Raw genomic sequence first — 144,179 nt, forward strand, 5'->3', positions numbered from 1 at the left:
TCAAAATCCCGGAACTCCCTCCCTAACAGCACTGTGGGAGTACCTTCACCACACGGACTGCAGCGGTTCAAGAAGACGGCTCACCACCACCTTCTCAAGGGCAATTAGGAATGGGCAATAAATGCTGGCCTTGCCAGCGACACCCACATCCCATAAAAACGAATTAAAAAAAAATGTTGGAGCCGGACTCTTCCATGTTCCTTGACACTGACAAGAGGTTCTCTGGCAGGCTTGTCATTGCACCAAGCATTTCTGTGTGAATGCCCATCACCATTCTTCGGGAGGCCGCCCCATCAAAGTCATCACCTGAGTCCTGTGCAGCAGAACTCGTGTGTGAACTCGCCCTCTGGGGAGCTGGCACCAGAGCTACCCTTTCCCCCTGGCCTGACTGCAGCCCAATCATGCCCGGTGACTCACCACATGCAGATACTGCCTCTATATACCCTCTAAAGTATGCAGAGTGCCATTTTCTGAGCTGGTGCCTGGGAGTGTCAGATCAAGTGATGGTGCCTCTTCTCCTTCACTCTCCTCCTCCATAACTTTGGGGACAAGCTAGGCTGGTGGCAGTTCTTGGGTATCTGAAAGGAGAAAGGCACAAGGGTAGGGTTGTGGTGAGGGGAGTGGAGGAAAGCAAGCTGTGCATGCTTACACCATCAGCAACTTGTAAGTGAGAAGAGATTGTTGGGTGAGGAGGAAGTGAATAAGAGAAGGATTAGGTATAAGCATATCGTCATCAGCAATGCTTTCAACCTTGCCACTTACCATGACCTTAGTGACAGCCCCTCCAATGATCTCCAGCACTGTCTCCTCCAGCTCTGTGAAGATCTGAGCTTCCCCACCACCCGTCTGCTGCTACTCACGTCTGCTGTGAGCCACCTTTGCCTGCAAGAGAAAGGGAAGTGTGTCAGTGAGTGTGGTGCAATGTGTGTGGGTGATGTGCCTGCCTTGGTTGAATATCTAGCAGTGTGTGCAAGGTGTGAGATGTGGGTGTTGTAAAGTCTGTGGGTTATATGGTGAATTAATACACAGACTACAAGAGTAACTTTAACAGGACTTTACTATTCGAAGGTCAGGGCGAATCTGCCCAATAAATCCTTACACAGCACTTATATACCGGTGTGGTCACTCCCGGTATTACAGTATACAGCAGCCAAGATAAAGTAGTGCAACACCTAAAATAGTTCTCTTAAAGGTGGACGGTTACATACAATAGTTCTCTTAAAGGTAGAACGGTTACATACACTACAATCCTTCCTTTTTAGCTTACAACATACTTATTCCCCATTAAACATAACATATATCCAACTTCATGTAAAAACAGTTCACAGATGTAGTCTCTGCGGAAACAGTTCACAGATTCAGTCTCTGCGGGAAAACAGTTCACAGATTCAGTCTCGGTGTAGTCGGTTCACGTTGCTGGAGTGACTCATCCAATAGTCCTTCACTGGACTTAACAGCTTGAACTTCCGTCACTTCTGAACCAGCATTGTTGACTTTTAAAAGCTTGAGTACCTTGGGAAGTTTTTCTACTTCCAAACTGGTTTGGCTCCGTACGGAGAGACCACGTGCATGACCTGGTAGAGGTGATAATGATTCAGATGGTCATCATCTTCTGCTTCATCTTTTCCTTTTCTGCTTCTTGGAGACTCTCTGGGCTCCACTGTCAGCTGCCAGCTGCATGCACCGTTCCTCCTTCTCGTCCTCCTTTTCTCGTAGTAGCGCCACCATCTCCCGATGTTCCTTAGACTTTAGGTGATTCTTCATGGTTTCTGCACTTTGGGAGTTTTCATCACAAGCTGGGCAGAGCAGGTCATCGTAATATTCGGTGTCGTCCAACAGGTCATGGTAATATTCGGTGTCGTCCTGAGCTAGGCCAGCGAGAGGGTCTTCTATTTCCTCCATACCCAGCTGGACGTTAGCCAGCTTTTGTTCCAAATCCAGACATCTTTCCTGAAGAGACTTCTTCATGCGTTCAGTTTCATCCAGCTTTTTCTGGGCTTCCTGCAAGTCTTTTACTAATGACCTCATTCGTGATTTCAATACTTCAACTTCATTGGGAGATTGATTGATTGTATTATTCAATCCCTCTACTGGAGCAGCTGTTTCAGCATTCTGTTGTTCAACATTGACGTGAATCAGCGTACTTTTGGCATCCAAGGTTTGCTCTGCTGCCATCTTCTCAGTCTGTGTTGCAACCTCAGCTATTCCAATAACTTTTGGGAGCTCCAAATCCCTCTCCTTTGAAGATTTAGACTCATGTCCAAATTGTTCCCATTTCAGAGTCTTGTCCCTCAGCATATGAAGGAGTTGGCTGACCGTTGACTCTTCTGACCTCATCCGTTTCCCAGTAGCTGCAGGGCTGTTTATAACCTTGCCCTGGGGCTCCTTTGCTGTTTCTACTTCGCCATCATCCGCAGCCTCCACCATTCGAATTTCCACAAATGAATCGTCCGGTGATGCTGCACCGAACTTCAGTAGGAGCTCGGAATTCATGGCGACCAACTCAGCCTGTTCTGCCTGCAATGTGCTAACAAGCGCCTTCAGTTGCTGAACATCTTGCTCCACCAGATTAGAGCACGCACCTTCAGAAACCGAATCAGCTTTGATTCGTTTGGCCTCCTTGCGCAGACGGTTTGTGTGCTCCCGCTCCCTTTTCTCCCTCAGCTGTTTCTGTTGTCTTTCCAGATTCTCCCACTCTGTGTCAAAGAACGTTTTCATTGCTTTTATCTCTTGCTCGAGACGGCAACTCAATTGTTCTAATTGCTGTTGTAATTTGAAATGGAGTTGAGTTCGAGCCCGGTGTTCCTCAGACTTGTGCATGTCTGTAAACTGGACAGACTCAGAATTCTCTGCCAAACTATGTTGTTGTTGTTCAGTGGAATTCTGTTCTGAAACTTTGTTCTCCTTTGAAGCATCAGTATTTATGCACTCCTTCGTTTTTCCAACCTTAGTCAGCAAGTCCATTTTAGACTTGTCTTTCGCACCTGGGCTGGTCTTGTCGTCATCCGTTTCAGAGTCTGAGCTGATTGTCTTCACCGAGTTCTCACTCGTTATTGCTTTTAGGTAGTGCCATTCCATGTTTATTTCCCTGATCCACTCCCGTCCCAGAAGTGGTGGACCTCCCTCAGGTAGTACATATAAGTCCATTCCTTGGTGTTCTTTGCCCCTGTCTCTCACCTTGACTTGTATCTTTCCCATGGGGTATACTTTATGCCCCGTGTATGTCTGCAATACGATCTTGGTATCTCTCAAGGGCATATGTGAGAATAGCCGGTTGTAATCCCTTCGATTTATGACTGATAGGGCTGATCCTGTGTCCAATTCCATTTTCACTTGGACTCCGGCTACTTTTAGTGTGACCCAGATAGTTTGTAGGTCAGCTTCCTTACTCACATTGTGAATTCTCAGACTACCCAGTTCCTGGCCGTTCGGGTCTGAATCCGAATTCTGTTCATCTGAACTCTTCTCAGCCACCTTGTGTACCTTGCTGTACTTTTCCTGCGGTGACTTTTTTCTGTTGTTGGTCTTCTTTCCTGACCGGCATACTTTAGCTATGTGACCAAGCTTGCCACATTTTCTACATTCCTGGTTTTTAAACCAGCATTGGTTCTGGTCGTGTGTTGTCTTCCCACAACGATAACATTTTGTTGTACCCGAAGTCATTTGATCCACGCTGAGTACCGCTGCCTTCAGCTGCATTTCCGCAGTGCCTCTCGCGGCTGCTTCGTGTGATGCTGCAATAAGGACAGCCTTGTCAAGTGTAAGATCGTTCTCTTCGAGCAGTCGCTTTTGTGTTCCTTCCTTCGACAACCCGCACACGAACTTGTCTCTCAATGCCTCTGTCAGATTTTCCCCAAACTGGCAGTATTTCGCTAGTCTACGCAGTTCGACCAAGTATTCCGCGTTGCTTTCCTCTTTCCGTTGCGTTCTCGCATAAAATTTGAATCGTTCCGCCAACATCAGCGGTGTGGGGTTCAAATGATCCTTCAGGACAGCAACAATATCAGCGAAAGTCTGATCTGCCGGTTTAGCTGGTGCTAGAAGATGCTTCAATAGCCCGTATGTCTTCGCCCCCATTGCGTTTAATAAGGTGAGAGCTTTATCATCATCTGCTATTTTATTGGCCTCACAATATATCTCGATGCGTTCTACGTACGTGGCCCAATCTTCCACCTCGGAATCGAAGTTGTTGATGTTACCATGCTTAGGCATCTTCACTATCTTTTTGAGAAACCACAACGAATTTGTTCGTTACTTTTTTTTTTCCAAAAATGGCGGTTTCCCGCGCTTGTCTTCTTCCCCGCCCACTTTCAAAATGGCGGTTTCCCGCTTCTGTCTTCTTCCCCGCCTACTGGCGGCTTCCCGCGTTTCTTCCCCTGGCGGGAGGGGTAAGCTTTCCTTCGGGCGACGACCGCTGGCTTTCGGAGTTCGCAGCCTGCGCGCCGGCTTCAGTGCATTCCTTGTTCCCTTTTCTCGGCCGGCAACCGGCGCTGGGGACAACCCGTTGGCGGCGAACAGTTCCAGCCGCTGGGCGGAATCTCGCTCGGTCTCCCTCGCTCGGTCCCGTTCCCCCTTCACTCGGGCTCTGTCTCTCCCTCAGCGGCTTCCAATCGCGCCTCCCAGCCCTCTTGCAGTCCGGTCCTTTCCTCCCCCGGCTACGGCTGAGTTCTCCGCGGTTTTATTTATTTTTATATCTTCCCGCACCTTACGATCCCGGTCGCAGCGCCTCGTGGCCTCGGTAGCTGCCCGGCCTTTTTCGCCGGTCGCGGTCTAGCTGTCTCACGACGCTGTTGCGTCTCCCAGCCCGCTTGTAGCCCGGTCTCACACCAGCTGCATTCCCGCTTGTAGCCCGGTCTCTCACACCGGCTGCGTTCCTGCTTGTACCGCGGCTTCCGTGCCCTACGCTGCCCCAGTCTCAGCGCCTCTGGGCCCGACTTCTGTCCGGCTCCTTTCCCCCGACCGTGGTCGAGTTCACCGCCCTTATCCTCCGTTTCTTTTTATTTTCCCCCTACTCACAGTCAACGTGGCCGACTTGCTTCTCTTGGCTGATCGGCTCACTCACCGCCGTGGCAGAAGGGACAATAACAGCCTGTTGCTGATGGAAGGCTTCGTGTCTGAATCCTTCCTTCTTCCTTGCTCTGCAGACTCGAGTCTTCTCTCAGCAGAACGACGAGGGCGGGTGCCTCTTCTCGACGCTCGTTAACTGCTTTGGGTGTGTCGCTGCCGCAGGGTGAGATCGAACCCGTCGCCACTGTAAAGTCTGTGGGTTATATGGTGAATTAATACACAGACTACAAGAGTAACTTTAACAGGACTTTACTATTCGAAGGTCAGGGCGAATCTGCCCAATAAATCCTTACACAGCACTTATATACCGGTGTGGTCACTCCCGGTATTACAGTATACAGCAGCCAAGATAAAGTAGTGCAACACCTAAAATAGTTCTCTTAAAGGTGGACGGTTACATACAATAGTTCTCTTAAAGGTAGAACGGTTACATACACTACAGGTGTGAGTCTTGCAGCAGTGGTAAGTGTGTGAGGGTGGGGTGAAGCTATGATTTTAAGGTATGAGTCGTGATTGCTAGAGATTATCGGTAGGTGAGTGATGGGGGTGTGGTGCATTGAGCAGTGTGTGAGGTTGGTGGTGTAGTTGCTGGGATATGACATTTGAAGATGCATTCACTGACCTTGACCACTCGAGTGAGCTCATTAAACTTCTTGCAGCACTTGATCCAGGTCCTGGGGGAACACGGGCAACACACTTGGCACTGACGGCTTCTGCTATCTCCTCCCACTGCCTTCTGGTGTGCTGCCTGGAAGGCCTCCTGCCTGCCTGTGGGTAGAGAACCTGTCATCCTTTGTGCACCCCCAGGACCAAGGCCTCCAATGCTGCATCTGAGAACCTCCTTGCCCTCACTCTTCTCTGTTGAGCCATGGCTTCAGAGTGAAATTGAGATGCTTCTGCAACCAAGCACCTTTCCTTTAAGTAGTGCAAAGATCCTAGGCAAAATGTTATTGGCCAGTAGTTTGCACCCGATATTGGCCCTCCCCTTTTGAGCACTAAGCCAACCAGCAGCATGTTTAGTGCTGAGCTCAGCGCTCCAATCATATAAATGAGCAGGCAGCACAAATTTTGCTTGCTGCCTGCACCACTTTGAACTGGCGCGGGCAGATCGCGCTTCACTCTCCCCTTACCCCATGACACCTCTTGGATTTTTATAATCTACTGTTTCATGATTTTTAGAAATCAGGCTACCTCTGGATAAAACCAGGAGAAGACAGTATTGCTGGTGTCTGAGTCAAGTGCTGGTAAAGAGTGGGGTCATGAATGAGCCTTCTAAACAGGTCATACAGGCTTGCTCAATATTAGGAAAAGCAGACTGGCTGATTTCCTGAGCACTGATCCTGCCAATCACACTGCTACTTCTCTGCTTTGGTCTACAACTTTGTCAAGGATAATGTAAGCACTTTAGGTGCTCCAGCTCTCAGGAGATCAGTGGAGAGAAGTCGGGGTAATGTCAGAAAGGAGTGTCAGTCACACTAGCACTCTCAGCTCAGGTGGTGAGTGAGGAGCTGGAATTGTAACCAGTTTTACCCTGTTTTCCCATTTGTACCTGCAGCATCCTGTGATTTTTCAGCAACATTTCTTGCAGCAAATCACTAGCCTAACCTATACACATTCAAAGAATTTAATGCTTCATTCATTCAAAAATAATTTCTATTTATACTTTTTCTTCGACAGTTGCTTCTTATGTTTATAATCTTTCTGATACAGCAGCAGTAGAGCAATCAGAAATCACAACATTTGCCTTCTAATCATTCCGAGTTAGGCAATTCAGAGATTCAGGCCAGAATTCTAATCAGGAGGTGGGTAGGGAGCGGGGGGAGCTAGAAAGCGGTTGAGAAACCCGGGAGAATGGGTTTCCCACAGGCCCTGCCGAATTTAACATTTCAAAGCTCTGTTTCCCACCTGCAGCCAGCTAGATGGAGAGGCTGGCTGGCTGTGGGCGGATAGGCCTGCAGCACTAGGTTGCAGCGAGGAAGGAAGGAGGGATTGGGGTGGGCGGGGATGGTTGGGGCCAGTGGATGATTGGGGTGGGTGGTCGGGGGCTAGAGGATGAGTGTGGGGGGGTGATTCGGGGCTGGAGGATGACTGGTGGGGGGGGTGGTGGTGGTGGAAATGGAGCCGGAGGATGATTGGGGAGGTGGGGAGGCGGGGAGGCGGTGGTGGTCAGGGGCCGGAGGAGGATCACGGCTGGATGAGCATCGGGGTGGGTGGGACGGTGGTTGTGGGCAGGAGGAGCACTGGGGCTGGAGTGGAGAGGCTGGGAAGGCAATCGGGGGCTGGAAGGGGGAGTTCAGAGGCCTCGGGTGGGGGAATCGGAGGCCTTCAGGGGAGAAGAGCGGAGGCCTCGGGGGTGGGAGGAGGTCAGGGTGAGATCGGAGGCTTTGTGGGTGAGATTGGAGGCCGTGGGGGGAGGGGGATGCTCGGAGGCCTCGTGGGGGGGGGCTGTCTGATCGCGGTGGGTGGATGGGTTAGGTAGGGTCGCTGGATCCAGCATGTTATAAATCTCATCATTCATCAAGAAACTACTTGTGAAATAACACTGGACGGCCAGCTGGTGGCGCTGTCCAAGGAGTATAAATACTCGGGCGTGGGCCCAGCTTTCCAGGGACATTTTTAAGACAAAGAACTAGTGAAGTACAACTAGACCTCCATGTTCTGAAACAAGTTGATTAAAGCCTTGCTTTATGCTCAAACCAAGTGCGTAGTGAGTTTTATTACATCAATTTAATCAACTTGATATCGACTCCTCGCTTTGGGTGATTCGGGAACAGCCAGCTACGACTCGAACCGTAGAAGGGAACTCAGACAAGTAACTGATCCATCATGGAGAAACTACTCAGACCCGCCAGTCTCGACCTGGACCCGAATTCACTTACAGCCACTAAGGTATGGAACCACTGGTATCATACCTTTAGCAACTTCCTTGAGGAGTGTGGTGAGAATGTTCCTAACAAGTTACGAATGCTTGCTAATTATGTATCCCCTCATGTGTTTGATTATATCGAAGACTGTGTAGACTATGATGCCGCTATCCAAATACTACAGCAGCTATATGTCAAGTCCCCAAATGAAATTTTTGCTCGGCATCTACTGGCCACAACTCGACAACAACCCGGGAAATCACTTGACAAATTCCTTCAGAAACTTCGCAGGCTCAGCAAGGATTGTAATCTTAAAGCTGTTACAGCTGAGCAGTACCAGGAGGAGTTAATTCGTGATTCCTTTCTTAACGGGATTGCGTCTCCCTTCATACGTCAGCGTCTGTTGGAGAATAAAACCCTCAAGTTACAGGCTGCCTATGACCAGGCATGTTCTCTGGACTTAGCAAAGAGGAATGCAGACACCTATCTTTCACCACATGCACGGACTGCTGCTATCACTTTTAGTGACTCTTTCGATAGACCTCGGGCGGAAGCCCTCACGGATGATGACTCCAACCTGGCTGATGACAACTCTACCCTAGAAACCTACACTGATGACGACCCTGCCCTAGTGGCATCATGGCAATCTGGAAGGAAGTGTTTCTTCTGTGGAGGTGCGTTCCATTATAGGAAATTTTGTCCTGCTTGTAACGCGACCTGCAATCATTGCAGCAAGAAAGGTCATTTTTCTAAGGTATGCCAGTCAAGAGCCACTGTTAGTAAGAAAGGCCACTTTTCTAAGGTATACCGGTCGAGAGCTCCTGTTAGATTTGCAGCTACTATCTATAAAACTGCTCCTCCCCCAAGAGCCACTACTAAGGTTACAGCTGCAATCTATAAAACTGCTCCTCCCTCAAGAACCACTACTAAGGTTATAGCTGTCAAGGGTAAAACTGCCCCTCCTCCCATCACAGCTGTTTTTCCCCAAAGTCTGTCCCATGCAGCCATGAAGGTTTCGGTAAATGGACACATTTTGAGTGCACTAATCGACTCATGCAACTCTGACAGCTTAATTAATGAGTGGGCTGTCAGTAAGTTAAAACTGCGTATTTACCCCTCGGACAGGGAAATTGCAATGGCTCTGACGACACTGACCACCAATTTTTCCAGCTTTTGTCTTGTTGACCTTATTCTCAATGGCCGCACTTATTTCTCCACCCGGCTTGGGGTGCTGAAGAACCTATGCAGTGATGTGCTCCTGGGACAGGATTTCCAGAAACAACACAAAAGACTCACTTTCGAGTTTGGAGGGTCAAAGCCGGAGCTTACTATTTCCAAAGTACCATTTTGTGCGCTTTCGGCGGCTTCGCTCGACGAGCCCTCCTTGCTTGCCAATCTTTCCCCCTGATGTAAGCCCATAGCCACTAAATCATGACGTTTCAACCAAGATGATCGATCCTTTATCAAGACAGAAATCTCTCGCCTTTTAGCTGACAGTATCATTGAGCCATGTTCATCTTCCTGGTGGGCTCAAGTCGTCATTGTTAAAAATTCTCTGAAGCAACACAAGAAACGTCTTTGCATCAATTACTCGCAAACTATTAACCAGTATACCAACCTGGATGCCTACCCACTACCACGCATCGATGACATGGTCAATAACCTTGCCAACTACAAGGTATTTTCAACTTTTGATTTAAAGAGCGCATATCATCAAGTACCGTTAAAGGACTGACAAAAAGTATACGACCTTTAAGGCCAATGGTTGGCTTTACCAGTTTTGTCGCCTTCCATTTGGGGTCACCAATGGGGTGGCCGTCTTTCAATGGGCAATGGATAGCCTAGTCAAACAGGAGAACTTAACAGACACTTTTCCATTTCTGGATAATATCACCATTGCTGGTCATGACCAGAAGGAGCATGATGCCAACCTCCAGAAATTTTTTGACATTCTCTGTCATCGCAACTTAACCTTAAATGAGTCCAAATCTGTGAAATCAGTACCATCAGTCAACATCCTTGGCTACTGGGTGGGCAACGGTGTCATCAAACCGGATCCGGAGTGACTTCGTCCGCTTCAGGAGCTCCCTCCCCCTACGAATCTCGGCTCTCTTCGTCGGGCACTCGGCATGTTCGCCTATTATGCGAAATGGATACCCCACTTCTCTGACAAGATCCAGCCCCTGCTTCACGCAAAGTCATTTCCATTGGAGGCAATGGCTATTTCAGCTTTCAACCTCCTCATGCAACAACTGGAAAAAGTCACGCTTCGTTCCATTGATGAAAATCTTCCTTTCGTGGTCAAGTGCGATGCATTGGATGTGGCCATCTCTGCTACCTTGAATCAAGGTGGTCGACCCCTTGCATTTCTGTCCAGAACTTTGCAGGGTAGCGAGCTCCATTATCCTCCTGTCGAGAAGGAGGCTACGGCCATCATCGAAGCGGTACGTAAATGGAGTCATTTTCTCGCTCATCGCCATTTCGCACTTATAACCGATCAGCGCTCCGTGGCCTTTATGCTGGATAACCGAAAATGCACTAAGATCAAGAATAACAAAATACAACTCTGGAGGATGGAATTGACCGCCTTTGGATACACCATACATTATCGAACCGGCAAAGAGAATGTGGCCCCGGATACCCTCACGCAGGCATTCTGCTCTTCTATGTCAACTTCGACTCTGGCGGATCTTCATACTGACTTATGCCATCCTGGCTGTAGTGGCGCTTCTTAGTTTCCAAACAGGCAGGCCACTGAGCTGTGGGGCTTTTAACATCGAGTAGACGCGTGTCGAAATAAAACGTTCCCAAACGTAGCTTTGTCTTTTAAACTGTTTACTATAACACTTAACAAACAGAGTTACAAAGCAAACACGTATAAACGAACACGGTCAAAAACTGTACTGCTCCAAACCTCACAGCTTCTGCCTCTTTCACCATGTGCAGTTTAAAACTGTAAGATGGCTGCACCCATGTGTGGCTTAGGGACTGTTCCATTGTGGCAAGAATGAAGGGGGTGTCGGACTATACTACTGGAGCAAGAAAATAGGGGGTTTCTTAATACAATAAGTCGTTCAGGTAAATTAACTGTATTATGCCATTTAGCCACTATTTTAAAGTATTTTCTTAAGCTTTTATGGCTCTTACATTCCGGCCCCTAATTGACTAGGCACATGAAGCATATCAATTACTCAAACATTAAGAGTCATAAACTAATGAGTTCAACATATTTACAATACAAGTGTCCACTTTTTTCTTTCGTTCAGGAGCTTTTCACGCTGCTTCTTGTAGCAGGCAGAGCTTTGTGATCGGTCTGTCCAGGGTACTGGTCTTGGTTTGCAAACAGACGCGACGAACGACGCCTCTGGAGTCTGGCATGGTCTTAATTATTTTTCCCATCAACCAAGAATTTCTAGGGGCTGAATCATCCACAATTAAGACAATGTCTCCGACGATGAAGTTCCTCTTTATTTTGGACCATTTTGACGCTCCTGTAGCAGAGGTAAGTATTCTCTTGTCCATCTGGTCCAGAAGAGGTCTGACATATACTGAACTTGCCTCCACTTCCGACGGGCATACAGATCTTCCTTTTTGAAGACTCCCGGGGGCATGGCTGGCTGTGTTTTCAACAACAACAGGTGGTTCGGAGTCAGGGCTTCGAGGTCATTGGGATCATCTGATGTCTTGGTTATCGGTCGGTCATTAATGATGGCTTCGACCTTGCACAGAACGGTTTGGAGTCCCTCGTCGTCCAGCGCTTGCTGCTTCAGTACAGAACTGAGTAGTTTTCTTACAGTGCGTATCTGTCTTTCCCAGACACCTCCGTGGTGGGATGCAGCCGGAGGATTGAAGATCCACTTAATTCCTGTTTGCATCATGGCTTCCTGTATTTTAAGCTGATTCCAACCTTCAATCGCTTCCCGTAGTTCTCTCTCCGCTCCGACGAAATTAGTGCCATTATCAGAACGCATAATGGACACCTGTTCTCTTCTACAGACAAAGCGCCGCAAGGCGTTAATACAGGAATCAGTGTCAAGCGTGTGTGCCACCTCAATATGAACTGCTCTGATGGTCAAACAAGTGAAAAGCACACCATATCTCTTGACAAGGCTCCGTCCTCGCTTTACCTCGAAAGGCCCGAAATAGTCCACCCCTACGTTTGTAAATGGGGGCTTGTCTGGTAACAAACGGTCTTCAGGCAGGTCTGCCATTTTCTGCTCCCCAGCTCTAGCGTGTAACCGTCTGCAAACAATACATTCAGAGAGTATTTTTCTTATTACGGAATTAGCTCCTGGAATCCAGTATCTTTGTCTTAGCTTCGCAAGCACGTGATTCCTCCCACTGTGTCCAATACTCTGGTGTATATGCTGAAGAATGAGAGTAGCAACCCGGAGGTCCTTAGAAAGGATAGCAGGATGCTTGGCCTCCTCTGGCATAGCAGATTTGTTTAGTCTCCCTCCCACCCTCAGTACTCCATCTTGCAGTGTAGGGTCCAGCTTGTAGATATGACTACCTTTCTTGATTGGAGTATTTTGCTGTAGAGCTTCGGTTTCTTCTGGGTATCTTTGTCTTTGACTGAAGCAAACTATCTCCTTCTCAGCCTTGGCCAAATCCTCCACGGTCAATGAATTCTTGCTCAATGTGGTCTTGTGCTGATGCATATACTGCTGTAGAAGCATTCTCTGCTTATCAGGGTTACTTTCAGACTGACTGATAGTGGCTCGGTACTCTTTTCTCTTACCGCTCAGGTGTAGCAGCAACTCTTTCAACCTTAGAAACCATGCAACTGCTTTCCTCAACTGGTGCCATCCTGAGAAATGGTTAACAAGCTTGTTCACTGTGTCAAAGTTCTCTTTCGTAGTTATGAAATTTACTGTGACTGATCTCTTGACTTTGACGTCGTCTTCAGTAATCTGACTTGGCATATCTGGTCTTTCTGGCCATGATCTCTCTGTTTCCAGCAGATAACTTGGGCCTTGTATCCAAGTTTCACTCCTCATGAAGTTTTCAGCCTTCAATCCCCGTGTGGCTTGATCTGCTGGGTTTAATGAGGTGTTTACATACCTCCATTGAGATGGTTGTGTAGCTTCTCTAATGGATGAGATTCTGTTTGCTACGAAGGTCTTGAAGCGTATCTTCTCATTCTCTATATACTTCAGCACCGTCGTGCTATCCGTCCAGAAGACAGATTCTTCTAATGGGAGCTGTAACTCTTTACGCATCACCTGGTCAACTTTAACTGCAACAACCGCTGCCGTCAATTCCAGTCTCGGGATGGTGACCTGCTTCAGCGGAGCCACCCTGGATTTTCCCATGAGGAAGGCACAATGTTTCTGGCCCTGTTGATTTGTCAGCAAGAGGTAGGTAGCCGTGCCATAGCCGTCCTCACTGGCGTCCGAGAAATGATGTAGTTGAGCCGTCTTTGTAACTCCAAAACTCGCGGGCTTGATGCATCTACTGACGTTGAAGCTAGAAAGTTGTTGCAAATCTGTCAGCCATCTGTGCCATCTCTGAGCTTGACCTTCTGGGATATCTTCATCCCATCCTCTCTTGTCTCTACACAGCTCTCGTAGCATCAGCTTCACCGGCAGAATGAGTGGTGCCAGGAATCCGAGAGGGTCGTAGATGGAACTGACCACGGAGAGAATCCCTCGTCTTGTGGATGGTCTTTCGTTCGCCATTATCCTGAAGTTGAACGTGTCTGACTCGATGCACCATTGTACACCAAGAGCTCTCTCGATAGGAAGGACATCGTGGCTCAGGTCCAGATCTTTGACTTCAGTGGCTCTTTCCTTTTCTGGGATAGAAGCTAGAACTGCTCTGCTGTTGCTTATCCACTTAGTCAGATGGAATCCTCCATTCGAACACAGAGTTCTAAGGTCTCTTGACAGTGCGATGGCATCGTCTTCTGTTGACACGGACTTCAGACAGTCATCGACATAAAAGTTTCTGAAGATTGTCTCCACAGCCTCGGATGGTGCTTTGCCCTTGCCATCTTTTGCAGTTTTTCTGAGAGCGTAGCTTGCACAGCTGGGAGATGATGTGGTTCCAGACAGGTGTACGGCCATTCTACATTCCACCATCGCTTCACTAACGTCGCCATCTGGCCACCAAAGGAAACGCAGAAGATCAGCATCTTCGTCAGGGATTCTGACTTGGTAGAACATTGATTCTATGTCTGCCATCATGGCAACGAGCTCTTGTCTAAACCTAGTCAAGACGCCAATGAGGGTATTAGTAAGATCAGGACCTTGAAGCAGCTGGTCATTCAATGAAGTTCCTCTGAATGAGGCGGCGCAGTCAAACACTACACGGATCTTTTTCTTCTTTGGGTGATACACCCCGTGATGAGGAATGTACCAGACCCTTCCATCGTCTCTGTTCAACTGTTCTTCGGGCACTTTTACAGCATAGCCTTTCGCTATGATGTTTCTCATGAAGTCTTTGTAGTCTTCGTGAAAGTCGGGGTTCTTGTTCAGCTTTCTCTTTAGATTGATGGCGCGTTGCTCTGCTATGCAGCGATTGTTCGGCATCTTCACGGTCTGTCTTCTCAGTGGCAAACCAATGTGATAGTGGCCATCAATGAACTGTGTAGACCTTGTCATCAAACCCATGAACTGATGGTCTTCTTGTGACATCTCTGTCTTTTCCTCACAGCTGCGTTCTGAGAAGTCTGCGTTGAACTGCTGTATCAACAGCTCTTCAATGCTTGCGATAGAGATGCGATTAACTGTGACGTTTTGTCGTTCCTTCTTGTTCGACTTGTGGCCATCATCTCTCCTTACCGGTCCATTGATTACCCATCCAAGGGCTGTCCTGACGGCGTAGGGTCCGTCATCCTTGCTGTTTATCACCTGCCATGGCTCCATAGTTTTGTAGGCATTGGTTCCAATTAATAGGCCAATTTCTGCTTCAATGTATGGGAGACGCACCTTTTCTAGGTAGGGCCATCTATCCACATCCTTCTGCAGGGCTAGGTTCCCTATTCTAACAGGAATCTCCCTCTGTGTGAAAACATTAGGCAGGTCTATGAAGTCCTTCTCTTCAAGTCCACACACTTCTAGGTCTGACAGGATATAACTTTGCATTGACTTCTCATGACCCATGGTGTGTAATAGGATTTCTGTTCTTCTGCCTCGAACGTTCAGCTGTCGCATGAGTGATTCTGTGCAGAACGTTGCTGAACTACCTGGATCCATGAAGGCGTAAGTCTCCACAACCTTCTCACTCCTCTTAGACTTGATCCTTACTGGTACGATGGCAAGAATACAGTCACTGTCACCGGCCCCAGTGAGTCCACAAGTCTCTGGTTCTAGCGACACCAGAGCACTTGAAACAACCTTCTCGTCGGTATTGTTTTCTTCACTCTTCTTAGAGACTTGTTCTTCTTTATGGATATGCAGCAGACTGGGATGTTTCTGAGTGCACTCTCTGCATGTTGTTCTTTGCTTACAGTTTCTACTCAGGTGCCCCTGAGAGAGACATCCAAAACATAGGCCGTTGTACTTCAGGAATTCGATTCTGTCCTTATGTGGCTGTGCTTTGATGTCGCTGCAGAAATCCAATGTATGATTCTTCTGGCAGAATAAGCATGGCTTCTGAAAGGCATTAGCAGGCGTCACTGTGCTGCTCTTTTTGGGAGATGAGTTCTGGGGCCTTTCTTCCTCGGCCTGAGTGACGATAGTTGCAAAGCTGCTTCCCCTGGAACCACCTTTCCTGAGAGTCTTTGATTCAGCAGGCTTGGCTTTCACTCTTCCATCGGTGGTCGGGCTGACATCCTGGATGTTTCCAAACAATGGGTCTCTAGCAATTTTAGCCTGTTTGTCTATGAAATTCACTAAGTCTGCAAACCTGGCTCTACTTTTCCGTCTCTCCATTATCCCAAAGGCTGTTCTTCTCCATTGTTCTCTCATCCTGTAAGGAAGCTTAGAGATGACGATTCTCATAGTCGTAGGATTGTCCATCTCTTCCATGAATTCAACATCCTCCATGGTGTTGCGACATCCTATGAGGAAGAGAACATATGCGTTCAATGCCTCTCCGTCTTCCGATCTGATCTGTGGCCACTTGGTAGCCTTTTCGATATATGCAGTGGCTATCTTCAGCTCGTTACCATAGTGCTCCTGCAGCAACTTCCTGGCTTCTATGTATCCCCGGTCCGGTCTCATGTGTTCACAGCTTCTGACCAGGTCTTGTGGTTTACCACTGGTGTACTGTCCCAGGTAGTACAACTTATCACTGCTGCTCTCTGTCTTGGAGTCAATGGCTTGTTCAAAGGATCTGATGAAGGGCTTATACTTGAGTGGGTCGCCTTGGAACACTGGTATGTCTCTTTGAGGGAGTCGAAACAAATTCTGTTGTTTTACAAGCATCTCTGTAATTTCGTTCTGACATTGCATCACTCGGTATAGGCTTCTCCCTGTGTCTTCAGGCCTCTGGTGGTCATCAGCAGGGTCTAGTCTAGACCGTCTGACGTCTGGGGTAGCATCACGTGCTCCTGTTAGTGGAGAGGCCACTCTTCCACGCTGTAATGCCGGGGAATTGCTTTCGGGCTCTGTTGTAACTCTTGAAGGTGCCCTGGATCCAACTCTATGTGGCAACGTTGACTGGCAGTGGCTCCCGCCGTCCCGTGAGCCTTCATAATCTTCGTACGCACTCAACCTGGCATCTGAGACCTCGATAGCTGTTTTCATCTCCAGCCGTTCTTTCTTTGCCTGCACCTGGGCCCGCTGGGCCTGCACTTGGGCCTGTTGGGCCTGCACTTGGGCCTGCAGTTGGGCCTGTTGGGCCTGCAGTTGAGCCTGCAGTTGGGCCTGTTGGGCCTGCAGTTGGGCCTGCAGTTGGGCCTCTTGGACCTGCAGTTGGGCCTCTTCCCGTTCAAGAGCTTGCTTCTCATCTAAAGATGCTGCGCGCGCCATCAACGTTCAGCCTCCGCTCTCATGCGTCGCGCCGAGCTTGTGGTAGAAGCGACTGACCTGCGTCCAGAAACAGAGCTACCTTCTTTTCGATTTTTGCTCGGTCTGGCGGAAGTCTCTGAAATGCTATCGTCTGGTCCGACTTCATCGTCAACCTTATCTTTCTCTGCTGTATCAGCATCTTGACGAATTTTTAACATCCACTGCTCCGTGGCCTTGATATAGTCCTTAATGCTGGTTGATTTAAGATCAAACCAGTCGTGCTGATCAGTGTTTCTCTCTTCTTCAGACAGAAGTGCTAATACATCTTCATTGAGTATATTAAATTCTTCATGCAGCTTGGAGAAATCGTAATACATCATGTCTTCAGCTTTCTTAATATTAGCATTATCTTCCATGAGACGATCAATTATCTTCATTTTTCCAGTTATCTGAACTAATTTAGCCTTCCTTGCACCTATGCTTCTATGTAACTTCTCTTCCCTTGCCTTTGGGGTGAGCTTTATTTCCCTCTTTTGGCCAGCAATCCTTCTGGCTGGGGGAAGCTCCTGGCTCCGTAAGGCCTCGGCCATTTTACCCGCAGCTCTTATTTAGCTTCTCAACAGAATGAACAAAGCAAGTAACAGTCACTGTACCTTCGCTTTCTTAAATTGTCGTCTGGCTCCGTGGCCATTCATGTATACGTTCGCCGACGATTCCGTCCCTTCCTTCTTAGGGAGCTAGTTTTTGACTAATGTAGTGGCGCTTCTTAGTTTCCAAACAGGCAGGCCACTGGGCTGTGGGGCTTTTAACATCGAGTAGACGCGTGTCGAAATAAAACGTTCCCAAACGTAGCTTTGTCTTTTAAACTGTTTACTATAACACTTAACAAACAGAGTTACAAAGCAAACACGTATAAACGAACACGGTCAAAAACTGTACTGCTCCAAACCTCACAGCTTCTGCCTCTTTCACCACGTGCAGTTTAAAACTGTAAGATGGCTGCACCCATGTGTGGCTTAGGGACTGTTCCATTGTGGCAAGAATGAAGGGGGTGTCGGACTATACTACTGGAGCAAGAAAATAGGGGGTTTCTTAATACAATAAGTCGTTCAGGTAAATTAACTATATTATGCCATTTAGTCACTATTTTAAAGTATTTTCTTAAGCTTTTATGGCTCTTACACTGGCATTACCTGTATGTTGCACTTTGTGCGATCTAAAATCTCCCATTTTCTTCGGAAGATGTGAAAAGAACGTGCTCCTCCTGTAGAATTTGTGCGGAATTAAAACTGCAATTCTTCCGTCCATCAGATGGCTCGCTCATACACACTATGCAGCCTATGCAGCGACTCAGCATTGAATTTAAAGGGCCATTGCCTTCCTCAATGCGAAACACCTACTTACTTACTATGGTGGACAAATATTCACGCTTTCCCTTTGCTTTCCCCTGTCCCAATATGCTTACTTCCACAGTGATCAAATGCCTTGATCAAGTCTTTTCCCTTTGCGGTACGGCCAATTTCATCCACTCTGATCGGGGTCCCTCCTTCATGTCAAGCGAACTCAAAAGTTATCTTTCCCAATGGGGAATCGCCACAAGTAAAACAACACCGTACCATCCCATCGGTAATGTACAGATTGAGAGATACAACGCTATCATTTGGAACGCTGTTCGTCTTGCGCTGATGTCACGCAACCTACCAGACCAGCAGTGGGAAACTATGCTCCCTGACGTGTTGCATTCCATCAGGTCTCTCCTTTCTACGTCTACCAATGTCACACCTCACGAGCGATTCTTCAGCTTCCAGCGTCGCTCCACCCATGGGACGTCTCTACCGTCATGGTTGGCAGCTTCCGGCCCCGTGCTGCTCCGAAGATACGTCCGATCATCTAAAAACGATCCTCTTGTCGATGAGGTAGAACTCACGACGTCAACCCCACGTATGCGCACGTACGGTACCCTGATGGCCAGGAGACCACCGTTTTGCTCTGGGACCTGGCTCCCTATCCGGCCGGTTCCACGGACCCAACCGATAGAGGGACCCACAGGGATGATGCCGACACTCTGTGCTCCCCCGAAGATGACGCCCTACCTGGGGCATCGAGAGATCTACCAGCTGCCCACCGGATCCACTCAGGGAGCCGAGCACTCCCTGTGGGATGGCCACCCGGGGCCAGGACGCCGGTCAATCCCCAGCTATCCAACAGGATGAAGCCAGTTCTGTGCCTGTGGGGACCCGCACCCGGAGTCACGATCTCCCCAGCCTCCCTCGGGTCGATCAGAGCAACACGGGCCCTGTCGATCCACCGGTACGGATCAAGATCTCCATGTTCTGAAACAAGTTGATTAAAGCCTTGCTTTATGCTCAAACCAAGTGCGTAGTGAGTTTTATTACATCACAGCAGGTAAGTGTAAAGGCACTGACCTTCTGGATCAAGCAGGTAAGTGTAAAGGCATTGACTTCCTGGATCCAGCAGTCCTCGTCTGTCTTTAGCTGGTGGGTTCCCCAAGGTCCAGGAAACTTGACCAGCCAGAGTTAAATTTGAAATGGTGGATCACCACGAGGCACACCAGCCTCATTATAATATTTAAATAGGCAACCCGCCTCCTGGGAGCGTATTGGCCTCCCGCCCCCCAACCCGCCTCCGATAAAACCGGAAGTGGACGGGTTGGAGGCCGGTTGGGGTCGGGATTCAGTTTTTTTACTTTTTAATCTCCCACCCGACCTCAACCCACCCGTTTGTTTAGGGTTAAAATTGTCCCCTCAGTTTTGAATCTCTGGCCGTGATTTCACCGGCCGAGGCGGGTTCAGGGCAGGAGAGGTCATTGTTGGGATATGGTCCCTACTGAAGCCCGCCGAAAAAAAGGATTTTACATTAATGGGCCTTGTTGAGCCCGCCTGTCGAATTCCCCGACCCTATTAGAAAGTGCAAGTCAGGTGACGTCAGCACTGACACTTCACTTACTGGTTTATTTAAAGGGCCCATGGCCCCACTTCATTCCACTTCCTGAATTTGAAACGACCATTGCTGAGATAGCTTGGTCAACTCCAAGAATGAGTTCACAGAGGCAGAGGACCGCACCTCGATTCAGTGATGACTGCCTCCATGTTCTTGTGGAGGGAGTCAGAGCATGCAGGGAGGTTCTCTTCCCTGCCAGTGGTCAGAAGAGACCTCCCCAGGAGAACAAGGCAGCCTGGCTGCAAGTAGCTGAGGAGGTCATGGGCAGGTGTATGGTGATGAGGACCTGGCTTCAGTGCCGCAAGCATTTTCATGATCTTCTACGATCTGGAAAAGTGAGTATAAAGCCACACTTACCTTCATGCTGCTGTGTCTGTTATCACTTCCCCATCACTTAGCATTCCCAACCCTACTCCTGCACAGTGCAACTCAATGCAACATCCCTTGCGCCTTCAGCCATCCCTCTCTAGCTACATTATTGCATCCCCATCTTACTATGCATCCCCTCACACTCACCCTCATCCTAATGCAATGACACCAACTAGCAACACTAAAGGAGGCAACTTATTACATCCACGCCACTCCATTATAGACTCCGTATAAAGATCTAACACATCCATTTGTTACACTCATTTCATCACTCTCACTCAACTTTCTCTTCTTTCCCTCTGTGCAGAAGAGAGCGCAAAACAACAGGGAGAGGGGAAGAACGGGAGGTGGCCCTCAATCACTGGCCATTTTGACTCTTGCAAACGAGGCTGCCCTGGAGATCATTGGAGCGGTGGATCAGCCGGAAGTGGGGGACGGAGAGAGGGGCTCATCAGAACAACCTGGTGACAGAATCATTTCCCATACACCTACGTGTCATTCATCAGTCACTCATATTGGGGCTGATGTCAACAGGAATTGATTGCTCATAATGTTCATATTGGTATCTGTATGCAATGGACATATCATTTATCGAACTGATGTCTTTGCTCTCCCACAGGTTCATCAAGAGCCCCCCACAATGTCCATGAGGATCATCAAGAGGACTCCTCAGAGGAGGCTCCAGCCTCTGAGGGTGCAGCGTCATCTCTGACAAGGCAAGCCAGAACCAGCGCAGATACTCACACCTCGGTGGAGCCGTCGCGAAATAGAGTAGTGTTGTCACCTGGTGTCTCTCAGATCACAAGTGAGCAAGAGGAGATGTTGGAGACAGTGACAGCAGTGGAGACTCCTTGCCGGAGGGTGCAGGAGTCTCCTAGCTCTGCTCAGCTGCATGCAGGCGCTGAGCCTTGGGGGCCATCAACAAAGAGGGCGGTCCTGGAGCTGGAGCAACAAGTGCAGGAGGCTCTGACTGGGTTTGCAACCGTGGTGACTGTGAGTGTGCAGAGAATGGAGGAGTCCATCTCAAGCATGACCAACACCGTGGCGCACGCACTTGCAACTGTTGTTTTCTCCATGGATAAGATGGCCACCTGCATGGAAGACATAATGCACCTGTCGCACTTGCACATGGTCTCACTTCAAAGTAGATGGGCATCTATGGAGGATGGATGGGCATCTATGGAGGAGAGAAACCAAAGGCTCATAGACATCCTTGCTAGGAGGAATGTCAACATCGGCATGGGTCCTCATGGCCCCACTGATGTGCAGCAAGGTGCTCTCCAGCTACTTGCTAGCAGAGAAGTGCGGGTGACCCATGAGAGGAATGATGGTGGGAGGGCACATGCAAGTGGGGGCTCCTCTCCAAGCGCTCACACTTCAAGCCCTTTGCCTACCCCTCAGTCAGAGCCCCAGATGCCTCCATGGACAGCGATGACCGAGTCTGCCCCTGCACAGTCGCAGGAGGAGCACACTTTGGTGGAGCCCACACAGGCTCCAGAACCCAGAGGATGTCCGCCAAAGGCATCTAAGCAGATGCAGCAGGGAAGTGAGCATGCTGCCGCTAGCTCTGCTGAAGTCACAGGGGTTGCACCATGTAGAAGCACTCGGAAAAGAAAGATGACACACAAATAGAGTCACAAGGTTAGTCACTTGGTTGTTTCTTTCAATGGTATTGACAAGTTTCTGTTAAAGTGATTTTGTCCATTAAATCTTTACATGTGTGAACTTTGTGTTTCTTGGCAAATGTATGTTGACACTTGGAAGTGGCAGTGTGGATGGTCTGGGCCATTTTAATCTCCATCAATGGTGGTGACATTGAAAAGATAGGACTGGTCATTATAGGGATGGTTAATGGTGTTGATGTGGGCTGATGCCAATGTGGCAACCACACCTGTTTTGCATGAGCTTAACTAAATTTGGCCATGATAAGGTGATTCCTGGCCTCACGGGCAGCAGTGTGGTTGTGTACTGGTGGCACTGGTACTGGCGGCTGTTCAAGGTCTTCATCATCCTCCTACTTAAACTCATGTTCCTCCTCCTCCTCCGAAGTGGCTGTGCGCTCTGTGCCTTCTTCCTCCTGCATCACTAATCCTTGCTGCTGCACTATGTTATGCAGGGCGCAGCAGACCACAATGATTCTGGAGACCCTCGCTGGTGCATACTGCGGGGCTCCTCCCGATCTGTCCAGGCATCTGAAGCTCATTTTCAGCATGCCTCTTGTTTGCTCTATGACACTTCTGGTGGAGATGAGGCTTTGATTATGATGTTCCTCAGCCTCATTTGTTTTCCTCCTCAAAGGTGTCATGAGCCACGTCTTTAATGGATGGCCCTTGTCGCCAAGCAGCCAGCCGGAAAGACAGTTTGGAGGTACGAAGAGCTGAGGAACGGTGGAGTGGCACAGGATGTAGGAGTCATGACAGCTCCCAGGGAACTTGGCACACACATGGAGAATGATCCTCCTATGGTTGCAGACCAGCTGCATATTGAGGGAGTCGAAGCCCTTGTGGTTGATAAACACTGCTGGGTTCTGATGGGGTGCCCTGATGGCCACATGTGTGCAATCGATTATGCCCTGTACCCGTGGAAAGCCAGCCAGAGCCGCTCAGCAGCACTGGCTTCAACAGTTGCAAAGTTTATATAATTTGCTGACTTGTCAAATAGGGCATCAGTCACCTGGGTGATGCATCTGTGGGCGGCCGACTGCAAGATGCCGCAAATGTCTGCTGCAGATGCCTGGATGGAGCCTGAGGTGAAGAAGTTGAGTGCAAGGGTGATCTTCACAGCTACTGGTAATGGGTGTCCACCCGTTCCTCTGGGCTGCAGCTCTTGCTTCAGCAATCTACAAATGTTCGCCACATCCTGGCGCGATAGCCTAAGCCTCCGTCGGCACTGCTGCTCAGTCATGTTGAGGAAGCTCATCCTCTGCCTGTATACCCTGTGCTGGGGGTATCGCCTCCGGCAGGGTGCAGCCCTGCGCTGATGCCCTCTGCCCTGTGCAGCATCAGGTGGTTGAGGCGAAGGTTGTCACTGTTGCTGTAGTTGGTGCTGCTGGGGTGCCTGGTTCTGCTGGTGTTGGGCTGATCGTGGTCAGATTCTGAGGACCAAGGTGAGAGAGTGTAAACCGTACCCATTCTGATGTAATAGGTGGCAGGCGATGGAGAGATGACAGAAGCAAATCCGTCAATGGTGAGAGAGGGTGTTCCAATGAGGTGCCACTGGATAGAGAGTTGGCTCAAAACACTTGCAAGTTAAAGAAGATTTATGGGGGAAAAATTGGGTTGGTTTGCGCCTCTTGTTAGCGCCCCTGAACCTGCAGCTGTCAGGTAATCAGATAAATCAAAGCAGACTCAACTCACACCAGGGTGAGCTGGCGTGTTCCCCGAACAGCGGGTAACCCATGGGGGAGAACGTAAAATTACAAGGTAGGCTCAAAATAGCATTAAATTAGCTGTTAACAATCCATTTAATGATCTAATTGTCTCCCCCACCGCTTGCTTTTGGGTCTGTTCTGCGCAGACAGACCCAACACCTGGGAGACTCGCATGGAGGCGGGTTGACAGTGGATTTCCTACCCGCCGTTAATCTTGACAATTTTGCCAGCTGACCCGCCTCCGAACCCGCCCTTCTGACCGCCGGTAAAATCCAGCCCTTATACTCTTGAATAGGGCTACTTCTAATTGTATTGTAATATTTCCTAATACTTTTTAAAATTGAGTTTGAATTTCTGTATGTCTTTGTTATATGTCTAGCTATTTTATCAGCTGCTAGTCACTCCCGTAAGCAGTCTGAAACAAGTACTGTCGGGGATAAGTTGCATGGGATTGGAGATCGCGGCAGGAATTCATGGGTGGGCTATGAGTCTGACTTTATATCCTTCATCTTCCTCTTCAGCATCATCCTCCTCATCTTCCTCATCGGCATCATCATAGTTCACAAGGAAGTAGTTGCGTCTCTGTTCTTCCTCCTCCTCATTTTCATCCTCCTGTGCCCCCTGCTTCTGTAGTGAATCTGCAAGATAGAAGGGTAGAATCTAAGAATGGATGAGCATTGCTTCCTTCGGATTAAGGGAACAGAGAACTTGTGTCTGTGTGGTGCTTCGCAGGGATTCCAGAGTGACAGTGACTTCAATGGAAATAAAAATCGGGAGAGATGTAAAATCAGCGGTCAATTCACTATTACCCATTTTACACTATCGCACAAAGTCAAAATGAACTTTTTAACTTTTTACCCTCTGTCCTGTGAGGCTTTGAATTCACATCTCATCATGTTGGTATATTACTGAGATCAAGAACTCAGCATGTGGGTGATCACAGCATGAACTCACATTTTACCACTCCATGGTGCAGCTCTTCATATTCTATGTATATAGGAGACGTGCACTATCAGGGCTATTAGACAAACATTGGCTCAGGCAGTGCCAAACAGCCTACTCTGTCAAATAGACCTCTGCTATTACCAAAGCATGATTTCCATTGCTGTTATAGGTACTGTATACAATTCATCAAGCTTAAACTGTATGCATAAATACAGGAGCTGATTTGTGAAATAAGCTACCCAAGATTTATAATGCTTGCTATTTTTTACCTGCTGTGCTCTATGGCCCAGAAATTCGGGTCGGGGGCTTCCCGCGGGTGCAAGCCCCCGACCTACACTTACCTAGCGCGCCGGCAGTTGACCTCTTGGCCTGCGTGGAATTCCTCTCCGAGGCCTGTCCCAGAGGCCGGCGCGCTATGCTGGCGTGTCCCAGGGGCGTAGTTAGTGCGAAGCATCCCCTGGGATCACGTGAGCAACAGGCAGCCAATCGGAGCAGGGAATGCTCCATTCATAAGTCTTGACAGATAGACCTGTCAAAACGTATAAATGCTGAGGCTGTAAAACTGTACTTTACCTTCAAATACATTTTTAAAAAACATCAGACTTTGTAAATAAACTATAAATGACATTAAATAACTATTTTAAACAAAAATTTAAATTTTTGAAAAAAATAATTTAATAAAAAAAACGGGGCTAAAAATAAACTTACCTTGCTTTAAAGTATTTAAAAGTAAAAAACCTGTGGAAAAAATGTTTCAATTTTAAATAATTGACCACTTACCTTTGAAAATGAAGTCCTTACGGCTGCTTTTTACATTTCTAAAATGTACAGACTTACCCGCACGTTAAAACCTGAAAAAAAAGCAAGTTCAACGCGCATGCGCAGACTCCTGCGCGCACGCATTCGACCTCTGAACCCCTCCGTCCGTACTCACGCGTTGGGACCCGAATTTCTGGGCCTATATGTTTTTTTCATTATTGAGTCCAGATTATTTTAGATGTGCTCTTTTCTTTTACTTTACATGTTATAACAAGGTACGTGCAGCGTTATATATGATAAAAAGCAATGTGAGAAAGACACAAGAACTAAGCTAAGTTAATCTATTAACAATTAATCTATTAAAAGTATCACACTTACAGTACTCTGGAAACAGTTACGTGTAACTTTGGGAGGCAGGAAATGGAGCACCAAGATCCAAATTAGAAATCAAAAACATTAATAAAACACAATTCACATATACAAATTAATTTGTTTAGAAAAAATCCTTATTAATGAGATGATGATTGCACCATTGCCTTACAAGTCCCTCTGTACAAGAAGGGAAAAAGCTGTAAACTGTCAGATAAAATGTATATTTGGTCAGTAAATATCTTCTTGAGTCCCCAGAATGGAAAATGTTGCGCATTTATAGGTTTTATCTGACTTTTAGATTCTCCTGTTGAAACTCGGTCTCCATTCTTGAGGCATTTTTGGCCAATGACTCCAATCATTTGCTCCTATCTTCATTTCTGCATTATATTTTCTCAATCGTATTTTTCAAATTCATGTCTGCCTTTCCCATTCACCAATTCAATCCCCGGCCTTCTACAATTCTCAGATCACATCAGAACTCTTTCTACAGCAAATGATTCTACGGCCGCGATTTCACCAGCAGAGGCGGGATTTACGGTGGGAGAGTTGCTGGCGGGTTCCGGTCGCGCTCCCGGCTGCAGCCACTCTGTAAAATGGATTTTCTGTTAATAGGGTTAGTTAAGCCCGCCCTGCGGGGTTCCCAGCCAATTAAAAGGAAGCGGGTCTGATGACGTCATTTGATGACACGTCATCAGCCAGTTTCCTTAAAGGGACCATGTCCACATTCATTTTGACAGTTGTGCTGTCAGTGTTCTACAGCATTGAGGTGCTGCAAACACTGACAATCACTGCATAAAGGTGCACAGCTGCACCCAGGCTCTCGCATGACTTCCTCCATATGCTTTTGGAGGAAGTCACAGCACGCAAGGAGATCCTCTTCCCTTTCAAGGCTCTACCTGAGATCTTCAGAGGCCCATTGGAGCCAAAGGAAAAAATTACTCTTTGCGAGTCTTTTGACAGGGGAACCTAAACCTTTAGTAGACTAAGGCAATCAGCTCTGGAGGAAATTATCTTGTCTGGAAGACAGATGGCTCCAGACAAGGTAATCAAGCTTTGGGGACTTTTTCAGGCTTCAAAGTCTTTGTCATTTTTCTGGGGGTTCCGAGGTGCTTCTGCCAAAGTTTTGACAGATGATGAGTGGGAGAACCCCCACAGAAATTCATCCCTTTTGATGGAGTGAACTTCTGTTCTCTGCTTCTCCCCTTGCTGGTGGCGCTGAACATCTTTTTGAGGTGCCAGTGGTTTTGCAGCCACAGGATCAGTTCAACTTGACCCAGTTTCGTTATTTTACTGCAAACATCATAATACCGGATGGAAAAGAATCTGCTGATAATTGGAACATTGGCTGAAAATCCAGAAAAAACAGACATTTACTGCCTCGTTAATCTAAAAAAAAAGGACAGCCTGTTCAAAAATTGCACAGATGGCAACCCTATGCCTGAAGGGAATAATAAATAGCATTTACATGCATCTCATGCCGTATCACTTTGAAATGTCTCAAAACATTTCCTGCAATGAATTACTTTTTGGAGGACAGAGACTGTTGTTATGAAGGCAAATGAGTGAGGTGGAACTGGGTATGAAGCTCTAGTGGGAAAATGAAACATCTTGATATTCGGATGGCTGTTTGATTGTACGCACATTTTTCAAATGTATTTGAGCAAAGATTTTCAACAGAGAAACTTTCTTTTTACAAAAGAATAATTCTATTACCCTGTTTCAGTCTTCAGTTGTCAGGGGTGAGCTACAAGGATTCAGTTTCTGGCATCATAGTATATAGAAGGAGGCCATTCGACCCATCGTGCCTGTGCCTGTGTCTTCAGTAGAGCTATCCAACAAGTCCCACACCCTTTGACAGTTTTGTTCCACTTTTACGCAAACAAAAAGTAACTACAACGGTAAGTGACCTTTTATCTTAATTGTGGCTCTAATTAGAGCTCAGCTGCCTTTTAATAGCTAAATAAATTACAACTTTGCATTTAGTTGGCTACAGCATTGTCAGTTCCCAATGCTACCTTGCTTTGCGTTCGTTGACAGGATTTAAAAGGTTACTGAATTGTTTCTTTTGTGTTGAGCAATTATGAAACATAAAGGTTCGCACATTAGTCACACATTTGAAGTAATGTAAAGTTTGAGATTGATTATTTTCCATACATGTGTTCAGTTTCGTGAAGGAAAAGGTAAAGCAAAACACCTCTTCTGTGGGTTGAAACCCCACTGTGCAATATTAGCAGGACCACTGGGAAATTGCGGCCGCATGTTTATTCTGCAATAAAAGCTGCCCTCCCCCACAAAAAGCACTTTATCTCACTTTCTGATTTTCCAGAGAGAGGGAGCATCGCTGTCAAAAGAGGAGGGGGGAAGAGTGCCTCTAAAAAGGTTTATTTCTGCTGAATAAAGGAAGAACCCACTTCCATTCTGACAGGTGTAAGAAGAAGAATGCAATGATCAGTAAACCCATAAACCTTACAAGGCATATTACTTAAAAAAAGGACCAGGCACATCCCCAACTCTTTCACCTTAATCAAAGAACTGCCTGGGGATGTACTTTCCACATTTAGTTAACTGACAAATTAATAAATTAAGGTTACAAAGGCAGTTCAAGTGTATCACAGTAACTCAACATCAGCTGGGCTTTACTTTTTACAAGATGATATTAAGATCAATGTCCAAAATTGACATCAAGCTGGCAAGGTTAGTTTATAATTAGATACCTGATATCGCTGGTAAGTTGAATAATATCTACTGGATATATTAGGAGTCTAGTTAGTTCAGCTTGTCGCACATAAGCTCACAGTTTTAGCAATGATTTTTGGATCTTATACAACCTGATTCTTCTGAGATAGTGTAGTGGAGCTAATTGTTTCACCTCCCTCTGGGATACTCATGTTGGACTCCTGGCATGTCAGAGTGATGAACCTCCATCCGTAGATTTGGTATCCGTTCCCTCTCAGATCATTTATCTTTCCTGGGTAGCTCTACCTTACACGTTGGTAGCTGTATTTGGATTAGAACTAGATCAGATCGACCTTCCCTATTCTCGGGGAAACTTCTTACATACAAGTGACACATTTTAAACATTTGCCTATGTCTGACTGGACATTTGGGGGTAGAAATTGGACCTTGTTGCGCCCAGTTTACGGATGTAAAATGGGCACAATGAATCGACATCCGGCGCCCCAAGAATACCTGAAAGACATCCAAGGATTTTTCAGGAGTCCCTGGAAGCCACCTAAAACAGGTGTTATGCCCCTTACATATGTAAATGAGGGGCCTAATGTCTGTTCCAGGACCACTTATCCCGAGAAGCGGAGCAGACGTTGGGCCTGCTTCACCTGGCGTGGATGTGGCCTGTGAACTGACAGTCATCGAAAAGGCAAGGTTTGTAATTTTATAAAACATTGTGTGGAGCTAGGAGGAGTGGGACTGCTGCTCCTGGCTTCATAGTACTCCTGCCAGCCGCTGCCAGCCACAATCGGCCCTGCTGCTGCTGCCCTCCCCTCTCCCCCGGCACTTACCTAAGCTTGCTGCCGGTGAGGCAGGTGGCCCAAAATTTGTTCCTGCAGAAGAACGAGCTGCCCGTGGAGGTGCGGCATGTGAGGCAGCTCGCCCTGATTATTTAGATGAAGGCTGAAGTCCAATTTTGGGCTAGGCCAGGGCCTCACAGTTCGATTGCGCGTTGTAGCCGCATCACCACCTTCATGCCCAAAATCGGGCGCCAACGAATTTCTACCCCTTGAACTTCTCTTCAGATCTATCTAACTTTTTCTGATCTGAAACTTCTCTTTCTCAGAGATTTTCTGTTCACTTGTGTCGGAAACCATCTCTTTCGACCTTTTTCTTTTTCTTACACTCTTCCTATCTTTGGATGTTGCAAATGACATCTTTCATACAATGACAATTTTCACAAAATAAATTTCTCAGACATTTGGGCTCATCTGGATGATCCTCCTGTCTCACTTTAATTCCAAAACAGACGTGCTAAGTGGCTGCTGACTCCCCATAAATTTTCAGGCTTCAATAACAAGAGAACTGAACAATGCCAGATAAAAGTGTCTGTAATTTTGTGGTCTTGACAGTGTAGGCCTATCAGTTCTGGTGTGAAAAGTATTTTCTTTCACAGTGCTGTCTTGAAGTTCCCATGATTCTTAGCTTGGTGGCACACATGCCCAGCAGTTTGTCTGTCCTGCCTTCAATCCCTTCCAGGAGGGCTTGGAGAACTGAATGAGTGAAGTTGTCAGCTCTTCCTGTCTAACTTGGTGCAATGCTTTGCTGCCATCTGAGCCCAGGCGGTCCTCAACAAAAATATTGCAAAGATATGCAGTGAAGTTATTTGAGAGTGAAATGGAAGAGCCAAGCACTGTTTCTTTCTTGTACGATAGCAAAATACTGCAGATGCTGGAAATCCGAAATAACAACAGAAAATGCTGGAAAAACTCAGCAGGCCAGGCAACATCCGTGGAGAGAAAATGGAGTCAACGTTTCAGGTGAAAACCCTTTGTCAAGACTAGACAAAGGGGAAAATTTATGTCTAGTCTTGACAAAGGGTTTTCACCCGAAACTTTGGGGCCGATTTTCCTGGAGCCGTCAGGCGGGCTTTCAGGCATGTGGGGGGGGGAAATCGCAAAAATAGGGGGTCGCAACCACCCCCCCCGCCTGATTCCCTGCCCCATCCGATTTTCACCCAGGCGTTTCTGTCTGACCTGAATCAGTCCCGCACGCAGCAGGCGGGAGTGGTCTTCAGGCACCTTAATCACAAATAATTGGCATCGATAATGCCATTTTAAGGGGCCCTTGCTATTTTCAGCCTTTTCCCACGTTAAACACGCCTGGTGGGAACCCCGCTGATGAAACCTGGCGTGAACAATATCGGAATGCTGGCTCAGCTGCAGGTCAATCAGGAAAGAAGAGATTTAATCAGACATCATTTGTAGGTTGCAGGACCTTGTTGTTGCAGGCTTGGGGCAACTTGTTCCAGGCTTAGGCACAGCTGTGGAAGGTTGGAGCCTCACACACTTCTCCAGTGTGAGCTCCTGGGAAGCCCCTCTCGCCACCTTCACTCAGCGCTTCCTCAACTGAGGCACCTACCAGAAGCATGGAAGGCTTTTTTTTCCTTCCCCTCTTGGCATTAGAGGACCTCCAGTCCCATTCGCGAAATGACACACGCCACAACTGCGGAAGTTGCCATCAGAAATTTTATTTACAATAACCAACTAATGGCATTTTTCAAATAAACACAACAATTCACCCAAGTGACTACCCTTGTGACTATTAGTGCTTTATTTTCCTCTTACGCGTGCTCCTACATAGTGGTTCCCCTGTGGCTTCAGCAGATGTGGAGGCTCCTTGCTCACTTTCCTGCTGCTCCTGTCTCTACACCTTTGGCGGGCGTCCTCTGGGGTGGCGAGCCTGTGAGGGCTCGTCAGCAGTCTGCTGCTCCTGCGGCTGTGCAGGGGTTGAGACCTCTATCTCCGTTGGGTGTGGACTCCGGCAGGGCTCTGACCGAGGGCTCTGCAGTGGCATGGAAGTGTGAGCGCTTGGAGAGGAGCCCCCACTTCCTTGAGGTCTGCGACCAACCTCCCTCTCATGGGTCAGATCCCCCTCAGTGCCTGCAAGTGGCTTGAGAGCAGCTTGCTGCACATCAGGGGGGCCATGGGGACCCGTTTCTACAATGGCAGTCCTACTCAGAGGGCCCGCCATGAAGGTCTGGTTTCTCTGTTCAATAGCTGACCATCGCTCCTCCAGAGATGTCAGTCTATTCTGAACACTCACCATGTTTTCAACACTCTGGCGACTTAACTCCTCCATGACCGTAGCCATCCTCTCCTCTACTGTAGCCATCCTTTCCACAGAGGTTGCCATCCTTTCCGTGGTGATGTGTTCATGCACCAATGACTCCACAAAGGCTCTGCTCATGTTTGCTATGGACTCCTCCATTCACTCCACACTCGCAGCGACCCTGGAGACAAAACCTGCCAGAGACTCCTGCATCTGTGCATGGAGATCCATCACCTCATCTCTTGTGGATGGACCCAGAGGCAGAGGGTCGACATGCAGCTGAGCTGAGCTGGCAGAGTCCTGCGCCCTCCGACGAGGACTCTCCACTGCTGTCCCTGTCTCCATCATCTGCTGATGCTCACTTGTGAGCTGTGATACACCAGGTGACAACACTACTCTATCTCGCAAAGGTCCCACCGAGGTGTGAGTGTCTGCACTGGTGCTGGGTGCGCTGAATTCTGCTGACGCTGCGACCTCAGAGGTTGGAGCTTCCTCTGAGGAGTCTGGCTGCTCAGCCTCTTCCTCCTCTGCAGTGGGGACGGGGGCTCTGGATAGTCCTGTGGGGGAGTAAAGGAAAAAGTTAGAGATGTGATGCCAAGGTTACATGCACATTGGATTTTGCAGATGTTCATAAGTCCAAATGATGTAGCTTCAGAATCATAACAGAGACTCATGCTATGTCAATGAGAGAGATGGAAAACTATTCTGTCACCAGCTTGCGGGACTGCCCCTGTCTCTCCTTCCCCAGCTTCCGCAGCCACATCAGCCCTAACAATTTCCAGCACTCCTTCCTCCCAGGGGTCAGGTGGGCTATTGAGGGTGGGCCTCCTCCAGTGCTGGCTCGCTCTCTGTTGTTGTGAGCTCTCTTTTCCTGCAATGAGGGAGACAAGTGGGCCTAGAAATTCAGTTGGCTGCGCCAGCCGTTAACGCCTTAGGAGGAGCAGATCTCGAGCGCTAGGCGCTTAGCGCCCGGGCGCAGTGCGATCTGCGCCTCGCCCCAACTTCAGTAGACATTTAGCGCCGGCGCAAAGTCTTTGCGCGCGCTCAGCTGCGCGCGCAGATCATGACGTCATTTCGTCGTGCAACGCCCTTTATGCGCCCGGAACTGGAACTTCACTCGCGCCGCCCCATTGTGCGCCTGGCGGCCCGAACGACTGTGAAGTGGAACGGTACACAGCCGAGGCGGGCCGCGGGGAGCGCAAATTAAAGGGCACTCCTGCAGTAGAAAAGGCAGCCGTTTTGCAACACTTTGTGAGAGACAAAGATGATGATGATGATGAAGGAGGAGGAGGAGGAGGAGGAGGAGGAGATGGAGATGGAGATGGAGATGCCGGTACCACATAACAAACTGATGGAGAGAAGCCCTCCCCAACAACACAAATACAGCAGTCTCGGCCTTTCAAAAAAACAAATCCACCCTCCCCCTTTAAGAGCTCACCGGAGCCAGAGTGTTTGCCGTCAATCAGCAGCTCGCCGCACCTGCCCTGCGCCCAACTTCCGGTGTTAGCGCCCGGGCCGCCGGCTTAGCGCCTAAAGAGAGCCGTGCATCGCCAGTTTTAGCGCTCGAGCAAACTCTTAGGGCGAAGCTAATGAATATCGGCGAAGTGGCCTCGAATTTGCGCCAGGCGCAAACTTTAGCGGCCGCGCGACTTTACCGCCCCAAAAGTGGCTATAATGAATTTCTAGGCCGTGGAGTTTGAGTGAGAATGAAGGAGTGAGTGTAGAGATTACATAGCATAGATACTTAGAGGGAGACAAAGATGGTGTGAGGCTGCAAGACCAAGGGCCCTCCCTGTGTGTTGTCAGTTGTGTTCAAAGCATCAGAGTGAGAGGGAGTGTGAGGGCTGCATGGTGGAATAGTTATATGAATGTGAGCATAGAGAGAGAGGGAATGGGTAAGGGTGCATGGATGTGACTGTGATGTGGGATGTGGAGGAAGAGGAAGTGCTGGTGGGGAAAGGCAATGGGGATCAGTTTGAGGGTGATGGAAACTTCATACTTACTTTTCCTGTACGGTGAAGGTCATGGAATCGTTTCCGACACTGTATCCAAGTTCTTCTGGTGACTCCCAGTGAGTTGACATTTGCTGTCACCTGCATCCATGCAGCCTTGGTCTCAGTGGGAGGCCTCCTCCTCCCTGACCTAGGGAAGAGGACCTCCCTGTGGGCCCTAACCCAATCAATAATGCCTGCAGTGAAGCCTCGTCGAATTTGGAGGCAGCTTGGGGTCTGGCACTGGTCACAGCTGCTGCAGGCTCCTCTGCCATCCTGTATGGTTCGTTTGGAAGCCTGCAGAGGAAGCAATGCTTGCTTTGGACCTTAAAAGCACCATGAATGATGACATCATACTGTGCGACTTTCTGACTGGAAATAGTCAATTAGCAAGGGTTCTCACACGCTGGAAATGAATTGGCCAATTGAGGGAAAATTGCATCAATCTGGCAGACCCATTTACATTCGTGTGGGAACCCCGACATTCGGGGAACCCGACAATTCCCCACACCTACAGGAAAATCGGCCCCGTTGACTCTATTTTCTCTCCATGGATGTTGCCTGGCCTGCTGAGTTTTTCCAGCATTTTCTGTTTTACTGTTTCTTTCTTATCTGGTTGTCCCCCGTTTACTGCTGAAGAATGAAGCTGCATTGTCTTTTTAAAAACTGTACAGAGTTTTCCTGGTGCAGGAAACTCTTTGGTATCCAGCATCGACGGGACCGGCGTGTTGCCGGTTGATCAAAAATTCCGGATGACGGAGAGGGTTATCTACCGAGGCTATTTTTAACAAATAAAAATAAAAAAATTAAAGAAATGTGCAGTATACAGTAATTGGGTACTCACCGACAGAATGTTGTGTTAAATGGATGGTGGAAGGTGCTTGATTAAGTACAGTACTGCCAGTTGAGGGTAATGCAATGCAATGACTACCAGCAGCGCGGGAGACACACAGTACCCCTGTAAAATGGCGGATCAGAAGAGACTACCGGCAGCGCGGGAGAGTCAGACTCCTGTTATTGAGGTGTTCCGACTTCCGACAGCGCCAAGAAGCCGAGTAGTGGCAGTTTGGAGAACTCCCCCCACTGACTAACTCGGCCACCGCGGGAGACTTGGACTCGGACTCGGTAACATTGCTGGTTATTGAGGTGTTGTTTTCGGAGTGAGAATTTTGCCGGTTAATAGAGAATTCCGGATATTTAGGTGCCGTTTAAATGAGAGTTTCCTGTAGTTCAGCTGCTTACACCAATGTCTGCACCAATGGGTATGCAGGTGAGCAGCTTCATAAGAACATAAGAATTAGGAGCAGGTGGAGGCCATATGGTCCCCCAAGCCTGCTCCACCATTCAATAAGATCATGGCTGATCTTCGACCTCAACTCCACTTTCCCACCCGATCCCTATATCCCTTGATTCCCCTAGAGTCCAAAAATCTATCGCTTTCAGCCTTGAATATATTGAACAACTGAGCCTCCACAGCCCTCTGGGGTAGAGAATTCCAAAGATTCACCACCCTCTGAGTGAATAAATTTCTCCTCATCTCAGTCCTAAATGGCCGACCCCTTAACTTGAGACTATGCCCCCTAGTTCTAGACTTTCCAGCCAGGGGAAGCAGTGGGCAGGATTTTCTCTGCGGAGGTGGGATGGCAGCGGGAGTGCTGGTTGGCAGGTTCTGGTCCTGCTCCTGGCTCCAGCTGCTCTCTGAAAATGATTTTCTGTAGGTTGGCCTTGTTAAGCCCGCCCTGCGGGGTTCCTGGCCAATTAATAGGAAGCGGGTCTGATGATGTCATTTGATGACACGTCATCAGCTGATTACGTTAGAGGGACCATGGCCACATTCATTTTGACAGTTGAGCTGTCAGTGTTCTTCAGCATTGAGGTGCTGCAAACACTGACAAGCACTGCACAAAAGTACACGGCTGCACCCAGGCTCTCGCATGACTTCCTCCATATGCTTATGGAGGGAGTCACAGCACGCAGGGAGATTCTCTTCCCTTCCCATGGGCGGAAGAGATCTCCCCAGGAGATCAATACAGTCTGGTTGCACATTGCACAGGAGGGCACAAGCAGCGATGTTGTCAGGAGGACCAGGCTGCAGTGGCGCAAACCTTTCAATGATCTCAGTAGATCACGAAATGTTACTACAAAGCCACACGCAACCTCATCTTCCTGTGCCACTCATCACATACCCATCACTCTGCCTTCCCTACCCTATTCCTGCACATCCTTACTCACACCAACTTACCTTACACCTCCACCCATCCCTCTCTATCTACATTATCACTTCCCCATCTCACCAGCCACCCCTGACACGCTCATCCTACTACAAGCATACCAACTAACAACACGCAAGGGTAGGCACTTGAATGGTTTAGCCAATGTTCATGTGAAGTTTTTGTTAATGTGTTGTCAAACACTGAAATCCATATTTTCAACACTTCACCTTATTGGACAGATCTGTGCGCACCTTGTGAAGTGTCTTAGTGAGTTCCAGTGAATGTTGAGACATAACTCCCCCACCCCCCTACTATTGTGATGAGTGTGAAAGGAATGGCTCGGTCACTAAAGGGATGCCTTATGGTGCTGGTGTGGGATGGTGTCAACCTGGCGCATCATGTGGCAGCCAGGGTTTACAGCGTCAAGTGAAGTAAATCTGGCCATGGTGATGCCATTGCTGGCCTCCCGGGCAGCAATGTTATCAGGTGCTGATGCCCTGTGTCCTGTGCAGCATCAGGTGATGGCGGAGAAGGTTGGTGTTGTTGTTCGTGATGTTGTTGGTGATGTTGGTGTTGGGGCTGATCGTGGAAGGATTCAGAGGATCAACGTGAGATTTTTTCAAGGGCACTGATGTTGCTGCAATAGATGGCAGTTGCAGTTGAGATGACAGAAGCGATCTGCCAATGGTGAGAGAGGTTGTTCCAATGAGGCGCCACTGGATATAGAGTTAGCTCTGAACACTTGCAAGCTACAGAAATCTCTATATGTCTTACAAATGCAGTAACCAACATTTTCTGAGCTCTGAAACTGAACAGCTGCCACATGGTATCCTTTACACCACTTCTGCAGCTGTCAGGTTATCAGATAAATCAAAGCAGACTCAACTCATGACAGGGTGAGCTGGCGTGTTCCCCGAGCAGCTGGTAACCCATAGGGGAGCACGTAAAATTACAAGGTAGGCTCAAAATATCATTAAATTGGCTGTTAACAAGCCATTTAATGATCTAAATTGTCTCTCCTGCCGCTTGGTGTCGGGCCTGTTCTGCGCAGACAAACCCGACACCTGGGAGACTCGCGTGGAAGCGGGTTGATAGCGGGTTTCCTACCCGCTGTCAATCTTTGCTATTTTGACAGCGGACCCACCTCCAAACCTGCACTCTGAGCACTGGCAAAGTTCAGCCCAGTCTCTCAGTATCTACCTTGTCTAGCCCTCTCAGAATCTTATATGTTTCAATGAGATCACCTCTCATTCTTCTAAACTCCAGAGAGTATAGCCTCATTCTCTCATAGGCTCAATCTCTCCTCATAGGACAACCCTCTCATCCCAGGAATCAATCTAGTGAACCATCGTTGCACCACCTCTAAGGCAAGTATATCCTTCCTTAGGTACGGAGACCAAAAGTGTACACAATACTCCAGGTGTGGTCTCAACAAAGCCCTGTACAATTGCAGCAAGACGTCCTTACTCTTGCACTTCAACTCCCTTGCAATAAAGACCAACATACCATTTGCCTTCCTAATTGCTTGCTGTATCTGCATGTTAACTTCCTGTGGTTTGTGTGCAAAGACACCCAAATCCCTCTGAACACCAACATTTAATAGTTTCTCACCATTTAAAACATATTGGCCTAGAAATTGGCTTGAGGCGCCCAAGCGGCACAAAGTTCGCCTGGGCGCTGGAATTTGCGCCGCGATCGCCACATTAGCGATCGCTGCAAATTCAGTTGAAGTGCCCCTAGAGGGAGACGGGGCGCGGCTCGAGGCGCTCCGCGTCCCTCTTAGGGCACTGAAAGTGAATTTCGCAGCTCTACGTGCTGCAGCGCCATACGCTGTGGCACGGCACGCTGCGGTACTGCCGGCCTTCCTCCCACTGTTAAGGGGGAGGGGCCTGCAGCGGCGCGAGCCCCGATCGCGAGTGCCGGCAAAAGAGCCCGGCACCGAGGAGAAGTGCCGGGCTCTCAGGAAACAGCCGGCAATGCCGCGGGGGGGGGGCGGACCAGGAGGTCGGGGACGGAGGTGCTGGCAGGCGGCCGCCAAAAAAGCGACTGCCCCGCACCTCCACCTTAACTTGCACCTCTGCCGGCGCAGCAAGGCCCCGTGAACCGGGCACGGGTAGCGAACGGCACTACAGCGGCGTTCGCTACCAAATATCGCGATCGGGGCGCGAATGGGGTGCTGCGCACGCTGATGACGTCATCAGTGGCGGCGCAGCGCAAAAGGCTAACGCCACCATTAGCGCCCCTGCTGAATATCGCGGGAGGCGCAGCCAGTGGCGCTACAGCCACTGACTGCCTCTTTAGGCACTAACAGGTGGCGCTACTCACCCAATTTCTCCCCCATTCTGTTTTTCTATTCTTCTTACCAAAGTGAATAACCTCGCATTTCCCCACATTATACTCCATCTGCCACCTTCTTGTCCCCTCACTTAATCCATTAATATCCCTTTGTAGACTCTTTGGGAGGAATTTTAACCCCAAAAAACATGTGGGTTGGAGTCGGGTGGGAGGTTAAAGAGTAAAAAAATTGAATCCCGAACCCAACCCGCCCATGTCTAGTTTTAATGGATATAATATATGTGGGTAGAACAAATGAAGGACAGAGAAGCGATGAGTTGCTTTATTAGGGCAGAGCAAACTGAGCATGCTCATACCAAACCATATGATAATAAATTACACTGCTTTCCCCCTTAAAAAAATGAATGTATTCCCCTCTCAAATACAACAAAACTATGGTCCCACCTTTCCCAGCATTACATGTACCACAGAACAAAAACTCCTGGCTTTTTTTCTTTTAAATGAACTACAAATGAACTACAAATCCAGTTTAATAACAGGTTTGCAGAGCCTTTCTGATCTTACAGAAGGTTTTGGTGTTGAACCAATTTTCGGGCTGTTTTGTTTTGGTTCTGAACTCAAAGATGATCCTGTTTCTATCTCAGACTTGCTTGAACCCATATGTTTCACTTCAATCTACTTTGAGTGACTGTCTACAAGTACCAGGAAATAATCATTTGCTTTCTCACAGAAGTCTACATCTACTCTCTGAACAGGTCTAATTGGCCATGACCAGGGTTGTAGTGGAGTTTTGGGTGGTTTGTTTCTGCAATTTTGACAAACGCTGCATTTGCTGACAAGTGATTCAAGATCACTGTCCCATCCAGACCAGTAAACAAAGCTTCTTACAATTGATTTCATACTGACAATCCTTGGATGTTCAGTATGAAGTTCGGCCAGAATTCTATCTCTCAACGAAGTAGGTACCACCACTCTGTTTCCCCACATGATACAACCTTGCTCACAAGACAATTCAGTACGACGGTTATGGAATGGTTTCAATTCTGTGCCCATCCACTGATCAGTCCATCCATTCAAGGTGTTCTCATACACTCTTTTCAGTAATGAGTCCTTTTGCGTCTCCTCTGATATCTCAGTTGCATTCATGGGAAAGTCTATGTTAACTGCACCTAGCGTGAAAATTGCACCTTCACTCCCACACATGAGTCCTCATGTAGCAAACTGGCCAAGGCATCTGCGATTGTGTTTTGCTTTGAAGTGTGATATTCAATTGTATAGTCATATTGTGACAACAACACTGCCCAACATTGCATTCTTGATGCGGCCATTGCAGGTTTGGGCTCCAATATTGCTAGAAGCGGTTTGTGATCGGTTGTCAGGGTAAAATTTCTGCCAATCAGGAACTGTTGGAATTTCTTGATTCCAAACATTATGGCGTGTGTTTCCTTTTCAATTTCTGCGTAGTTTCTTTTGCTCTTTGTGAGGGTTCACGATGCGAAAGTGATTGGTTTCTCTTGGCTATCATCCATTACGTGGCTTATGACAGCTCCCACATCGTAACTGGATGCATCACACGCTAACTTAAGCTCACGCTCAGACATGTTCTGTGGCTTTGGAGCATTGATGACAGCATCAACCTTTTCCTTAGCTGGTTGCAAGCCATTTGCATCAACTTTCAGACCTAGGCACACAACCTCTGCTGCACAAAAGCACATTTGCTTCTTTTCAATTTGACATTGTGGGCATTCAACCTTTGAAGCACTATATTTAACACTTCTAGATTTTCTTCCTTGCTGCTTGTTGTGATCAGCACATCGTCTTGATTGTATAAGCAATTTGGAACTCCTTGCAAAATCTTATCCATCATAGCCTGGAAGATTTTGGGGGAGGACTTTACAATATATGGCAGCTTGGTGTATGAGTACAGTCCCTTGTGTGTGTTGATGGTGAGATACTGTTGACTCTCTTTGTCAACATTCAGCTTTCGACAGGTCAAGCTTAGAGAAAACCTTGTAGGGGGTGGTGTGTGTGGAGTCAGCTTTTGCCTCTGACTGCTTTGAGTGGTTCGAATCACTCCCACACCCCTCTGGTTCTAGACTCCGGACTTAGGTACAGGCTGCGATACAAAATTGGAGTAGACAACTGGTTTGGTGCAAGAAAACTGTGTTTTATTAGAGTCACAATAAAATTATAACATTTACACTTAGATTACTGGAATAGTTACAGGCATTCAAGAGTACACTTAATTAAGAATGGGGAACACATGGCACAACGAGGGAAAATCACATTAATAATCCCCCTACCCTTGTCCCACCCCCAATACCTAACTAAATTGTACTAAAAGGGGCCAGGGATTATGCTCACCAATAGGGGTTTCTTGTCAGTTAAGTTGGTTGTGTTTTTGGGGTTCGCTCTTTGTGTCCTTTGGGGCCTGCCGTCGCCACGTGGTCCCAGTCTTAGAATCTGCGAAGGTTCTTCAGTTGGGTGGAGTCCGCTGATGCGGTAAGGGCGCGGTTGTGGATTTGTCTGGGTAAGTACCCAGAGAGTGCTGCATACAAATCTTGTGATGTAGGTAATGGGTACTGCTCATTGTCAACTGCTTGGTTGATAGCAACTTTGTTGTCACCACACAAGCGTACAGTTTTGTCTGCTTTGGGCACTACCGCAATCGGAGAAGCCCATTCACTTTTGTCAGTTTTTACTAGCACTCTGGCACTGATTCACCCCGATCCTGCTCTGGCACTGATTCACCCCCCGATCCTCCTCTGGTACCGATTCACCCCCGATCCTCCTCTGGCACCGATTCACCCCCCGATCCTCCTCTGGCACCGATTCATCCCCCGATCCTGCTCTGGCCCCGATTCACCCCCCGATCCTCCTCTGGCCCCCATTCACCCTTTGATCCTCCTCTGGGCCCGAGGCCAGTGTCGGGAGGAGCAGAGAGCGGCGGTACCATGAGTACTTAAACTCACTTTCGCGGGCTTTTTTACAGAGGCCAGTGTCGGGAGGAGCAGAGAGTGGCGGTACAGTGAGTACTTAAACTCACTTTCGCAGGCTTCCTTTCAGAGGCCATTGTCAGGAGGAGCAGAGAGCGGCGGTACAGTGAGCACTTAAACTCACTTTCGCGGGCTTTCTTTCAAAGGCTTACCAATCTCACAGACCGGCGGCGGCGTTCCGGAGCCACATCACGATTCCAAAAGTGACGCGGGCAAGAGGAAGCAGCTGATTGGGTGAGTACGGCCAGGTGAGTATTTATACTACTCTATAGTTTGACAGTTAAGATTAATAGTTTATAAAATTTAGAAGGTCATAATTTTTGTGGTTATAGTTTCTAAGGTCTCTGTTGTGTATCGGGGAGTGCTAGTAACCAAGGGCCCTTGAGTATATAATTTAATTGTAGTGTAATTAGTGGTATTGATTTGATTTAATTTAATTAAATTTAATTAAAGGGTAATTCATGGCAGGACAGCTCGGCCCCATGGCATGCTCCTCCTGTGCTATGTGGGAAATCAGGGACACTTCCTGTGTCCCTGACAACCATGTGTACAGGAAGTGTATCCAGCTGCAGCTACTGACAGACCGCATTGTGGTGCTGGAGCTATGAATGGATACATACTGGAGCATTTGCAATGCTGAGGACATCGAGGATAGCACGTTTAGGGAGTTGGTCACACCGCAGGTAAAGGCTGCACAGGCAGGAAGGGAATGGGTGACCACCAGGCAGAGTAGTAGGCACAGGCAGGTAGTGCAGGGGTCCCCTTTGGCCATCCCACTCTCAAACAGATATGCCACTTTGGATATTGTTGAGGGAGATGGCTTATTGGGGGAAGGCAGCAGCAGCCAACTTCCTGGCACCATGGGTGGTTCTGCTGCACAGGATGGGAGGAAAAAGAATGGGAGAGCTATAGTGGTAGGGGATTCTATTGTAAGGGGAATAGATAGGCGTTTCTGCGGCCGCAAACAAGACTCCAGGATGGTATGTTGCCTCCCTGGTGCAAGGGTCAAGGATGTCTCGGGGCGGCTGCAGGGCATTCTGGAGGGTGTAAGATTCGAAATTTTCAGCAATAATCACGCAAGAAAACAGGATAAAATAAGACAGTTTATTGACCAAAGTAAGCTTGCACAGAAAAACCTTTGATAAAAGGGCATACAAAATGGCCGCCGGGCCTCGTGATCAGTTTTCTGGACCATTTGATTTCTGTTACTGCAAGTCAGACAGGCTTGTGGATTGAAGACAGTAAGCCCGCGAAAGCCAGTATCGGGGAACCGAAACTCAGGGAAACAGCATACATATTCAATGGATTCTAAGTACAGGATGGGGCCCATCAAGATATGGGCGGACAATGCACGAACACTTATACCCATTTAATGTACAAAGGAGAAACCGTTTAACAGCCATCAAGGGAAATCTCCAGACCGATCAATATGTGAACCGAGTCACGGTGACAATGTAAAAGACATTAAAAGACATTATCGGCCAGGAAGGCCAGTTAAGTTATCACCGGCTCCCGTTACAAGACAAAGCGCCCCTGCAGAGATTTCTGCCCGTCAAAATTAATACAAAGACAGGACTATGATTTGGCGGGAGATAAGACTGTCCCAAAAGGGTATAAATATGGATTTTGAAAAGTCCATCGGCGCGCCTCTTCTACCTCGGTAGCTTTGGAATCGATCAAGACGCTTCGTCTTTTTAAAGACGCTTCGGACGGACAATTTCGGTGAAAAGACAACGTGGTCGGTGTTCAGCCAGACAAGGCTCGGTGACGACGGGAAGACGACGAGTGTGGCCCGGGTACTGTTGTCGGGAGATCATCGACGACCCAGGCCGAAGGAGAAGACACCCTCTGGAAAGCCACCGAGCCAGGCGGGAGCGAGAAAGGTCCTCGACATACCATTCGGCCAGAGACCTTCAGATTCTCCCATTTGCATCCAGTTCTTCAACAGCTTTTAGCTAATCCAACCATGACGAGCGCTCATCGAGGCTGTATCTACTGCCCCATCGCCTGAGAGAAAAACAAGCTGCGCCAGAAGTTTCCAAATCCACGTGACGACGGAAAGCTGTGCCAAAAGGCTGCGAACCCCTTTTTTGCGATTTTGAGAGTGGTGAGCATGATCCCGAGTTCCTCAGGTCGAAACTTAGTTTAGGTATAGGGGAGGGAGTTAAGGGTAATCGTAATGTGTTATCCCTTTTACGATGTGCCGTGTGTTCCCCATTTCCATAGAGTCAAGTTCATAAATTTGTGCATGATTGTAGTTACTTTAATCTGTGCCTATGACATGTATTTTGTAATGCTTCAAACTGTTTAAAAATAAAAGCATCCATTTCATGCTATTCAACCTGGTCTATTGAGTCCTTTCTCTGCACTACAGTTCTCTGCATCTAAGTCCAAGGTCTAGAACCGTAGGGGAGAGTGGGTCGAACCACTCAAGGGTAATTATTGCACAAAGCCTGGCAGGAGACCAGAACGAGCAAGAGAAACCCCCTACAAGGGGGAGGGTGAACAACCAGTTGTTGTGGTGCATATAGGTACCAACGATATAGGTAAAAAACGGGATGAGGTCCTAAAAGCTGAATATAGGGAGTTAGGAGGTAAATTAAAAGATAGGACCTCAAAGGTAGTAATCTCAGGATTGCTACCAGTGCCACGTGCTAGTCAGGGTAGAAATAGAAGGATGTTTCAGATGAATACGTGGCTAGAGGAATGGTGCAAGGGGGAGGGATTCAAATTCCTGGGACATTGGAACCGGTTCTGGGGGAGGTGGGACCAGTACAAACTGGACGGTTTGCACCTGGGCGGGACCGGGACTGATGTCCTAGGGGGAGTGTTTGCTAGTGCTGTTGGGGACGGTTTAAACTAAAATGGCAGGGGGTTGGGAACCTGTGCAGCGAGACAGAGGAAAGGGAAGCAAGGATAGAAACAAAAGACAGGAAGGAGAAAAGCAAAAGTGGAAGGCAGAGAAATCAAGGGTGTAATCAAACAGGGCTACAGTAAATAATAATTCTAAAAGGACTAACAGTGTTAAAAGAAAAAGCCTGAAGGCTTTGTGTCTTAATGCGAGGAGCATTCGTAATAAGGTGGATGAACTAGCTGCGCAAATAGATGTAAACGGATATGATGTAATTGGAATTACGCAGACATGGCTCCAGGGTGACCAAGGCTGGGAATTCAACATCCAGGGGTATTCAATATTCAGGAAGGACAGGCAAAAAGGAAAAGGAGGTGGGGTAGCATTGCTGGTTAAAGAGGGGATTAACACAATTGTAAGGAAGGATATTAGCTCTGATGATGTGGAGTCTGTATGGGTAGAGCTGAGAAATACCAAGGAGCAGAAAAAGTTAGTGGGAGTTGTATACAGACCCCCAAACAGTAATGCTGAGGTTGGGGATGATATTAAATGGGAAATTAGAGAAGCGTGCAATAAGGGCACAGCAGTTATCATGGGTGACTTTAATCTACATATAGATTGGGCTAACCAAATTAGTAACAATACTGTGGAGGAGGAATTCCTAGATTGTATACGGGATGGTTTCCTGGACCAATATGTCAAGGAACCAACTAGAGATCAGGCCATCTTAGACTGGGTATTATGTAATGAGAAAGAATTGATTAGCAATGTTGTTGCGCGAGGCCCCTTGGGGAAGAGCAATCATAATATGATAGAATTCTTCATTAAGATGGAGAGTGAAGTAGTTGACTCAGAGACTAGAATCCTGAATTTAAATAATGGAAACTACGATGGTATGAGACACGAGTTGGCTAGGATGGATTGGGGAACGTTACTTAAATGGTTGATGGTGGATAGGCAATGGCAAACATTTAAAGATCGCACGGATGAACTACAGAATTTGTTCATCCCTGTTTGGCACAAAAATAAAACAAAAAAGGTGACTCAACCGTGACTAACAAGAGAAATTAGCGATAGCATAAGATCCAAGGAGAGGACATATAAATTGGCCAGAAAAAGCAGCAAACCTGAGGATTGGTAACAGTTTAGGATTCAGCAAAGGAGGACAAAGGGATTAATTAAGAGGGGGGAAATAGAATAGCTTGCAGGGAACATAAAAATTGACTGTAAAAGCTTCTATAGATATGTGAAGAGAAAAAGATTGGTGATGTCAAGCATAGCTCCCTTGCAGTCAGATTCAGGGGAATTTATAATGGGGAACAACGAAATGGCTGACCAATTAAATACATGCTTTGGTTCTGTCTTCACAAAGGAGGACACAAATAACCTTCCAGAGATGTTGGGGAACATAGGGTCTAATGAGAGGGAGGAATTGAATGAAATCAGTATTTGTAGGGAAATGGTGTTAGGGAAATTGATGGCGTTTAAGGCCAATAAATCCCCAGGATAATCTACATCCTAGGGTACTTAAGGAAGTGGCCCAGAAATAGTATATGCATTGCTGGTCATCTTCAAAAATTCTATAGACTCTGGAATAGTTCCCATGGATTGGAGGGTAGTTAATGTAACCCCACTATTTAAAAAAGGTGGTAGAGAGAAAATGGGGAATTATAGACCAGTAAGCCTGACATCGGTAGTGGGGAAAATGCTAGAGTCCATTATAAAAGATGTAATAGCAGAGCACTTGGAAAACAGTGACAGGATCGGACAAAGTCAACATGGATTTACAAAAGTTAAATCATGCTTGACTAATCTACAGGAATTTTTTGAGGATGTAACTGGTAGAATAGATAAGGGAGAACCAGTGGATGTGGTGTATTTGGACTTTCAGAAGGCTTTCGATAAGGTCCCGCATAAGAGATTAGCGTGCAAAGTTAAAGCACATGGGATTGGGGGTAAGCTACTGACTTGGTAGAGAACTGGTTGGCAGACAGGAAGCAAAGAGTTGGAATAAATGGGTCTTTTTCTGAGTGGCAGGGTGTGACTGGTGGGGTACCGCAGGGATCGGTACTAGGACCCCAGCTATTCACAATGGCCCAGAAATTTGGGTCGGGGGCTTCCCGCGGGTGCAAGCCCCCGAACTGCACTTACCTTGTGCGCTGGCCTTTGAGCTGTGGGCTCCCATGGAATTCCGATCCAAGGCCTGGTCCAGCTGCCGGCGTGCAGTGCTTGTGTATCCCAGGGGCGCAGTTAATTCGATGCATCCCCTGGGATCACGTGGGCCATGGGCAGCCAATCGGAGCAGGGAATGCTCCATTCATAAGTCTGACAGGAAGTGCTGTCAAAACTTATAAATACTACGGCCCCAAAATAGCACTAAACCTTCAAATCCTCCCCCGCGCACGTGTTCGACCTCTGAACCCCTTCGTTCAGAGGAACGGAAGTGGTGGTTTCCTGCGCATGCGCAGTGCATGCAGGAAACCGGCACTTCCATCGGGCCTACGGGTGAGTACCCCATGCGTACTCACCCGTGGAGACCCGAAGTTCTGGGCCAAGACGAGGAAACTAGATGTAATATCTCCAAGTTTGCAGACGACACAAAGCTGGGTGAGTGTGTGTGCTGTGAGGAGGATGCCGAGAAACTCCAGTATGATTTGGACAGGTTGGGTGATTGGGCAGGTGCATGGCAGATGCAGTATAATGTGGATAAATGCGAGGTTATCCACTTTGGTGGCAAATCAGGAAGACAGATTATTATCTGAATGGCAATAGATTGGGAAAAGGGGAAGTGCAACGAGTCCTGGGTGTCCTTGTGCACCAGTCGCTGAAGGTAAGCATGCAGGTGCAGCAGGCGGTTAAGAATGCAAATGGTATGTTGGCCTTCATAGCGAGAGGATTCGAGTACAGGAGCAAGGATGTCTTGCTGTAGTTGTACAGGGCCTTGGTGAGACCACACCTTGAGTATTGTGTGCTGTTTTGTTCACCTTATCGAAGGAAGGATGTTCTTGCCATGGAGTGAGTGCAGCGAAGATTCACCAGACTGATTCCTGGGATGGCAGGAATGACGTATGAGGATAGATTGGGTCGATTAGGCTTGTACTCGCTGGAGTTTAGAAGAATGAGAGGGGATCTCATTGAAACTTATAAAATTCTGACAGGACTTGACAGACTAGATGCAGGAAGGATGTTCCCGATGGCGGGGGAGTCCAGAACCAGTGGTTGCAGTCTAAAGATAAGGAGTAAGCCACTTAGGACTGAGATGAGGAGGAATTTCTTCACCCAGAGAATGGCAAACCTGTGGAATTCTCTACCACAGAAGGCAGTTGAGGCCAACTTAATAAATACATTCAAGAAGGAGTTAGATATATTTCTTAAGGCTAAAGGGATCAAGGGATATGGGGAGAAAGCAGGGACAGAGTACTGAATTTGGATGATCAGCCATGATCTCATTACATGGCGGAGCAGGCTCGAGGGGCTGAATGGCTTACTCCTGCTCCTATCTTCTATGTTTCTTTGATTCACCCCCCTGATCCTCCTCTGGCCCCGATTCACCCCCTGATCCTCCTCTGGCCCTGATTCACTCCCCCCCCTATCCTCCTCTGGCCCCGATTCACCCCCTGATCCTCCTCTGGCACTGATTCACTCCCCGACCATCCTCCTCTGGCCCTGAGTCACTCCCCCCACCCCCGATCCTCCTCTGGCCCCGATTCCCTCCCCGACCATCCTCCGGCCCCAAACACATCCCCCGATCATTCTCTAGCCCTGATTCAACCAGGCTGGCTGTGGGTGGGAAACAGAGCTTTGATATGTTAATCAGGCGCTGCCATTTAATTCGGCAGGGCCTGCGGGAAACTCGTTCATTCGGGTTTCCCAACCACATTCTAGCCCCCCTGCTCCCTACCCACCTCCAGATTAAAATTCCAGCCTTTGCGTCCTCCTTCAGCTTACTTTCCCACCTAGCTTTGTATCCTCAGCAAACTTGGATACATCATCTAAGTCATTAATATAGATTGTAAATAGCTGAGGCATTTAATCTTTTGGACTGGATTTTTTATATTTTCTTGAAGTAGTGGCTTGGTGCAATAGATGTTAAAATATGTTTTAAGTGTGCAGTGAGTGCTCCTGGATCCTTGCAAGGCCTTGGATGGTAAAAGAAGTCCTCTGAGAAGATAGAAAATGCTGGAAATACTCAATAGGTCAGGCAGCATCTGTGGAGAGAGAAACAGAGTTCATGTCTCAGGTCGAGATGCTGCCTCATCTGTTGAGTATTTCCAGCATTTTATTTCAGATTTCCAGCACCCGCATGCAGAAGGAAGAGGAAGAGGCAGAAGAGGAAGGAGCAGAAGGAAGGATGCAACCCAGACAGCCCCTTTCTGGCTGGGATATCCGGGATGGAATCATCCGCTTACGGTACCAGTGACCACAACCCCAATTCCCCTTTCAACACTTGTCACACACCTTACCTTCTCTCTGTTACTGACCATCACCGTGTCCTCTTGGCCACAATGCTGAAATAAAAGCCACCACAAAGCAAACTTTCCAATCCAACTTTATACATCTAACCATCCAATATGACATCAAGAAATCAACTAATTACTCTTATGCATTCCCTTAATGACTGTCTTGTGTGTGGCTTTGCCTATGCTACTGATGTCACACAGTGCTACCCCAGTGGCTGCAGGAAGGCTGCTGACTTTCAGTGGCAGAGATTACTCCTCCTCCTCCTCTTCTCCTCCTCCTCCTCTCCTCCTGTCCTCCTCCTCCTCCTCCTCCTCCTCCATCACCTCCATCTCCATCTCCATCATCTCCATCTCCATCTCCATCATCTCCATCTCCATCATCTCCATCTCCATCTCCATCATCTCCATCTCCATCTCCATCTCCATCATCTCCATCTCCATCTCCATCTCCATCATCTCCATCTCCATCTCCATCATCTCCATCTCCATCTCCATCATCTCCATCTCCATCATCTCCATCTCCATCTCCATCTCCATCATCTCCATCTCCATCTCCATCTCCATCATCTCCATCTCCATCTCCATCTCCATCTCCATCATCATCATCATGAAGTTTCTTTGAGCACCAGAGCCAGGTCGTAGGGGCAACACTGCCGGTCATGACAGCCCGCAGATCTGGTCCCACAGCCTTCATTCTGGAGGGGCTTCCTGGCCCCTGTGGTTAGAGGTCCTCTCTGGCAGTGTTGACCCCCTGCACAAAAGCTGGACTGCTGTGTGCGAGACCCTGGGGCCCTTCCCTGGCTTGCTGAGCCATTTGTGTTTGTGCTCAAGCACTTTGCCCATTTTTTTAGGTCTGAAAGGCATTTTAGCTTTAAGAGCTGAAGACTGCCATTTGGGAATTGTTTTTAATGTTTATTTTTTTTCAGAAGGCAGTTAAGCTCTGATGTAAGAAAACTACTAGGCACTTGGTCTGAGTATTAAACAAGGCTTTAATCAACTGTTTCACAACATGGAGGTCTAGTTGTCCTTCATTAGTTCCTGTTTACAAAATGTCCTGAGCAAGCTGGGCCCGTGCCCGAGTATTTATGCTCTCCCTGGACAGCTCCACCAGCAGGCCGCCCAGTATTATTTCACAAGTCATTTCTACATGAATGGCAAGATTCATGTCATTCTTCCCACCTGAAAGATTGGAAGTCCAGCGGCTTCTTTCTACCGAATTAGTCGGACTAAGAATAGATGCAGTCATTTGGATCTCCGTCGGTGGTTGGAAGGCACATCTCCTCGGACCATGTTTTGGGCCCTGGGTCACTTAGTTCATACCAGCGGGCTGGCAGAGTCCGCATCGCCTTGATCGACCTGAGGGGGACTGGGGAGATCGTGGCTCTAGGGGCGGGCCCCCACAGGCGCAGAGCTGGCTTCACCCTGCCCAGTAGTCGGTGACTGACCGGCGTCCTGGCTTCGGGTGGCCATCCCGCGGGGAGCGTTCTGTTCCCCGGGTTGATCCGACGGAATAGCTGGCAGATCCCTTGATGTCTCGGGTAGGGCGTCATCCTCCGAGGAGCGCAGGGTATCGGCGTCATTAATACGGATCCCACCATCGATAGGGTTCGTGGGACCGGTTGGGCAGGGAGCAAGATCCCGAAGTGACACTGCGGATTCCCGGCCATCAGGGTACCGCAAATATGCGTACGTGGGATTGACATCCGTCAGTTCCACTTCGTCGACGAAGGGATTACTCTTAGAGGATCGGACGAATCTTCGGAGCAGCACGGGGCCAGGAGCTGCCAACCATGATGGTAGGGACGTCCCATGAGTAGAGCGACGCTGGAACCCGAAGAATCGTTCATGAGGAGTAGCATTGGTGGATGTAGAAAGAAGAGACCTGATGGAATGCAATGCGTCAAGGAGCATAGTTTCCCACTGTTGGTCTGATAGGTTGTGTGACCTCAGTGCAAGACGAACACCGTTCCAAATGATAGCGTTGTATCTCTCAACCTGTCCATTTCCAATAGGATGATACAGTGTCATTCTACTTGTGGTGATTCCCCGTTGGGAAAGATAACTTTTGAGTTCGCTTGACATGAAGGAGGGACCCCGATCAGAATTAATGAAATTGGCCGTACCGCAAAGGGAAAAGACCTGATCGAGACATTTGATCACTGTGAAAGTAAGCATATTGGGACAGGGGAAAGCAAAGGGAAAGTGTGAATATTCGTCCACCATAGTAAGCAAGTAGGTGTTTCGTGTTGAGGAAGGCAGTGGCCCTTTAAAGTCAATGCTGAGTCATTGCATAGGCTGTGTAGCGTGTATGAGCGAGCCATCCAACGGACAGAAGAATTGCGGTTTTAATTCCGTGCAAATTCTACAAGTGGAGCATGTTCTTTTCATGTCTTTCGTAGAAAATGGGAGATTTTTAGATCGCACAAAGTGTAACATACGGGTAACGCCAGGATGGCATAAGTCAGTATGAAGAGCCGCAAGAGTTGATGTTGACATGGAAGAGCAGAATGTGAGGGTATCCGGGGCCACATTATCTTTGCCGGGTCGATAACGTATGGTGTAGCCAAAGGTGGCCAATTCCATCCTCCAGAGCTGTATTTTGTTATTCTTGATCTTAGTGCGTTTCCGGTTATCCAGCATAAAGGCCATGGAGCACTGATCGGTTATAAGCGTGAAATGGCGACGAGCGAGAAAATGACCATTTACGTACTGCTTCGATCATAGCCGTAGCCTCCTTCTCGACAGGAGGATAATGAAGCTCGCTACCCTGCAAAGTTCTGGACAGAAATGCAATGGGTCGACCACCTTGATTCAAGGTAGCCAAGATCGCCACCTCTGATGCATCGCACTCGACCACGAAAGGGAGATTTTCATCGATGGAACGAAGCATGACTTTTTCCAGTTGTCGCTTGAGGAGGTTGAAATCTGAAATAGCCGTTGCCTCCAACGGAAATGACTTCGCGTGAAGCAGGGGCTGGATCTTGTCGGAAAAGTGGGGTACCCACTTCGCATAATAGGGGAACATGCCGAGGGCCCGACGAAGAGAGCCGAGATTCGTAGGAGGAGGGAGCTCCTGAAGCAGACGAAGTCGCTCCGGATCCGGTTTGATGACACCATTGCCCACCCAGTAGCCAAGGATGTTGACTGATGGTACTGATTTCACAGATTTGGACTCATTTAAGGTTAAGTTGCGATGACAGAGAACGTCAAAACATTTCTGGAGGTTGGCATCATTCTCCTTCTGGTCATGACCAGCAATGGTGATATTATCCAGAAATGGAAAAGTGTCCGTTAAGTTCTCCTGTTTGACTAGGCTATCCATTGTCCATTGAAAGACGGCCACCACATTGGTGACCCCAAATGGGAGGCGACAAAACTGGTAAAGCTGACCATTGGCCTCAAAGGCCGTATACTTTTTGTCAGAGTCCTTTAAAGGTACTTGATGGTATGCGCTCTTTAAGTCAAAAGTTGAAAATACCTTGTAGTTGGCAAGGTTATTGGCCATGTCATCGATGCGTGGTAGTGGGTAGGCATCCAGGTCGGTATACTGGTTAATAGTTTGCGAGTAATCGGTGTTGCTTCAGAGGATTTTTAACAACGACGACTTGAGCCCGCCAGGAAGATGAACATGGCTCAATGATACCGTCAGCTAGAAGGCGAGAGATTTCTGTCTTGATAAAGGATCGATCATCTTGGTTGAAACGTCGTGATTTAGTGGCTATGGGCTTACATCGGGGGGCAAGATTGGCAAACAAGGAGGGCTCGTCGAGCAAAGCTGCCGAAAGCGCACAAAATGGTACTTTGGAAATAGTAAGCTCCGGCTTTGACCCTTCAAACTTGAAAGTGAGTCTTTTGTGTTGTTTCTGGAAATCCTCTCCCCCAGGAGCACATCGCTGCATAGGTTTTTGAGCACCCCGAGCCAGGTGGAGAAATAAGTGCGGCCATTGAGAATAAGGTCGACAAGACAAAAGCTGGAAGAGTTGGTGGTCAGTGTCGTCAGAGCCATTGCAATTTTGCCTGTCCGAGGGGTAAATATGCAGTTTTAACTTACTGACAGCCTGCTCACTGATGAAGCTGTCAGAGCTGCATGAGTGAATTAGTGCACTCAAAATGTGTCCATTTACTGAAACCTTCGTGGCTGCATGGGACAGGCTTTGGGGGAAAACAGCTGTGATGGGAGGAGGCGCAGTTTTACCCTCGACAGCTGTAACCTTAATAGTGGCTCTGGGGGGAGGAGCAGTTTTATAGAAAGCAACTGTAACCTTAGAAGTGGCTCTTGGGGGAGGAGCAGTTTTATGGATAGCAGCTACAAAACTAACAGGGGCTCTTGACCGCTATACCTTAGAAAAGTGACCTTTCTTACTAACAGAGGATCTTGACTGGCATACCTTAGTAAAGTGACCTTACTGCAATGATTGCAGGTTGCGAAGTGAGCAGGTCACAATTTCCTATAGTGGAATGCGCCTCCACAGAAGAAACACTTCCTTCCAGATTGCCAAGATGCCGCTAGGGCAGGGTCGTCATCAGTGAGGGCTTCTAGGGTAGGGTCGTCATCAGCTTGGATAGAGTCATCACCAGTGAGGGCTTCTGCCCGAGGCCCATTGGAGGAGTCACCAAAAGTGATAGCAACAGTCCGTGCATGCAGTAAAAGATATGCATCTGCATTTTTTTTTGCTAAGTCCAGAGAACATGCCTGGTCATAGGTAGCTTCTAACTTGAGGGTTTTATTCTCCAACAGATGCTGGTGTATGAAGGGAGATGCAATACCATTAATAAAGGAATCACGAATTAACTCCTCCTGGTACTGCTCAGCTGAGACAGCTTTGAGATTACAATCCTTGCTGAGCCTGCAAAGCTTTTGAAGGAATTCGTCAAGTGATACCCTGGGTTGTTGTCGAGATGTGGCCAGTAGATGCCGAGGAAAATTTTCGTTTGGGGCCTTAACATATATTTGCTGTGGTATTTATATAGCGGAGTCATAGTCTACACAGTCTTTGATATAGTCAAACACATGAGGGGATACATAATTGGCAAATATCTCTAACTTATCAGGAACATTCTCACCACACACCCTGAGGAAGTTGCTGAAGGTACGATACCAGTGTTTCCATACCTTAGCAGTTGTAGGTGAATTTGGGTCCAGGACAAGACGGGCAGGTCGGAGTAGTTTCTCCATGATGGATTGATTACTACCTTTGGTTCCCTTCTACCATTTGAGTCATAGCCATCTGTTCCCAAAACCACTCAGAGCATGGAGCAGCAAGCAGTTGATTGAATTGACATAAGATAACTACTAGGCACTTGGGCTGAGTATTAAACAAGGCTTTAATCAACTGTTTCACAACATGGAGGTCTAGTTGTCCTTCACTAGTTCCTGTTTACAAAATGTTCTGAGAAAGCTGGGCCTATGCCCGATTATTTATACTCTCCCTGGACCTCGCCACCAGCAGGCCGCCCAGTATTATTTCACAAGTCATTTCTACATGAATGGCAAGATTCATGTCAAGCTCTAAGGGCTAAAAACTACCTATTTTGGAATGATTTTTACTTTTTCATTTTAGAAGGCAGTTCCCCTTTAAGGGACCAACACTGCTTTCTAAAATGACAGCCTTGCTTTAAGAAAAGTCTATTCTTGCTTCAATAATGCTTTGGCCACGCTACATTGGGCCTTCTGCTGAGACTATTGCCTTAAAACCAGGCTTGCTCAGTAAGTTTATCGCAGCACTAATGTTAATTAGCAAGCAGCACCAATATACCGGTGCTGGCAGCGCTATTAATTTTGGCGGCCGTTAACTCCACTGGGACCATTCCAGAAATCTAGGGAATTTTGGAAGATCACAACCAATGCATGCACTATCTCTGCAGCCACCTCTTTTAGAACCAACCCTAGGATGTAGGCTATCAGGTCCAGGGGATTTGTTGGATTTTAGTCCCATTAAATTCTCCAGTGAGTCTCCCCCTGAAAGCCAATAATTATTTTAAACGTGCACAAGTGGTGTAAATAACATCAAGAAGAAGTGTTTAAGGAAGTTTACAATTTATTTTTCACATGTAACTACCAGAGAAAATCTGAAAAAAGAATGGATAGCTAGCTGACTACAAGATAGAAAGCAGAGAGTAGGGGTAAAGGGTAGCTATTCAGAGTGGCAGAAGGCAGGAAGTGGGGTCCCACAAGGATCAGTGCTGGGACCACTGTTGTTCGCAATTTATATTAATGATTTAGACTTTGGAATCCAAAACACTATCTCTAAGTTTGCAGACGACACCAAATTGGCAGTCCTCCTCAATACTGAGGAGGACTGCAACAAATTACAAGAAGACATTAATAAACTCGTAGAATGGGCATATAAATTGGCAAATGAATTTCAACATAGATAAGTGTGAGAAACATAGAAACATAGAAAAATAGGAGCGGGAGTAGGCCATTTGGCCCTTCGAGCCTGCTCCGCCATTCAATATGATTATGGCTGATCCTCTATCTCAATACCATATTCCCGCTCTCTCTCCCCGTACCCCTTGATGCCTTTTGTGTCTAGAAATCTATCTATCTCCTTCTTAAATATATTCAGTGACTTGGCCTCCACAGCCTTCTGTGATAGAGAATTCCACAGATTCACCACCCTCTGAGTGAAGAAATTTCTCCTCATCCCAGTCCTAAATGTCCTACCCCGTATCCTGAGACTGTGACCCCTCATTCTAGAACCCCCAGCCAGGGGATACATCCTCCCTGCATCCAGTCTGTCTAGCCCTGTCAGAATTTTATACGTTTCAATGTGATCCCCTCTCATTCTTCTAAACTCTAGTGAATACAGGCCTAGTCAACCCAATCTCTCCTCATACGACAGTCCTGCCATCCCAGGAATCAGTCTGGTGAACCTTTGCTGCACTCCCTCTATGGCAAGTATATCCTTTCTTAGGTAAGGAGAACAAAACTGCACACAGTACTCCAGATGTGGCCTCACCAAAGCCCTGTAAAACTATAGTAAGGCATCCTTGCTCCTGTAATCAAATCCTCTTGCAATGAAGGCCAACATACCATTTGCCTTCCTAACTGCTTGCTGCACCTGCATGTTTGTTTTCAGTGACTGGTGTACAAGGACACCCAGGTCCCTCTGTACAGCAACATTTCCCAATCTATCACCATTTAAATAATACTCTGCCTTTCTGTTTTTCCTACCGAAGGGGATAACTTCACATTTATCCACATTAAACTGCATCTGCCATGTATTTGCCCACTCCCTAAACTTGTCTAAATCACCTTGAAGCCTCTTTGCATCCTCCTCACAACTCACAATCCTACCTAGTTTCATGTCATCAGCAAACTTGGAAATATTACATTTGGTTCCCTCATCCAAATCATTGATATATATTGGCCCAGAAATTTTGGGTCGGAGGCTTCCCGCGGGTGCAAGCCTCCGACCTGCACTTACCTAGTGCGCCGGCCGTTGTGCATGGGATTCTGTTCCTGGGCCTGCTCCAACTGCTGGCGCGCAGTGCTTGTGTATCCCAGGGGCGCAGTTAGTTCGATGCGTCCCCTGGGATCACGTGGGCCATGGAGAGTCAATGGCAGCATGGAAGGCTTCATTCATAAAATTGACAGGAAGAGCTGTCAAAACTATAAATACTATAAGCCCCAAAACATCACTAAAACTTCAAATAAATTTTTTAAAAAACCACATTTTTAAAATAAACATAAAATAAAATAACTATTTTAAACAATTTAAATTTTTGAAAAAATTAATTCCATTTTCTAACGGGGCTAAAAATAAACTTACCTTTCTTTAACGTATTTAAAAATAATAAACCTGTGGAAAAAATGTTTTAATTTTAATTAATTCACCACTTACCTTGTTAAAAGCAGGCCTTGTGCCTGCTTTTTACATGTGTAACTCCTGAAGACTTACCCTCCCGGAGAAACCTGGAAAAAAACTTAAGTTCCATGTGCACGTGCTGCCTCTCCAGTGCACGCGTTCGACCTCTGAACCCGTTCCTTTAAGGGAATGGAAGTTCCGGTTTCCCGCTCATGCGCAGTGCGTGCACGAAACCGGCACTTCCGTTGGGCCTATGGGTGAGTACCCTATGCGTACTCACCCGTAGAGACCCGAATTTCTGGGCCATTGTGAATAGCTGGGACCCAAGCACTGATCCCTGTGGTACCCCACTAGTCACCGCCTGCCACCCCGAAAAAGATCCATTTATTCCTACTCTCTGTTTCCTGTACGTTAGCCAATTTTCAATCCATGCCAGTATATTACCCCCAATCCCATGTGCTTTAATTTTGCACACTACCCTCTTATGTGGGACTTTATCAAAGGCCTTCTGAAAATCTAAATACCACCACATCCACTGGTTCTCCCTTATCTAGTCTACCAGTTACATCCTCAAAAAACTCCAGTAGGTTTGTCAAACACGATTTCCCTTTCATAAATCCATGTTGACTTTGTCTAATCCCGTTGATATTTTCTAAGTGTCCTGTTATCACATCCTTTATAATAGACTCTAGCATTTTCCCTACTACTGATGTTAGACTAACCGGTCTGTAGTTCCCCGTTTTCTCTCTCCCTCCTTTTTTAAACAGTGGGGTTACATTTGCCACCCTCCAATCTGCAGGAACTGTTTCATAATCTATAGAATTTTGGAAGATGACAACCAAAGCATCCACTATTTCCATGGCTACCTCTTTTAGTACTCTGTGATGCAGAGTTATTACATTTTGGTAAGTAAAATAAGGAGGTCACACATTACTTGGAAAATAAGAATCTAAATGGGGTAGAGGAGCAAAGGGATCTGGGAGTACAAATACACAAATCATTAAAAGTAGCAACGGAGGTTAATAAGGCCATAAAAAAAAGCAAACCAAGCACTCGGGTTATTTCTAGAGGGATAGAATTAAGAAGTAGTTAAGTTATGTTAAACTTGTATCGAACCTTGGTTAGACCACACTCGGAGTACTGTGTACAGTTCTGGCTGCCATATTATAAAAAGGATGTTAAGAGGGTGCAAAATAGATTTACAAGGATGATACCAGAACTGCGAGGTTATACCTATCAGCAAACGGTGAACAGGCTGGGTCGCTTTTCTCTTGAAAAGAGAAGGGTGAGGGGTGACCTAATAGAGATCTTTAAAATTATGAAAGGTTTTGATAGAGTGGATACAGAGAGAATGTTTCCCCTTGTGGGGTAGAGCAAAACTAGAGGCCATCAATATAAGATAGTCACCAAGAAATCAAATAGGGAATTCAGAAGAAACTTCTTTACCCAGAGAGTGGTGAGAATGTGGAACTCGGTACATAAGAACATAAGAACATAAGAAATAGGAGCAGGAGTAGGCCAATCGGCCCCTCGAGCCTGCTCCGCCATTCAATAAGATCATGGCTGATCTGATCCTAACCGCCAATCTACTATCACAGAACCATCTCCTGAATCTAACAGAATTAGACACACGAAATAGGAGCAGGATCAGGCTACATGGCCCCTGGGCCCGCTCCGCTACCCACAGGGCCATGACCGATCCGAACCTAGACTCATGTCCAAATTCCTGCCCGCTCCCCATAACCCTTTATTCCCTTTACTTCTAGGAAACTGTCTATTTCTGTTTTAAATTTATGTAATGATGTAGCTTCTACAGCTTTTTGGGGCAGCATATCCCATGGACCTACCACCCTCTGAGTGAAGTAGTTCCTCCTCATCTCAGTTTTGAAAGAGCAGCCCCTTATTCTAAGACTATGCCCCCTAGTTCTAGTTTCACCCATCATCGGGAACATCCTCCCCGCATCCGCCCGATCCAACCCCTTCACAATCTTATATGTTTCAATAAGAGCGCCTCTCATTCTTCTGAACTCCAATGAGTAGAGTCCCAATCTACTCAACCTCTCCTCATATGTCCATCCCCTCATCCCCGGGATTAACCGAGTGAACCTTCTTTGTACTGACTCGAGAGCAAGTATGTCTTTTCTTAAGTATGGACACCAAAACTGTATGCAGTATTCCAGGTGCGGTCTCACCAATACCTTGTACAACTGAAGCAATACCTCCCTATTTTTATATTCTATCCTCCTAGCAATGAAAGCCAACATTCCATTGGCCTTCTTAATCACTTGCTGCACCTGCATACTAACCTTTTGAGTTTCGTGCACCAGGATCCCCAGATCCCTTTGTACTTCAGTACTTTCCAGTTTCTTGCCATTAAGATAATAACTTGCTCTACGATTTTTCCTGCCAAAGTGCATAACCTCACACTTTCCAGTATTGTATTCCATCTGCCAAATCTCTGCCCACTTACTTAGCCTGTCTATGTCCCCTTGCAGGTTTTTTATGTCCTCCTCACTCACTACTTTCCCTCCCATCTTTGTATCATCTGCAAACTTTGATATGTTACACTCGGTCCCCTCCTCCAAATCGTTAATATAGATTGTAAAGAGTTGGGGACCCAGCACTGACCCCTGTGGAACACCACTAGTTACTGATTGCCAGTCTGAGAATGAACCATTTATCCCAACTCTCTGCCTTCTGTTAGATAGCCAATCCTCTATCCATGCCAGAATATTACCCCCAATCCTGTGATTTTTTATCTTAAGCAATAATCTTTTGTGTGGCACCTTGTCAAATGCCTTTTGGAAGTCTAAATACACTACGTCCACTGGTTCCCCTTTATCCACCCTATATGTTACTTCCTCAAAGAACTCCAGCAAATTTGTCAAACATGACTTCCCCTTCATAAAACCATGCTGACTTTGTCCTATTAAATTATGATTATCCAAATGTCCTGTTACTGTCTCCTTAATAATGGACTCTAAAATTTTACCTACCACAGATGTTAGGCTAATCAGTCTATAGTTTCCAGCCTTCTGTCTACTGCCCTTTTTAAATAAGGGCGTTACATTAGCAGTTTTCCAGTCTGCCGGGACCTTTGCTGAGTCCAGGGAGTATTGGAAAATTATTACCAATGCATCCACAATCCCTACCGCCACTTCCCTCAAGACCCTAGGATGTAAGCCATCAGGTCCAAGTGATTTATCCGCCTTGAGTCCCATTATTTTACCGAGTACCACTTCCTTAGTGATTTTGATCATGTTTAGCTCCCCCCCCCCTATAGCCCCCTGTTTGTCCAGTGTTGGGATATTCTTAGTGTCTTCTACTGTAAAGACTGATACAAAATATTCATTCAGTGTTTTTGCCATCTCCATATTTCCCACCATTAATTTCCCGGTCTCATCCTCTAAGGGACCAACATTTACTTTAGCCACCCTTTTTCTTTTTATATAACTATAAAAACTCTTACTATCTGTTTTTATATTTTTTTGCTAATTTACTTTCATAATCTATCTTCCCTTTCTTAATCAATCTTTTTGTTATTTTTTGCTGTCTTTTAAAGTTTTCCCAATCCTCTATCCTCCCACTAGATTTGGCTATCTTATATGCCCTTGTTTTTAGTCGAATACTATCCTTAATTTCTTTACTTAGCCACAGATGGCTGTCTTTTCTTTTACACCCTTTTCTTCTCAGTGGAATATATTTTTTTTGGAAGTTGTAAAATAACTCCTTAAATGTACACCACTGATCATGTATCGTCTTACCCTTTAATCTATTTTCCCAATCCACTCTACTCAATTCCGCTCTCATACCTTCATAGTCTCCTTTATTCAAGCTTAGCACGCTTGTTTGAGATCCAACCTTCTCACCCTCTAATTGAATATGGAATTCAACCATGTTATAGTCACTCATTCCAAGGGGATCCTTTACTAGGACATTTTTAATTAATCCTGTCTCGTTACACAGGACCAGATCTAAGGTTGCTTGCCCCCTGGTTGGTTCAGTTACATACTGCTCAAGAAACCCATCCCTAATACACTCAATGAACTCATCCTCAAGGCAGCCCTGCCCAATTTGATTTGTCCAATTAATATGATAGTTAAAATCCCCCATAATTATAGATGCTCCCTTATTACAAGCCTCAACTATTTCCTGATTGATACTCCGTCCAACAGAGTTGCAACTGGGAATAGGGAATAGTCCTCAGGCTCTTTCTCCTTGTTGTGCTTCTCCTTGCTGAGGCAGCTGCACAGCCAGCAATGCTGAGAATGAGGGGCTGCAGTATCAATGAACCTCTCTTTAAGTACTGGGAAAAGCCTTTGGCAATGATGAGTTGAGATTAAACTGCACCCGATATTGGTCCACCCTTTGAGTGTAACGTCACTGAGCTAGGCCACAGGGAATAGTTGAGGCGAATAGTATAGGTGCATTTAAGGGGAAGATAGATGAGCATATGAGGGAGAAGGGAATAGAGGGTTATGTTGATAGAGTTAGATGAGGATGGATGGGAGGAGGCTTGAGTGGAGCATAAACACCGGCATGGACTGGTTGGGCAAAATGGCTTGTTTCTGTGCCATATATTCTATGTAATTCTATGTTATTGTATGTAACTACCAGAGAAAATATCTCCTTTCCCCCTTCATCGCTGTAATAAATTTTATGAATATTAATGTAGCTTCTTCAGAAAAATGCACAAACAATTGAAAAACACAGAGGGCTAGAAATTCATTATAGCCCAGGAACGGGTGGTATCTTTCGAAAAGTTTGAGAATTATGCTTTAGAGTGCACGCAAAATTCATTCTCACTGCTCAATGAAATGATTGGGGTACTAAATCAAGTCCTAAAGGCCTAGCTCAGTGACGTTACAGTCAAAGGGTGGACCAATATCGGGTGCAGTTTAGTCTCAACTCATCATTGCCAAAGGCTTTTCCCAGTACTTAGAGAGGTTCATTGATACTGCAGCACCTCATTCTCAGCATTGCTGGCTGTGCAGCTGCCTCAGCAAGGAGAAGCACAACAAGGAGAAAGAGTCTGAGGACTGAAGCAGGTGTGCACATGGCAGACCCACCTCAGTCGGGTGGTCAGGGTGATTGAATGCTTCAACAAATGCTACATACCACCATCTGTACCACAAGCTTCACACGCTGCCCAAAGCACCACACCCACTGCGCTCACCCACCAACAATCTCTACCTACCAACATTCATACCCACATCTCATGCCTTGCACACAATGACAGCTATTCAACAATAGCAGGCACAAGGGTAATTAGTAATTAGAATGATTATAGAAACATAGAAGATAGGAGCAGGAGTAGGCCATTCGGCCCTTCGAACCTGCTCCGCCATTCAATGAGATCATGGCTGATCATCCAAATTCAGTACCCTGTCCCTGCCTTCTCCCCATATCCCTTGATCCCTTTAGCCTTAAGAAATATATCCAACTCCTTTTTGAATATATTTAATGAACTGGCCTCCACCGCCCTCTGTGGCAGAGAATTCCACAGGTTCACCACTCTCTGGGTGAAGAAATTCCTCCTCATTTCAGTCCTAAATGGCTTACCCCTTATCCTTAGACTATGACCCCTGGTTCTGGACTCCCCGGCCATCATAAACATCCTTCCTGCATCTAGTCTGTCCAGGCCTGACAGAATTTTATAGGTTTCGATGAGATCCCCTCTCAATCTTCTAAACTCCAGTGAGTATAAGCCCAATCGACACAATCTCTCCTCATACGTCATTCCTGCCATCCCAGGTATCAGCCTGGTGAATCTTCGCTGTAATCTTTCCATGGCAAGAACGTCCTTCCTCAGGTAAGGCGACCAAAACTGCACACAATACTCAAGGTGCGGTCTCACCAAGGCCCTGTACAGCTGTAGCAAGACATCCTTGTTCCTGTACTCGAATCCTCTTGCTACGTGATATGTGTGATATTCACAGATTCACAGAAACCCCACAATGCAGATAGAGGCCATTTCGGCCCATCGAGCCTGCACCGACACATATCCCACCCGATCCCCTTAACCCCTACACCAACACATATCCCACCCTATCCCCACGTATTTAATCCCCCTAACACTAAGGGTCAATTTATCATAACCAATCAACCTAACCTGCACATCTTTTGGAATGCATAAATATATTCATGGAGTTTGCAATATTTTGTGGTCTCTCTCTTTTCACCTTTGCACCCAAGAGGACGCTGTGATATGGCATGACACAGGGATGGTATTATGAGCATGTGGTGAGCAAAAGGGATTTGGGGTTTAAGTCATCCTGCTGTGATGCTGGAGGTCTGTTTGGAGGAGGTGGCAGAGTTCTGTGACCTTGGTGATGCGGAGCCGTCTAATACAGTGCTCCTCGCTTAATTGAAGGTAGGAGAAGCACCCTCGGAATACCCTCGGAGGGTAAGGCCTCCTGGTGGGAGCCCTGATGTCTCTCCTCATCCCTCTGTGCACATGTTCCTGTATTTCTGGCTGCCTACGCTCCCTCCCTCATAGATCCTGGAGGGCGAGGTGGCATGTCAGTACAGCCCCCATTAATGCTGCCAAGTGTAGCAGTTTGAATCTTTGAACAATAAATGTAGCCACTTTGCACTTGCCAGAAGACTGCTGATAAAAAAGAAGCTTGAAATTACTCATACAAACTGCTCCACTGGTTGAAACTGACAAGAAGCCACATGAAACTAACCTGCCCCGACAGCTGTGAGTGATTAATGCTGATGTCTTTAAATAACGTCGCTGGAACCGGCCTCCATCAGCTGTGTGCCTCCTCTCCCTGTCGCTGTCTGGTCAAGGCGCAAAGGTGAGTAGCGACAATTAATTTTGCAGATCAGATGCCTGGTGAGCATTGCACATTCACTGACGTCATGATCTGCCTGGCGTTGAAGTCCCCGGTGGTACTTCGTACCGGCGGTGCAACGGGGGGGGGGCAGATTTGCCGAGCGGTGCTGGATTCGCCTCGCCCTGGTGCTACTGCATCAGTGCCCCGTTACTGCCCAGTGCAGGTGCTAATGGAAGGCGCTAAGCTACTGAATTATCCCTCCAGAGTATTTGGAGAGACACTATGGCCCTGAAATTGCGATGTCTGTGACAACTTACTCTCAGAGTACACTGTCGTAATCCTTTTGAAATGCCCTGCAAGTTTTGGATTTCTGCAGGCGCTTGTGCACGCGTTAGATCCGGAACTTGCAGCCTGTCAACATATGCGTTGACAGGTCATCCGTGGGGGGTCCGAAAAAGCAATCGCTGGTGCAGAGTTGGGCTATTTGTCCAGAGACTGGCTAGCAATTGTGCATGTAAGTCTTACGTTTGATGCAAGCAAGTATAGGACCCGTTTGCATCAGTGTAAGGGGATATCGAAGCCTTTAAACACTTTTATATCCTAAATAATGCGCATATACTTTATTAAATGAGTTTATGCAAATATTGGCCTGGATTACAGTCTTAATGATGTTTAAAATTATTTTGAAAAATTACATTTTTATTGAGGTTGGTGCAATGAAAGAACTTATGAATAAAATTGTAATTCTGTACATTGTATAATTTTTACATTTCGGGATTGCATTGCATATCATTAGGGGATTCTCTTCATAAATGATTGCAATGGAATTCTCCTTTTGTCATTGGAGAACTGGGCCCACGTGATCCCTGGTATGCTTCCGAACCGCCTGGGATCCGTGGGCCATTACGCTGCCCTCCGCCTCGAGGCCTGAGACTGCAACTCTTCGCAGCCTGGGCGCCAGGAGGTACTTTCGTAATTGTTTCACGGGTCGGAGGCGTACTCCGGAGGTACACCTCTGACCACAATTTCTAGGTCAATAGATTGCAAGCCTAGCTAACTGACTGCGAGCTAGCTCCAAAGGGATTTCCCATAAGAATGGAAATCTCATAAAGAAATCTTGCTCTAAATTGTTTTAACATGGGAGCAAACTACTGAGAGAAAGGCTTGGAACCCACCTGAACAGGAATGAAAATGAATAAAAGATTTTCCTGTCTTTGTGAGTCAACATTGATTATGGTCTGTGTGCGCTTTTATCTGCAGTGATTTTACTTTAAAGGAACACCACAGGCTTTCATTTCAAAGTTAATTGAACTGTGGGCACGATTTTAATGAGCAGGAGCGCGTGGGTTTGGGAGCAGGTGGGTGGTTAAAATTGGTGAAATTGACAGTGCATTGGGAAGCCGGCTGCAACCCACCGACATCTGCATTTCACTGCAATGTGTTAGGCTGCGTGTGAGCAACCCTCTTGGGAGAGGCGGGTTGCTACTTATCATATGTTAATCACTCAATTAGAGCGATATTGACATGGGTTTTCACCTTTAACTTTGGCTCCATGGACTTCCTGGAACTCTCCAGTGGAAGCACGGTGACTACACAGCAGCAATTGGGGGGGCTGAAGCCATGTCAGGGAAATATGCCAGTAATACTCAGTACTCACAGCTGCTCTCCTACCTGCTTGTGGGAAAGGGTTTCTTCACAGTACTAGTGCTGAGAGGTTACTTTACACACTTTGGAGGTTTCTTCAACACTTTGTAGGTTCGGAGGTCTGATCTGTACTTTGAAGCTCTGATCTATCAGGTCAACAAGGGTGCCACTTATGCTGCCTTAGATTGGACTTTAGATGAGGACCAAGATGACCGGCAACAGCACCGGCAACAGCAGCAGCAACAGCCTGCTGATCACAGACTTGTAGCTCCACAGGAGAGAAGGGCGCAGCAGAGAGGTGCAGCTCGCAGGAGGCCACACTCGGCACACAGGGTCTACAGGCAGAGGATAAGCTTCCTCGACATGTCTGAACACCAGTGTCTCAGGAGGCTCAGGATGTCGTGTCAGGTGGTGGCAGACATTTGCTGCCAGCTGGGTCTGGTGGTCACACTTTACCAGTGGCTGTCAAAGTCACCACCACCCTCAACTTTTTTGCCTCTGGATCCTTCAGCTGGAAGCATTTGCAGGATCTTGCAGTCGTTGGTGCACAAACACAGAAGACAGATGTCTGATGGCTTGTTTTCCAGGGCTGCCAGTTATGTTTGCCTGCGATGCCAAAATGAGCGGGCGCTTGGGTTTGCGGCTCTGGCTAGCTTTGCACAGGTGCAGGGCATCATCGACTGCACACATGTGGCAATTAAGGCGCTCATAGATCATCCAGGAGTATTCATCAACCAAAAGAGCTTCCACTCCATCAATGGGCAGCTGGTGTGCAACCACAAAAAGCTCTTTATGTAGGTGTGCACATGGTTCCTTAGCAGCTGCCGTGATGCTTTCATCCTGCGGCAGTTCACCCTCCCAGGCGTCTTCACACCTGGAAACAGAGTTACCGGCTGGCTGTTCAGAGACACCTGATGACACCTCTCAGGAACCCAAGGAATAAGGCCATATCACCGCCAGATGTGTCATCGAACAAGCCATCAGCATGAACAGGAGCTGCTCTTCAGTATGCACCAGCCACGGTCTCCAGAATGGTCGTGGTGTGCTGCCTCTGCACAACATTGTGCAGCAGCGAGGTATGGATCTGCAGGAGGAACAAGATGCAGAGCACAGAGCCTCTTCAGAGGAGGAGGAGGAGGAAGAGGAGGAGGAGGAGGAGGAGATAGGCGAAGAGGTAGAAGGTGGTGTGGGCAATGCATCATCAGCGGCGCTCATTGCTGCCCAGGTTGCCCGGGATGCCCTGATTATTGTGAGGTTCACTTAGATTCCACCAGTGCACCCATGCAAAAGCCACTTTCTCCAACCGCCCCTGCCCCCTGCCACACCCCACACCCCCAATCCACAATGACATTGACACAAAGCAGTCCTGCAAACAACCAAGCCCCCCTTTCATAGCCCACCATTGGTCGCAGTCAATTTATGTCTTCACATTCATCATGAAACAACTGAAAAGGGCACTTGCCAGCTGGCAATCGAGAATGCGTAATACGGGAAAGTGGTGCAAAAGAATAATATTTATGAGCTTCAAATACACAACAGAAACTTAACAATATCACAATGTCTAACACACCCATGTGCATAACCTTGTGCAACTACAAGTATTTACTCTTCCTTTTCCTAGTGCATCTACGTGGTGCAACTCCTAAGGCTTCAGCAGAGGTAGAGGCAGACTGCTCAAACCCCTACTCTGACTGTTGAGTTGCTCTTGGTCAACATCCTTTGTGTTTTAGAGCCCATGAGGGCCCCGCCAAACACTGCTCCACCTGCACCTGTGCAGGGGCAGACTCGGCCATCGGCCATTGCCCTCACCTTTCCTGCCCTGCTTAGGTCATTGAAGCACTTCCTGCAATAGATCCAGGAGCATGCCCGCCCCTGCTGCTGACCTTGGGAACCTCCAACCTTGCCTTCTTTGTGTCAGCAGCAGGCCTCTTTCTCCTGTTACTAGGAAACCGTATCTCCCTCCGGGTCCTTGCAGCCCCCAGCAGCACATCCAGGGAGGCGTCGGTGAAGCGAGGCGCAGCCTTTGCCTGTCTCGACTCTAACCCAAGACTTTGTCTCTCCATGCCAACTCCAACTGCTTCAACTTGTATGTTTGGAGTGTCCCTTTAAATACTGGATTTGAGATTGCGTCATGTGGGTCGTCTTCATGCCCATTGACGCTAATTAGATGGGAAACCCGGAAGTAAAAGGACAACGAGGAAGCTGAGTTATAAAGCCACTGATAGACACTTATATTGCACTTACTTCTGGGTTTCCCATGCGCTGTCGGGTCCCCCACTCCCAGCGTGTCTGCGCATTAAAAACCAGCCCTGTAATTGCCACCAGTACCCAGAAATCGACATCACCTGCAAGTTCAATTCCATTTTTTGTAATTTTTGATATAGTTTCATAGTGTAGACATGTGGAGCGTATCTGTAGGTCAAACCCCATTTATTCTGCATCACTCATATTAGCCCTGATTTTAAGTTGGGGCGAGAGTTGGGCTGGCGGGGACCGAGGTGGGCGGCAAACCGTCCTGAGCTCGGCAGCGTTAAAATCTGAAGGGCCTCATCTGCATACCCTCCGGGCAATTTCCCACTCAAAACCGGCGGGAAGCACAATGTCTAGCAGCAGGAGGCTGAAGGAACGATACCCAGCACTCAGGTAAGTCACAGGAAGGCAGTGTTTGGAGGGCCTCACAATCGTGGGGGTGGGGGGTGGATGGAATCCACCATTCCTGCTCGTCTTGGCCCCACTTTTTAAAGTAAAAAGTGACTTCAGGCCCTGGCTCCTCTTCCTGCTAGGTTGACCTGGCAGGAAAGACACAACTGTTTTCTCGCTCATACCCATGGTTAAAATAGCTGTCGGCCCCCAATAACGTAATCGGAGCCTGATCTGCATATTTAAAGAAGGACCTCGCTGACTTCTAGCAGGCATCTTTTTTGCCTGCTCAGAAAAGTGGGTTAAAATTGCAGCCTGCGGGAAGCGAGTGGAGCTTCAGCGGGTAAGTCTCATGGCGATTTTATTCGAGCAGGCGGGGTTAAAATTGCCCCTACATGATTTCACTTAAAGTACCCAATGTTGTGCCATTCCTATATGTGGCTCCCATACTTCTGATTATCTACAGGTATGCACTGTTCGAAATCATTCTAAATGATGAAACAGTGGAGAATGTTGCAGACAGCTTTGCATCACCAATAAGTGCAGTTTAATTAAGTTTGAAATAACATCCTGCAGTTTTAATGTAATCAAGTAGTGGGCTGACTGACAGTACTGACGAAAAGTGCCATTTAACCAGGAACAATGGGGTAATTAACTAGACAACTTGAATCATGCTTTCAAGGAGCTAGAGACTGGCACAATCTCTTGCCCTTAAACACAAGAGGGGGAGAGGTGGACGTCTGTGTGGGCTGAGCAGTTGCGGTGAAAAGAATATTCAAATCGACATTTCAGCAGGGGTGTCCTGCACCACGTATGTAGGGGGTTTCCCTTATCCCCTAGCAGCCATCCTTTCACATTGGTGGAAGGGTCGAATGTTGGGGGCGCTGGTTGAGTGTCGCAGGATAAATGCATCATGGCACCTTTCTGGGTACCTTGCACAAACTTTCATGATCATCATGTTTCTGTGATTGAAGACTAGCTGGACATTAATGGAACACACAGCTCTTTCTGTTCACGAATGCTGCTGGCTGGTGTTCTGGTGCCTGAGATGGCAACATGTGTGCAGTCAATGATGGGCTGGACGCAAACGAAGCCAGCCACTGCTGCAAATCCCCCAGCTCGCTCCTGTTGACAATGGGGAATGTGATTTACTGGTCAGCCCTGGCAAACAGGGAATTGGTAACTTGTTTAATGCAACTGTGTACTGCAGACTGGGAGATGTAGCAGATTGGAAGGAGCCATATAGGGGGTGGTGGGGTTGATGTGTGCGCCCAGTCAGTTATGCCCCTGACTGTTTGTGAGCGGTTCGAATCGCTCCCACGCCCCTGGGTTCTAGACACCGGACTTAGGTACGGGCGGCGATACAGAAAAGACTCGAGTAGACAGGTGGTTTGGATGTAAGAAAACCAAGATTTTATTGAACAGAAAATGTCCCACCAGGGTGGAATCACAATATCCAATATCTTAGTCCCTATCTCTACTATTTTCTGCTCTAGAGTGTAAAACTGTTTCTGCAAAACTATAACGGCCTTGAGTATTTTGGTAAGGTGTTCAGGGAGAGGGGGAATTTCATAGCCAAAGTGCACTACGTACTTTTGCAAATTTGTAAAATTCTCCTTCACAGTGAGGTGAACAGTGGAGGGTTCAGGAATGGGGACAATTCGCTCCTGGGCCACTTGAACTTCTGCCTCGGGTTTAAAACAGAAACTGCTGTCACTGACCGGACACCAGCTATGCTGTCCATGCTGGTAGTGGGACACGCCGGTGGTGACACAATATGTCCCACCCCCTATATATGCTACCTGCGGGGGAACATGGTCTTGTGCCATTGCCTCCATGATACAATTTATAGGCTTCGCACCAGCAGCTCTGAACCCACACTGCGGTTTTGAATAGGCATTCAAGTTCTGGGGACACAGGATTATGTGTGCTCCCCGGCTCCGGCACCCTGAGAGGTCAGTACCTGTCATAGCGTGCTCCCACTTTATGACGTAAGGCGGGACCGCTGTGAAACGAATGTGTGCACCCCCTTGAATGACTCCAATGTTCTCAACCCTGTATATCGGTGCGGGTCGGGCTGTCCTACCCATGGCCAGCATTCTAACTACTACTCCCATGATTGCGTGGTTGGACCGCCCACAATCCACGGGGACTGGGTAGGCTTCGGAAGCTAGCTGGAGTTGGCATGGTGTTAATGCATTCTCAAATGGGTGGAGGGTTGCGAGGTGCTTGTTGCTAATCCAGGAGGGGACCAAACCCTGTTTCAAATCCTCCAGATTACTGCGGCCCTCGCCCAGTAACCACACCCCATATAGCACGCACACCTCGTTCTGCGCAGCCTGGTCAGAAGCATTTCTGTCCTCCCTTATGAGGGCATTTACTGTCTTTGCGTGCTTTTCCAACTCTGCTATGATTACCTTTAAATGGACCGTCATAGCCTGGTCCTCATGCAACTCCGAGCCCACTACCTTGTTCTCATCCAGTAATATTTTCTTTAACTGTGTTTTAAAGCCATTTATCTGGGTCTGCAGCTCTATGTCATCCAAACTGTTGATGACAGAGGACCCAGTATTAAACGCAGTAAAAACATCATTCCATACTCCCCTTCTTTGCCTCCCTGCATTACCCAAAAATTCTCGGTGTGTGGTGTACAGTTCGGTTTTGTCCACATGGGTGAAATTGAACTCATAAAACTTCTTGAACATGTCCTTTAATAGGGCCTGTTATAGCTGCTCTGTTTCTTTGGGACACCACTCCAGTAAATGTACCTCGGTGAGATTTAAAATCACGGAGGCTACCGCGTAGTGTACCCCCTAGTACAGCATCTGATCGGTAGGCACTAGTACCAACCCATTCCCTGGTCCCTTGGTGGTGGTGAGCAACCTTCCCTGGATAACCTCGCCGCCTGCGCCGCGGGCGGGGCACAAGCTCAGTGGCATTGACTGGGATCGGGGTGCATGGGACCGCACACACCTTCAGGCTGGTATCCCGCTTCATCCCCTCCCCAGTGTCTTGCCACTGCCGGTGGAAAACGATGGATATGCCTGTGGGGCAGACCTCCTCTGACCCCCACATACAGATATAAATCCCTTGGTCCGGTTCCCACCACTTGTCCCAACACATACTTAATCCTCCATGAGTCCCTGTAATCGTCCGGTGGGTGTTGTTCCCCAACCGTTCCCACTCGACTTCGGGGTTCCTCGTGTCTTTGCTCAGCTTTCTGAGCCACCACCACCTATCCAGAGGAATGTGTCCTTTACACGTTAAACATATTCGCTTTCCAACAGTGACGCTGACCCTCGTGGTAACGGCCCGTATCCTGGGGCACAGGAGGGAGGCCTCCCCGTATGTGAATCCAGTTTGGCTGGAGTACTGAGACGAATTGGACCCCAGCCATCCTGGCCACCTTCCCTCGTGGACGTAGACGGCGGTCTCCTCCGCATCCCGTTCACCGCTTCCGTCGGTCGCTATAGGCGCCTTGTCTCCCGAGCACCCGTAGATGTGGGAATCTTGTACGTCGCCTCGTCTTCCGATGCTCATCCCAATCAGGGCGAATAGGATCATGATCCCCTCCATCCTGAAAGTCTCTCTGCAAAAAGATACAAGAACATGCAGCCAGGTCCCCAAGCGATTCTCTGGCTTGGTGAAGCATGGTCGGGTCCCGTGACCTCACCCAAATATACACACTCTCAGCAGATTACTTACTTAAAACTACCCATCACCTTACTTAACTTAAACTAAAATACCCAAACTTAAGCTAAATAATTAAACTAACTTAAACTAAATACTATATACATCCGCCGCCCGTCTCCGGGTGGCCAGGCTAATCCCTGGTCGGACTGCGGCTCACCGCTACCCCCGGCGTGACCGCACCGTCCTGCACTGTTGGTCCATCGCAGCCCGTGGCTGCTGGCTGAGGACCTCTGTCCTTGGACCTCTCCCTGAATCGAGGGGCGGCCCTTGGTAACTGGAGGGCTGGTGACCATGGCTTTCTCGGCTGGGGTGTCCGTGGGGACCTTCTGGGGGCCTTGGCGGGTGTGGCTTTCTTGGCCGATGGGCCTTTAACCTGAACTGCTGCTCCCTCAGGCTTGACCTCTCCCGAACCTGGACTGGGGGCAGGTAACTCTTCGCAGCCTGCTGCTGTGAGCTGAGAGTCTCCGCCCCCAGGTCCCATGGCTGGGTCCGGGGCGGGGTTTTCGACCTCAGGTCCCTCCCTCTCTACACCTGGGTTAGGGGCGGGGTTTTTGCCTCAGGTCCCTCCCCCTCGCCTGGGTCCCAGAAGAGTGGGGGAGTGTCCCAATCAATGGGCGGGATGGCCCCTCCCTTCAAGCAAGCCACAGTGCCTGCCTGTGCAGTCTGTGAACTCGCTCCTGCTGCAGGCTGAGGATTTTTATCCTCAGACCTTACCCCAACTGGCTGCTTTCCCCTTTCAGGTGTAAACAGCTTACACTGGTTGATATGGAACCATTTTGTACGCTGGGGCATCTTCACGGCGCATACCATGGGGCTGGCTTTATCTACAATGCTGTAGGGCCCCATGTACAATGGCACCAAACTTCCTACTCGGGCATAGTTTCTTACCATGACCTGATCTCCTATCTCCCACTCGTGGTGCTTTCTCAGTTCAAGCAGCAATCGGTTACTCCGATGCTGCCTTCCCATGATCCCAGCCGCCTGCTCATTGACTTGCTTCAGGGGCTCAAAGAGGTTTCGGGCGAACCTGTCCCGGTTTACCTCTCTGAGCTGACCCTCCGTGAGCACCGGGGCTAGTACATGGGTGGGGGTCCGCATAACCCTGCTGGTCATTAGCTCGTACGGGGAGTACCCAGTGCTTTTAGACTGGCTGGCCCGGATCCCCATCAAAACCAATGGTAGGACCTCGGCCCATTTACGGGGCGAGTCCACCGTCTCCTTCCTTAACCTTTCCTTTAGGGTACGATTCACGCATTCTACAATCCCCGATGACTGGGGGTTGTGTGCCACATGCCATTTCTCTTCAATGCCTAACAGCATGAAGGTGTTCTGCATCACCTCTCTGATGAAGTGGCTCCCTTGGTCGGACTCCACATACTGTGGTAGTCCCCACCGCGAGAACGCTTCCCAGACCAGGATCCTGGCAGTACCCAGAGCTGTGGCTGTTCTGCAGGGAAAGGCCTCTACCCATTTGGTAAACACGTCCACCAGGACTAGGCAGTAATTATAGCCTCCCTGGGCGGTGGGCAGGGGCCCGATGTAGTCGACTTGTAGCGACTGCCATGGTCCCTCTACCCTCCTGACGTGTCCCATAGGGACCTTCCTTTTGTGGGGGTCGGGGTTATTCGCAGCGCACACAAGACAGCCTGCACAGAACTCGCGGACATCGTCCCTGAGTCCCAGCCACCATCCTGCCTGTTCCACCCGTTGCCAGGTGGTCTCAGGCCCGGGGTGTCCCGCTCCTGGACCCTCATGGGCCAGTTGAAGGAATTCCCTCCAGTGCTGCTGCGGCACAACCCACTGCTCCCCCCAGAACAGCATACCCTCTTTAACAAGAGGGTCGCTGTGCCGTACGGACTCTCTACTCCCTTTCCCTCAGCTACAGTGCTGAGGATTGCTTTGAGGACGGGGTCTTGGGCTTGGACCGTCTTAAGGTCCGGGGCTAACGCTACCCCTACACTCTCTTGGGTCCCGTCCCTACCTCTGACCGTCGCCATAGGTCTGGACCCAAATGGGTCCCAGAAAGTGCCTGTGCGGGCACCCTCCTTGGCGAGCAAGTCAGCCTGCTGGTTGCCTTGGCCGCGGGGTTCTGTGGAGGAATGGGCTTTCACCTTGTGAATGAAAACCTCCCCTTCCTCCCCCACTGCTGCCAGGATCTTTTCCAGCAGGGGTTTTACTGTGAGGGGTCTCCCGTCGGCCGAGGTGTATCCGCGGCAGGACCAGATGGCCAGGTACTCTGTACACGAATTGCACGTGAATATGCTGTCTGAGCAAATCATGCAGGGGGTGGGGAAGATTTCGGGGTGTGTAACAACGTACACTACCTCGGACAGTTCAGCCTGCTGGGCGCTCATGGTGCTGGGGAGCTTAATCGCCAGGGAGATGTTTGCCGCTGGGTCATAAACTCCACACCCCGTGAGACGCTCGCCAGCAGATACCGTGCTGGAACCGTCTACATAGATCTCGTGGCCCGTAGGATGTATCCTGGCCCGTAAACCTATGTTTACTTCCCAAACCCCTTCAATGGAACACCGGTGGGCTGTTCCAGGATATACCAGGTTGGCTGCGAGCTTTGGCTCACAGAGACCCTTCACCTTCAGATCCATCTGTGAGAGGAGCAAGGTCCAGCGGGCAATGCGGGCACTGCTCACTGTCCCATCCTTGATCCTCCCGTCGAGAAGGGTGATGGGTAAGGAGGGTGATGGGAAAGGTGCCTGTGAAGATCATTGTGTGGCCAAAAGGTGCCGCTCACAGTTGGAGTAGCTCCTCTCCGCATCCGTGAGTATCCGGGAGGAGTAAACCACCGGCCGCAGCCGGCCGTGCCGCTCTTGGAGCAGCACAACACTTAGGCTGTCCCCGCTGGCTGCTACCTCCAGGAAAAACTCATTCCCCCCATCTATAGCCCCTAGAGCTGGTGCGGTCTGCAAGTCTTTCTTGAGCCTGACAAATGATGCCTGGCAGCCCTCATCCCAAAGCCACTCCACTCCCTTGGGTAGGAGTCGGAGCAGAGGGGCTGCGGTGGCTGCATAGTCCTCAATAAAGTCTCTACAGTACCCGGTTAGCCCTAGAAACGACCTCACACCCGTTACTGTGTTGGGGACCGGTAGTTCTTGTACCGCTTCTCTCCTAGCCTTATCTATGGCCCTTTCTCTAGCGCGCACGGTCAGGCCGAGGAATTTCACCTCCTGCTGGCCGATCTGCGCTTTCTTGGGGTTCACTTTGAAACCTGTTAGATCCGTGATTCTGAGAGTATGATGTTTTTCAATAACTACACGGATGCTGTAACTTAACAATCAACAGGTATTTACTGGAGTAGGGTAGTCTCAAGACTGGGGGTACAGAGGCATGCTCAAGGCTTATATACAGGTGTGGTCACTGCCGGTACTACAGTATACAGGAGCTGTAAAAGTAGTTCTCTCTTAAAGGTACATACACTACAATTCATCCCCTTTTAGATTAGCAGTACCCATAATATTCAAATAACAATTAACACTTTAACATGTACATTAAACACAATAGTCCATTTATAGATTCAGTCTTTGGGGCGGCTTCCTGATCCTTTCAGGATAGCGCCTTTCCTGAGGTTCTTGTTCTTGGTGCGGAGGCGATTCTGGCCCCTTTTCGTCGGTTAGTTCATCGGTTTCCACTGCTACTGGTTCGGAGGTAGATGCTACCGGTATGTCGGGTTCATCCCCAGGTACGCGAGACATGGGGTTGACTCGTTCCTGTGACGCTAAGATCTGATCGACGTGGCGTCTCACAATGTTCTTCCCGACATCCACTGTGTACATTAATGGCCACTGCCTTGTGCATATCGTTCCGGGTTGCCATTTCTCTGTTCGGTAGTCACGGTCCAAGACTGGTTGTCCTACGTTGAAGCTCCTTGTCGGCTTCTCGTTGATGTGCTGGAATTGTTTATCCTCAACATTTCTTCGCACATTTGGTCTGAGCAAGTCCAGACGAGATCTCAACCTTCGGTTAAAGAACATCATGGCCGGGGTCTGGTTGGTAACTGCATGTGTCGCGTTTCGGTAGGCTAATAAGAAATTGTCCACCTTATGCTGTAGTGGAATTTGATCGTCGCACATGGCCTTTATCGCCTTCTAAAAGGTTTATACGAACCTCTCAGCCAATCCATTTGTCGCTGGATGATACGGGGCGGATGTGTAATGCCTTACCCCATTCCTTCTCATAAATTTTCGAAAGTCTTCGGACACAAACTGTGGTCCATCATCAGAGCAAATCTGCTCTGGCAAGCCATTCCTGGCAAATATGGTCCGTAGGACTGCAATCGTTTTCTCTGTAGTGGTTGAGGACATTTTTATCACCTCAGGCCATTTCGAATGAGCATCCACTGCTATTAAGAACATGGAGTCCATGAATGGACCAGCGAAATCAATATGCACCCGTTGCCATGGAGAGGAGGGCCACTCCCATGGGTGTAGAGGGGCATGTGGTGGTGCATTTTGGACCTTCTGGCCTCTCCGACCCGTCTGGGAATTTGTGCGACAGCACCGCGGGTGATGCATCACATGCCAAACGAATTGGTAGTGCTGGGTTGAAATGGGCCAACACCTCTTTTGATGTAATCAATTCTTTGCACTTCTGGAAAGCTCATCTACGTTCGTCATTCCACTTCCATGGTACCCCTGTTTGCAGTAGGGTGTTCAGTGGGTGTAATACCGTGGACAAATTTGGTAAGAACTTATGGTAGTAGTTTACCAGCCCGAGGAACGACCTCAGTTGTGACACATTTTCCGGTGCTGGAGCCTTGACTACTGCCTCAATCTTTTCAGGAGACTTATGTAACCCCTCTTCATCGATGACGTGGCCACAATACGAGATCTGCTTCTGGAAAAACTCGCACTTGTGGCGATTAGCTCGTAGCCCATATTCCTTTAATCTGGTGAGCACCTTCTCCAAGTTGGCGAGGTGATCACTGTCATTTTTGCCCGTGACCAGGATGTCGCCCAAATAACACTGGGTCCCTGGAATCCCTTGCAGGACTTGATCCATCGCCCTTTGCCAAATAGCCAGAGCCAATGCTACCCCGAACACCAGCCGGTTGTATTGATAGAGACCTTTATGAGTGTTGATCGTGAGGTATTGTTTCGAGGCTTCTTCTACCTCCATTTGCAAGTACGCCTGGGCTAGATCAATTTTGGTGAAGCGTTTACCTCCAGATAGCGAGGCGAAAATATCCTCAATTCGTGGAAGCGGATATTGTACCGTGTGAAGGACTGGGTTCACTGTCACCTTAAAATCCCCACAGATGCGGACCTTCTTTGGTTCCCCAGGCGTATTACTCAACGACCTCTTCATTACAGGAACGATGGGTGTAGCCCACTCGCTCCAGTCTACTTTGGCCAGTACTCCTGAACGTTCCAACCCTTCCAGCTCTGCTTCGACGGCTGGTCTGATCGCATAAGGCACTGGTCTGGCCTTAAGAAACTTTGGGCTTGCATTTTCCTCTATTTTAATCGTTGCTTTTATGCCCTTTAGTGTTCCGAGTCCCTCCTGGAACACTTCTTTTGCATCAGTTAGCATTTTTGACAGTCGTCCAGGTGTGACGTCATCATCCTTTTTGGCCTCAACCTTCAGTGCCTGTATGGAATGCCAATCTAATTGTATCTTCCGGATCCATTCACGTCCTAGCAGTGGTGGTCCTCCATCTGGCAATAAATAAAGGTCCATTTTAGGTATTTCCTGGCCTTTGTATATCACTTTCACCCTTACTTTTCCTTTGGGGGTCGACTTTTTGCCCCATGTACGTCTTCAAGACAATCTCTGTAGCTTTCAAGGGTATATGTGAAAATAGCCGCTTGTAGTCCCTTTGGTTTATGACTGTTAGGGCTGATCCTGTGTCCAATTCCATTTTCACTTGGACTCCGCCTATCTTGAGTGTAACCCAGATAGTCTGGTGATCCTCCATTTTGGTTACCTTATGTAGTTTCAGACAACCCAGCTCCTTGCTTCCAGAGTCTGTGTCACTTTTCTGTTCGTCTGAACTACTGTCCATCACCTTGTGTACCTTTTTGTACTTCTCCTGTGGAGATTTCTTGCTGTTGGTTTTCTTCCCAGACCTGCAGACTCTTGCTATGTGTCCTGCTTTTCCACACTGTCTGCACACTTGGTCCTTGAACCAACAATCCTTCTGGTCATGTGTTGTTCTGCCGCAGCGATAACACTTCCCTGTTCCATAGGACATTTCATTGGTGCCATATTCTTGCGGTCTCCGTTGTCTCTCTGCAGCGCCCCTTGCGGCTGCTTCATGTGATACCACCATACTGAAAGCCTTGTCCAGCGTAAGATCCTTTTCTGATAGAAGCCGTTTCTGGGTTCCTTCACTTTGAAGCCCACACACAAACTTGTCCCTTAACGTGTCTGCTAGTCCCACTCCAAACTGGCAGTGTTTCGATAACTTGCGCAGTTTCGTTACGTACTCAGCATTGCTTTTGTCTTTGTGTTGGTTCCTTTTATGGAACTTAAATCATTCTGCTATCAGCAGCGGTGTGGGGTTTAAGTGGTCCTGTAGGATTTCTACTATGCTTTCGAAATTCTTATTCACGGGCTTCTCTCGGGTTATTAGGTTTCGCAGTAACCCATAAGTTTTTGCACCCATGGAATTTAAGGAAGTGGTACTTGGTAAAATAATGGGACTTAAGCCGGATAAATCCCCTGGACCTGATGGCTTACATCCTAGGGTCTTGAGGGAAGTGGCGTTAGGGATTGTGGATGCATTGGTAATAATTTTCCAAAACTCCCTGGACTCAGCAAAGGTCCCGGCAGATTGGAAAACTGCTAATGTAACACCCTTATTTAAAAAGGGTAGTAGGCAGAAGGCTGGAAACTATAGACCTGTTAGCCTAACATCTGTGGTTGGTAAAATGTTAGAGTCCATTATTAAGGAGACAGTAACAGGACATTTGGATAAACATAATTTAATAGGACAAACTCAGCATGGTTTCATGAAGGGGAAGTCATGTTTGACAAATTTGCTTGAGTTCTTTGAGGAAGTAACATACAGGGTGGATAAAGGAGAACCAGTGGACGTAGTGTATTTAGACTTCCAAAAGGCATTTGACAAGGTGCCACACAAAAGATTACTGCTCAAGATAAAAAATCACGGGATTGGGGGTAATATTCTGGCGTGGGTGGAGCATTGGCTCTCTAACAGAAAGCAGAGATTTGGGATAAATGGTTCATTCTCAGACTGGCAATCAGTAACTAGTGGTGTTCCGCAGGGGTCAGTGCTGGGTCCCCAACTCTTTACAATCTATATTAATGATTTGGAGGAAGGGACCGAGTGTAACATATCAAAGTTTGCAGATGATACAAAGATGGGAGGGAAAGTAGTGAGTGAGGAGGACATAAAAAACCTGCAAAGTGACATAGACAGGCTAAGTAACTGGGCAGAGATTTGGCAGATGGAATACAATACTGGAAAGTGTGAGGTTATGCACTTTGGCAGGAAAAATCATAGAGCAAGTTATTATCTTAATGGCAAGAAACTGGAAAGTACTGTAGTACAAAGGGATCTGGGGGTCCTGGTGCACGAAACTCAAAAAGTTAGTATGCAGGTGCAGCAAGTGATCAAGAAGGCCAATGGAATGTTGGCTTTTATTGCTAGGGGGATAGAATATAAAAACAGGGAGGTATTGCTGCAGTTATACAAGGTATTGGTGAGACCGCACCTGGAATACTGCATACAGTTTTGGTGTCCATACTTAAGAAAAGACATACTTGCTCTCGAGTCAGTACAAAGAAGGTTCACTCAGTTAATCCCGGGGATGAGGGGGGTGGTCATATGAGGAGAGGTTGAGTAGATTGGGACTCTACTCATTGGAGTTCAGAAGAATGAGAGGCGATCTTATTGAAACATATAAGATTGTGAAGGGGCTTGATCGGGTGGATGCGGTGAGGATGTTCTCAATGATGGGTGAAACTAGAACTAGGGGGCATAATCTTAAAATAAGGGGCTGCTCTTTCAAAACTGAGATGAGGAGAAACCTCTTCACTCAGAGGGTGGTAGGTTTGTGGAATTTGCTGCCCCAGAAAGCTGTGGAAGCTACATCATTAAATAAATTTAAAACAGAAATAGATAGTTTCCTAGAAGTAAAGGGAATTAAAGGTTACGGGGAGCGGGCAGGAAATTGGACATGAGTCTAAGTTCAGAATGGTCATGGCCCTGTGGGTAGTGGAGCGGGCCCAGGGGCCGTGTAGCCTGGGTCTGCTCCTACTTCTTGTGTTCTAATTCTGTGTTAGATTTCAGGAGATGGTTTTATTACTGTTCCTCGCTGGGGTGGAGATCGCCTTTACAGAAGGTAAGTACTGTAGAAAATATAGAGACAGAGTGATCTCCTGGAAGATTTTCGATCGCCTAGATGGGCCGAAGAGGAATTTCCCAGGTTTTTTCTCCCAAATTGGCCATTGGGTTTTTTATCTGGTTTTTCCCCTCTCCCGGGAGATCACATGGGTTCGGGTGGGATGGAGAGTGATAGAAGATTTGAGGTTAGGATTGTAATGATATCAGCAAATAGTGATGGTATTTGCCTGTTTGATTATCACGCCTTACCAGCATATTTGCCTGTTTGATTATTTATGCCTGACCAGCAGAGGGCATGTGAGAGAGGCAGTTGAGTTTAGTTTTAGTTTCGCTTTAGATGGATCTCTAAGATGGTGTCTCCTGTAATGCTGTTAACTAAGTTGAACAAACTTTAGATTAAAAGACATTCTCTTTCATAAATGTCTCATCATTGAACCCACAAAGAAATCAATACATGGTGTCAGAAGTGATTGAAAGAGATGAAGAGGAAAAATCTGAAGTTAAATCAGCTCTCCACATATTAGCAAGCCAAAAGAGAACATCGTTACTTACCATTGGAGAATAGCTAACGAAGTGAAAAAATGGAAGGTTTACACCCACCGGCGAAGCTTCAGTTGACAGGTAATGTGGCTGAAAATTGGAGGAGGTTCAAACAACGTTTGGAGTTGTATTTAGCGGCAATCAGAGCTGACGAGAAAAGTGATAAAATGAAAGCGTCAGTGTTCTTACATGTCGTGGGTGATGAAGCGCTGGAGGTGTATAATAACTTCACATTTGCTGCTGATGGAGACAAAATGAAGCTGGATAAAATAATGGAACAGTTTGAGGCCTACTGCATACCTAAATGTAATGTGACGTTTGAGAGACACGGATTTTTCACATGTGTACAGAAAACGGGAGAGACTCTCGTCATTGAACCCACAAAGAAATCAATGCAAGGATCAGATCAGCCATGATCTTATTGAATGGTGGAGCAGGCTCGAGGGGCCGATTGGCCTACTCCTGCTCCTATTTCTTATGTTCTTATGTTCTTATGTTAACAAAACCAGTGCTTTCCTAGCATCTGGCACTTCATTCGCCCTGCAGTACACCTCAATACATTCCACATATGTCGCCCAATCTTCGACTTCATTGTCGAACGTAGAGATACTGCCACTCTTCGGCATTCCTGGGTGTGATTTAACTGTCCAAAATGGCGTCTCCCGCGCTTTCCCTTCTTCTCCGCTGGCACAAAATGGCGTCTCCTGCGCTTTCCTTTCTTCCCGCGCTCGCCCTTCTTCTCCGCTGTGGCTTCTAAAAAGGCGTCTCCCGCACTCTTCCTTCTTCTCCGCGGCTCAATGGCGTCCCCCGCGCTCTCCCTTCTTTTCCCCGCGGACACTGTTCAGCCCTTGAGCCCTGGCTGTGCTCTGCGCGTTTTTTTTTCTGTGCGCCTTTCCCGTTTCCGCCGCTCGGTCCTGAACCCAGCTGCTGCTTTACCCTCTCTCTCTCCGTTTTGTTTTTCCTCGACGCCGCTCGGTTTTCAACCCCCGGCTGCGCCCTGTGCGCTTCACCCGCTATCTTACCCCGTCGACGCTGCTCGGCTTTTTCTCTGCCGTCGGTCGGCTCCAGCCGCTGCTGTCCGGGAAGGGTCTGCGCTGTACCTGTCGTCAGTCTGTTGCTGATCGTCGTGGCTGGGGAACCAAGCCCGGCTCTCTACAGCCTCCCCTGCGATGTTCACTCTCTGCCGCACGACTGGGCGGTTGCTCGTGGTCGACGCCTGTGCTTCTGGCCTCGACTTTCTTCCACCGCCCTCCCGGAGCGAATCCTCGAAGGGAAATGCAGAGTTGCAGGTAGATTCGAATCAACACTCGTCGCCACTGTTAGATCCGTGATTCTGAGAGTATGATGCTTTTCAATAACTACACGGATGCTGTAACTTAACAATCAACAGGTATTTACTGGAGTAGGGTAGTCTCAAGACTGGGGGTACAGAGGCATGCTCAAGGCTTATATACAGGTGTGGTCACTGCCGGTACTACAGTATACAGGAGCTGTAAAAGTAGTTCTCTCATAAAGGTACATACACTACAAAACCCTTCTGCCCTAGCAGCTCCAGCAGTTTGGCCAATAGCGGGCCATGCTCCTCCTTCGAATCAGTGAACAGGAGCAGGTCATCCACAAATTGGACCAACTGTCTGGGCTGGCTAAAATCCTTCAAACTGTTTGCCATGCACTGATGGAAAATGCTGGGGCTGTTGTGGAAGCCCTGAGGCAAGCAGTTCCACGTGTACTGTTGCCCTTAAAACGTGAAGGCAAACTTGTACTGCTCCTCCCTCCTTACAGGGATGGACCAAAACCCATTGGAAATATCCAGCACCGTGAAAGTGGTCGCGGATGCTGGAATACTCCCTATGAGGTCAGCAACTGCTGCTACTGTGGGTGCACAGGCCAGGATGTTGCTATTGAGCACCCGATAGTCCACCTTGGCTCTCCAGGAATTGTCCGGCTTTCTGACCGGCCATAACGGAGAATTCACATGGGTAGCTATCGGTCTCAGAACTCCCTGCTGCACTAACGAGGACATGGCTGCTTCCATGTCTGGCTCTGCTTCCCTAAGGAAGTTATACTGTTTCTGTGGTTGGGCCATGGGGTCCCTGTCTACGCTGACCTCAAACCCTGTGACCCTCCCGCAGTCGTGTTTGTGAGTGGCAAATATGGCCAGGTGGGCCTGCACAAATGCCTGGAACTCCTGTGGGGTGTTGCTGACCATGAGCCCGAGGTTATAATCCTCTTTGGGCTTCATGGTGCAGAGGGTCCCCTTCCCTTTCTTTCCCGGGATTACTACTACCTCACCATTCTTTACTTTACCTGCCCCCCAAAGGCAATGATTCCTCAAATCCACTAGGATCCCATGGCCTACAATAAAGTCAGCCCCCAGGACCCCTCTTCCACCCTCCACTTCCCATTTCATCAGGACACAGGTCCACTTGGAGCGGAGCGGTCCTAACCGAATGGCGAGCGGGATAGAAAACGAGCCAGCCTGTTCCCTACCCGTGAACCCTGATAGACTGTATAGGATCCCGTTAGAGAGAGGTGAGGCAGTGGGGTTAGCTGAGTAGACCACAGTGCATGATGCACCCGTGTCTAACAGATAAGTCCTTGTCACCTTCACCACCTCCAACTCCAAAAGGGGTCTTTTCCACTCATCATACCGGAGAGAACACAGATAAACAGGCTGCGCTGGCTCTAGTCACAGCTGTGGGTTGGATGGGGCTAACGGGGTGAGAGCACCGGTGGCGGCTGCTACTCTCCCCTGGCCAGTCAATAAGGACCTCATGGTGTCCAAAAGTGACTCGACCTCTGCGGAAGGGATCCCTGCCCCCGCCTTTTGGGCTGGGGCTGCGGAATGCTTTCCCTTGTTATCTTTCCAAGGGTTTTTACACTCCTTCCGCCAGTGACCATCCTTCCCACACCCGTAACAATTGTTCTTTGTGTTGGGGGGGGTTACTCCCTTCCTGGTGCCACTCTTTCCTACCCGGTCCGGGTTTTACCTCATGCACCTTTCCCTTGGGTAGGTGTGCCTTGGCTCCCCTACCGTTTTTATAGGCCAGAGTGAGCTGCCTAATTACCGTGAGTTCAGTGGTCTGGGGATTTTTGGGGTCGAACCAGGCTTCTGCCTTGGCCCGGACCTGTGACAAGCTGTTCGCCACCAGGCACCGGAGCCAATGGGCCAGGAGATCCCCGTTCAAGAACACTCGGTCCAGTGTCCCCGGACAGGCCCTCCGGTACACCGGCCACAGCCGGTCCGCAAAAGCCTGCGGGGTTTCCCCTGGGAGCTGGATGGTCTTCTCCACACGGGAGAAAGGACTTCCCTCATTCATCCCCATGGCCTCCAGAACTGCATCTCTAAGCTCCTCGTACCTGCTCTGCCCCCTTTTACACTCGTCAGAGAGGGATTGGAGGAGACTACTCTCCAGGGAGAATAGCAGCATCTTGGCCTTCTCAGCGTCATCGCTGTCGTTGACGCTGGCTGCCTGCTCTACTTCCCTGAAGTGGATCGAGGGGTCTCTCTTTTCGGAGAGCCTCGGGATATGGTTGACCATGGCCCTAAGCTGTTGGGTGTTAAAGGGTAATACGAACTGGTTTTGGAGGGGTCCATCATTGCCGCCATTGGCGGGTGGGCCGAACCTCTGATGCCGCGCTGGGCACATCGGTCCCAGTTCCGACCTCTCGGGCGGGGGTTGCTCTACCTCCGCTTCCACCTCTGGCTCCACCCCCCCTTGTTGCCAAACCTCGCTGAAACTTGGCGCTACGGGTGGTGGTCGTGCGATCTCCTCTCTCTCAACCGGGTCGTCCCTAGGCACTACCGGTGACATTGGAACTGTCCTCCCCTCGTTCCCCATAATATCTGCCTGACCTGCCTTTCGGCTTATGAGGCATACCATGCCTTTTGCCTTCCGGAGGGCCCGGCTCAGATTTTCTATCCTCTCTTTACAGGGGCCATGGTCTGCCTCCTCAAACCCCTGCTCGTTCGCTAGCTTGTAAGCGGCCTTTACCTCCTGCGCTTTCTCTTCCTGTTCCCTAATCTGCCTTGCCAAGTGGGCATTCTTCTCCCGCAACCTTAACTCATCTCCCTTGGCCTCGGTGACTTGGCACCGTAGGTATTCCAACTGGGCTTTGTGTTCTCCCATTAAATGCACTCTCTCCTGATTCAAATCACTGCCACGTCCCTGGGTTCTAGCCACCGGACTTAGGTACAGGCGGCGATACAGAAAAGACTTGAGTAGACAGGTGGTTTGGATGTAAGAAAACCAAGATTTTATTAAACAGAAAATAACACAGTCTTTCGAGAAGTTACCAGTATAAAATTACAGGCAAATACAAAATATCTATATACTTATACAGGGAATGGGGAACACACGGCACATCGAGGGAAAAAAAACTATATTAGCAATCCCCTTATCCTTATCCCACCCCCTATACCTAACTAGATTAAGCTATGAGGGGCCAGAATTCATGCTCACCAATCAAAAATCTGCTGAATTTAACCAACGGTGGGGCTTGGGGTTCGCTCTTTGTGCTCTCTGGAGCCTGCCGTCGTCACGTGGTCTCGGGGCGCTGCAAGGCTGTCGTCCAGGTACCAGTACCCCAAGGTTAAAGTCTTTGCTTGGGTACTTTACCTCGCAGGGATGATGGTTCCTCTTCCTTGGGCGGCAGTTGGAGTTTGCATTAAAATAGTCGCAGGTCAGCTGAACTGAAGGCCCGATTATTCGAAGCGTTCTTCAATCGTCTTCCCAATTCATCTCGTTTCGTCTCACCACCTCACCTCATCTCATCCCGCCTCGCCTGGCCTGGTTTGTCCGTGTCTGCCTGGTGCAATGCCGGGCGTTCCTGATGGGATGGGAAAGGCACGGGCAGTGGCCGGGCGGCAAGCGCGGGATGGGGAAAGAGCAGCAGCCATGAGGGTGGGGAGCAAGAGAAGAGAGAGATTGCTACTCGGGGCCTTCAGTTATACTCCTTCAGATGGCCCTTATCTGCGCGCCAAATCAGGTTAGTTCATTGTTCCAATCTTGGCGGGCTAGTTTAAATAATTGTAGCAATCTAAACTAACTGTTTTTAGATGGCCGGTGATCGCACCTACTGGCCTGATGTCTGAGCTGTATTGTTATTAATGCATCTTAATCGGCCTGTCCAGCCTCGATGGCTTCCTTAAGCTGTTTCCGATTATTTATGCAAACTGCTTGATGGCCTCAAGTATAGGCCTAACTGGTTTTGATCTGTCTCCGATTTGGCTTAATGCATATTCAAAGTCCTACTGTCTGCTTTTCAAAATACAAAAGTCCTTCTTCACAGAAACTGCATTTTAGGTTTCGATTTCCCCAAAAGCTGCTTGTGCCACAGAGTCCAAGTTTTTAAATCTTGCAGGCTTTCGGCCACGAGGTGCGGACGCCATCTTTGGGTACCCTTTTTAAAATGTCCATGCAGGGTCCCTTTTATTAATAATAACCTTTGGGGAAGTGTGGAAATTTTGCGAATCTTACAGCCAGTAGTAAAGAAGTTAAGGGCTGTGGTGACTTTGACAGCCACTGGCCCCCTGGTCCAACAGGCAGCAGGTCCTGTTGCAGGAGGCTGTAGACGTCTGCAATAACCTTCCTGGAGAAGCACAGCTTTCTGATTCACTGCTCTTCAGATAGATCCAAGAAACAATCTCTTGGCCTGTAAAATCTGTGTGCTGGGAATGGTCTCCGACAAGCAGCCCCCCATATCTGCTATCTTCTAATAGGCATAACTACTGCTCCTGTGACTCCTCTTCCTCCACCTGTTCCTTCATCTAATTGGAACGGGCAATAAAAGCACCCATGATAACAAGATAGAGTTTACTTGGGGTAAGTGAGGCCAAAAACATCACAAAGAAGTGATCAGGATCAGGAAGCTGGAAACTCTCCTGACAATCCAAACATCACAGTGGTCCATATCCTATGAACCAATTACCTGCTGCTTTAAATACTGCTTCAGTGCCTCTGAGAGACCAGTTCCACTGGTTTTTATTGGCGGGTTGTGCGCTAGGCAGGACTTGCCCGATTTTGAGTTAAAATCGCGTTGGGGTGCTAATTGCGTCATAGGACCACAATATGCATGAGCTCCACCCTCTGGTGGGCGCCGTGGCTGACTAAGAAACTGTGTGGTTAAAATGGTAGCCAGCAGGAATGCCGTGGGAATGGAATGGTAAGTCCTCGAAAATGATTTTAATCGCCCGTCCCGTTCCTGCCTGAAGAGAAAATCATCCCAAAAGCTTTAGGATGAAGAGAAGAGTGAGGAGGATAAAGAGTTCCTTAGGTTTGAGCTTCTGGGAAAGAATGAGTTAGAGTAGGAAATGGTCCAATGGGCCTTTATTTCAATACAGTGAGAATGTAGAGGAGATAAAGATTGTTTGTTGTAGGGAATGTAATATTTTTACATTTCAGACACCCATTATAGCATCAACCCTTCCCAGGGCAGGAGATGGTGGTTTTATTGTTCAAATACCTGAACTGAAGTCCTAGGCAGGTTGTTAGTCCTCAATTACACAATGATAAATATGAAACAGTGCATTAATTGGAAGGCATAGATGAGGAAAAGGTGATTCCTAACTATTGGGTGGAATTAAGTAAAGTTGCACAGGATAAGGAAATAAATGTAAATCTAATAAAATCTGGAAAAGCTTAAACACTGTTACGTGTATATTAATGGAAGGAACAATTGAAGTAATAATGCTAGAATTAAAGGGATTCACAGCTCATGAAAATACAAACATTATTGATGCCACTGAACCACAGTTGTAAGTGGAAGAAGGAGAAGCAACTGTGCTAGATGGTTAGAGTATGATTTTTAGAAAATAGACTTGAGTTTGATAGAACAGTGGTATCATTCATATGGGATGTTGTGATAGTGATATAAATGTCGCAAATAAAATGAGATGACAGAAGCAATCTGAGTTGAAATGACTAATGATAAGGGCAGCAGTGCTAATTGGCAACTACTATTGATTGCCAGCTCAAAGTGAGCAGATAAATAATTTGATTAGGCAAGAAAGAGAGGCTAGAGGGAATTATAATGTGAATATCATGGGGATTTCAATAATCCAGCATCAATTGGATAGAGCAGAAATAACCGAAAAAAGGGGTGACAATACAAGCAATTCCGTAGAAATACGGCCACGATATTAATCTGAAGGTGGCTTCCGAACAGGGGTGGTGGGGGGTGAAATTGCGTCGGCAAAACCCGAAGTCAACTCAGTGGGATGGAATTTTCGATCACAACTGAATTGAAGCAATTCATTCTGACTTTTGGGTTTCGTGTCTCCAAACTGCGCAGCGGGCGTGATGTGCACCCGCATGACACGATCTTAGCTCTATATATATGACAATGCACAGATTGAAATTGGAGGTGTTGAGGATGGATGGTGCACATCGAGCAAGGGCAGCACCCAGATTTAATGACGCCATGCTGGAATTACTGCTGGGTGCAGTCAGGAGCAGGAGGGACATACCTTTACCCAGCAATGGGAGGAAGAAACCTGCAGCTCCCACCAAGAAGGTGTGGTTGGAGGTAACTGAGGAGGTCAGCAGAAGGAGCGCTGTGCCCAGATCTTGGATGCAATGTGGGCAGCGGTTTAGTGACCTAACCAGGTCAGGAAAAGTGAGTACATTTGCTGATTCAACTACATCAGTGGTTTAATCCCCCACTCCCTTTCACTCTGCCTTGCCAAGCATTCTCCATCACATCACTCCTCACACCCACTCAACTTTGAGCAGCATCCAGCCTTCACTTTCTATGCATTTCATCACCTCCCCATTTATCCATCCACTGTTGCCACTCACTCCAATTCTTATGCAATGCGTTGCATGTGTCTCAGAGTCACCTTCACCAAATGCACTGTATCCATTGGGTGAATGCTTCACTTTCACTCACTCACAGGTCTGTTTTGCACCTGTTGTAGGAGAAGAGAGAGCAAAATACAAGGGAGAGGGAGAGGACTGGAGGTAGGCTGCCACAAATAGTCTAGCTAACAGATGCAGGGGAGTAGGCCCTGGAGATGTGACACATCTGAAGCCCTCTCAGTCTGAGATGGAGAGACAGGGGGCTTGCAGAGAGCTGGTGGCAGAATTACAAATATCTCTGGCACACATATGCTGACATTATTTCATCAATGACAGAACTATGAGAAGACTGTGTATGGTGCTTGTCAAGATTGTGACTTTGCCACAACTAAATCATATCCCTTTCTTTTGTCTTCCAGGGCCTTCACACGTATAGCAAGTGTTGCAGGACATGTATGAGGACAATTCCTCAGAGGACCTCATTCCTCTGAGGGTGCACCGTCACAGGACGTAGAGCCATGTTCCAGCACAAATACTCGCACTTCAGTGGGTCCACTTAGACAGTTAGCTGGGTTTTCACCTGATGATTCACAACTCATGAGTGGGCATGAGCAGACACGGGTGGCAGGGACAGCTGTGGAGAGTCCGTATCAGGAGGAGCAATCCTCTCCCAGCTCTGCTCAGCTGGATACAGATGCTGAACCCCAGGGGCTATCGTTGAGAAGGAGAATGCTAGAGGTGCATCAACAACTTAGCCAGGTACTGAAAAATGTGCCAGGTGCACTCTCCACAACAGTGGAGAGGATGGAGTCCAACTCGATCGCTAGTGCAATGGTGGCGCAGGGAATTGCGAGAATGTCTGCCATGGGGAGGGTGGCAGCCTCCATGGAGCTTCAAGCACAGCTCTCATGCAGGCCATGATATGCAGGAGATGTCTGCCGCATTGAAAAGGATGACATACTGTTGTGTATGTACCTTTAAGAGAAGAACTGATTCTATACTGCAGTACCGGCAGTGACCACCCCTGTATATAAAGCCATAGCAGGCTTCTGTACTTCAGTCTTGAATTACTCTCTGTTCAGTAAATACCTGTTTTATTGTTCTCCTGCAGTCTGAGTATTATTGATCCTCGGACACTACACATACCATATCCGTGGCCTTACAACGCGACCACCAAGCTGGTCTGCAGCAGAGTGGTAGGAGTGATATGGTGCTGGCCCAGGAGAGGGGTAATGACAAAAAGGGACATGGAGGTGGGAACTCCACTCAAAGCACTCCCACTTCTCACCTGTGGCCCCCCTACTCAGCTAGTACCTGACATGCTACCTTGTCTCCCGAGGTCTGAGTCTGTCCCTGCACAGGTGCAGGTGGAGCTGTCTTTGGTAGAGCCCACAGGGGCTCCAAAACTCAGAGAGCATAGGCCAAAAGCATCTCAGCAATCAGGGCAGGGATCTGAGCAGCCTGTCTCTACCTCTGTTGAAGCCACACAGGATGCACCATGTAGAAGCGGTAGGATGCATAAGTTCAAGAAATTGTAATTCACCAAGGGTATACACAAGGCTGTTTGACAAAATGTTATGTTGTTAATTTTCCTTTCTTTATAATGCCACATAAAATTTATTGATTTGCACCACTTCCACATCTTGCCCTTTATTGTGTCCCGAGTGCCAACTTGCCCTTTCACTTGTTTCATGATGAATGTCAATACAAGACAGGACTCATTGGGTGAATGTGTAATGGGTGGATGAATGGTTGAAGCACTGTTTAGTGCAAAGGGAGGGTGTGGTGGGTGGTCCTGGTGGTGGGGTGGACTGCAGGATTTCATTTCAAGCCTGGAGTTTCCACTTTGGGTGCAATTGGTGATCTGTGCATAAATTGCACCCACAATTGCGTTACTTTTGAGAAGTGTTTTAGTGCAAATGATCGCGAAACTCAATCTGTGTCGAACGTAATTTGCGCTTAAAGTTCCGCAATTTTTTATGCTGGTTTGGCTGATTTCAGGTGAAGTGCGCTGAAAAAACCAGAGCAACCTAACGGAAACTTCTGCCGTTATGTTTTATACTAGGTGAACGTTCGCAATATTAGAGCGTCCCTGGCATCTCGGGAAGCAATGTAAGCAGCTGGTCTGGCGATGGGAGTCCAATCTTCATCCTCCCCCTCCTCCTCTATGAGCTCCTTATCCGAAGATGAGTGATGAGCCCTTTCGTCCTCCTCTACCTGCAAGCTTGAATAAAGGAGAATAAATGAGAGCGGAATTGAGTAGAGTGGATTGGGAAAATAGATTAAAGGGTAAGACGATACATGATCAGTGGTGTACATTTCAGGAGTTATTTTACAACTTCCAAAAAATATATATTCCACTGAGAAGAAAAGGGTGTAAAAGAAAAGACAGCCATCCGTGGCTAAGTAAAGAAATTAAGGATAGTATTCGACTAAAAACAAGGGCATATAAGGTAGCCAAATCTAGTGGGAGGATAGAGGATTGGGAAAACTTTAAAAGACAGCAAAAAATAACAAAAAGATTGATTAAGAAAGGGAAGATAGATTATGAAAGTAAATTAGCAAAAAATATAAAAACAGATAGTAAGAGTTTTTATAGTTATATAAAAAGAAAAAGGGTGGCTAAAGTAAATGTTGGTCCCTTAGAGGATGAGACTGGGAAATTAATGGTGGGAAATATGGAGATGGCAAAAACACTGAATGAATATTTTACATCAGTCTTTACAGTAGAAGACACTAAGAATATCCCAACACTGGACAAACAGGGGGCTAAAGGGGGGGAGGAGCTAAACACGATCAAAATCACGAAGGAAGTGGTACTCGGTACAATAATGGAACTCAAGGCGAATAAATCTCCTGGACCTGATGTCTTACATCCTAGGGTCTTGAGGGAAGTGGCGGTAGGAATTGTGGATGCATTGGTAATAATTTTCCAAAACTCCCTGGACTCGGCAATGGTCCCGGCAGACTGGAAAACTGCTAATGTAACACCCTTATTTAAAAAGGGCAGTAGACAGAAGGCTGGAAACTATAGACCGGTTAGCCTAACATCTGTGGTAGGTAAAATTTTGGAGTCCATTATTAAGGAGACAGTAACAGGACATTTGGATAATCATAATTTAATAGGACAAAGTCAGCATGGTTTTATGAAGGGGAAGTCATGTTTGACAAATTTGCTGGAGTTCTTTGAGGAAGTAACATATAGGGTGGATAAAGGGAAACCAGTGGACGTAGTGTATATAGACTTCCAAAAGGCATTTGACATGGTGCCACACAAAAGATTATTGCTTAAGATAAAAAATCACGGGATTGGGGGTAATATTCTGGCATGGATAGAGGATTGGCTATCTAACAGAAGGCAGAGAGTTGGGATAAATGGTTCATTCTCAGACTGGCAATCAGTAACTAGTGGTGTTCCGCAGGGGTCAGTGCTGGGTCCCCAACTCTTTACAATCTATATTAACGATTTGGAGGAGGGGACCGAGTGTAACATATCAAAGTTTGCAGATGATACTAAGATGGGGGGGACAGTAGTGAGTGAGGAGGACATAAAAAACCTTCAAGGGGACATAGACAGGCTAAGTAAGTGGGCAGAGATTTGGCAGATGGAATACAATACTGGAAAGTGTGAGGTTATGCACTTTGGCAGGAAAAATCGTAGAGCAAGTTATTATCTTAATGGCAAGAAACTGGAAATTACTGAAGTACAAAGGGATCTGGGGGTCCTGGTGCACGAAACTCAAAAGGTTAGTATGCAGGTGCAGCAAGTGATTAAGAAGGCCAATGGAATGTTGGCTTTCATTGCTAGGGGGATAGAATATAAAAATAGGGAGGTATTGCTTCAGTTGTACAAGGTATTGGTGAGACCGCACCTGGAATACTGCGTACAGTTTTGGTGTCCATACTTAAGAAAGGACATACTTGCTCTCGAGTCAGTACAAAGAAGGTTCACTCGGTTAATCCCGGGGATGAGGGGATGGACATATGAGGAGAGGTTGAGTAGATTGGGACTCTACTCATTGGAGTTCAGAAGAATGAGAGGCGATCTTATTGAAACATATAAGATTGTGAAGGGGTTGGATCGGGTGGATGCGGGGAAGATGTTCCCGATGATGGGTGAAACTAGAACTAGGGGGCATAGTCTTAGAATAAGGGGCTGCTCTTTCAAAACTGAGATGAGGAGGAACTACTTCACTCAGAGGGTGGTAGGTCAATGGAATATGCTGCCCCAAAAAACTGTAGAAGCTACATCATTACATAAATTTAAAACAGAAATAGACAGTTTCCTAGAAGTAAAGGGAATTAAGGGTTACGGGGAGCGGGCAGGAATTTGGACATGAGTCTAGGTTTGGATCGGTCATGGCCCTGTGCAGCCTGATCCTGCTCCTATTTCGTGTGTCTAATTCTGTTAGATTCAGGAGATGGTTCTGTGATAGTGGATTGGCGGTTAGGATCAGATCAGCCATGATCTTATTGAATGGCGGAGCAGGCTCGAGGGGCCGATTGGCCTACTCCTGCTCCTATTTTTTATGTTCTTATGTTCTTATGTTCTTAATTCTCTCTGCTGTGCAATGTTGTGCAGGACACAGCACACCACTATTATTCTGGACACTCTCGCTGGCGTGTACTGAAGGGTGCCTCCAGACCTATCTAGGCACCCAGGAGCATTTCCTACATTCCAGTGGCTTGCTCGATGACACACCTGGTGGCCATATGGTCCTTGTTGTAGCACTCCTGCGGCTCATTAGTGAGATTTCTCAAGCCAGGTTTGAAGGTGGTATCCCTTGTTTCTTATGATCCAGCCCTTGGCCTCGATTTTAACTGAACCATGGAGTCGGGATTGGAGGCGTGCGGGGGATTAAAGTCCCGAATTCAGGGGTCCCGACACCATCCCGCCCCCAACCTGCCGCCATGTAAGTTTCAAAGGAGGCGGGTACCCGCCCCGCACTGGGACCTGCCGACCCGAGGCGGGAAGGGATTAGTGACAATTAACTGCCTGTTAACAGGTAGTTAACAGGCAGTTTTTAGCCTAATCTCTATTTTAAAGCTTGAAGTGTGGGATTCCCGATGGTTCAAACCACGCCAAGTTAGAGGAATCGGGCCGTCGGGTTGAAGGACTTGGACGGGTCGAGATGTCGGTGTTCAGGTGAGTGATGGGTGCATGAGTGCAAAGGTTAGTGTGTTTGGTGTGTCTAAAGTGTGTAAAGAAGTTTAAATTACCTTTTCTTACCTTTTTAGCCTTCCTTCCTCTAGGTTTCGGGAGTCCATCATCTAACTGGTACAGAAAGCAGAACTGCTGTGAACTGTCAAAAGTGACAGCCTTCAACTTTCTGTGCCGGAGAGATTTCTAACTGAGTCTGTGTAGAAGGACTCAGGTTAGAAGTAAGACTGTCAGTGTTTCACAGCTTCAAACATCTGTGAAACGCTGATATTTCATCTGTCAAAACGTCTTGACAGATGAAATTTCAGTCTGTGACGTCCCCTGCTGCCGGGTGGCCCTTAATTGGCCTGCTGAGCCCACTGGGCGGGCTCAACAAGGTCAATCAAGTTAAAATCGCGTGGATTGGCCACATCTTGATGGAGGCGGGACTAGAACCCCGAAAGTTGTAGTCCCGCCTCCTTCCCGACTTCTGAGTGAAAATCACCCCCCTTAAATCTGATTCCTGGTACAAAAAGGTCTGGGATATTGGACTGCCACGGTATGAATATCATGACAGTTCCAAGGGAATCTGGCGCATAGCTGCATGAACCTCTTGTGGGTGCACACAAGCTGCGCATTGACAGACGAATATCCCTTGCGGTTTATAAAAACTCCTGGTTATTGTGGCGATGCTCAGATTGCCACATGCGTGCAGTCGATCACGCCCTGTACCTGTGGGAATCCAGACATAGTGGCGAATCAGAGTGTCCGCTCATTCTGGCTATTGTCATCACAGGGGAAGTTTACTTAATTGCCGGCCCTGGCAAACAATCCATCCATCACCTGCCTTATGCATTTATGTGCAGCAGCCTGCGAGATGCTATAGATATCTCAGATAGTGCCCTGGCAGGAAACAGTAGCAAAAATATTTGAGAACGGTGGCGACCTTCACAGCCACTGGTCCAGCAGGGAGCATGTCTTCTTCTAGGAAGCTGCAGATGTCCGCCACCATCTGACGTGACAACCTCAGCCTGCAGAAGCACTGTTCTTCTGAGAGGTCAAGGAAGCTGAGTCTCTCTCTGTAAACCCTATAATGTGGGTAGTGCCTCCTGCAACCTCGACCACCCCCCTCCTGTGCACCTCTCTCCTGTGCACCTCTCTCCTGTGCACATGCTGATCTCACCACAGCTGTAATAAGTGAGCTTTTATTCAAATGGGGCAATCACAAATTTAAATACCCACCTGAACTGCTGCCTAATCTTGCCTCCGTTTTACTGGTCCATTTCCCAAGCCCCGGGAAACCCATGCTGAAGGCGTTAACTCTAAACCTAAGTAAAATTCAATTAAAAAGCACTTAATTAATGTCTCCTAATGATGTTAATTGCACCAATAGACTAATTAAAACCTGCCTGCACTAATTAAAGCCCTGACTTCGGCGAATAGGTTACTTGCAGGCTTCCAAACGAGCCTCTGATAAGCCTCTGATAAAGTGGATGCGTTCGAGTCTGGTTGACGTCACAATCCAAAGAACAATTATTTTAACTACCCGTTGTCCCCAAACCCATCCGTTCTTGGGGGTTAAAATTCCCCCCTATAAGTGGTCCCCTCTTCACACAGCATGTGAAGCAGGACATGAGGATGGATATTACGTTAGATTTAGCAATCTAATCAGAAATGAACAATAATCTGGAAGTAGATAAATACTCTGATTCCAGTGATCCAATTGGGTTTTTACAACAACCTGACAATCATGGTAATTTTTTCTGGTAATAGCTTTTTATTTCCAGATAGAAACATAGATGATAGGAGCAGGAGTAGGCCATTCGGCCCCTCGAGCCTGCTCCACCATTCAATGAGATCATGGCTGATCATCCAAATTCAGTACCCTGTCCCTGCAGTGGAAGCTCATTATTACAAAGTGCTGTAAACAAACATTTCTTCTGGCTACAAAAGCAAAATACTGCGGATGCTGGAAATCTGAAATAAAAATAGAAAATGCTGCAAATTCTCAGCAGGTCAGGCAGCATCTGTGGAGAGAGAAAAACAGAGTTAATGTTTCAGGTCGATGACCTTTCGTCTGGCTCCAGCACCGGAAGTACAGAGGCTCACACCTTTCCAAGGAGAATGAATTTGTTGGTTTTAGTGGAGTTTTAGGTGTCGAGAATCACGATGCACGATCAACCCATGCCCGTTCAAAGTAATGCAGGCAGCACGTTAACTTCATGCTGCCTGCTGATTAACAGGATTGTGGCATTCACTCCAGCCCTGAAGGCGTGGCTGAGTGGCTGAATACTCAGCCCAAGTTTGTGTGAGTCCAGCACCAAATAAAGTTAGCCTGCACTTCTTAAAGGCAGACTGCACCTCCTAAAGGGGAGGTACATTCTGCCCACAGCAGGGCATTCAACTGGCAAGGGAAGAGAGTCAGAGCAGCAAAAAAAAACAGTGATGTCACAACAGGGGTGAGAGCATGCTCTCAGGTTCTCTGACTGGAGGCCTTGGTGCAGGAGGTTAATATGAGGATAGAAGTCCTGTTTCCACAGGGGGCCAGGAGACCCTCCAGGCAAATGTGTAAAAGGCAATGGGAGCAGATGGCCATTGTGGTGAATGCCAGCAGTATAGCCCCGAGGACGTGGATGCAGTGCAGGAAGAATTTTAATGACCTCACCCGAGTGGTCAAGCTCAGTGAATTCATCGTTAAATGCCATATTCCACCATCTGCCCAACTAGCCTCAGACACTGTTCAATGCACCACACTCCCATCACTCACCTACTAACAATCTCTACCAAACATGACTCATACCTCACATTCATTGCTTCACCTCATCCTCACACATTTACCACTGCTGTAAGCCTCACATCCACATCTCACAGCTTGCACACATTGTCAGCTATTCAACCAAGACAAGCATATGCACGGACACAATAGGCCGAATGGCATCCTTTTGTGCCGTACGTTTCTATGATTCTATGATTCTATATAACCCAAACCCATTGCACCACGCTCACTAGGACAAGGTGGCTCACAACCGGAGGCAGCAGGACCTAACTGGCGGGGGACAGGCGCACCTGCATCACCTTACCCCAATGGAGGAGACGGTGCTGGCCATTATTGGGAGTGCCATCGCTGAGCCCGTGGCCAGCAGCGGGGCTGAAAGAATACAAGATGATGGTATCCTCATATGTAATCCTCCTTCTCACATCCCAATTCCCCATCATCCCACAATGTCTTCTGATTTACAAGCTGCAACCTCCCCTCACCACAACCCTACCCTTGTGCCTTTCTCCTTTCAGATAGCCAAGAACTGCCACCTGGCCAGGCACTGGTGGAGGAGCATGAAATAGAAGAGCACCAATGCACTGATGATGAAGACTCAGCACCGTCACTCGATTTCACACTCGCAACCACCAGTTCAGATACTGACACTCCGCATAGTTTAGAAGATAGGTTAGAGAAGGTATCTGTATGTGGTGAGACACTAGTCACGAGTGGCTTGCAGGGGGGAAGGGTAGCGCAGGTGCCAGCTCCCCGGAGGGCGAGGTCGCACACGAGTTCTGCTGCAGAGGACTCAGATGAGGACTTTGATGGGGTGGCCAACAGAAGAAGGGTGATGGGCATGCACATAGAAATGCTTGGTGCAGTGGCAGGCCTGCCAGAGAGCTGAGTGCAATGTTCTGCCAGAAAGCCTGTTGTCAGTGTCCAGGAGCATGGAGGAGTCCGGCATCAAACTTGCACAGGACTTTGTGCAGAGCTTGGAGCCCATGATTTCCAGCATGGCAGTGATGGGCAACTCCATTAGCGCACTTGTGGACCCAACCATGATGCAGCGTCTGATGGCCGATGTCTCAGCTTCCATTGCAGCACAAGCAGAAGCGACCCAATGTCTGAGTGCTGCAGTGGAAGCTCAGACTCTGCCACACAAACTCAGACTGCTCTCATGCAGGCTCAGCTTGCTGCCTCGCAAGCTCAGACTGCTGCCATCGTGGCTGGGCTTATCAGTGTGGAAAGGGGTTTGCAGGGTGTCACAGAATTCCAGCAATCTGTCCTCCAACAGATTACTAGGATTGATGAGGCTCTGCCCCAGGGGAGTGGCAGTGGCTCCGTGGAGCACGAACCTACTGTCCTCTCTCAGGATGACAGCATTTGTCCTCCCACCACTGCCACTGTGCCAGTGCCCTTGCTGTTACCTGTCAGCCAGCTAGCCCAGACTGCTGCCACCCAGGTTGAGGTTCTGCAGTCTGAAGCCAGGCCTTCTAGGTTCAGAGCTGCTCGAGGTCTTCCTGCAAGGCCATCTGCAGTCTCCCCCACTGAAAGTCAGCAGCAATGTTCTCTGTAACTTTTTTGGGCCACGCAGCCCATTCAAAAGTCCACGCATTCGCGTTTTTTTTTAATTTAAAAGTCGGCTTACCGGCTGTGCGAGACCCATGGACCACTGCATGGCCATGCTGTCACACAGCTTAAAGGGAACACTGGTCAGCAGCCTTCCACCAGCCATGCTGCAGCTACTGGGGTAGCACTTTGTAGGAGCAGTAGGACAGGCAAAGGCACATAGAAGACAGGCACTAAGGAAATGCACAAGGGTGATTAGTTGACTTTGTTATATAATATTGGATGGATTAATCTATAACTTTGGATTGAAATGTTTCTTTTGTGGTGGCTTTTAATTCAGGATTTTGGCCAAGGGGACGCTGTGATGGTCAGTAACAGAGGGAAGGTAAGGTGTGGGACTATTGTTGAATGGGGAATTAGGGTTGCGTTCACTGATACCACAGTCAGATGAGTCGATCATGGACATACTGGGCAGAAAGGGGCTGTCTGGGTTACCTACTCCCTTCCACTTCCATCTCTTCCCCTTCCTCCTCCTCCCTTTCCTCCTCCTCCTCAGCTGGTCACCATATGCCTGGTGGCAAGGACTGTGCCCTCATGATGGCAAGGTTGTGGAGCATACAACAGACTACGACATATCTTGAGACACTCTTGGGTGAGTACTGCAGGGCTCCTCCAGTGTGACCCAGGCAGAAGAAGTGTTGTTTAAGGGCGCCAATTGTCCGCTCTATCAAATTTCATGTGGCAGCATAGCTTTCGTTATATGCATGCTGCCCACGTGTGCATGGGTGCGCTACAGAGTCATGAGCCAGGTGGTCAGTGGATAGCCCTTGTCACCCAGTAGCCACACTCTGGTTTGCCCTGGTGGCTCAAAGACTGAGGGAACAGCGGACTGGGGCAGAATAACAGCATCATGACTGCTGCCAGGATATCAGTCATTCACCATCATGATCATACGCCAACTGCACATTCAATGAGTGGTAGCCTTTGCGATTGTGGTACATCCCAACATTTAGATGTGGTGGCCACAAAGCCATGTGTGTGCAGTTGATGGTTCCCTGCTCCATGTGGAAGCCCGATATTCTGGCAAAGCCATGTCCATTCTCTGCCTGCCTCTCTCTGGTCAGTGAGAAGATAATGAAGTCCCCTCTCCTGACATGAAGAGTGTCTGTCACCTCTCTTCTGCAGCAGTGGACAGCAAACTGGGAGATGTTACAGATGTTGCCTGTTCCAGCCTGGAAGGATCCCAATGCGAAGAAATTCAGGGCCACGATCCCCTTCACAGCCACTGACAGCGCTGTCCTTACCCTGGTATGAGGCTGCAGGTCTGGTTGCAAGAGGTGGCAGAGTTCTGTGAGCACCTCCTTCGTAAAGTGCAGACACCTCACACATTGCTCCTGGCTCAGGCTGAGGGTAAGAGAATTGCTCTTGGAAGACCCTAAGTGGGTAAGACCTCCTGCTGAGAGCCCTTCTCCCCTCCTCCTCCTCCCTCTGCAAGCATCTTGTCCTCTTCTTTGCAACCTCTTCTCCATCTCCTTGTCATGCTGCAGGCCAAGGGGGCTGACAACTAGAGCACCCATGACTGGGAGCAAGTAGTCTGACCAGAACCCGTGAAGTCAGAACCAAGGCCTTCTCCACTTGCAGCACCACCCCCTGTCACCTGAATAACTCTGGAAATCACCAAACACGCCGCAAACTTACACAGAACCAGTAGAAATTGATCAACAACAACAACAACAACGTGTATTTATATAGCACCTTTAACTTAAAACATCTCAAGGCGTTTCACAGGAGTGTTAGCAAAAAAAAATTGACAACTAACCTGAGAGTGGTTGCTGATCCCGTTAAACATCACTTGTGGGGGGTCCTTGCAGCTGCGAAATGCATGTCAGCTGTGTGAGGTTAAAACAGGGCGTTAGCTCCAGTGTTGAGGACAAAAATAGCAGCACTGGCGTCAAATTAGCGTTGCACGAAAAATCGGGCACGATGGAGCAAAATTTCTAGCCCTTAAATTTTTTTAGTGAGTTTAACTCTACACGTATATCATAAAGGTGCACATACTATGTTATAAATCTCATCATCATGAAGAAACTACTCATGAAATAACACTGGACGGCCAGCTGGTGGCGACATCCAAGGAGTATAAATACTCGGGCGTGGGCCCAGCTTGCCCAGGGACATTTTGTAAGACAGGAACTAGTGAAGTACAACTAGACCTCTGTGGCAGAGCCACCAAGGGACTCTTATATCAATGTACATAATTATCTGTAACAGAATGAATCTGTACCTGTATTCGTTTTACTACATGTAAATAGCGCGGTCCCTAGAGGGTTAAGACCAAACGCGATGACATCACCACGTGGGTCACATGATGTTCCCAACGGTGGGAAATGTGATGACGTGATGACGTCAGAGGGAGTAGCTCTCTCTCACAGTCCTCGTGGAGCCAGCATTGAGCATAGACCTGTTAGTTTTCCTGCGTTTGATTGTTACTTCTGCAAAACAGTATTAAACTTCGTTTGGTTAACAGACTAACTCGATCTCAGTCTTTTGATTAGGAATCTGACAATTCCTACAGTGGTGACCCCGAACTTTCGCGAACGATCTTCGCAGAGGAAGCGACGCGCAACGAGATGATGGAAGCGAACGCGGTGGCTTTGAAGCTCCCTCAGTTCTGGGAACAACAGGCGGCCTCCTGGTTCGTACAAGCGGAAGCTCAGTTTGAACTGCGAAACATCGTGGCGGATCAGACCCGTTACCTCTACGTGGTCTCCGCACTCGACGGCTCCACGGCTTCAAGGATCATCAACCTGCTTGAAAACCCCCCGGTCAACGGCAAGTACGAAATACTAAAAGCGCAGTTAATTCAGGTTTTCGGCCTCACGAAGGCGGAACACGCACGCCGTTTACTTACACTGCCCGAGTTAGGCGACTCCAAGCCATCGGAGTTAATGTGCCAGATGCTCACACTCCTTGGCTCCGAACCGCAATGCTTCCTCTTTCGAGAGTTGTTTTTGAGCCAATTGCCCAAGCAGGTACAGGCAGCCCTCGCAAGATCGGATGCTACAGATTGCGTCGCACTTGCCGCTGAGGCAGACACCATTTATGCAGTCACGCAGCAGTACTGCGCCGCCACGAGGCGACCCCCCCCTCGCGGATCCCGCCCCGACACCTCCATCGCCCGGCTTGTGCTTTTACCACGCCCGTTTCGGTGCGAGAGCCAGATGCTGCTGGCCTCCCTGCAGTTTCACGCCTCAACCAAAGAAAAAACACCAGCGCCAAGTCCGGGAAAGGAAGCCCGAGCCTGAGAGATGTCCCACGGCCGCGATGCCGATCGGCGATTCCGGGAATATAGGAGTCGTTCGAACAGACTTTTACGACCTCCTCTTTGATTGACTTTCACTGTTAAAGACAATTCTGGGGGGGCGCATGTGGCAGAGCCACCAAGGGACTCTTATATCGATGTACATAATTATCTGTAACAGAATGAATCTGTACCTGTATTCGTTTTACTACATGTAAATAGCGCGGTCCCTAGAGGGTTAAGACCAAACGCGATGAAGTCACCACATGGGTCACGTGACGTTCCCAATGGCGGGAAACATGATGATGTCATGACGTCAGAGGGAGTAGCTCTCTCTCACAGTCCTCGTGGAGCTAGCATTGAGCATAGACCTGTTTGTTAGTTCTCCTGCGTTTGATTGTTACTTCTGCAAAACAGTATTAAACTTCGTTTGGTTAACAGACTGACTCGATCTCAGTCTTTTGATTAGGAATCTGACAATTCCTACACCTCCATGTTTTGAAACAAGTTGGTTAAAGCCTTGCTTTATACTCAAACCAAGTGCGTAGTGAGTTTTATTACGTCATACTAAATATTCCAATCCATTGGGGATGAAATTGTACTATTTGAAATAGAGCACAAATGCTCATCATGGCCCAGTAAATCGGGTCCCAACGCATGAGTACGCATGGGGTACCCACGCGTGGACCCGATGGAAGTGCCGGTTTCTTGCATGCACAGCGCATGCGCGGGAAAACGGCACTTCCGATCCCCTGAAAGGAGGGGTTAAGAGGTGAAACGCGTGCGACGTATGAGGCAGCGCGTGCGCGTTGAACCTCTGTTTTTTTGAAAGGTTTGCCTGTGTGTGAAGGCCTCCACTTTTTACACGTTAAAAAAGCAGACGTAAGGACTTCAGTTTAAAAGGTAAGTGGTCAATTAATTAAAATTAGAACATTTTTTCCACAGGTTTATTATTTTTAAATACTTTACAGTAAGGTAAGTGTATTTTTAACTCCGATTTTTTATAAAATTATTTTTTTCAAAAATTTAAATTATTGTTTAAAATGGTTATTTATAGTTGATTTAAATAGTGTGATTTAAAAAAATTTTTATTTTAAGGTTATGTACTGTTTTGGGTGCCCGGTGTTTTCATGAGTTTGACAGGTCTTATGTCTAACTCATGAATGGACTTTTGCATCCTCCAATTGGTTGCCCAGTGCTCACGTGATCCCAGCCGACGCATCGAACTAACTACGCCGCTGGATCATGCAAGCACAGCGCGCCGGGAGCTGGACTGGGCCACAGAGCGGAAATTCACGCAGGCCCAGGCCTCAACTGTCGGCGCGCTATGTAAGTGTAGGTCGGGGGCTTGCACCCGCGGGAAGCCCCCGATCCGAATTTCTGGGCCCATATCTATTCAAAAGAAACAAGTTAATACTGCCATTAAAATTGTGGCCAAAGGAATTACATATGGACATGCTAAGCATCATATTAGAGCATTTGCAACCCAAGTGAGTCTTAATTCACTGCCAGCAGTAAGTAGATATATGCAATAGGATGTTTACTGAAATTATTTGAACATACAACTCTAATAATTGAAACAAGGCAATCGACCTGGGCAAATGAATATGACATTTGCCAAAGGGCTTAAAATTGTGACTAAACAGAAGGCACACAGAAAATCACATTACAGCGCAACTGAACTGTGTGTTTTAATGAAGCAATTGTGTCAAATTTAAACATGCTTTCTTGCCAGAATAGCAGCATTGCCATGAACAGAAGGCTGTCAAACATCCTAGGGAATTACAGTACTGTTAGAAATATCAACATTTGTAAAAATATCAGAAATACAGATGACGAGGGGAAATGGATTCATGATTTAAAATTGCACAATAGAAATGTTCCACAGTAGACAAATGCAGAAACGTTACCCAAAAAGATCTTTAGATGGTCAAGAAATTCCAGTTCTGATTCCTGCCTGCACTGATTTAACTGATCTCACAATGTATTTTAGTGCCTTTGAGTTTAGCGGAAAATCTACCACTGTTTCCCTCCCTAACCCACGACATGTGTGGATGTTGGGTGAGGAAGGATAAAGACCAGCCAGATGCTCCTCATAGCTAAATAATCTGACTCCATTTACTGGCAAGGTTCACACGTGAATAATGATTATTTAGGTGTGGTTATTTGGGGAGGACACCTGCACTAATGGAGCAGTAGTCTTTAGAAGAAGTGTGAAGGGGAATAACTATTAAAGTAATTTCTAAATTCTATTGAGCAAGAGAGGCAACACATTATTGGAGTCATCCAATTCCGTTAAATGTTACCCTTTAATTTTTAAATTGGCTCATAAATAAGAAATAATAGTCTTGCAAAGCACATGTATCATATTTTATATCCATAATCATTTTATGGGCTTGAACCTAGTAAATCAATTATTATCTCACTGTATTCTGGAAGACTGTAATAATCTATAGTTCATGTAAAGGCCAAAGTCACTTAATGAAAGTATTCTTTTATGTTTTCGCAGATATTTCTTCCGAATATACGAACAAGTACTCCATGTGCTGCTGGGACCAAGGAATCGCTATTTGTTGAATGTAAACAGTTCAGGTTAAATAACTAATTTCAACACGTCTGCTTTCTGGTTTTGACCTGTTGCTCTACTTATGTAGCCAGTTCAAACTGTAAAGAGTTGTCTCCCAATTGGCTCAATAAACTCCCTTTGCAACCAGTTTTTAACCAATCAGAGATAACTCTTAATGATTCGGGTCACAATCGTAAAAATGATGGTGGATTAGCTGATATTGAATAAACTGGATAACAAGATAAATTAAAATAAACGCTGAAATAGACAATACAGGTAAAAAATAATTGAAAATTAAAAAATAAATAGGGAAGCAAGAAAGGGGTAACAGACAGGTCAGAGAAAGAAGCAAAATTTTATAACAGTTTCATTTTAATTTGGGATTTCAAAATATATAAAGTAATATTAAAATAATGAAGCTGACATTATGATTGCAATATTAAATAATTCTTCAGGGCCACACACAGTGGCTGCGATTTCACCTACCTGTGCGGCTTCAAGGCGGGAGAGGTCAGCAGTGGGGGTCGACCCCGCTGCTGCGTGGATCCTGTCAATAAATATGATCTTGCCCTTATGGGCATTGATAGGCCCGCCCTGCTCGTTTTCCTGCCCTATTAAAAATTGCAGGTCTGGTGACTTCATTAGATGATGCGATTATTGCCAGTTTATTAAAAGGGGCCATGTCTCCAGTTAGTCTCAGTTGCAATTTCAACCATTCAGTGTTGTCAGTGTTTGCATCTCTGAACTATGTGCTTCCAGCACCAAAGAGCAGCACCTCGCTTCTGAGATGAGCCCCTCCATCATCTTGTGGAGGGAGTGAGAGCACATAGGGAGGTTCTCTTCCCTACGGACGGTAGGGAGAGGCCTCACCAGCAGATGAAGGCAGCGTGGCTGCAGATAGCGCAGGAGGTAACGGGGCTGTCAGTGGTGGTTCGCACTTGGGTGCAGTGCCGGAAGAGGTTCAATGATCTTCTAAGATCAGGAACAGTGAGTATAAAGCCACACTTACCTCGATGATGCTGTGCCTGTCATCACATCCCCACCACTCTATATTGGCACCCCTACTCCTGCACAACGTTACTCACCCCAACATCCCTTGGACCTTCATCCATCCCTCTATCTCGATCTACATTATCAAGTCCCCATCTTACTATACAGCCCTTGGACTCAGCCTCATTGTTATGCAATGACAGCAACAACACAAAAGGAGGCAACTTGGTATTGCCAACCCACTCCAACAAATTCTCCCTGCAAAGCTCCATCCCATTCCATTCCTAACACTCATTCCATCACTCTCACTGAACTATCTCTCCTTCCCCTCCTTGCAGGAAAAGATAGCCCACAATAAGAGGGAAAGGGAGAGAACAGGAGGAGGCCCTCAACAAACCATGTCATATCTGACAAGTGCAGAGGAGGCAGCACTGGAGATTGCTGGAGTGGTGGACCTTCCAGAAGTGGGGGACGGAGAGAGGGGCTCATTAGAAGAAGCTGATGACAGAATGAATTTCCATACAATTGCATGCCTTTCATCAGTCCCTCATATGGGGTGTGATGTTAAGACAAAATGAATGTTCAGCATGAAGATAATAGTATGTGTCTGCAGTAGACATCCTATATATCTAACTGATGTCTTCACTCTCCCACAGGTCCATCAAGAGCCCCCCCGTCCACTCCCACCCACTGCCCAGGAGGAACAGCAAGAAGGCTCCTCAGAGGAGCCTCCTGCCTCTGAGGGCACAGCGTCACATAGAAACATAGAAACAAGGGTACCACGATGTAGAAGCACCTGGAAAAGCAAGGTCCCACACAAATAATCACAAGGATAGTCACTCGGGTGTCTTTTTCATTATCAATGTAATGTTTATATTCTATGAAGTCTTTTTTAATAAATCATGTAATTGTGACACTTTGAGGTCATTGCCAAATGTGTGTGATCAAATGGAAGTGTCAGAGTGAAAGGTCATGGCTCATTTCACATCCAGCAATAGGGGCGAGAGTCAAAACAAGGGAGTAATCATTGTTTGACTGCTCTATGGTGTTGGTGTCGGGTGATGCCAACCGGCGCACGCCTGTTGTAAGTTTCATGGAACAGTTTGGCCCCAGCATAAGGTCATGAAATGGTTAAACTTCAAGGCACAGAAAAGGTGCCAGTCATTAAAGTTTGCAGTTCTTGGAGAATACGTTGATACTGGACAATGAAAGCTTTGGCTCTAAAAGGACATTGACATTGAACTGTGAGGCCTTGAATCATGATTGGTTTTGATAGGAAAAGTTAACATCTGGACAATGCTCTGAGTTTTAACTGAAACAATGAGTATCTCGATAGGTGATTTAACGGTGAATAGGTGATTTAACTTTGGACAATGAGACAATGGGCCAGAAATTCGTGTCCAAATGCGTGAGTACGGTCTGGGTACTCACGCATCTGGCCGTTGGAAATGCCGGCGTTCAGCATGCACAGCGCATGCGGGGAACGCCGGCATTTCCAGTCCTCGGAACGAAGGGGTTCATAGGCACAGCACATGCGACTGCACAGGCAGCGCTTGCGCAGTGAACTTCGTCGATTTCATTCATGGATTCAGTGAGGGTAAGTCCTTACAAGTTACACTTGAAAAAAGCAAGTGTTAAGTTGTTCATTGGCTGCGGAGGAAGATACATTTTATCGTGGAGCTTCTGAAAGTCTTCTATTTCTGTTTGAGAAAGGGAGGAAACTTATTTTAAGAAAGGCTGAGGTAAGTTAAAACATTTTTTTTTGTTTAAAACGGTTTTTCAGTACTGTAGTTAGAACGAGCAATTGTTGTGGCTGTGGGCAAGGCCTCATTGAATTTTTTTTTCTAAAATTTGAAATTTATTTTAAAAATTATGAAATGCTTACAGAATGAAATAGTCATCAGTAATATTTAGTAAGTATGTATGTATGATTGTATGTATGTCTGTATATATTCCATTTAGGATGTGCATTTATGTATGTATTCCTTTCAGTGAATAAGATGTAGGCCTGTGATATTCATCAGGCGGGAAGGATGTGTTTGCAAGCTGTAAAAGCATGCTTCCTGGCATAGGCAGAGTTGATGTTATAGGCACTCAGTTTATTAAAAGAAGTGTAACAACTATTTCCATTTACTCCGTACAGGTACGTCTGTGTGAGGAGTAGTCCTGTGAGCGAGGAAAATGCCCTGTTGTAGAAATTTAGCCCTGATGCCATTTGTGTATTTGCTGCAAAGAAATAGGAATGCCAGGGAACAACGTAGAAGATTGAGGAACCAGGAACGTCTCCTGATCAGAAGGCGATGGCAATGTGCATGCTGCCAGGCCTCATGGAGAGGATCCAAGTGCCGCCGAATCTAAGGCTGCTCGCGAACTGCTGGTAGCCAACACCTTCACGCGGTAGTTATGCCCTGTACCTACCCCTCCCCCCGCAAGGCAAAGACAGAAGCAGACACATATTGAAGTGCAACATTGACCTTTTATTGCATAATCAAACACTTTTCAGATTCAGTTTCAATGTATAAAGTGAGTAACTTGTAAATTTTAAGTAACAGTTATGAACGTAAAAAAAAATTATGGACAGGAACAGTGAGGAAGTGTTATTGGAAAGAATTTGTCTTTACTTGTCTTTCTTCGTTCAAGGATGTTAATGACCTACTTTATGCAATTTAAAAATGTTAATGTTAACAGTTTTTAAATCACTTTGTAAACAGGTTTAACTATTTGTGTTTGATTCTTAGTGATATAACAACAATAAAGATGCTAACTACCTCTTTCAACGTTTTCAAACATGTGCAAAATGGTGACTGTTAGAAAAGAAAGTGTAAACATTTTACAGTAATTTTTACTTTCTTACTGCAATACAGACATTCAAAGTGCAAACTAGCTATTTTACAATTTTGTAACATTTGTTGTAAAAGTTTTTGAAGTTAAATAAATGTTTAAATTCTTTCAACATTGATTACTGGGTGTACTGATGAAACGATAAGGTTACCTATCCTTTCCTTCATAAATAAACACTTGAATTTAAATATGTAAGAAAACATTTAACATTTAAATAAAGTGAAAAATATAACAATTTAACGATTTGCCAACTGGCCTGTGTGACTGAGGGTTGAAGGTGGCAGAGTGAGCTGAAAGTGACACTCTAACGTTTCCTGCGCCTTTTCAGTACCCGTGACTGGAGCCCTCCAGATCTATTTGCAATGGCCCTGTCAGATTGATCCTGCTCTTCAGCAGCAGCTTGAGGAAAGGGTTGTTGCTGAGGCATTTCTACGCTGCCCTGCATCATGACTAGCGCAGCTGCTGGCTCCTGGGACCAAAGTGGCTCTGCACTGTGACCTGGGGAGGGCATTTGTGCTGGAATCAGCGTTATGCCAGTAGTGATAGATACAAGCGAATTAAGCATTGCAATCATAGTTTCATTAAGTATCACCAACTGTGAAGATATCTGATTAAGAGAATTATCATTAAGCATCACCAAATGTGAAGATATCTGATTAACAGAATTATCCAACTGCGATGATATCTGATTAAGATAATTATCATTAAGCACCCCAAACTGCGATGATATCTGATTTAGTGTAATGCCAATATTCTCCATTCCCTCCCTGAAATGGTCTCTAGCGTCTACTTCCTTCTCAGTGAGAGAGCTCAGCAATTGCCTGAAACCTGCAATATCTTGCTGGTTATCTTGTAGGTGCTGCTGTACCTCTGCTACTCCCACCTGCACTGAAGTGTCCATTTGGTGTCTGCCTGTGGAGCTACAGTCATCATTGACTAGCACAGAGCCACAAGGGCCAGGAGATGGTGAGATAGTGGCCAGCGACACAGGGTCTATACACTTCTGCTGCACTTGCTGACATAGGACAGGTTGCTCCTGTTCCTCAACCACCTCAGCCACCTCAGTAACTGCTGCCATTGCATCAGAAAAACCTTCCCCAATGCCCTCTGTGGCCGCTGACTCCACGCACTGCTCATCCCGTGTGTGAGAGGTACTCGGTCCAGCTGTGGGAAGGAAGCAGAAAACATTTGCTAAGGTAAAGCACGATGTGCCACATCACAGATATTCAGCACACACCTAACCTTATTTAACATATGACTGCCCAGGCCAACTCACATTGAGGGTCAGAAATGTCTGTTTCAGATGCATCCGCGGGGCGATTGCTAGCAAATTCGTACATCTGCTGGACCCGTTCCTCATGTTCGGTCAAAACCCTCAGCATGGCAACACCACCGCCTGTGACTGTGCGTTCCCTGGAGTTGTGAGCACTTTTACTCTGAAATTGCAGCATAAATAAGAGAATCACACAGCTGCATTTCTGACATGGACAGCGAAGGCTTTGAAGACTGGGCTGGGTGTTTCTTTACATCTTTGATTGAAGTTTTACAGCTCCAAGCAATGGAATCAAGATAAGAGAACATTAGGTATCCTTGCGATGGCCCCAAAGCCATAAAGTTTTATTGCTACCTCAGGTGACTTTACCAAGAAGTAAATTGACTGCAGTAAAAGAAAGCCTTTATAGATCTGGCTAACTTAAATTCTAAGCAATGTTACAGTACACTTTAGTTATAACTGTACAAACCCTGACAGATCGGAGCATGTCACTGAATTTCTTGCGGCATTGTTCCGCTGTACGTGGAATGGTGGAGGTCGCGCTGACAGCTTGTGCAACTTCCGACCACGCTGCCGTCTGACCTTTTCGCGGAGCTCTCGACTGCTCATTCCCAATGATGCGCAGGCGCCTCGCCTCCACCTCGTTGAGGAGATTGCTGAGGTCCTCATCAGTGAAGTTCTGAGTTCTTTTAATCACGTTAATTGTGCTCATTCCAGCCATTTCACTTTGCTAATTAACTGCAAAGAATTAATAGAATGTTTTCAAGGCTTTAAAAAATGCTTAAATAGCTTCAATTCTCTTTAAAACTATCTAAGAGTCATCAAAATCATTTAAACGTTTTTAAAATTTTATAAAAGTTCACAAAACATTCATAAAATAGCAGATAACTTACTTTCCCTGCAGCTGTGTAACTCCAAAGTCCTGTGCAGCTGCTCGGAGAGATTGGGGGCGTGTCCTACTACAATGAGACCTTAAGGGGCGTGTCTCACTTGCACAGCGCGCTCCAGGCTTCGCGCTGGCTGCACTCCTGGGCGGCGTGACGTCAAACGCTGCCCGGGATTCTTCAGATTCAAAATGGAATTCCAGGCGTCCCTGGAGGTGATCGGCAGGCGCGTCGGGTAAGTGCAAATCGGGACCTTGCACGCGCGGCAAGCCCCGCTCACGAATTTCTGGCCCAATGTGTTTTAATGGATTTTGATGGATCTTCAATGGATAAGACAACGATGTCAGTTTCGCTGGAACAATGGACTTCCTGGAAAACACTTTAACCTTGGGCAAAACACATCAGCAGTAAGACTAAATCACATTAAATATGTATCACAGAGCGGGGGAGACAAGATAAGGAATTGTCTTCCATCCCTCAGCCCTGTACACATCCTGTGGTTTGGATTACTCTTCTTCTTAGGCAGTCCCTCGGAACCGAAGATGACTTGCTTCCACATTAAAAATGAGTTCTCAGGTACTGATGAATCCAATGCGGGACCTACAGTCTCTGTCACAGGTAGGGCAGACGGTGGTTGAAGGGCAGATGGGTGGCGTGCTTGGGTTGACGTGCGATCCTTCTGCTGTTTGCGCTTGGCTTCCGCTTGCTCCCGGCGAAGAGACTCGAGGTATTCGGCGCCTTCCCGGATGCTTCTCCTCCACTTTGTGCGGTCTTGGGCCAAGGATTCCCAGGTGTCGGTGGGGATGTTGCATTTTTTCAAGGAGGCTTTGAGGGTGTCCTTGAAGTGTTTCCTCAGCCCACCTGGGGCTCTCTTGCCGTTTCAGAGCTCCGAGTAGAGCGCTTGTTTTGGGAGTCTTGTATCAGGCATGCGGACGATGTGGCCTGTCCATCGGAGGTGATCGAGTGTGGTCAAAGCTTCGATGCTGAGGATGTTGGCCTGAGCAAGAACACTGACGTTGGTGCGCCTATCCTACCAATGGATTTGCAGGATCTTGCAGAGGCACCATTGGTGGTACCTCTCCAGTGCTTTCAGGTGCCTGCAGTACATGGTCCATGGCTCTGAGGCATACAGGAGGGTGGGTATTACTACTGCTCTGTAGACCTAGGTGTGTATTGGAAAACAAGAGTTGGGGGAAGGCCCAGACTTGAAAAGGCGTGACGGAAGAACTGTAAAAAGGAACCACACCCACAGCTCTCTCTCCTTTTTGCTCGGAAGCTCTCTCGGAAGCTCTCTCGGAAGCTAGCTCTGTCTACAGCCAGGTGTAACAAGGAAGGGAAGACGGTCATCTCCAGCCCCCAGCCTGCAATTGATGTTGGCCACGGCCAGCCAGACGGGTGATTGAAAGTATTCAGTTGACTCTACAAGGGGTTTGCGCTGTGTAGGCAGCTGCAGTCAGATAAAGGAGGACAGGGACAGGTCATCTCCGATCCAGGCCTACAATCCACAATGGTAACGACCGGCCGTATGGGTGATTGTAAGTTTCAGCCAAATCTCAACAGGTTTTTGTCTGTGTTTTGTTGGTTTTAATAAACTAACAGTTTTGGATTGAACCTAAACCTTTGTGTCATCTACCATTTTGTTCCTGTAAAACCCAGAGTCAAAGAACCCTTGTAAGGACGAGGAAACCAAACACCTTATACTGTGGCAGCCACATGTATGAGCTGCATGAAGTTATTGAAATCCGCCATTGATTAGGGTATCCCGGGTGCGACGGGCAGCAAAATATACTGGTCGCATGGGGACTGCTGCCTCATCCAGGTCTTCGTCATCCTCGTAACCAACCTCATGGTGCTCCTCCTCATCCTCTGATGAGGCCGTGCGCTCAGCGCCATGTTTCTCATCCAGTGCTAATCCTTGCTGCTGTGCTATGTTGTACAGGGCGCAGCACACCACGACTATTCGGGCGACCCTGGCTGGTGTGTGCTGAAGGGCCCCTCCAGATCTGTTGAGGCATCTGAAGTGCATTTTGAGCAAGCCTATTGTCTCCTCTATGACACTTCTCATGGAGATGTGGCTTTGATTATAACGTCCCTCAGGCTTGTTTGTTGGCCTCCTCAAAGGTGTCATGAGCCAGGTCTTCAGGGGATAGCCCTCGTCTACAAGCAGCCAGCCAGAAAGACTGTTTGGCGGAGCAAAGAGCTGAGGGACGGTGGAATGGCGCAGAATGTATGAGTCATGGCAGCTGCCAGTGAACTTGGCGCACACAGGCATGATCATTTTCCTGTGGTTGCAGACCAGCTGCACGTTGAGGGAGTGGAAGCCCTTGCGGTTCACAAATACTACTGGGTGATGATGGGGTGCCCTGATGGCCACATGTGTGCAGTCAATGACTCCCTACACCTGTGGGAAGCCAGCCAGAGCGGCAAAGCCAAGCGTACGCTCATTGACACTGGCTTCATCAGTGGCAAAATTGATATAATTTGCAGACTTGTTAAAGAGGGCATCGGTTACCTGTGCAATGCATCTGTGGGCGGCCGGTTGCGAGATGCCGCAAAGGTCTGCTGCAGATGCCTGGAAGGAGCCTGAGGCAAAGCAGTTGAGGGCAAGGGTGAGTTTGACAGCCACTGGTAAGGCATGTCCACCCGCTCCTCTGGGCTCAGGTCTTGCTCCAACAAAGCGCAAATGTCGGCGACGACCTGGCGCGATAGTCTGAGCCTCCTTTGGCACTGCTGCTCTGTCGTGTTGAGGAAGCTCATCCTCTGCCTGTATACCCTGTGTTGAGGATATTGCCTCTGGTGCGTGCAGCCCTGTGCTCATGCCCTCTGCAGCATCAGGTGGTTCAGGAGAAGGTTTGCACTCTTGTTGTTGCTGCTGCTGGTGTAGCTGGTTCTGCTGCTGCTGCGGGTGATCGCCATCAGATTCTGAGGACCAAGGTGAGAGAGTATAAATCGTGCCCATTCTGATGTTTGATATGGCAGCTGAAGTTGAGATGGCAGAAGCAATCTATCAAGGGTGAGATATGATGTTCCAAGGGGGTGACAGCGAATAGAGAGTTTACTGCAAACACTTCCTAACAGCATAAAGCTGAACATTTTCTTCCAAATACTGAAGGCTGAAGCTTCTGAGATTGGAAAGTGACCAGCTGTGAAATGGTAGCTTTTATAACACTTTTGAGCTGTCACTTATTCACAGAAATGGAGAGTTGTTCAGCACCCGACATACTTACCATGATCCCCGAGCGACGTGAACCTCGTGGAAAACTTGGGAAAATGGTTTGTACCTGGTAAAATGGTGATTAAATTGCTATAAGCACCCGCTTAACTATCTCAATTGCATGACCTGCCACTTAGTGCCAGGTCTGCAAAGCGCAGGCAGAACCAGCACTAGGGAAACTCACAAGGAGGCGGGTTTAGAGTGGGATACCGCCCCGCTGTCAATCCTTTTGATTTTGACAGCGGACCCGCCTCCGAACCCACCCTCTGAGCGCCGGCAAAATTCAGCCCAGTGTTGAGCTGAAATCTTTAAAATAAAATGGCTACCTAGGGAATATAGGAGGTCCTGGAGCTGCTGAATCTCTATTGGTTAATTCTGTTGATAGCAAATCTGGCCCAGCAGTGAAGGTAAACAGAATATTGTGTTGAACATCTATTTAGATATACAACTAGCGGAAACACCACTGAAAGCACGCTTAATACCAAGAATACAAAGTTCTACCTGTCAGTAATTAGGTTGTTTATAATACTGGCACATCAATCTTTGTCATCATGAGTTTGTAATATTGAGGTTTGACAGTATGGATGACCACTTTCAGAATGTTTTCATTCAAACCTTTCGATAGGTTGGGGCAGTTGCAGAGCCACTGCCATTTGATATGGGTTATGACCAACCTTTTCTTTAGCAAATTAGAATTATGTTCATCGATGCTACAATATTCTACAGGAATGGTAGAATAGTGGTAATGTCACTGGGCTAGTAATCCAGAGGCCTGGACTAATGAGCCAGAGACATGAGTTCAAATCCCACCACGGCAGCTGGAGAATTTAAATTCAGTTAATTAAATAAATCTGGAATAAAAAGCTAGTATCAGTAATGGTGACCATGAAACTATCGGATTGTCGTAAAAACCCATCTGGTTCACTAATGTCCTTTAGGGAAGGAAATCTGCCGTCCTTACCTGGTCTGGCCTATATGTGACTTCAGACCCACAGCAATGTGGTTGACTCTTAACTGCCCTCTGAAATGGCCTAGCAAGCCATTCAGTTGTAACAAACCACTACGAGAAACAATAATAAGAATGAAACCGGACGAACCACCCGGCATCGACCTCGGCACCAGCTACGGACATAGCAATGGCACACCCAGCTCAGTCGGCCCTGCAAAGTCCCCCTCACCAACATCTGGGGACTTGTGCCAAAATTGGGAGCGCTGTCCCACAGACTAGTCAAGCAACAGCCTGACATCGTCATACTCACAGAATCATACCTTTCAGCCAATGTCCTGAACTCCTCCATCACCATCCCTGGGTATGTCTTGTCCCACTGGCAGGACAGACCCACCAGGGGTGGTGGCACAGTGGTATACAGTCAGGAAGGAGTGGCCCTGGGAGTCCTCAACATTGACACTGGACCTCATGAAGTCTCATGGCTTCAGGTCAAGCATGGGCAAGGAAACCTCCTGCTGATTACCACCTACCGCCCTCCCTCAGCTATTGAATCAGTACTCCTCCATGTTGAACACCACTTGGACGAAGCACTGAGAGTAGCAAGGGCACAGAATGTACTCTGGGTGGGGGACTTCAATGTACATCACCAAGAGTGGCTCGGTAGCACCACTACTGACAGAGCTGGCCGAGTCCTGAAATACGTAATACATAGCTGCCAGTCTAAGTCTGCGATAGGTGGTGAGAGAACCAACACGAGGGAAAAACCTACTTGGCTTTGTACTCACCAATCTACCCGTCGCAGCTGCATCTGTCCATGACAGTTGGTAGCAGTGACCACCGCACAGTCATTGTGGAGACGAAGTCCCATCTTCACACTAAGGACACCCTCCATCGTGTTGTGTGGCACTACCACCGTGCTAAATGGGATAGATTCAGAACAGATCTAGCAGCTCAAAACTGGGCATCCATGAGGCACTGTGGGCCATCAGCAGCAGCAGAATTGTATTCCACCACAATCTGTAACCTCATGGCCCAGCATATCCCTCGCTCTACCATTACCGTCAAGCCAGGGGACCAACCCTGGTTCAATAAGGAGTGTACAGGAGCAGCACCAGGCGTACCTAAAAATGAGGTGCCAACCTAGGGACGCTGCAACACAGGACTACATGCATGCTAAAAAGTGGATGCAGCATTCCATAGACAGGGCTAAGCGATCCCACAATCAACGGATCAGATCAAAGCTCTGCAGTCCTGCCACATCCAGTCATGAATGGTGGTGGACCATTAAACAACTAACGGGAGGAGGAGGCTCCATGAATATCCACATCCTCAATGATGGTGGAGCCCAGCACATGAGTGCAAAAGACAAGGCTGAAGCATTTGCAACCATCTTCAGCCAGAAGTACCGAGTGGATGATCCATATCGGCCTACTCCTGAGGTTCCCACCATCACAGAAGCCAGCCTTCAGCCAATTCAATTCACTCCACGTGTTATCAAGAAATGGCAGAGCGCACTGGATACAGCAAAGCTATGGGCCCCGACAACATCCCAGCTGAAGACTTGTGCTCCAGAACCAGCCGCATCTCTAGCCAAGGTGTTCCAGTATAGCTACAACACTGGCATCTATCCGACAATGGAAAACTGCCAGGTATGACCTGTCCACAAAAAGCAGGACAAATCCAACCCGGCCAATTAACACCCGATTATACTACTCTCAATCATCAGCAAAGTGATGGAAGGTGTCATCGACAGTGCTATCAAGCAGCACTTACTCATCAATAACCTGCTCACAGATGCCCAGTTTGGGTTCCGCCAAGACCACTCGGCTCCCAACCTCATTATATCCTTGGTACAAACATGGACAAAGGAGCTGAATTCCAGAGGTAAGGGGCGAGTGACTGCTCTAGACATCAAGGCAGGTTTGACCGGGTGTAGCATCAAGGAGCCCCAGTAAAACTGAAGTCAATGGGAATCGGGGGGAAAACTCTCCACTGGCTGGAGTCATACTTAGCACAAAGGAAGAGGGTTGTGGTGGTTGAAGGTCAATCATCACAGCCCCAGGACATCGCTGCAGGAGTTCCTCAGGGCAGTGTCCTAGGCCCAACCATCTTCAGCTGCTTATGACGTATCCTCCATTATAAGGTCAGAAATGGAGGTCCAACAAGCGAGATTCTAATCACTGCCCCTTGAAATTCAATGGCATTACTATCACTGAATCCCCCACCATCAACATCCTGGGGGTCACCATTGACCAGAAACTTAACTGAACCAGCCACATAAATGCTGTGGCAACAAGAGCAGGTCAGAGGCTAGGTATTCTGCGGTGAGTGTCTCACCTCCTGACTCCCCAAAGCCTTTCCACCATCTACAAGCCCCAAGTAAGGAGTGTGATGGAATGCTCTCCACTTGTCTGGATGAGTACAGCTCCAACAACACTCAAGAAGCTCGACACCATCCAGAACAAAGCAGCCCGCTTGATTGGCACCCCATCCACCACCTTAAACATTCACTCCCTCCATCACCGGTGTACCGTGGCTGCAGTGTGTACCTTCTACAAGATGCACCGCAGCAGCTCACCAAGGCTTCTTCGGCAGCACCTCCAAAACCCGCGACCTCTTCCACCTAGAAGGACAAGGGCAGCAGGCGCATGGGAACACCACCACCTCCAAGTTCCCCTCCAAGTTACACACCATCCTGACTTGGAAATATATCGCCGGTCAATATTCAGGAAAGGTAGGCAAAAAGGAAAGGGAGGTGGGGTAGCATTGCTGGTTAAAGAGGGGATTAACACAATTGTAAGGAAGGATATTAGCTCTGATGATGTGGAATCTGTATGGGTAGAAATGAGAAATACCAAGGGGCAGAAAATGTTAGTGGGAGTGGTATATAGACCTCCAAACAGTAATGCGGAGGGTGGGGATAGCATTAAAAGGGAAATTAGAGAAGTGTGCAATAAGGGCACAGCAGTCATCATGGGTGACATTAATCTACATATAGATTGGGCTAACCAAATTAGTAACACTACAGTGGAGGAGGAATTTACAGGATGGTTTCCAGGACTAATATGTCGAGGAACCAACTAGAGATCAGGCCATCTTAGACTGGGTATTATGTAATGAGAAAGGATTAATTAGCAATCTTGTTGTACGAGTGTGGTAAACCACTGTTATACCTGCCTGTATGTGTGTTTGTATTCCACTGTGTACATGTCTGTACATGCCTCGGCTGACTCATCCCACGAATCCAGGTATAAAGGTGACTGCTCCACAGTCCCTCTGTATTCTGGACTGGTCGACCACTCGAGGCACACCTTCATTCTCTTGTTAATAAAAGCCTGTTAGTTACTCGCTTAACCTCAGTCTTTTGAGTAATTGATAGCGCATCAATTTTATTAACAAGATTTTTTATAATGGAGAAGATCCTCACACCAGCATGCCTGGACTTAGACCATCGACTGGCGGACGCATCCATCAAGTTTGCTCACTGTAATGATATCAGCAAATAGAGATGGTATTTGCCTGTTCGATTATGATGCCTTAATAGCATGTTTGCATGTATTGATTGCTTGTGCCTGACCAGCAGAGGGCATGTGACCAAGACAAGCAAGGCAGTTGGTTTTAGTTTCGGTTTCGTTCTAGATGCATCACTAGCATCATGTCTCCTGTAAATGCTGTGTAAAGAGTTGAACAGACTTTAAATTAAAAGTCATTCTCTTTCATAAATGTCTCGTCATTGAACCCACAAAGAAATCAATACATGGTGTCAGAAGTGATTGAAAGAGATGAAGAGAAATTAAATCAGCTCTCCACAAATTAGCAAGCCAAAAGAGAACATCGTTGCTTACCATTAGAGAATAGCTAACGAAGTGAAAAATGGAGGTTTACTCCCACCGGCGATGCTTCAGTTGACAGGTAAAGTGGCTGAAAATTGGAGGAGGTTCAAACAACGTTTGGGGTTGTATTTATCAGCAATCGGAGCTGACGAGAAAAGTAATAAAAGGAAATCGTCACTGTTCTTACATGTCGTGGGTGATGAAGCGCTGGAGGTGTATAATAACTTCACATTCATTGCTAATGGAGACAAAATGAAGCTAGATAAAATAATGGAACAGTTTGAGGCCTACTGCATACCTAAACGTAACGTGACATTTGAGAGGCACAGATTTTTCACATGTGTACAGAAAACGGGTGAGACTATTGATCAGTATGTGACTGAACTGAGAAACAGAAGCAAATCGTGTGAATTTGGGGGACTGACAGACTCGCTGATAAAAGACAGACTGGTGTGTGGTATTCCAGATAATGGTCTAAGGGAAAGACTGCTAAGAGAGCAAGATCTAGACCTGGGAAAAGCCATAGCACTGTGTAGGGCTACAGAGACTGTGAAGTTGCAGGCAAAGGAGCTGTTCAGTGACAATAGCTGCAACGTGGATGCAGTGAGAATGAACGGACATGAACCGTTTAACAAAAAGAGCGCCAATGTGAAAAAAGAGGCGTGGCCAGCGAGCGAAAATGAAAGGGACAATCGAAAGACATGTAGTCGATGCGGTACACAGCATCCACCAAAAAAGTGTCCAGCATATGGTAAAACATACAATAGTTGCAACAAAAACAACCATTATGCCCGTTGCTGCAAGAACCAAGTGCAACAAAGCAAGGTCCATGCAGTAGATGAAAGCGACATAGAGGAGTTCTATGTAGATGTTGTGTCTGAAAACAAAAAAGAAGAAAGAGACTGGATGTTGACACTAAAAGTGAATGACACACACATTCCATTTAAATTGGATACTGGAGCACAAGTTAATGTGATATCAGAGACTGATTTTAAGAAAATTAGACCCAGACCAAAGATACATGGAATCAAAGTGAAAGTGACAGGATACTCAGGTACTGAAATACCAGTGAAAGGAAGATGCATTGTCAAAGTGACACACAAGGACAGAGAGCACACGCTAGCATTAATCGTGGTGCCAAAGGATGTGCAAGCCATACTAGGTTTAAAAGCCTGTGAGAGACTGAACCTGGTAAAGAGAGTCCTCGTTGTGGAAAGCGAAGGAGAGACAGTCTATGATGAACTCATGAAAGAGTACAATGACCTATTTAAGGGTCTAGGCTGCATTCCAGGAGAACACACGATCAGAGTAGATAAAAGTATGACACCGGTCATACATCCATGCAGAAAAGCTCCGTTTGCTCTTCAAAAGCAACTGAAGGCAGAGTTGGACAGGATGGAAAGCCTGAACGTGATTCAGAAGATAGATGAGCCAACTGAGTGGGTGAGTTCCCTCGTTGTAGTGGACAAAAAGAATGGAAAGCTCAGAATTTGCCTGGATCCAAGAGATCTAAACAGAGCAATAAAGAGAGAGCACTTCAAGCTTCCTACACGTGAGGAAATCATGGCACAGTTTGCAAATGCAAAATATTTCAGCAAGTTAGATGCATCATCAGGATTTTGGCAGATGAAGCTGGGCGAAGCAAGTTCAAGACTGTGCACGTTCAACAGTCCATTTGGCAGATACAGATTCCTAAGGTTACCATTTGGCATTGCCTCAGCTCCTGAAGTGTATCACAAGACTATCCATATGATCAATGAGCACCTGGAGGGAGTTGATACATCAATGGATGACATCATAGTATGGGGAACCACGAGAACTGAGCATGACGAGAGACTGAAAAAAGTGCTGGAAGCAACAAGGAAAACAAACCTGAAGCTGAATAGAGAGAAATGCCAGCTCGGGGTGACAGAACTGACATTCGTGGGAGATATCCTTAGCAGTGAGGGCATCAGACCAGATCCCAGAAAGGTGTCCGCCATTGAGAATATGCCAAAGCCATAATGCAAAAAGGACATGCAGAGGTTTAATGGAATGATCAACTACATGGGGAAATTCATATCCAACCTCTCAGAAAAGATGGCGCCACTGAGAAGACTAACTGAAAAAAACATAGAATGGGAATGGAATCATGAGCATGAGAAGTCATGGAGCGATCTAAAGAAACTGCTCACAGAGGAACCAGTTCTGAGGTTTTATGACCCAGCGAGACCCATCAAGATATCATCAGATGCATCACAGAGTGGGCTCGGTGCCGTTCTTCTGCAACAATATGACTACTGGCAACCTATTGCATATGCATCGCGCTCAATGACAGACGCGGAGACGCGATATGCTCAAATAGAAAAGGAGCTGCTCAGCATCACATACGCCTGTGAAAGATTTCACCAGTTTGTGGCAGGACAAGCAATGAGTGTAGAGACTGACCATAAGCCCTTGATTGCATTGTTCCAAAAGCCACTAAATAGCTGTCCGCTTAGAATACAAAGAATGATGATCAGGCTGCAACGCTATACACTGAATGTTGCGTACACACCGGGTAAACTGATGTATACAGCAGACATGTTGTCCAGAGCTGTTGACCCAAGTGAGCCCGCAAACACCACAATGGATGAAAAAGTGAACGCCTACGTGGACATGATCACAAGTGCACTGCCCATAGCAGATGCAAAAATGGAGCTCATAAAGACTGAGACAAACAAAGATGAAACAATGAGACGACTGAGAAAAAGCATCTTGGATGGATGGCCCAACATGAAGCAAGACTGCTCACCTGACATGGCAGAGTACTGGAACTGCAGGGCGGAACTATCAGTGGTTGAAGACATCATCTACAAAGGAAGTAAAATAGTTATCCCAAAGAGTCTGAGAAAAGAGATGTTAAAAAAGATCCATGGAGGACATCTGGGAATCAAAAAGTGTAAGAAAAGAGCACGAGAGGTGATGTACTGGCCACGAATCAACCAAGATGTGACAAATGAGGTGTCAAACTGCACAATATGCCTGAAATATCGAGCAAGCAATCCGGTAGAACCACTAAAGCCACACCCAGCGCCAGACAGACCTTACCAGAAGATAGGCGCTGACCTATTCGTATGTCAAGGGAAGGACTATCTTGTAGTCACAGACTATTACTCCCTGTATCCAGAGGTTTGTAGACTGTACACCACCACTGCAGATGCTGTGATAACATGTATGAAAGCCATATTCTCCAGACATGGCGTGGCAAGCGAGGTCTTCACAGACAACGGACCCCAGTTTTACAATGTAAGTTTCCGACACTTTGCCAAAGAGTGGGACTTTGTCCACACAACGTCAAGTCCTCACTTTCCACAGTCCAATGGTCTAGTGGAAAAATCAGTACAGACAGTGAAAAGACTGATGTACAAGGCAAAAGACAGTGGAACTGACTTCTACCAGAGCATGCTTGTATACCGCACAATGCCGCTCGAGTGTGGTATGTCACCAGCCCAACTCCTGATGGGACGTCGGCTAAGGTCAAACCTACCCATCCCGGAGAACCTCCTGAAAACAAAAGAGGGGGAGAAAGTGAGGAAGTTCAAAGAACAACAGAAAGAAAAGCAAAAGTACTACTATGACAGAGGAACACAAAACCTACCCGAACTCCACACTGGTGACCAAGTAAGGTTCAAAGACAAAACAAACACATGGACTCAGAAGGGAACTGTCCTGAGTGAAGTTCAACCAAGATCATACACCATTCAGACAGATTTCTGAGAAGAAATCGTCGAGATCTTCTCATGGGACCAGCCACAGCAGGTCAAGAGACTGATACTGTTGAACAACCTGATCACACAGCTGAGAACCAATCATCTGAGGCAACAACTCAGATTCAAGGACAATCAATCAGAAAATCCTCAAGACACGTGAAGCCTCCTGACTCATTGAGCAAATTTAAGGACTATTGTTATAGAAGGAAGTAATGTTATCTTATTCTTTCTTCAAGTTCTAGTGTATTGACATATTTCATGTGAACACACAAAGCAAGATTAAAAAACCTTGATCATGATAATGATAATGTAAGTTCATTAAGTGTTACAGTTAAAATGCAGATTAATACAAAGAAAACATGTTGTTAGTTAAAAGTAAAATACTTTTGCTTTAAGAAAAGGAGATGTAATGATATCAGCAAATAGAGATGGTATTTGCCTGTTCGATTATGATGCCTTAATAGCATGTTTGCATGTATTGATTGCTTGTGCCTGACCAGCAGAGGGCATGTGACCAAGACAAGCAAGGCAGTTGGTTTTGGTTTCGGTTTCGTTCTAGATGCATCACTAGCATCGTGTCTCCTGTAAATGCTGTATAAAGAGTTGAACAGACTTTAGATTAAAAGTCATTCACTTTCATAAATGTCTCGTCATTGAACCCACAAAGAAATCAATACACTCACTGGCTTAAGTGCTTTGAAAGATTCCTGATCGCCTCCGCTGCAACGGTCAAATCGGATGAGGACAAACTGGATGTCCTGACCTCCAAAGTGAACCACCGAGCGTACTCGGTCATCCAGGATGCGACCTCATACACAGCTGCTCTCAAGCTCCTCAAGGACCAGTACACGCACCCAGTGAACGAGGTGTACACCAGGCACCTCCTGGGGAGTCGTAAACAACAACCTGGGGAATCGACCGAGGAATACCTTCAGGCACTGTCTGTGCTTGGCTGGGCCTGTGGTTGTAAGGATGTAAAGGCCGCCGTGTACACAGAAGAACTTATCCGGGACGCTTTTGTGGCGGGCCACAGGTCCAATTACACCCGACAGCGACTGTTGGAGCAGAGTGACCTCGACCTCAACAAGGCCTCGGAACTCGCACTATCATTGGACGCAGCCTACCGGGGCATGGATGCCTACTCCTCTGCACCGTGGACGCCGCAGGGAACGACAGCCTGGGACACGGTAGGACCGTCTCATAGCGCCGTGCCACCCCAGCCACATCCCAGCAACGGCCCAACTACCGCAGCAGTGTCCCAAGGCCAGAAATGCTACTTCTGTGGCCAGGCCAAACACCCCAGAGCGCGCTGCCCGGCGAAAAATGCGATCTGCTCGGGCTGCGGGAAGAAGGGACACTACGCCAGCATCTGCAGGGCCAAAGCCACCCCGAACCCCAGCAGCGCCGCGTGTGGGCCGTGCGGGCCGCCATCTTGGGCCTCCCCAGCCATGTGCGAACCACCGGAACAGCAGCCATTTTGGATGCCTCCAGCCACATGGGGATCATGGACGCCGCCATCTTGGACACCAGCCGGGATGCAGCAGGCCCCCAACACCACCTCATCTGATACCCGCAGCGACACACCGACCCCTACGCTGGCCTCCGTTACGCTGGACCAAGCGAGACCGCACCAACTGGCCCGGTCCACAATGGACATTAAGGTAAATGGTCACGAAACAACCTGCCTTTTTGACTCTGGGAGCATGGAGAGCTTCATCCACCCCGACACGGTGCGGCGTTGCTCTCTCCCAGTCCTGCCTGCGCACCAGCGGATTTCTATGGCCTCCGAGTCCCAGTCGGCGGACATTGGCAGCTACTGCGTGGTGACACTCTTAGTAGACGGGACTGTGTACGATAATTTTAAACTTCTGGTCCTGCCCCACCTCTGCGCTGCCGTTCTACTGCGGTTAGGTTTTCAGTGCCACCTTAAAAGTGTTACGATGGCGTACGGTGGACCCCTCCCCCCACTCACAGTCCGCAGCCGGCAGTTTCCAAATTGCCCGCCGCGCACCAGGTGCAACCTCGCCACACTCAGAGTCACCCCCCCCCCCACTGTTTGCTAACCTCACCCCGACTGTAAGCCCATCGCCACAAAGAGCAGGCGATACAGTGCCGGGGACAGGGTTTTCATTAAAACCGAAGTGGAGCGGCTCCTGAAGGAGGGGATTATTGAGGGCAGCACCAGCCCCTGGCGAGCCCAGGTTGTGGTCGTTAAGACCGGCGAGAAGCAGCGCCTGGTCATCGACTACAGCCAGACAATAAATCGCTACACCCTGCTGGACGCTTACCCACTCCCCCGCATAGCTGATATGGTCAACCAGATCGCGCAGTACCGCGTCTTCTCGACCATCGACCTGAAATCAGCGTACCACCAGCTCCCTATCCACCCTGAGGACCGCCAGTATACTGCCTTTGAGGCAAACGGTCGCCTCTATCACTTCCTTAGGGTTCCCTTTGGCGTCACCAACGGGGTCTCCGTCTTCCAAAGGGAGATGGACCGGATGGTCGATCAAAATGCGTTACAGGCCACTTTCCCATATCTGGACAATGTGACCATCTGCAGCCATGACTTGCAGGACCAAGACGCAAACCTCGAAAAATTCCTCTGCACCGCCCAACTCCTGAACCTGACGTATAACAAGAAGAAGTGCATATTCCGCACAACCCGCCTCGCCATCCTTGGCTGTGTTGTGGAACACGGAGTCATCGGTCCCGACCCCGACCGGATGCGTCCCCTTATGGAACTCCCACTGCCCCACTGCCTCAAGGCCCTGAAGAGGTGCCTAGGGTTTTTCTCCTATTACGCCCAGTGGGTCCCCTACTATGCGGACAAGGCCCGTCCGCTGATCAAGTCCACCTCTTTTCCCTTGACGGCAGAGGCCCGCTTAGCCTTCCACCGTATCAAGGAAGACATTGCCAAAGCCACCATGCACGCAGTGGACGAATCCATCCCCTTCCAGGTGAAAAGCAACGCGTCCGACTTTGCCCTGGCCGCTGCCCTTAATCAGGCGGGGAGACCCGTGGCCTTCTTTTCACGAACCCTCCAGGGCCCGGAGACCAGACACTCCGCTGTTGAGAAGGAGGCCCAGGCTATTGTGGAGGCTGTGCGTCATTGGAGGCACTACCTGGCCAGAAAACGATTTACCCTGCTCACTGACCAGCGTTCAGTTGCTTTTATGTTTAACAACAAGCAGAGGGGCAAAATCAAAAACGACAAGATCTTGAGGTGGAGAATCGAACTTTCCACCTACAACTACGAGATCTTGTACCGGCCCGGGAAGCTCAATGAACCCCTGGATGCTCTATCGCGTGGCACCTGCGCCAGCGCGCAGATCGATAGACTGCGGGCCCTCCACAATGACCTCTGCCACCCGGGGGTCACCAGGTTCTTCCACCTCATCAAGGCCCGCAACCTGCCTTACTCCATTCAGGAGGTCAGGACCATGACCAGGAACTGCCAAGTCTGCGCTGAGTGCAAACCGCACTTTTATAGACCAGACAGGGCTCACCTGATAAAAGCCACTCGCCCCTTCGAGCGCCTGAGCGTTGATTTTAAAGGGCCTCTCCCCTCCTCCGACCGCAATGTGTACTTCCTCAACATTATTGATGAGTACTCCCGTTTCCCGTTCGCCATCCCCTGCCAGGACATGACCAGTGCCACGGTCATTAAATGTCTGAACGACCTCTTCACCCTGTTCGGTTTCCCCAGCTATATCCATAGCGACCGGGGCTCATCGTTTATGAGCGACGAACTCCGTCAGTACCTGCTCGCTAGGGGTATTGCCACAAGCAGGACCACCAGTTACAACCCCCAGGGGAACGGACAGGTGGAAAGAGAGAATGCGACAGTTTGGAAGGCCGCCCTGCTAGCCTTAAAGTCGAGGGGCCTTCCGACCTCCCGCTGGCAGGATGTGCTCCCCGATGCGCTCCACTCTATTCGGTCACTGCTCTGCACTGCCACTAACGCCACCCCTCATGAGAAAATGTTTGTCTTCCCAAGGAAGTCCACATTGGGGACATCGCTACCACCATGGCTGACGTCCCCAGGGCCGGTCCTACTGAGAAGACACGTGAGGACCCATAAAATGGACCCCCTGGTCAAGAGGGTCGACCTCCTCCACACCAACCCCGAGTATGCTTACATTGCGTACCCGGACGGGCGGGAGGACACAGTCTCCATACGAGACCTCGCACCCTCGGGGACCCCAGTAACCCACTACCCACTACCACCACCCCCCCACGATCCAATATCCAACCCCAGCAGACGGCATGCCTGTGCCCCGCGACCCGCTCGACACCCACGAGGACTACACACCAGTGCCCCAGCCTACTCAGGACTCGATGCCGGAAGCTTCACTACCCCTGCCGTCGCCACGTCGATCACAGCGGCAGACAAGACCTCCGGAGAGACTCCAATACACAAACTTTTAATACACTTCACCCTGCCGGACTCATTTTTAAACAAGGGGTGAATGTGGTAAACCACTGTTATACCTGCCTGTGTGTGTGTTTGTATTCCACTGTGTACATGTCTGTACATGCCTCGGCTGACTCCTCCCACGAGTCCAGGTATAAAGGTGACTGCTCCACAGTCCCTCTGTATTCTGGACTGGTCGACCACTCGAGGCACACCTTCATTCTCTTGTTAATAAAAGCCTGTTAGTTACTCGCTTAACCTCAGTCTTTTGAGTAATTGATAGCGCATCAACGAGGCCCCTTGGGTTGGAGCGGTCATAATATGATAGAATTCTTCATTAAGATGGAGAGTGAAGTAGTTGACTCAGAGACTAGGGTCCTGAATTTAAATAAAGGAAACTACGATGGTATGAGGCGCGAGTTGGGTAGGATTGACTGGGGAATGTCACTCAAAGGGTTGACAGTGGATAGGCAATGGCTAACATTCAAAGACTGCATGGATGAACTACAGAATTTGTTCACCCCAGTTTGGCATAAAAATAAAACAAAAAAGGTGACTCAACCGTGGCTAGCAAGGGAAATTAGGGATAGCATAAGATCCAAGGAGAGGACATATACAATGGCCAGAAAAAGCAGTAAACCTGAGGATTGGGAGCAGTTTAGGATTCAACAAAGGAGGACAAAGGGATTAATTAAGAAGGGGAAAATAGAATATGAGAGTAAGCTTGCAGGGAACATAAAAACTGACTGTAAAAGCTTTTATAGATATGTGAAGAGAAAAAGATTGGTGAAGTCAAGCGTAGGTCCTTTGCAGTCAGAATCAGCAGAATTTATAATGCGGAACAAAGAAATGGCAGACCAATTAAATACATATTTTGGTTCTGTCTTCACAAAGGAGGACACAAATAACCTCCCAGAGATGTCGGGGAACATAGGGTCTGATGAAAGAGAGGAGCTGAAAGAAATCAGTATTTGTAGGGAAATGGTGTTAGGGAAATTGACAGGATTGAAGGCCGATAAATCCCCAGGGCCTGATAATCTATATCCTAGGGTATTAATGAAGTGGACCTAGAAATAGTAGATGCATTGCTGATCATCTTCCAACATTCGATGGAATCTGGAACAGTACCCATGGATTGGAGGGTAGCTAATGTTACCCCACTATTCAAAAAAGTGGTAGAAAGAAAACGGGGAATTACAGACCAGTAAGCCTGACATCGGTAGTGGGGAAAATGCTAGAGTCCATTGTAAAAAATGTAATAGCAGAGCACTTGGAAAACAGTGACAGGATTGAACAAAGTCAACATGGATTTACAAAAGGTAAATTGTGCTTGACTAATCTACTGGAATTTTTTGAGGATGTAACTGGTATAATAGATAAGGGAGAACCAGTGGATGTGGTGTATTTGGACTTTCAGAAGGCTTTTGATAAGGTCCCGCATAAGAGATTAGCGTCTGAAGTTAAGGCACATAGGATTGGGGGCAAGGTATTGACTTGGATAGAGAACTTGTTGGCAGACAGAAAGCAAAGAGTTGGAATAAACGGGTCTTTTTCCGAGTGGCAGGCAGTGACTAGTGGGGTGCCGCAGGGATCGGTCCTTGGACCCCAGCTATTCACAATATATATTAATGATCGAGACAAGGGAACTAGACGTAATATCTCCAAGTTTGCAGACGACACAAAGCTGGGTGGAAGTGTTTGCTGTGAGGAGGATGCCGAGAAACTCCAGGATGATTTGGGCAGGTTGGATGATTGGGCAAAAGCATGGCAGATGCAATGTAACGTGGATAAATGCGAGGTTATCCACTTTGGTGTCAAAAACAGGAAGGCAGGTTATTATCTGAATGGCAATAGATTGGGAGAAGGGGAAGTGCAACGAGCTTGGGTATCCTTGTGCACCAGTCGCTGAAGGTAAGCATGCAGGTGCAGCAGGCAGTTAAGAAGGCAAATGGTATTCGTATTCGTTGGCCTTCGTAGCGAGAGGGAACAAGGATGTCTTGCTGCAGTTGTACAGGGCCTTGGTGAGACCACATCTTGAGTATTGTGTGCAGTTTTGGTCACCTTATCTGAGGAAGGATGTTCTTGCCATGGAAGGAGTTCAGCGAAGATTCACCAGGCTGATACCTGAGATGGCAGGAATGATGTATGAGGAGAGATTGGTCTTATGCTCACTGGACTTTAGAAGAATGAGAGGGGATCTCATTGAAACTTATAAATTTCTGACAGGACTGGACAGACTAGATGCAGGAAGGATGTTCCCGATGGTCGGGGAGTCCAGAACCAGGGGCCACAGTCTAAGGAAAAGGGGTAGGCCATTTAGGACAGAAATGAGGAGGAATTTCTTCACCCAGAGAGTGGTGAACCTGTGGAATTTTCTACCACAGAAGACAGTAGAGGCCAATTCATTAAATATATTCAAGAAGGAGTTGGATATATTTCTTACGGCTAATGCGATCAAGGGCTATGGGGAGAAAGCAGGGACAGGGTACTGAATTTGGATGATCAGCCATGATCGCATTGAATGGCAGAGCAGACTCAAGGGGCCGAGTGGCCTACTCCTGCTCCTATCTTATATGTTTCTATGCTTTATTTGATTCTTCATCATCGCTGGGTCAAAATCCTGGAACTGCCAATTGTAGTGTATGTAACTTTAAGAGGAACTATGTTTTTGAAGCCCCTGTATACTGTAGTACCAGTAGTGACCACTCGGGTATATAAGCCTGTGTAGCGTCTTGTGTAGTTTTTCACCTCCAGACTTTGTTCAGTAAACACTTGTTAAATCAACTCCTGCATTCCATGTCTCCATTAACACACGGATCTAACAGTGGCGACGAGTTAGAAACGAACTTACCTGCAATTCGGCAGCACCTCAAGGGGATCGATTCCTCAGACGAAAGTCGAAGCCAGAAGCAAGAAAAAAAAACTGTGGTTTCCCCAGCTAAATGGGCTGGTGGCAGGTGGTGCACTGATCCTTCCTGGGCTGCGGCGGGCTAGAGCTCGATCGGATGGCTCTGCAACGGGGCTGGGCAGCGAGTCGGGAAGCAGAAGCAAAGAAAGACAGAGGGTGGAGCACTCAGGGGGTGGCTGGTGCTGCAATGCAGGTCGGCGTTCGGACCGAGCAGAGGGAGGGGAAAGTCCCAGAGGGTCCGCTCCATGATGGGAACGGTTCTCCAAGTAAAGGAGAAACTATTGAAGAGATATATATAAAAAAAAATAGAAATACCGCGAAAAGCTGCAGGTCGCAACGGGAACCGCGGAGAACAGCGTTGGCAGCAGCAGCAGTGGCGGGAAAGCGCGGGAGGCGCCATCTTAACTCGGCAGGGAAGAAAGAAAAGTGCGGGAGGCGCCATTTTGATCCATCAGGGACGGAGGAAAAGCGCGGGAAGCGCCATTTTTAGATTTTCAAGATGCCAAAGACTGGCAATATTACTGCTTTCAATAGTGATATAGAAGATTGGACCACATATGTGGAAAGAGTGGAGGTATATTGCAAGGCGAATGAAGTAGCAGATGATAAAAAGGCATCGGTACTTCTAAATCTGATGGGCGCAAGGACATACGGGCTGTTATGAAACTTGATCACTCCAACCAAACCGATGGACAAGAATTTTAAGGAGATTGTTGATACCTTACAGGAGCACTTAAACCCAACACCGCTGCTGATAGCGGAACGATTCAAATTCTTCAGGAGGAATCAGCACAAGAATGAAAGTAACGATGATTACCTCACCGAATTACGAAAGCTGTCAAAGCACTGCCAATTCGGGGCAGGACTGGCAGATTTTCTACGAGACAAATTCGTCTGCGGTCTCCTAAGCGAAGGAACACAGAAAAGACTACTTTCTGAGAACGATTTGACACTGGACAAGGCTTTCAGTGTGGCTGTATCATACGAAGCAGCAGCAAGAGGAGCTGCAGAGATACAGCAAAAGTCACAGGACTTCGGCACCCATGAAATGGCACGGGGTTTCGAGAGATGTTATCGCTGCGGCAGATCCACCCATGACCAGAAGGACTGCTGGATCAAGCACAAAGCATGCAGGCAATGCGGAAAGATGGGACACATTGCACATGTATGCAGATCTGGAAAAAAATCAGCTGACAGTAAAAAGGTCAATAAGGAAAAGTACAGAAAGGTACAAATGATGACGGACAGTAGCTCCAAAGACCAGAAGAGCGATAGCGACTCCGGAAACAAGAGACTAAGCTGTCTCAAATTACATAATGTAATTGCCAAAGAAGATTACCAGACCATTTGGGTTACCCTCACGATAGCGGGGACCCCAGTCAAAATGGAGCTAGATACAGGATCAGCTCTGACCGTCATGAGTCGACGGGATTACGAGCGGCTATTTCCGCATATACCTTTGAAAGACACATCCATTATCTTGAAGACATATACGGGGCAGAAAGTATACCCCAGAGGGAAAATAAGGGTGCCTGTTGTATACAATGGCAAGGAAATACAGAAGTTGTATTTATACGTTCTGCAAGATGGTGGTCCACCGTTGTTGGGACGTGAATGGATCAGAAAGATACGTTTAGACTGGCACTCCATTCAGGCACTGACGGTGACCAGTAAGAAAAAAAATGATGATGATGTCATACCTGGACGATTAAAAGAAATCTTGGCTAACGCCAAAGAAGTGTTTCAACAGGAACTAGGAACCCTGAAAGGCGCCACCGCCTCAATAAAAGTGGAAGATGCGGCAATTCCCAAGTTTTTAAGGCAAGGCCGGTGCCATACACAATTCGTCCAGCTGTCGAGGCAGAGCTGGAGAATTTGGAAAAAGCAGGCGTGTTATCCAAGGTAGATTGGAGCGAGTGGGCAACACCCATCGTCCCGGTCATGAAGAAAACGTTGAATAATGATAAATCTGAAGAACAGAGAAAAATTCGCATCTGTGGGGACTTCAAGGTGACTGTAAACCCGGTTCTTCACACGGTACAATATCCTCTTCCGAGGAGAGAAGATATTTTCGCCTCACTATCCGGAGGGAGTGGTTTCGCCAAAATTGACTTAGCACAGGCATATCTACAGATGGAGGTTGAGGAGGCCTCTAAAAAGTATCTCACGATAAACACACACAAAGGCCTGTACCAGTACAATCGACTTGTTTTCGGAGTGGCATCAGCTCCGGCTATCTGGCAAAGAGCTATGGAGCAAGTCCTGCAAGGGATTCCGGGGACTCAATGCTACCTAGACAACATCCGTGTAACAGGAGAAAATGACAACGAGCACCTTGCCAACTTGGAGCAGGTGCTCACGAGACTGAGAGAACGGGGCCTACGAGCAAATCGCCCCAAGTGCGAATTTTTCCAGAAACAAATATCATATTGTGGCCATGTCATTAACGAAGAAGGGTTGCATAAGTCACCTGAAAAAATTGAAGCGGTCGTAAAGGCCCCAGCGCCTGAAAATGTCTCACAATTAAGGTCGTTCCTGGGATTAATAAATTACTATCATAAATTTTTACCAAACTTGTCGACGGTTCTGCACCCTCTTAACGCACTGCTACAAGCGGGAGTAGTTTGGAAAGGAGCGAAGACTGCAAACGTGCCTTCCATAAATGCAAAGGCTTGATCACATCCAGGGAAGTGTTGGCTCATTACAACCCATCACTGCCAATCAGACTGGCGTGCAATGCATCCTCTTACGGCGTGGGAGCGGTATTATCGCATAGATTCCCTGATGGCTCGGAGTGGCCGATAGCTTTTGCGTCACGCTCATTGAACTCAGCTGAGTGTAACTATGCCCAGATCGACAGGGAGGCACTCAGCCTGGTGTGGGGGGTGAAGAAATTCAACCATTACCTACACGGACAAAAATTTACCTTGTTGACTGACCATCAACCCCTCGTCTCCATATTCAACCCTAAAAAGGGCGTTCCCATTATGACAGCGCAAAGGCTACAGAGGTGGTCCCTTTTCCTAGGGGCACACCAATGTGACATAGAATACAAAGGAACAAAACAGCATGGGAATGCTGACTGGTTATCGCGCCTACCGTTGCCAACGGTAGAAGAGGCGCCTACAGTGGACCCAGTGGAGATGTTCCACTCGACCATAGTGGAATGTCTACCGGTGACAAATTCTACCATTGAAAAGGAAACGAGAAATGAACCGACTCTCTCACGAGTCTACGATTTAATGGTGAAGGGATGGCCAGCACATAGCGAACCACTGTTGCCAGCGTTCTCGCAAAGAAGAGAACAGCTGTCAGTGTGCCGAGGAACCTTGATGTGTGGATCCAGAGTGGTGATTCCACCCAAACTCAAGGATAAAGTGCTAAAGGAGCTTCACGAGGGGCATCTGGGTGGAGTGAAAATGAAGAACTTAGCCAGAGCGTTTGTGTGGTGGCCAGGTATCGATGGAGACATCGAAGAAATGACCAAGAGCTGTCTAGGATGCCAGAAGGTCCAAAACGCCCCACCACAAGCCCCTCTACATCCATGGGAGTGGCCCTCATCTCCATGGCAAAGGGTACATATCGACTTTGCTGGTCCATTTATGGGCCTAGAAATTGGGTTTTGGCTTAGCCAGGGCTTTAGCGCCGGAAATTAGTGCCGGCGCTAAGTCCCCTGCGCGCGCCAAAAATTCAGTGGCGCCGCGCCCAAACGGCTGCCAGCGCTACTGAAGGGTCTTAGCGCCTGGAAAAGGGCGCTAACTGCCGTTTTGCACCGGAATTCCGGCGCTGCGGCACCCGATGCGGTGCGGCAGGCTGGGGAAGTGCAGGCCTCCTCCTTCCGTTAAGGAGGAGCTGCCTGCACCCGGCCGCGGCCCGCGCAAATCTGCTTAAAAATAAGCCCGGCACCTCGGACAAGTGCCGGGCTTGCATCTGTTCCGGGGGGGGTGGGAGAGAAGTCCGGGAAGGGAGCTGCGGGCAGGCGGCCGGCGGGAAAGCGGCCGGCCGCCGCGGGGCCTTTAATGCGCCGGCGCTAACTGCAGTAAGGCACCTCTGACAAAACGCTGGTTGCGGCTGCCACGGGCGAGGCGGCCGCAACTCAATTTCGGAGTTCGGGCGGGTTACCACGGCAACCGGGACGCTGCGTGCACCGATGACGTCATCGGTGCCGGCGCAGCGCTACCGGAGCAACGTCGATTTAGGGCCCCGGGGAATTTCACTACTGGCCATAACTCCGGCGCAAGGCCCTCTAGCGCCTCAAATGAGGCGCTAAGGCTACTGAATTTTCAGCCGTTTGACTCAATGTTCTTAATCGCGGTGGATGCACACTCCAAGTGGCTGGAGGTAATAAAGATGTCCTCCACCACCACGGAAAAAAACATCACAGTATTAAGGACCATATTCGCCAGGAATGGGCTGCCGGAACAGATCTGTTCTGATAATGGACTGCAACTTGCATCCGAAGAATTCAGGAAGTTCTTAAAAAACAATGGGGTTAAGCACTACACGTCCGCCCCATACCATCCTGCCACCAATGGATTAGCTGAAAGGTTTGTCCAGACCTTCAAGAAGGCCATAAAGGCCATGGGTAATGAAGACATAAATCTACAACATAAGGTAGATAACTTCTTGTTTGCGTACATGAATGCCACACATGTGGTTACAAACCAAACCCCCGCCATGATGTTTTTCAATAGAAGACTAAGATGCCGGCTGGATTTGGTCAAGCCAAACGTCAGAAGGGACGTAGAGAACCGGCAATTTCAAAGCATGAATGAAAGGCCAACTAGAACCTTCCAGATAGGTCAACCAGTTTTGGCCCGGGACTACCGTACCGAGAAATGGCAGCCTGGAACTATTTGCACACGACTAGGACCGCTGATGTATACCGTGGACATTGGAGAAAGCATAATAAGACGCCATGCTGACCAGATCATAGAGTCATCCGAAAAAGGACAACCTACACCACAACTCTATACGCCTAGTGATGAAGCAGAGATACCCATAGTATCTACCTCCGATCCGGTGATACTGGAACCAGATGAGCCCGACACTGGCATTGAAGCCGAATCGACCTTGCCAAAACAACCTACTACACCACCGAAACCTATTACACCACCGAGGCGTTATCCGGACCGAGTCAGGAAGCCTCCAGAGAGACTGAATTTGTAATTGATTAACTTCAGCAAATGTGTAGATTATTGTTCTTGTAAAAATGTTATTTAATGATTACTTAAAATGTTATGTACTATTTATCTAAAAGGGGAGGAATTGTAGTGTATGTACCTTTAAGAGGAACTATGTTTTTGAAGCCCCTGTATACTGTAGTACCAGTAGTGACCACTCGGGTATATAAGCCTGTGTAGCGTCTTGTGTAGTTTTTCACCTCCAGACTTTGTTCAGTAAACACTTGTTAAATCAACTCCTGCATTCCGTGTCTCCATTAACACACGGATCTAACACCTATCTAACAGCACTGTGCGAGTACCTTCATCAGACAGACTGCAGCGATTCAAGAAGGCAGCTCACCACCACCTTCTCAAGGGCAATTAGGGATGGGCTATAAATGCTGGCCTTGCCAGCGATGCCCACATCCGATAAACGACTAAAAAATATATAAATTAACAACATCTGGCATTCATTTCAATTATTTGTCTTTTTCTTTTAATTCTTTCAGGAAATGGTATTTAAATTGTGGTTGCTTCACCAATACAATGTATTTTAAAAAAATGTTCTTGGGACATGGGAAATGCTACCAAGGCCACATTTATTGCCCATACCCAGTTACCATGTGAAGGTGTTAGGCTTCATAATATAGCAATTGCTTTTACAACTGAATGTTTTGCTCGGTCACTTCAAGGAGGCAACTGCGTAGTGTGGGACTGGAATCATGTGTAGTTAGATGTGGCAGGTTCTCTTCCCTGAAGGGCATTAGTGAACCAGTTGGGCTTTTACAACAATCTGTCAGCTTTCATGGTCATTCTTTTGTGGTGCCATCCCACAAATTCCCAGATTTATTGAAATCACAGCAGAAAATGCAGGAAACACTCAGCAGGTCAGGCAGCATCTGTGGAGAGAGAGATTGTTTCAGGTCAATGGCCTTTCATCAGAACTGGCACTGAATATCATGGAGATAGCTGTAATCAAGGATGGGTCTGAAAAAAAGGCTGGAATTTTAATTGATTTATTGAATTCAATTTCAAAACTTGCCATGGATGAGATTTCAACTCACAACCTCTAGGTGGATTGTTTCATACCATAACCACTACTTTACCATTCATAAGCCAATATCATAACCACTGCACTATCATACCCAAATATAATTTTAAAATAAAGTGACTTTCCTTGCTGCTAAAATTTATTATTCCTCAACTGAGAGAATCATAAGCTGGCCTACAATTGGGGAGTAGCTAATGCCAATGTTGAGCTGAGCATCATATTACATTAAAAAATATGTGCTTGGGATATGGGAAATGCTACCAAGGCCACATTTATTGCTCATACCCAGTTACCATGTGAAGGTGGTAGGTTTTATAATATAGCAATTGCTTTTACAACTGAATGATTTGCTCGGTCACTTCAAAGGGAATTAAGAGGCAACTGTGTAGTGTGGGACTGGAATCATGTAGTTAGGTACAGCAGGTTCTCTTCCCTGAAGGGCATTAGTGAGCCGCAACTATTTACAATCTATATTAATGACTTGGATGAAGGGGCCGTGTGTACTGTAGCCAAATTTGCTGATGATACAAAGATAGGTGGGTTAGCAAGTTGTGAGGAGGACACAAAGGGGTCGATTTTCCCAAAGCTGTCGGGAAGAAGGCGGGACTACAACTTTCAGGTTTTAGTCCCGCCTACATCGACGTCCGGCCAATCCGTGCGATTTTTCCTTGATTGACCTTGTTGAGCCCACCCAGCGGGCTCAGCAGGCCAATTAAGGGCCACCCGGCAACAGGTGACATCACAGACTGCAATTTCATCTGTCAAGAGTTCTTGACAGATGAAATATCAGTGTTTCACAGCTGTTTCAAGCTGTGAAATGCTGACAGTCTGAGTTCTGACATGAGTCCTTCTGCACAGACTCAGTTAGAACTCTCACCGGCACATAGAAACATAGAAACATAGAAGATAGGAGCAGGAGTAGGCCATTCGGCCCTTCGAGCCTGCTCCGCCATTCAACGAGATCATGGCTGATCATCCAAACCCGAGCACCCGGTCCCTACACCGACAGCCATCCCACCCAAGCCCTATCCCAGTAACCCCGTAACCCCACGTATTTAATCCCCCCTAACACTAAGGGCCAATTTTTTTATCATGGCCAATCAACCTAACCCGCACATCTTTGGCACTAAAAGCTGAAGGCTGTCACTTTTCACAGATTGCAGCCGTTCAGCTTTAAGTGCCGGCTGAGAGATGGGCTCCTGACGGCTACAGGAAGAAAGGCTGCTAAGGTAAGTACAGGTAAGTAAAAGTTCTTTACACACTTTAGACACACCAAACACACTTACCTTTGCACTCATGCACCCATCACTCACCTGAGCGCCGACATCGTGACCCCTCCAACTCCTTCAACCTGACGGCCCGCCTGCTCTAACCTGGCGTGGTTTGGAGCAGTCGGGAAACCCACACAAAACCCCTCAAAATAGGGATTAGGCTAAAAACTGCCTGTTAACTACCTGTTAACAGGCAGTTAATTGGCACTAATCCCTTCCCGCCTGGGGTCGGCGGGTCACAGTGCGGTCCGGGTACCCGCTGCCTCTGAAAGTTGCGTGGAGCGGGGTTTTGGGCGGGATGGTGTCGGGACCCCCGAAATCGGGATTTCCCCCCCCCGCCCACACACCTGAAACCCCGCCTGACGGCTCCACGAAAATCGACCCCAAAGAGTCTGCAAAGGGATATAGATAGGTTAAGTCCGTGGGCAAAAATTTGGCAGATGGAGTATAATGTAGGAAAATGTGAGGTTATCTGTTAAGTCTGTGTGTCCCAGTTATGCTTATTATAAATCACTGGACACAGACCACAAGAATAACTTTTAACAGGTCTTTACTATTCGGAGGTCAGGGCTGAATTGCCCAGCAAATCCCTACACAACGTTTATATACCGGTGTGGTCACCACCGGTATTACAGTATACAGCAGCCAAGAGAAAGTAGTACATCTCTTAAGGTAGTTCTCTTAAGGTGGAACAGGTTACATACACCACAATCCTCCCTTTTTAGCTTAACAGTTATATCCCCATTTAACATAACATAATAACATATATATATACAACTTCATGCAAAACAGTTCAAAGATTCAGTCTCTGAGGAGGCCTCCTGATTCGAGTTGGATAACGCCTTTCAGGGGTCTCTGATTCTCGTTGCTGGGGTGACTCATCTAGTTGATCTCTTATGGATTGGACATCATCCTCAGGTACATTCACTTCTGAGGTAGATGCTTCAGGTTCACTAACTTCTTCCACGATTGTCTCTGCCGTAACCCTGGGTTCGACCCTTGTTCTCGATTCTACCAGTTGGTCAGCATGACGCCGTATTACATTTTCACCAATATCTACCATGTACATCAGGGGTCCTTGTCTGGCCCGAATTGTTCCAGATTGCCATTTCTCGTTTTTATAGTCCCGGGCGAACACTGGTTGTCCTATTTCGAAACTCCGAGTGGTCTTGTTATTTATATGCTGGAACTGTTTGTTTTCAACTTCCCTCCGCACATTTGGTTTTAACAAGTCCAACCTGGACCGCAACCTCCTGTTATAGAACATCATGGCAGGACTTTGGTTTGTCACTGCATGAGTGGCGTTTCGATATGCCAGTAGGAATTTGTCCACCTTGTGTCGTAGTGGAATCTGATCTTCGCTCATGGCCTTTATTGCTTTTTTGAACGTTTGTACAAATCTCTCGGCCAACCAGTTTGTAGCCGGATGATATGGGGCAGAGGTATAATGTTTCACCCCATTCTTCTTCATGAATTTCTGGAATTCTTCTGACACGAACTGCGGTCCGTTGTCTGAACATATTTGTTCTGGCAATCCATTTCTTGCAAATATCGTTCTTAGCACCGCGATCGTCTTTTCCGAGATAGTGGTAGTCATCTTAATCACTTCTGGCCATTTAGAATGTGCGTCCACCGCAATTAAAAACATGGAGTCCATGAATGGACCAGCAAAGTCAATATGTACATGTTGCCATGGGGTTGAAGGCCATTCCCATGGATGCAGCGGTGCAATCGGAGGTGCATTTTGCACTTTTTGGCACCCTGAGTAGCTTTTCGTCAGATCCTCTATCTGTTGGTCGATACCCGGCCACCACACATAAGCCCTAGCAAGGCTTTTCATCTTGACTCCCCCCAGATGACCTTCATGCAGTTCCTTTAGAACTCTCTCTCTTAACTTAGGAGGAATAATCACCCTTGTTCCATACATCAATGTTCCTTGACAGACGGACAGCTGTTCTCGTCTTGCTGAGAATGCCGGTAACAGTGGATCACCATGTGCTGGCCATCCCTTCACTGTCACTTCGTAGACCCGGGACAGTGTCGGGTCGTTCCTGGTTTCTCTTTCAATACTTGCATTGGTGACTGGTAAACATTCGATGATGGTCAAGTGAAATAACTCAACAGGGTCAACCGTCGTTGCCTCCTCCTCTGTAGGTAGTGGCAGGCGCGACAGCCCATCAGCATTACCATGCTGCTTTGTACCTTTGAATTCGATCTGATATTGATGTGCCCCTAGGAAAAGGGACCATCTCTGGAGTCTCTGTGCTGTCATCACCGAAACACCCTTCTTAGGGTTAAAAATGGATACCAATGGCTGGTGGTCTGTCAGAAGCGTAAACTTTTGGCCCTGCAGGTAATGATTAAACTTCTTTACTCCCCACACAAGGCTGAGAGCCTCCCTATCTATCTGAGCATAGTTGATCTGGATGCGAACGCAACTGGCCTCTCCAGGCCATTTGGCAACTTGTGTGAGAGTACTGCCGCAATACCATATGGAGAAGCATCACAAACCAAACGAATAGGCAGCGTTGGGTTGAAGTGAGCCAACACTTCCTCTGAGGTGATCAATGCCTTGCTTTTGCGAAAGGCCCTCTTACAGTCCTCGCTCCACTTCCATGGTACTCCCTTCTGCAAAAGAGCGTTCAGCGGGTGCAGCACCGTGGATAAATTTGGCAGAAACTTATGGTAATAGTTAATCAACCCTAGGAACGACCTCAACTGGGATACATTATCCGGAGCGGGAGCCTTCACAACAGCTTTGATCTTGTCAGGAGACTTATGAAGCCCCTCCTGGTCAATGACATGACCACAGTACGAGATCCGCTTCTGAAAGAACTCACATTTCTGGCGATTAACTCGAAGTCCATATTCTTTCAATCTGGTGAGCACCAGTTCCAAATTTGTAAGGTGTTCCTCGTCATCATCTCCTGTAATCAGAATATCGTCCAGGTAACATTGTGTGCCTGGAATTCCCTGTAATACCTGCTCCATGGCCCTCTGCCAAATTGCTGGAGCCGATGCCACTCCAAAAACCAGTCTATTATACCGGTACAAGCCTCTATGCGTGTTGATCGTGAAATACTGGTGTGACTCTTCCTCAACTTCCATCTGTAAGTACGCCTGCGCCAGGTCTATCTTAGTGAAGTGTTTCCCGCCAGACAACGAAGCGAAGATATCCTCAATCCGCAGAAGCGGATACTGCACCGTGTGAAGCACCGGATTAACAGTGATCTTGAAATCTCCACAGATGCGAACCTTCCCCGGTTCCCCTGGCTTGTTGCTCGATGAACGCTTCATGACGGGAACAATGGGCGTGGCCCACTCACTCCAGTCTACCTTAGACAGTACTCCTGAACATTCTCGGCCTTCCAGCTCAGCTTCCACAGCAGGTCGTATCGCATAAGGTACCGGTCTGGCTTTGAAAAATTTTGGGTTTGCATGTTCTTCAACCTTGATGTTTGCCGTAATTCCTCTCAGTGTTCCCAGTCCCGGTTGGAACACCTCTTTAGCATCGTCCAATATTCTGGACAATCGTTTAGGTTTGACATCTTTTTTACCGGAATCTACCGTTAGTGCTTTTAAGGAATGCCAGTCCATATTTATTTTCCTAATCCACTCCCGTCCCAGTAGTGGTGGACCTCCCTCAGGTAGCACATATAAGTCCATTCCTCGGCTTTCTTTGCCCTTGTGGACCACCTTTACCTCTATCTTCCCGATGGGGTATACTCTTTGCCTCGTGTATGTTTTCAATACAATCTCCGTATCCCGTAGGGGAATATGTGGGAATAACCTTTTGTAATCTTGTTTATTCATGACCGTCAATGCCGATCCAGTGTCCAATTCCATCTTCACTTGGACTCCTGCTATCTGAAGTGTGACCCAGATTGTTTGGAGGTCTGCTTCATTACCAACATTGTGTACTCTTAGACTACCCAGTTCATTACTGCTGGAGTCTGAATTTGACTTCTGTTCATTCGAACTGTTCTCTGTCACCTTGTGTACCTTTCTGTACTTTTCCTGCGGTGACTTTTTGTTGCTGGTCTTCTTTCCTGACCGGCATACTTTAGCTATGTGACCAAGCCTGCCACATTTTCTGCATTCCTGATTTTTGAACCAGCACTGGTTCTGATCGTGCGTTGTCTTTCCACAATGATAACATTTTACAGTACCCAAGACCATTTGATTGGTGCTGAGTTCCGGTGACCGTAGCTGCATTTTCGCAGTGCCTCTCGCTGCGGCTTCGTGCGATGCTGCAATAGTGACAGCTTTATCAAGTGTAAGATCATTCTCCTCAAGCAGTCGCTTTTGTGTTCCTTCTTTTAACAATCCACACACAAATTTATCTCTCAGCGCATCTGCTAGTCCTGTTCCAAACTGACGGTACTTTGATAGCTTACGCAGTTCAATTAAAAATTCAGCGTTGCTTTCGTCTTTCAGCTGCGTTCTTCTGTAAAATTTAAATCGTTCCGCTATCATCAGCGGCGTGGGGTTTAAATGATTTTTCAGGACAGTAACAATATTCGCGAAAGTCTGATCCGCCGGTTTATCTGGTGATAGAAGGTGCTTCAATAGCCCGTATGTCTTCGCACCCATTGAGCTTAATAAGGTTAGTGCTTTCTCATCATCTGGTACCTTATTTGCTTTACAATAAACTTCCATGCGTTCTACATACGTGGTCCAATCTTCGATATCGCTATCAAAGGTATTAATGTTCCCATGTTTAGGCATCCTTGCAAGTTTTTAAAATTTTTCTTTTTCTCAAAATGGCGGCTTCCCGCGCTTGTCTTCTTCCCCCGCCTACTAAAATGGCGGCTTCCCACGCTTGGCGGTCTTTCCCGCGCTCGTCTTCTTCCCCCGCCGACTACAATGGCGGATTCCCGTGTTTGCCTTCTTCCCCCGCTGGCTGCAATGGCGATTGCCGTGCTGCTGCCGTTCTCGCCTCCCCAGCGGTTCTCAATTCCCCGACGCTGCTTTTCCTCCCCCGCGGTTCCCGTGGGCATTCACGCTTCCCCTGCTGTTGCGCCTCTCAGCCCCGCATGCAGCCCGGTCCTTTACAATGGCTGCGTTTGAGTTCTCCGCGGCTCTCGTGCCTTAAGCTGCCCCAGTCGCTGCGCCTCTCGGCCTCAATTGCAGCCCGGCCCTTTTCACCGGCCGTGGTCGAGTTCTCCACCCTTTTTCCTCCGTTTTCCCTCCCCCACTCCACAGTCAACGCGGCCGACTTTCTGCTCGTGTCGCTGATTGGCTTACCCACCACCGTGGTAGAAGGGATGATCACTGCCTGTCGCTGACGGACGGCTTCGTGGTCAGAATTTTTCTTTTTAACCCGGGTTCTCGATGCCTCCCGTGCGATGGTGCTCAGCAGGATGATGAGGGCGGATGCCTCTTCTCGACGCCTGTTCTGAGGACGAAGCTGCCTTGGATGTAAAACTGCCGCAGGGTAAGATCGGACTCGTCGCCACTGTTAAGTCTGTGTGTCCCAGTTATGCTTATTATAAATCACTGGACACAGACCACAAGAATAACTTTTAACAGGTCTTTACTATTCGGAGGTCAGGGCTGAACTGCCCAGCAAATCCCTACACAACGTTTATATACCAGTGTGGTCACCACCGGCATTACAGTATACAGCAGCCAAGAGAAAGTAGTACATCTCTTAAGGTAGTTCTCTTGAGGTGGAACAGGTTACATACACCACATTATCCACTTTGGAAGTAAGAATGAAAAAGAAAATTATAATTTAAATGGAGCGAGACTACAAAATGCTGCGGTACAAAGGGACCTGGGGGTCCTAGTACATGAAACACAAAAAGTTAGCATGCCGGTACAACAAGTAATTAGGAAGGCTAATGGAATGCTGGCCTTTATTGCAAGGCGTATGGAGTATAAAAGTAGGGAAGTTTTGATGCAACTTTGCAGGGCGCTGGTGAGACCGCACCTGGAGTACTGCGTACAGTTTTAGTCTCCATATTTAAGGAAGGATATACTTGCATTGGAGGCAGTGCAGAGAAGGTTCACTAGGTTGATTCCTGGGATGAAGGGATTGACGTATGACGAAAGGTTGAGCAGGTTGGGCCTATACTCATTGGAGTTTAGAAGAATGAGAGGGGATCTTATTGAAACATATAAGATTCTGAGGGGGATTGACAGGGTGGATGCTGAGAGGATGTTGCCCCTAGTGGGGGAATCTAGAACTAAGTGGCATAGTTTCAGAATAAGGGGTCGCCCATTTAAGACAGAGATGAGGAGGAATTTCTTCTCTCAGAGGGTCGTGAATCTTTGGAATTCTCTACCCCAGAGAGCTGTGGAGGCTGAGTCATTGAATATATTCAAGGCTGAGATAGACAGACATTTGAACTACAAGGGAGTCAAGGGGTATGGGGAGAGAGCGGGAAAGTGGTGTTGAGGCCAAGATTGGATTAGCTATGATCTTATTGAATGGCGGAGCAGGCTCGAGGGGCTGAGTGGCCTAGTCCTGCTCCCGTTTCTTATGTTCTTATACCATGTTAATGATCTGGGACCGGTAGCTAGAAAATGGATTTGCAACCAGTAAAATCCAGTTTACACTGCCTGCCTACAGTCACATGATGACAGCCAGGAAATAATTGTTTGTATATCTGCTTACACGTGTAAGCAGAACTCCACTCCTCACCAGCGAAAACATGAGCGGGAGCGTCCACTTTTTCAATACGTTAAAGAGATCTGTGCAACTTATAAAGTACATAAAATGTGCAAAGTGCCTGTGTTATTCAGTGTCAACAGGTGTGAAATGCCTCCTAACAGGCCTTGCACCACTTTGCTCCAGGAAGATTTGGACCTGTCTCTGGATTTATACTGTCACTTTAGTTTTGCTGAAAAGCCCTTACAAAGCTTTCATTATTGGCTTGGTGTGACCAACCCTTACCTCAGTGTGGGGAAATATGTCACTTTACCATAATTAAGCCATTAATGAAATTTCAGGAACCCAAGGCTTTACAATGTAACTTCTGAAATTGTGATTTTGTTAGCTGATTATTAACTATGCTTTGATGGCAAACCATGATCAAGAACTTATTTTATGGGTGATGGCAGCCACATCCTTTCACTCCATGTGGCAAAACTTTGGAGCAGCATCCCAATGGACTACTACATACAATTCTTAATGGCCAGGCTCTGCAATGCATTCTGACCTGACATGTTGCACTCATAGAATCATCAGCCCTGAATTTGTGGTCGGAGGCTTCCCGTGGGGAAATGTCTCTGATCCGCAAATAAAATCCGCGCCTTCCTGATGGGCCGGGAGGTATGGAGACTCGTGGTCCTGGGCCTCTCCGGGTACCCATGGGCAGAGGCCCATGTATCTCAGGGGCACAGGTGACTCGCAAGCGCCCCTGGGATCACGAGCCGGCCCAACGAATGACAGAAGGGAATCCCCATTCATGTTTATGGAGATTCCGTATGTACGGAAACCCTATAAGTATGAATGGGAATACCCCATAACATACTCCTAACTTCAAATAAATAAATAAAAATCATCACATATTTAAAATTAATTAAAATGGCATTTAATTAAATATTTAAAACAAAAATGTAAATTTTTGAAAAATAAATTTACATGTATTAAAGGGGCTAAAAATAAACTTGCCTTATTTCACAGGTTTTTAAATGTATAAATTACTGATAACGTTTTATATTTCTGTTTTTTAAAACTCTTACGCTGGCAAAAGCAGGCCTTCCGCCTGCTTTTACCAGGCATAAGAATTTCATGGGCATTTGCTGGGCAGAATAGCCAAACTCTCCGCCTGCGGAGGCCCTTTTCCTGAGGATGCGGATGATCTGTCAAGAAAATTCTTGACAGGTTGCAAGTTCCAGGTTTTAGCTAAACCTGGAACTTGCACAACCCTTATGGGTGCGTGCGCACCGCGTACACACCCGTAGGGACCGCAAATTACAGCCCATAGAATCATAGAATAGTACAGCACAGAAGGAGGCCATTTGGCCCATCGAGTTTTGAAGAGCAATCCAGTTAGTCCCACTTCCCCACCCTTTCCCCATATCCCTACATTTTTTTCTCCTCGGATATATTTAAGTTCCAAGCCAACTTTATGAATGACAATTTTGCATGTCATTTGCAGCCCTGTTTCAGTAATTCAAACTATATATTGCTACTGAGAAATCTGAAGCTGTACAAACACAGTCTGAAAGAAATGAAGGTCGGAATTTTGCCAGCGCTCAGGGGGCGGGTTTGGAGGCGGGACCACTGGCAAAATTGCAAAGATTGACAGCAGGTAGGAAATCCACTGTCAATTCGCCTCCAGTCAGTCTTCCAAAGTGTTGGGTCCCCGATTGGCGCATGGACCCAACACCTAGCGGCAAGAAGAGGATTATAGCTACTTAACTGCCTTTTAAAAGTTGTTAACAGGCAGTTAACAGGCTCTTTTTCAATTTTGACATTTCTACTTCGGGCTTCCCGATGTCCAGACACCACACCAGGTAAGTGTGGTGTGTTCTGAGTCTGCTGTAATGTTTCTGCATTGATGACAGCTGCAGAAGTGGTGTGAAGGATCCAATGGTGAGTTTCAGAGGTAAGAAAATGTTGGGAAATCCATTTTTAATGCATTTAAACTTTTCTGTAGGTAACAAGTTTTGATTTGTATGTCTAGTCCCACCTCATTGGGAGAACCTCTCTCACCAGTGACAGATCGCTTCTGTAACCTCACCTGCAGCTGCCATCTGTTCTAGCCTAAGGAAGGAGTCACTGGAGAGCCTTGGTGCAAGAGCTCATCTTTGTACAGTGATTGTCAGTGTTTGCAGCACCCCAATGTTGTCAAACGCTGTCCAATCAGCTGTCAAAAAAAAATTGTGCATGGTGCCTTTAAGAAAACCGGCAGATGATGCGTCATCAAATGATGTCATCTG

At 47.6% G+C, this 144,179-nt stretch overlaps 1 protein-coding gene and 1 long non-coding RNA gene across 3 annotated transcripts; one reads left to right on the forward strand and one right to left on the reverse strand.

Annotated features, from left to right (window-relative positions):
- Positions 1 to 19,531: 19,531 nt before the first annotated feature.
- LOC147125221 (uncharacterized) lies at positions 19,532 to 25,404 on the reverse strand. 2 transcript variants are annotated; one of them, XR_015079799.1, is made up of 2 exons: positions 25,254 to 25,404; positions 19,532 to 24,166 (listed from the first exon to the last, which is right to left on the reverse strand). XR_015079799.1 is itself a non-coding variant. In XM_085999505.1 (2 exons), exons 1-2 carry the CDS (start codon positions 24,978 to 24,980, stop codon positions 24,000 to 24,002), a joined length of 333 nt encoding a protein of 110 aa, XP_085855631.1. In that variant the 5' UTR covers positions 24,981 to 25,047; the 3' UTR covers positions 19,532 to 23,999. The 2 variants fall into 2 exon arrangements, 1 of the variants encoding a protein (XP_085855631.1); XM_085999505.1 differs by lacking the exon at positions 25,254 to 25,404 and adding an exon at positions 24,815 to 25,047.
- On the forward strand, positions 25,389 to 106,700 carry LOC147125222 (uncharacterized). The gene is made up of 4 exons (XR_015079800.1): positions 25,389 to 25,507; positions 27,328 to 27,502; positions 102,701 to 102,783; positions 105,891 to 106,700. It is a non-coding gene; the product is annotated as an uncharacterized LOC147125222 (long non-coding RNA).
- The last annotated feature ends 37,479 nt before the right edge of the window (positions 106,701 to 144,179 follow it).

This window comes from Somniosus microcephalus, chromosome 1, assembly GCF_052327205.1.
Source record: "Somniosus microcephalus isolate GS21.2 chromosome 1, FLI_Smic_1.0, whole genome shotgun sequence".
In the NCBI taxonomy this organism is placed as follows: domain Eukaryota; kingdom Metazoa; phylum Chordata; class Chondrichthyes; order Squaliformes; family Somniosidae; genus Somniosus; species Somniosus microcephalus.

Bases quoted from the DNA above. Each gene is read 5' to 3' on its own strand.
- LOC147125221 (XM_085999505.1), bottom strand. From the start codon at position 24,980: ATGGAGCATTCCCTGCTCCGATTGGCTGCCTGTTGCTCACGTGATCCC. The intron at 24,167-24,814 runs GTAAGTGTAGGT...TCTATCTTGCAG, and splicing joins GTCAACTGCCGGCGCGCTAG to ATTCACTACAGAAGCAGGGG.